This window comes from Prinia subflava, chromosome 4 (genome assembly GCF_021018805.1).
Source record: "Prinia subflava isolate CZ2003 ecotype Zambia chromosome 4, Cam_Psub_1.2, whole genome shotgun sequence".
NCBI classification, from domain to species: Eukaryota; Metazoa; Chordata; class Aves; order Passeriformes; family Cisticolidae; genus Prinia; species Prinia subflava.
In genome coordinates this window covers 10,688,154-10,832,332 of record NC_086250.1, presented here as the reverse complement: position 1 = coordinate 10,832,332, position 144,179 = coordinate 10,688,154, and the positions used below count along the sequence as shown (strand labels likewise).

Sequence of the window (144,179 nt, the reverse complement as noted above, 5' to 3'; positions counted from 1 at the left end):
TCACAGATAAAGAGTATAAATTGCCACGTAATACTTACTCACTACTGGCTCGCTATTGAGCCAACATTATTTCCCCTTAGTCTCTAGAGCTGAAGAGTTTGTGAACAGGGTGGTACAGATTGTGCTGCTGAGATAGAACGCTGAAACCCAGAAACCATATCAAAACAAACTGCTGCCTGCTATCACTGCTGGGATTTATATTATTTTCTTCACATATTCAGGCTTGTGGATAGGTGTCCCAAAAAGCTTTGGACTAAATGCTAGCTCCCCTTCAATGAGAAATAGATCCTTTTTCTCATTTACCAGTGTGCTGTAGCAGATGGCCAGAAGTGGGAATCTTCAGGCAGATGTACAGGACTAGACACAAAGAAATACATGAACAAAACTGAACAGCTAACAAAACATGGTAGCACAGACAAAATTAACTTGATTCTCAACAGTATTTATTCCACTGCTACAGTGCTACTAGTCTCAACAGAATTAAGAGCATTTTGTCAATGGTGTGTGGCACAGATCTCTGAATACGGATAGTCAGTTTTCCACCAGTGTAAACCACCCATGTAGACCAGCCCACCATGAACAACTTGGGTGTTTATAAGGGTTAGCCTATCATGCAGATTAAGTCTGAGCTGAAACAGCCAAGTGTTTTGATCTTCTGGCAGTGTGCAGAGCAGATGGAATATTAATCTTCTGAAATATCATACCATACAATTTATAATAATCAAGAGAGTGATGAGAAAAACCTAAGACGATATTATGGAAAATGGGCCATTTGAATAATCTGGCTTCGACAGACTCAGAGAAATGGACAAGAGATTCCAGACATATTTGAAAACTTTGAAGGCACCAAGGAAATAATCCATTTAATTCAATAAAAGCCCAGTCTGGAATTGCCTCATTTGCAGCTTGCTTGACATTTGCTGAAAGTTTTGGTGCCAGTAAAATAAAATTGCTCTCTCGGTATAATTAACTCAGTAACACATTATTGAATGAGACATTAAGTGTGTGTCTAAACTTTTTGTCTTAAAACCAAGAACATGAAATATTTTAACCTAAATGGGACATGACAATTGACTAGTGACATTTGAATGCAGGGACTAGTCTGAACTCTGCCTCTCAAGAGACTCTGCCATGGGCTCCTACTGTACTTTGCACCATTTCAAAAGCACACTTTAAAAAATGTTCTGGTTTTATCTGGTATAGACATAATTTTCTTAGTTGCTGGTACAGTGCTGTGTTTTGAGTTTAGGATGAGAATAGTGCTGCTAACACACTGATGTTTTAGTTGTTGCTGAGCAGGGCTTACACTAAGTGAAGGATTTTTCAACTTCTCCTGCCCTGCCAGGAAGCAAGGCTGAGGTTGCACAAGAAGCTGGGAGTGGACACAACCAGGACAGCTGACCCCAACTGGCCAAAAGAATATTCCAGACTGTATGACCTCAAGCTGAACAATAAAACTGAGAGAGTTGACTGGAATGTGGGAATCTGCTTCTCAGGGACTGGCTGGGCATAAGTCAGCAGGCACTGAGCAATTACACTGTGCATCACTTGTGCTGCATGTTCTCTTACCTTCTTTATTATTTTCACTTCCTTTTCTGTCCTAATGACCTGTCTTTATGGTAGCCTATACATTTGCCTTTTCTCTGATTTTCTCCCCCATGCCAGTGTGGAGAAAAGAGGGAACAGCTGTGTTTAGCTGTCTGCCGGATGAAACCACAACAAAAAACTTCAATTCACAGTGGGTTTTTTGTTGGGTGTTTTTTTTTTAATTCAGATGGACTGCTATGGACAGATTGTGACACCTCTATCCATAAAGGAGGCTTGCTAGCTACATTATAAATCACATCAGCACAGAAGCAGATGGGTACATGTCACTGAGCACACACTGCAGCTCCCTGTGCAGTGGCTGAGCCATAACCCTGTACTAAACGATCAAACCACTATTTATGACCTTATTTGTCTGCCCAGACCAACAGGGATAACCCAACCTCATGTTGGGGCTGATGGAATGCATCCTCTGACTGGCCACTGAAAGGCAGTGACACGTCTTGTTCAACAGTCGCTGCCTGCCAAAATTTCACAAACAGTAGGAAAGGTCCCCACAGCACATAAACCTCCAGAGCTCAGCATCCAACCCAAGAGGGAAACTCCCCTTTCACCTGCTCAAGGAACAGAGGCTGTCAATGCACTGCAGCTTGTCAACAAGCTGCATCCTGAAACATCCAGAGAGTGTTGTGCAAAATAGGGAATGCACAGAAGAACTGGACTGGTTTTGTGTGATATAATTTTCTTGCATTTGTTTCCCAGGCCATTTGCAAATTGGACTTGCTTGCAAATTGGACTCTGGCTTCATCGGTGAAATTGAAAGGCAAATCAAGATTAATAAAGAAATTATTGAACCTGCAAAGTATAGCATCAGGGCTATGTGGCATTTCAGGTAAAAGGAATATACTGAATAAAGATTAAAGAATAATTTTAGTACAATGACAACAAGGAATGGTACTATTTTATTTGCCATAAAGTGAAGTGCTCCTGACAGGGGATGGATGGATTCACTTTTACTTAGAAACACGATCCCGTTTTTGAAATGTCAACAGAAAATAATTCAGGGAATACAAATGTGGTCTAATGTCAAACAAAAGAGGCAATTTCAAGTCATGAAACAACAGATTTCAGTGCCATGACACATCCTCCAATTGGTCTGCAGATTGTGCCACACAGCTACAAACTTTGTGGGTGGTAACACAAAGGAGGCAGAGACTGTGGATATATTACAGTATCATGGCACAAGTCTGTTTATTAAATCAATCTTTCATTCTCTGCTTTAAAATGTCTACAATTACCTCCCCTCTTCCATTCTCCTCCAGTTCAGTTGTACAAATGGATTATTTGCACAAGGGAAGGGTAAGAGGAGCAGGAGCTGCTCCGAGCTCCAGAGCTGAGATTCCCCTGAGATTCTGTGGTGCAGCCCAGAGGGAGGTGGCTGAGCCCCCCACAGCCCCTGGAGGTGCCCACGCCAGAGCAGGGGGATGTCTGGAGGAGGCTGTAACTCCAAGGGAAGCCTGTGCTGGAGAAGGATCCTGTATAATCTGTGGAGAGAGGATCCCGGGATGGAGCAGGTTTGCTGGCAGGACCTGTGACCCTGTGAAGGACCCATGCTGGAGCAGTTTGTGAAGAACTGCAGCCTGAGGAAAGGACTCGTGCTGGAGAAGTTGCTGGAATACTGTCTCCTGTGGGAGGGACTCCACACTGGAGCAGGGAGAGAGTGTGAGGAGCCTGTCCTCTGAGCAGAAACAATGTGAGACCAACTCACCACAGGACACCATTCCTGGTTCCCCCTGCATTACTGCAGGGAAAAAGGTAGAAAATTTGTGAATAAAATAAGGCCCAGGAAGAAGGGATGGGTGGAAGAAGGGGTTTTAAGATTTGATTTTATTTCTCATCATCCTGCTCTGTTTGGTAATAAATTCAATTAATTTCTGAGTCTGTTTTGCCCCATTACAGTAACTAATGAGTCATCTCTTGCCGTCCTTATCTCAGCCCAGAAGCCTTTGGTTATATTTTCTTTCCCCTGGCTATTTGAGTGAGGAGGGCAGTGATAGAGCAGCTTTGGTGGGCACCTGGGTCAACCCACTACACCTCCCTACCAACAGCCTGCAGGGCTCCTGGGAAGTGCCCAGAACAGAGGAGGGCTATCCACTGGCATATCCCACTCCTACTGGCTTCTAGCTGCTTCCCTGCAAAGAAAGTAGAGGGTTCACTGGGGGCTCACCAAGATCTCATGGTTTCTGTCCCTGGGAATGCTTCTGTCAATGGAAGGAGGCTGGCAAAAAGCTCCAGCAGTACTGCCTTGTTAGCAGCAGCAAAAGCCCATCCTATAGGAGCAAATTCTCCCTGCTTAGAGAAATTGCAGCCCCTTATAAGTGTTCTTCCATGTACAAGAGCAGTGACACTTTTATTTGCTTGTCCTGATCTTTTCCTTCTTACATACTCCCACGAACTCTTTGTAATTTCAATGTGTATCCTAAAGCACTCCATAGAGGCATCACTCACTACCTTTCAGGATATGTTCATTAAAGTAACAAATAATGAGATTTTTCTCTTTTGGAATGTTTTTTGCAGTCACATGTAACTCACATAAGGTTTATATAGTGTTTTTTGTCATAATTCTCACAGGAAAATGAAACAATTAAAAACAGAGTAATAGAACGATGGTGATTGAAGTTTGTTGCTGACCTGCTGTGGGGTAATTGCTCAGTAATTAAAGCTCCAAAGAAATTTTATACTTTTCAGTCCTTCACTACCATTGGTCTAACATCTCTTCCTGCTTCAATACCTGCAGAGGTGAGATAATTATTTGCAGGGCTGCTTTCTAGCTCTCCAGACAAGAGGTGCTGGTTTAAAAAAGTGCATCTCAAACACCATGGTTGTCTTAGAAAAGCAGCAAAGGAATTATCAAAATACATGTCAACACCTGGAGTGATTCAGGATTATTTCTGTTTAAACATGCCAGCGAATTGCTGAGTTCTGAAACCAGTTGAATCTAAATTGGTTAACCTAAGGAAAGGCAAGGAAAAATCCAAGCACTTTAGATATATGTGCTTCTAGTTCTGGTCTTTACACTACTGATACAAATAAAAATAATTAAAGCAGAGATGGTCGTTGTTGGCAGTACCCCAATATTTAGGATCAATATAACAATAAAGAATGTATAATGCCACTTTGGGTTAATCATTCTTCTTGATGTGGCCAAAAACCACATCCTTCTGTAGGTAAAATAATTCACTTATTAGTTGCATAGGCCCAGGATACCCTGGCTCAATCTGTATCCAGTATTGATATATCTGATAGAATTATGGGATAATACTGAAAAAACCCTACCTGGTTTTCTCTTTCTGTCAAGATCTGACTGCTGTGTCAGCCTCAGGAGACGACTGAGTCCATTTGGCATGAGGTGTGGAGCACTGCAGTGGATTACTTGGGGCTCAGCTGCAGAGCTGGGGAGTCTTCCTGGTTTCAGACAGGATACAGCAGCTCCATGGGGACAGGACATCTTCAGGGTGACCAAGGCAACCACATGCTCTATTTGTCTCTCCTTAGTTTTCAAACCAATGATAGAAAAAAATTGATATTGTTTTTGGATCAATTCAACAATACTGAGTTATGTAGAGCACTCCAAAATGCAAAGGCCCAAATGAGTGAGTATTTGATCAGGCTGCAGATTTTTGCTGCTCAAGTTAAGGCCACGCATTCACTCTCATCTCTTTCTTTGCCACCACCCAACAAAGGCAGTTATGCCAAAATTAGCCAGAGATACACTGACAGAGCAGAACAGAGGAAAGGAGTTAAAAAAACTCCTTTGTACCTCAGTGAAATAGTCCCATCATGATCTTTAGTTAGGACTGCTGATCTCAACGGAATACTCTGGGCAGCCTCAAGGGTGTAACATGCAAGACCACACCGAGCTAAAAGCAGAAATTGAGAGAGAGCCTTCAGAACTGCACAAATATTTTGAGTTGTCACTTTCCCCATCTTCATCTTGAACCTATTTGTAGAGATGTCAGTGCATGTTACCTTGCTCCTGCAGCCAACCTAGTGTTGCTGCAGTCAGACAAGGTGTCACTACTTCACTGAGTTGTCTCATTGAGGCATAAATTGATAATTCTTTCCACAGCTACTTGAAAACCACCGTTCTTGTGAATAATGTGGCGTGTTTGTATTAATTTGACACTGTGTAAGTTACAGGTATTCGAATGCAACAAAATTGCCTTGAACAATTAAGAGATGTCTTTCAGCTGAAAACAAATTTAGGATTGGTCTTAATCTCTGAAAGTTACCACCAGTACCAAACTTGCAGAAAGTGCAGGCTAGCAGAAAGCAGCAGAGCACAGCAGTAAATCTGTAAAGCAATTAGTCTTCTAGACAGCTGTTACAAATACAGCAGAAACTTATGGATCTACATAATCTCAAATGTAAAAAGTCATACCTTTCATTCAAAGGAATGCTTTACAACCATTAATTAAACCTCATGACACTGCAGGGAGTTAGTAAAATGCTAATGCCAGTTTGGCAGATGTGTAAATTAGCCTATTTATCATTCAATATTTGAATGTACTTGATCACATCCAGGGGAAATTGAACTGGAACCTTTTTATCTATTGATTTTCCTATGCTAGAGGATACGTATGATATCTCAAGAGATTTAGAGAAGGAACATTCTGTTTTAAAATTAAATTATTTGGAATAATAAAGCCTCTTTAATTTGTTACCTTTCCATAACAAAGTTTAGAATAAATATTCTGCTTCTACTGTACCTAAAACTTCAGAAAAAACATATACAAGTTGAGGAAGATATGAAATAAGTTACTGTTTCTGTTTTGTTTACCTACTCAGCATTTCCAAGGGTCCTTTTTCTGAGAGAGAATTAAAGATAAGTGTGACTAAATTATCAATCTACTTTCAAGTCAATCTTGCTTAGAAGCAAGGAAGCAGCACTAGGGGCACAACACCACATGACTTATGATTTCCAAGGAGGAGGGGAAGGCAGATGAGCAAATTCTTAACTTTCAGATAATTTAGAAAACCTTTGGTGCATTTGCTCTGGATGAAAAATTAAGTTAATGCTGTAAGCTTTCAAAAGATGAGGCACATTGAAAGAATACATGGAATAAAATAGTGTTGTGAAGCCTCAGTAGCATGCTTAGTGAAGGGTAATTTAAGATGTGTGGCCTATGAAGTCAATAGACACTTGAAAGGACTGGTGGTATCTCTAGCATATGGCACTTTTCAGAAGTGTTAAGGAAGGCCTGACCTTGTAATTTGGTGGGCAGGAAAGCAGCTGAAGCTGAGTGGTCTTAAGGCTTTCAGTTCTCTGCCCACTTTCCATCTGTTTCAAAAATCAGGACCCAGCAGAAAATACATTGCAGAATAATCACATAACTGGTCACACAAGTTTACATTGTGTCTCCCCATTGAGCTGTACGCTATTTTGGTTTTAAAACCTTTGGAAAACAGCAGATGCTGAACAGGTAACTGAAAGGGACAACGTAATGACCTAGCAAAGCTGTAGAAGCCTGAATATGATTGCTACTAACATTACAGCTATACAACTTGCTAAGGCAGGGGTAATTAGATCTCCTCCTATGGGCAGAAAGCTGAGTCCTGCACCACAGAGAGATGCTTACCTCAGTTCTCTCCATCTTTAGTTAGTCATGCTTTGGCTACATAAACTCATCCAACTTCCTTTGATGCATCGTGTCCTGACAGCTGCTAGGAACAGGATATCTGACCCAATAGGTAGAGCAAATCCTAAATTCCTGGAAAGGGCCTCCTTTGAGTGTACTCTTTGGTATTTCCTTTCCTATGGAAATGGGCAGAACTGTCAGCCTCCTTGGAAACTGCAACTAATCCAGGGTGAGGAGCTCATTGCTGCAACGAAGATGAAGACAAAGTAATTTTTTCTTCTCAGCACGTCTACTATTCAAACATTCTGGTCAAGCCACATTCAGTAGGTTCAGCTTTGAGCTTGAAGCCAGAAAGTGCTCCAAGGCTGTGCTCCTGACCGTGATCTTACTAAAAAGTACCGTGCTAAATAAATATCTGATATATCTGGGACTTATTCCCTGGAAGGATCACTAAGTATTTTACATGCTATATATAGGAATCACTTCATCTACCACCAAAATGTGGTTACATATGAAGTGAAAGGGAGGGCAGAGAACAGAAACACTGCAGCTATGATGTGAAAAATAGATCAGCTAATTTTAAAGGCAGATGAATTTCTTGAGCCTGAATCAGAGCCTTTGAATCTATTTAACAGAAAACATCACAAAAATCTTCATTGATGCCCTGTTGTCAGGTTCTTGGCTCCCCATTACTGCTGAAACACAGTGGTCCTATGTTTCTGTGGCCCTACCTGAATTCAGGCTCTGATGTACATTTGCCCTTTAATCATATGATTATTTTAAATATAATTGTGAATACCAGGAGGACCTGCCACAATGACACCAATTCCAAACACTGGAGAAAAAAAGCAGCAAAGAAAGAAAGACTGTTAATAAATTACTTGACAACAGCCATCCCTGTAGTTCACCGGAACAGTGACTAATGCATTCACCCTCCCAGCAATCCTGCAAAACAGAGATCATCAGTTACACTGAGAAGGAACCAAAGGCTCAGAAAGACTCACACCCTCCATGCCCAGCAGCTGTTTTTCCACTTAGATCACAGTATCAAAGTCCCATCAATGCCTCCAGGCAGAGGCTGAGGATTGTCCCCTCTCTCCCTGGGAACTGCACAGGCCCCACCAGGGTCTGGGGCTAAAGCATTCCCAGGGTCACGGACCAGGACTGACAGTTTGGTGGCTTCTTCCAGCTGTTGCTGTGGAAATCAAGTGTATTCTGGGGTATTTTTTATGCCCAATCTCTCAGTTTGTGTTTATTACTGACCATGGAGCTGGAGCTCTCCTTTGGCCCTTCCCTAATGCCACACCACCCATCTCCCCCTGGGCCATCCAACCCTGCCCACAGTGACAGCTTACACTGGGAATGGGGCACCTCCAAAGCACAAAGTTAGAGCTGGAGAAGGAACCCAGTGCCTCACCAGAGCCTGACACCACCAGTTACTCAAACTGTATCCATCCTCTACCACGTCCCAAAGGGACTGCACAGCTCTGGTAAACAGTCTGGAGCTTTTCACCTTGAGGTTACAGGTTCACAGTCTCCCTTGGTTATGATTGAAGCACTCTTTGGTGCTTTCCCTGACTCATGTGTTTGATGCAGGGCAGTTATCTCTACCTCTCTCTACCTGTTACCATTTTCACCATTTTCAGACTTTTTCAAAATTTTTTAACCCATTGTTTGGGTGGATCAATGAAAAAAGATATGATGAAAATATCTGTATATGGTAAAAATGCTCTAGAATTTTTAAGGCTTTTACTTTCAACAGAATTTTGAGGGACAGAAAAATATAAAATATTCCTCTTCCTTTTTTCTTAAATAGACAGGAGTTGAGCAAACCAAATCTAGCACTGTGATGCAAAGAAATGACCATGAAGTGAGCAAGATCCAAATCTCCTGGAGGTAGCCAAAAATATGTCAAATGAGTGAACCTGAGAGAAAAGTCTAAAACCCCCAGTCTCACCAGGAACATAGGGCTTGCCACCCTGGATCAATTACTTCTCATTAATAATCACTTACTCCTCATGACAGCAGTATTTTTGCAAATACATGGAGTAAAGAAGCTGAGAAGCTTATTTGGGATGTCTCTTGTAAAGTGAAATTCAGAGGCAGACTGATATGTAAAGTGAAATTCAGAGGCAGACTGATATCTCTTTCAGGACAGCATGAAAGAAAAAGGTGCTGCTCCTAGCAATGAGAAACCTCTTCTGTAGATAAAGCTAACAGTCAAAAATTATGAAAAATAAAAACTAAACCATAACCCCCTTCAAAACCCAAAACAAAAAGCCACACACAAAAAAAAAAAAAAAAAACAAACCAAAAAAAAAACAAAAACAAAAAAAACCCCAACAAAAAACCCCAAAAAAACCCAAAAAAACCCCAAAAAAACCCCAAAACCAGTCAAAGTGAAAAATCTATCTTTTCTCTGAAGTGTATATTTAAATCCAGCCAGTTATGACTGAAGCAAATACATAATTTAAAGATTCCTGACTTGTCCATTCTGATTTAAACATTTCTGACTCTCTTTCCTAGTAAGCTACTCTGAGCATATAAGCAGTTCAGAAAAGTAGCTGAATTTAGTGAAGATATGAAGTTTTGATATTTGAATTTTTTTCCCAAAGTTCAGCTTTCAGAGTCATGCAAGCATGCAAAAAAATCTTAACTTCCATTTAGAAAAAGGGAAAAAGCAAAATGCTTTTAGGCCCTGTGGTTGCAAAGAAAGATTTTGAAAACAGAGATCACGAAGTCCCACAAGGCAAAGACAAAACCCCTATTTGTATTATTTTAAAACTTCCACCTTTTCTAAAACAATAATGTAATTAGGGGGCAGGGTGGATGTCTGCTCCATGATCTTTGAATGTCTGGTTTGGAAATGCTGGACTTCATAATATTATTTTCTACTTATTTTATATTTATAGTATTAGGTACTAAAATTGCAAGTTTCAGTGGAGTAGAATGCTTTCTTCTCCTGAGGTGATAAATCTCTGAAAATAATGGAAATACTGACAGAATGTAACTACAGTGTCTCAAAAGAGTCACCCTGATTTTTAGTTTCTAATTAAAAGCATATTTCTTTCAAAATTGGCTCTTATATAACTTGTAAATCATTTTGGTGGCAGCTCAGAGGGAAATAAAGGGAATGTTGATCTTGGCAAGCTTGATCTTGGCAAGAAAAAAAGAATTTTCATCAGAACTTTAAATTCTTAAAACCTCTTAATCCAAGCTATATATATATATATATATATACACACTGGGTCAAAGAGCTCTTTAAAAGAAGGGGGGAAAAAAGCATCAGCAAGTTTAAAGTTGCAAAGAAAATGACAGGTATTCTGCTGCCTCCCTGTGGAAGCTGGGATAGTTTAACTAGAATTCCTTTTGAAACCAGAATCAAGTGCAACAGCATTTTCAGTTCAAACCAATTTGCAAGAAGAGTATTTCTAATTATCTGCTGGGTTTAAAACCACAAACAATGCACGGGAGCTAAACAGATGGATGCTGCTGAAGGATGTGGGTGGGGGGCTGGCCATGAAGGTGCTGTGGGTGCTGCACAGGCCCTGAGGGCTGTGTCTGTTGCTGGTCTAGTGGCCAAGGCTGTGCTTTGAGTGATCAAGGAACCACATCCTGCTACACATTCCCATTACACCTTTCCTAAGCTCAAGAAGAAAAATATAGTTAATTTTCTACTGTTTTAGCCCCAGACCTGCTCTCTGCAGCTAGGGAAGCAGCTTTGGGTCTCCCTCACCCCTGTGGAGTACAACAATGTGTGCTTCTATTCTGTGCCACTTCTGAGGAAAAAGTGTGGGGGAAAATAACTCTGACCCATCGCTGGAGGAGGCAAACAATACAGAAGGCAGCAGCAATCCAAGGCATCCTGAAAAAGGCTCTTGTGTGGAGGGAAGCCCTGGAGAGAGCAGCTCAGGGGACTGTGCAGGGAGATGATGGGGAAGCAGTGGCACTCCTTGGCCAGCACTAGAGGAGATACGAGCCAGTGCTGACTCAGCAGGCACTGCCTGCCAGAATGAGGTCATGGCAGGGTCAGCACTGCCCTGCCTGCACTTCTCCAGCACCGAAAGGACTGATCAGATCTTTGTTGCTCCTTGTCTCGTATTTCTACTTCCCAAATGTCTTTGGCAGCTGGCACACACTGCTATGTGACCCAGGTGCAACGGAGCCTATCCTGGCATTTCTGTTAAAGAGGGGATGGTGATCTGATTCCATCTCATCTGAGCCACCTGAGTGAGCTAAACCATCCTCTGGAGATGCACTGCTCCTTACTTAAAAATTGAATTACATTCACAGGGAGGGGTGGGAGAAACCTTCCTCTAGAGATTATGAAGGAAACTCAGGAGAGCTTCTTGATTTATGTGCTTGGAATTATACAGGATTAATAACAACTGCATGAGCATGGAGTGGGTGTTCAACCTACCAGCTCATTAAATATATGCAGGACAAGACATCACTGACTGTTTTAGCTTCTCTGGGGCATTTTCCCCAGAATCATGACAAGGTGGGTACAAAGAATGGAGTTTCAGTGGGGATTGGTGTCATTTGTCCCCTACAAAGTGGACAGTGTGCTCTCCAGGCTCAGGCCAGCACAGACTGTGAGATCACTGCCTCACATTCGAGCTCTACAAAAGATCTTGATGAAGCCACCAAAACTGCAGAAATCCACAGCATATTATCTGCCAACAGGTAATGAAATATCATTAAGATTAGGTTTTCCCAGCAATAATTCCCCCTAGATATTTTTCTGTCACATCCTTCTCATATGGCTTTAAATATATTAAGGCATGTCTAGTCCACTGAGAAATAACACAGGGCAGGACATCACTAAGGTTAGAAGCTGCTTAAGGAGATATCTGAGCAATCCACCTGCAGGAGTAGCTTAATCTTCAAATAATCACAATATTTTGTTTTATTAGCATTAAATGTTGCTGCAGGCTGAAAAATTATCAACTCCTAAAAATACAAGATTGCTTTTTTGGCACAAAGAGCCTCAATCTGTATGTAACTGTCATATTTCTGACCACACTGATCTGCAAACATTAATTCTTGATTTGCCTCTCCCTTTCCCTGCTCTCTTTTTCATTCCTGTGAGGGTGGTATATCCTGACAGAGAGCCACTTGTTCTGTCTAGGACGGCCTCATGTCCAGGGCTGGCCTGGACAGTCCTGGGTTAGAAAGAACACAGGCTTTACCTAAAAACCACAGCCCCACTGAGTTTCTAATTCCAGAAAGGACAAGGAGGATACAGGATCTCACCTGATTTACACCCTGTGTGCCAATGTGAATTTTCTCATGCAAACCAGATGTCAGTTGAGCAAGAAACAGCAGCACCAGAGATGGCTCCATTTTCCACTTCATATAACTATGGAAGATCATCGGCAGGATTTCTGTTCCTGACAAATTTCTCACTTTTTTCCCTGCCTCTGTTGAAATTCTGAAAGAAAATTTCAGTTTTCAGATTTCTGACTAAAAATGTGAAACAACTTAAAAAAGCCCCAGCAGACACTTCAGGGAAAGGAAAACCAGTTTGTAACCCTAAGAAAAGCACTACTTTAATTCCTAGTACCATCTTTAAAAGAAAATTTTGTTATTCACTGTCTTGCATCTGTCTTTCTCACAGGAAGAAATATTTGGAAAAAAGATGTTTGGAGGGATTTATTTCAGTTCTGTGAACTCTAAACCCCTTCTTCTCAAAGAAAAGGGCATAGAACTCAAAATAAGAGTGTGTAGGAAGAAATGTTCTGTAACCATCTTCTTCCATGGAATAAAAAGGACAATTAAGTAAGGAGAAAGAAGCCCTCTCATTTACTTACTTCTCATTCATTTTCCATTAAAAAATAGATGGAACACCTTTCAAGTAAAAAAAAGCAGGCAATTACCTTTTCCAAGGGAAAATATAAATTATGGAGAAAAACGAGTTTGGTACATTCTGTTGTGTATGCTCTTTTCACCTATGGATAAGGAAGAAGAATGGAAAAGTTCTACAACAGCAGAAATTCTGACCCCTTTGCCAAATAGAAGATTAGGACTGTTTTGAATGAGTCAACTCCTTCTGTTTCTTTTTTTTTCTGAAGAGATTCCAACACTGTATCAAAACCTTAAAATAAATAAATAATAAATAAAATTTTTTAAATCTCCGTAAAGTACTTGCCTTTTAATGCACCACTTCTGAGGCCACATTAGTAATTAATGAATAACCTGGAAGATGCCACCCTAAATCTATCTAAAGATAGATTGAGTGAGCAATTTGTGTTGTTATTTGTATACCTACCTACTTACCACTGCCTGGACACCCGTGTTTCTTCAGCCTCAGGTCAGACTCTGCTTAGCATTTTCACCTAAATATTAAAAACAAGGGGCATAAGGATTGAGAACTTGGTAGAGTGTAGAGATGAGCTACTGTAAACATGAGTGGTGTGGTCTTCAGCAGAAATACTTCAGCACACATGTAAGGCTTCCAGGACTTCAGCAGTGGATTCAGGAGAGGATTTCAGCAGTGTCACCATCCCCTCCACTCCCCCAGCTACAACATAGTTACCTGAAGACTTGAAACAGAAAAAGGATCCACATATTTCCTTTCTTTGGAAACAGGACAAGCTCCTATGGAATTCTTTTCACAAGGCCCTATTCCCATATAGGTCAGTCTGTTGGACCCCAGCTGAACACGGAGCTCACAGTTCAGGCAAACACCTGACCACATACCTGTGGGAAAATGTCTGCAGCAGGCAGATTTTCCAGTTAGCCTAAAGGAAAAAGGGAGAAATGTGTTCAGGCTGTAGCCTGTGTGTCATACAGTTCATTTGTCTCCTTTCATACATTTGGGAGGGAAAGGAAACAGCTCAGTTTCTTGTTTTGCCTACATGGGTGATTTATTTGGGGACCTTCTCGGCCCCACCAGTTTTTAGCTAAGTGGCACTTGAGCAATCAGGTGCTTTGGAGCAGGATGAGCACAACTGTCCCATGGAGGAAACTTCAGGAAAGCATGGGGCAGGGAGTTCAGCTCAGCAAGGCTCTCCCTGCAGGGCTGCCAAAGCCAGGAGAGGATGGACAGCAGAGCTGCGAGGAACACAGCAGTTCTGGTCACCTTCTGGTGACTGAGCATAGACCCAGGAAGGCTGGAAAAGATGTCCCAGGTCACTGAGGAACCTCACACTGACAGCCCCACCACAAACCCATGCCCCTAATGAAATGGATAAGATGAATGCATTACAAACAAACCATGGGAATCTGCTTGTAGACAGGGAAACTTACAGACAGGGAAGTAATGGAAGAACTGTCAGTTCTAGAAAATGTTGCTAATTGACAGACTGCTGCTTAGCCAAGGCTGAGTAAAATTCCTGAACTTAGAGAAAAAGAACAAAGACTTAATAGAATTATGAATAGTGTTTTGTTATGAGAGAGAAAATAAAGGGGGGGTTGCACATTAGAGGGGAGCATAGAGCAGGTGATTTGGAAAATCTGTACATTCCAAGTACCTAAGGCAGTGGGGGAAGGAAGAGGGTGATGTGTCTGGGAAATTGGGATAAAAAGGGGCTGCATCCCCCAACAGTTTGAGAGACCCCATGGTCTCTCCCTTTATTCGAATAAAGTTACAGGACTCTGCCTCCCTTTTGGACATAAACCTCCAGCGCTGTGAATTTTACCACACACTAATCACCACATCTACAAGTTTCTGGACCACTGCGACGGTTGGCAAATCAAACCCTTCCCTGGGCAGCCTGTCCCAACTCTTCGCTACCCTTTGGGTGAAGAATTTCCCAGCCTCAATACCCAAATGACCGCTCCTCTGGCACCGCTTTCCCTGAGGGGAAGGCCCCGGCCCGGCTGAGCCCGAGGCCGCTCCCGCCGCCCGCCACGAGGGGGCGCCCGCGCCCCGCCCGCCTCAGGAGCGGCCGCGGGACGGGGCCGGGCCCGCGGAACGGCGGGGGAAAAACGAGTTAAAAACAGAGGGTAAAACAAACTGAAGGCCGGTACCTCGCGGGAAATGCCTTCCCAACATCCTTCTGCAGACGAGATATTTTTAAGAGCCTATTAAAGGAAAAACAAAACAAAACAACAACACCACCACCACCACCAAAAAAACCCACAAACCCCCCCCCCAAAAAAACCCAAATCCCCCCCCCCCAAACAAAACCCCAAACAAAAAAAGTTTGGGGGAGCTATCTTAAATAACCTGTATTTTAACATATTTTTCTTAGTTTTGACCTTGATTCCAGGTATTACAAGGAATGCGTGAATGCGAGCGCTCCCTAAGTCATCGCTGTGGCGCAGGAGAACTTAATCTTTTACTTTAAAAGTAATGATGAGAAGCTGGTACTGAGTTCTGATTTAAACAGCTCCTTGTTTACGTTTCAAAGAAACAAAAAAGATTTTGTCACTTCGGTCTAAAAAATAAAGGAAATCTATGGGTACTACAGGCTTGTTTTGAAATAGTAGGAGTAATATACAGAGAAATGAAACAGCTGAAAATTAAGCCTGTGCAGCAGATCCTTGCTTTTTTTTTTTTTTCCTGGAGTGAAAAAGACTATTTCACTCATTAAGTATTGATTTAAATGAAATGGATTTGAGTTTAATGAACAAAATTAGATTTTTTTTTTTTAAGTAGTTCTTAAACAGCAAATTTCTGGCCAGCTCTGTAAGTTCCATTATATCAGCAATAGCCTGGAAATTTCTCAGTTTCAGTTTCTTTTATTTCTTAACACTTTTGAGAGTCTGTTTCTCTCTACCTAAGAATGCCTTAATTATGTTTATTCTGCAGAGAGTGTGGAATACAGGTTTCTGTGCCTATACTTGCTCTCAGCAACACTGCTTTTAATGACCTTAAGCCATACTGCAGAGAGTAATCACTAAATTCTACCTAAATTCGTTTGGATTTTTTTTTGTTGTTGGTCCTTTTCTGAAATAAAAAATTATGTTTCAGAGAGGAAAAAAAATGTTCCCAGAGGGGACAAAAAATCATTCAATGTACTGATTTTTCAGCACAATCCTAAAGAATTCTCCAAGAGGTTAAAACTAGTGAGTTGAATGAGTTTCTTATCTTCTCCTATTCCTTTTAAATAAATGTGTACCTGAAACAAAAGAGTATCTGCCTAAAGGAAATACTAAAGAGAAATTGCCCGTTTTTTAATCTGTCTTTGATTTTCAAACCTTTAGAATTTCTGTATTCAAACAGTTCTCTGCTATCACAAAAGCTGAAACCAGGCTATTTTTGAGGGGGGGTAGAATTCTGATTCCAGCAAGTGAGGGCAGGGAAGATGCTGCACGTTGTGATGGATGGCAAGAGAGCAAACCTGGGGCTCACACAGTGGGAACGGGGTCAGTAACATCCTCCACTGCCAGTGGGGAAGGGACAAAACCAAGGAAGAGACAAAGGACACAGCCCAGTGTCCCCAGAGTCCCCACAGGGAGCCCTGGGCAAAGCCCACCCATGGGTATCACGGGCAACTTTGAGCTGAAGGAGGTGGCCCTGATCTACCTTTTGCTTTTGGCTACTGATTGCCAAACCACCCTCCACCTTTGCAGGTATTTATACAAGACCTGCTGCTTTCAAGGGGGCTGGGGACCACTGTTCAGCAGAAATTAATACATTATTTAATTTGGAAAGCATATTAAATTCCTTTTTTAGTTCATTACACTTCACTCCCCAGTGAAAGCAGCTCTGTCATTACAAGTAAGATTGCTTTGATATTTACCTGAGCTCAAAAAATGCCATTTCTCAATCTTACTGAAGACGACAAGTAATAATTAGGAGGGGGAACACTGTCTGAGGAATAAAGGATAATAACAAAGGCAGCATTGCATCTGTTGTTAAAATACTGCAATAAAATAAGACTAGGCATGTACCATCCCATTTTCCCTTACAAAGGGTATGGATTGAAGGCTGATAAATACCTTGTATGGCATTACCACCAGCTTTTTAAAATGAATGTTCTTGCCAGGTCAGATTTGGGAGGTGAAAGGAATATATTTATTTTTAAATTTCTGTCACAACAAAGTTGAAACAGCGCAGGTACGTACGTGTGCACTTTGTAGTGACTCGTGTATCACACTCTTCCAATAAGGATGCACATCCATTAGGGATCAGGGGAGGCAGCAGGGCAGAAACCAAGCACTGGCACGATGTTCTGGGTATGAGGTGAACACAGGGTTCCTCCTCTGTGGCTCTGTTCACCCCTCACCATGTGCCAGAACTGTTTTATCATAAGCTCTTCCTCCCCATGAGCACATGAGTGCCTAGAGGTGGAGTTCTGCTATCAGCCTAGGCTTCCATGCCCTACTCTAATGCAAATAATAAATGAAAAGCTTATTGTGTCTTCATGCTGAAGACAGCACCTCAAACGCAATTGTGATAAATGAAAAACAATCTCTCTCATTTTATCCAGGTCTTTTTTTGTTCTGCCAAAGCCACAAACAAAGCAGGAAAGAAAAAGAAGGTAAAAATAGCACATTTAGTCTTGCATTTCTAGTAGGGCTTTGATGACAACCACACACAGTGGATTATATATACTTCATTTTCCAGCTAGTAACATGAACTATTCGTTCCTTTCCAGCAGACTACACATACCAAAAATATTTCATGTATGTTTAATATACTGATTATTTCCTCCATCATGTTACTAAAGGAAAATTAAATAGACCTAATGATCCCTTCCAGTTTTATATCCCTTTCATCCAAAGGTCCTAAGGCACACTACTGTTGTTAATTTGCCATGAAAAACACCCTGCCATAGCGCTGTACTAATAAATGATTTCGGTAGCTGAATCTAATATATATTTGGCTTCAGTATGACCTACAGTTACACTTCTGGATTTAAGGAAAAACATTCCTTTTCAAATGAAAGGAAACATTTCATTTTACCTAAAGTGTTTTATTTCTGAAGAATGAAGATTTGGAAAGAAGTGGCCAGATTCATAAGGAAAGTTGCTCAAATGAAGTTGAGGTTATTATTTGGCCTTGTGTAGTTTAATGGTTAGGAGAGTTTTGGAGAAAAAGAAAAATATGAAAGGGGATTTAAAGATAGGTCTACTCCAAAAAAATCATCTTCTCTCTAATTAGGGCTTTTCTAGGAAAGCAGGGAATCCATGAAACTCCCAAGAACCAACCATCAAAGGTATAAGCTCAGGTTTACCTCACAGGGACTTTAGGTACATGACAAAGTTTAAGGGCACATCTGAGCATTGCTTAGAAATCATTTGTGTAGCAAGTTAAATCTCTCAATTTCTCTTCTATTTAGATATATTTTCCCCTTTCCCAACAGTTTGTTTATTCCCCTTTTTCACCCTCCCCCTAGAATTGCTTTTTACAAGGAAAAAAAGCTAGTTTATTCTATTCTAGACTTCATTCAGTTCCTTTTTGTCCAAGTAAATCAGGCCTAAGATTGGATGACTCAAAACAAGTCACTAAACTGAGTTTTAACATTAGCATCAGTGAAAGTTGGATGGCCTCCAGAATAATTTACTTGTGGAACTGAGTCTAGACCAGAGAATCTTCCTTTGTGGTGACCTTGCTACACAGTACAGATACCTCAGCAGCTGCAGAATTAACAGGTCTAGGGTTTTTTTATACTTTCATTTTGGACAGTGATAAGCACAATTCACTTCGTAGATGTTCTTTTATGTGGTTTAACATTGTGGAAAGTAATGAAACAAAATTAAGGAGAGTAATTGGAAAAAAAAATTAAGCAAGTAACAAACTTAGGAAGCTGGAAATCATTGCCTAATATACATGCAGAATGTAATAGCAATTTTTTTAGACAAAGCACCCAGCTTCGTGAAATCTTCTGACTAAGCATCCCCTTAGTAGATTTAATTTCAGCATGTTTGCAGCATGTTTAATGACATTTTCCTCTCAGATGCTATTGCTCTGTGATTTGGGTCTCTTGAAGATTAATTTACCTTCTATTCTCTTGCTTCAGATCCATAATTAGGGTCCTTCTATTAATCTAGGCATGGTGCAAGTGCTGAGAAAGAATCAGAGTCTGCTCCATGGAGCTTACAGGGACACCACAACTGCATCTTGTTTTCTTCTCTTACCCTGAATTTTAAGTACCTCACTTGTTATTGCTCATATTTAGACAAACCTAGCCCTAATTCATTAGATTCACAGTAAAACTCAAAACCATGAAGGTTAGCGTGGGCACAGACCTCATTTTGCAGTGTCCCATTACAAGTCATGCTTTCTTAGTGCGAGTACACTTAAACTAAAACCCTAACACCATCAGATACCAAAAATATATTTTTATGTCTGTCATTTTATCCACTTTAGAGAAATAACTCAAATCTTTCCTGCTCTAGTACACTGAGCTCTTGCCTTCTAAAGGATTTACACCACTGAAACTAAGTGGAGATTCTTTCAACTTCCTATTTCAACAGCTACAGTTCTGCTTCTCACCCTATTTTGCTTTGTGATTTGAATAATATCCAAATATTAGTTCTCAATTGAGAGTTTTGGTGGTTGTTCAGCATTTTGTTTATTTGTTTTTGTTTAGTCTTGCCTTTATAAAGTTCCCAGCATTATTACCAAATGGGTTCACATCATGTGAGCCCTGGAGAATCTTAACAGAGTGCCCAAATTCTAAAATTAGAAATGTTACTAAAGCACCCCATTTGTGAATTGGCCTGCCCATGTACCAATGACTGTATTGAGTGCTTGCCACTGTCCAAAATGCAGATACAGACATGACCTCATGGCCACCAGAGCTCTTTGCTCTTTCAAGAAAAGCAATACAACTGAGAGAAGTATCCAACTTCTCCATCTATACACATTGGTACAGAACTATTTTTGCAACTTGTGCTAAGTTAAAATATCCTCAAACCCACAAACTTGTAGAGCTCCTTGAGAAATCAGTTTGCATACATTATTTTATATGTTCACAGGATTCATGCACTTGGTACTTTTGCAGGCAATGACCTGAACTACAAAAGACAGAAGAAGGACATCTCATTCCACCTGTAACCTCAAACCCCTGGAAACTTAAGGGAGTGCTGGTATAAGAATGCATTACTCCCAATAAAAGTACTAGAAAGTAAGGTGACATTATCAGGTATTTCGGTGAGGGGAGATAAACACAGTGTGTAACAAAACATAAATACAGTGTACACAAACATTAAAAGCTTCTTTCTAGGGTTTTCACTTGTCAATCGTGTTCTCAGTGTGCACATGCACATCTATTTCTCCCAGAGTACCTCCAAAAGTCATTAAAAGTTTTTAACAAATTTGCCAGACAGCAAGGGTTCCAGACTAGCCAAATTTTTCAAGCACTAGTGAATTAAGTGACCAGAAACATTACAATTAGCTCTGCTGAGGAAAAGAGGAAGAAACATTACAATTAGCTCTGCTGAGGAAAAGAGGATTACGTAGATTAGGATATTTTTAGATGTCAAGGATCCATGTGGAAGAGTGACCATGCAAACATCTCAAACATGACAATTTTCAGTCAGAGGTTGCTCTTCCTTGAGACAGCAGGGTGAACCATGAGATGTACATCTCCATAAAGCACTCACCTAGTTTTGATAGTTAAGGGCTGGACTGTTTATTTTGGATGTTTAGTATCATTAATGGCAAGACTCAGAAGAATGAGAAGATTACTGCAGTGCAGCTGGTAAGTGAGGCTGCAAGGCACAACATCAAGCACAATGTTCCAGGCACATGGGTTTGTTTTAAGAGAGCAGGGAAGGAGGATGGTCCATACCAGTCTGTAGAAACAGGGTGTTTGCTGGGTTCAAGCTAACAGAAATGTCACCAGACAGGCACTGAGTGCTGAAAGGCAACTGATGACGTTCTGCTCAGTGTGAAAAGCTGATACAACAATCTAAAGTGGAGAGGCAAAGAGAGACTGAGCTTTGAGACTGACATCCAAGGACTGTGGCTTCTAGTGGCTTAGCTCGAATAAGTAAGGTTGCTGTTATAAAGCCAAAGGAGAACAGATTGTAGTATCTATGACACAAGACACAGTATGGCAAGGACCCCTATTTTAGCAAGAGAAGAAGCCAGTCATGTTTTGAAGAAATATTTGGCAGAGTGGAGAGGAAAAGAAAAGAGGTGTCAGACCATGCCTCTCAAGTTGTGAACCCCTTAGACTTGTTTGGCTTCAGCCTGCTTGTTATCCTCTCTCTGCATATGATACCACCTTTCACATGATTAGCAAAAGCTACGTCACCTCTGCTTGAAGGGGGGAAAGTCAAACATATGGCATCCCTCTCAGAAACAAGAAGGCATTTAAGGATTAATTAATCATCAAAAATATTACCAAACCTACCTTTGCTAGGGGGTAAAAGGGCTGTTACATATTTTAATTATATGAGATGACTGCTCTGCAGAAATGTAAATGTTGAGGTTTGACCAATAGCCATTGAAAGTGGAGGAAATACAAAGCTGCTTAGAAAACCTAAAAAGGGTTGAAAAAGATAAGACTGGAGGCTTGATCTGCTTTGAGAAAGGAAATTTGTGCAGAGAAAAATGAAAAGGGCAAAAGTTAAAAATGTAAAGAGCATATATTTAAATTAGATTTTCAGGGTGAAGTTTCAAATAAACAACCACTGATCTCAAACAGATTGCAGGAAAATATCAGGGAACATAGGTACAGGAATACACACAATCACCATCTCAGCTGTGTGTGTGTACAGGAAATAAGGATATAGGAAAAGTAACAGGGAAAATACCAAAGGTGTTTGGCAGCTACCAAGTGAGGAAGGGGATGTGAAAAGAACAGCCACGGAAGTTCAGTGCTATGAAAATCACTTGCAGGAAGAGCGCCTCAGTCGGAAGCAACTCTTAGAGAGGTGGAGTCTCTTGAATATTGCTGCAAGATGTGGCATTAGCACAAAGTAGCCCAATTTCCAGCTGGATTTGAGCATGTGCAGCAATGGAGAGGGATGTTGTACCAGACAGTGACAGAAAACCAACTCAGTCAGAATGAACAGACTGGATAACTGAGACCCTTGGGATCACACAGCACACAAAAACTGGCCAGGGTTAAAGATAAGAAAAATGCAAAGGATTGAGTTTCATTTGCTCTAATAAAATCTGCGGAAAAGGGGTAACAAAATTAACATCAAGGCAGGAAAAAAAAATCTTCCTGTAAATCACAAAGAGCAACACAAAATTAAATTTAAAAAGGTAGAGTCAAGAAGATTAAAGCAATGCATGAAGCAGAAAGGGGACCAATATTTCAAGGTCAGCAAGAAAAGATAGCTTAGGGTCTCATTCTGAGAGATAATTTGTGTAGGGAAGATGGATGAGTACCTGGTGTGAGAGCAGTTTACGCAAAATAAGAGCCCAATAAACTATTCTGTGTATTTTCAACACCACAGGTAGGGCTGCCCCACAGTATATTTCTTCTTTTTTTGAAGCCATTCTTTTTAGAAACAGTATTCTCATACCTGTCTGAGTCTTGAATGTGTGGTATTTTCTGTCAGAAGTTTTCAAGAGTGCAAAAGTGAGTTAGCATTCTCCCTTGTAATACTATATAAATAAGGTTAGCTTGCCCTCCTACACATAATACATTTAACATGTTGAAGACAAATTGACTCAATAAATTCTCCTGTCTCAGAAAATGGCGAGAACAACATGTTGATGACATTGAAACAGTGAAAGATTGTATTCTAAATGTTCCAACATCATTGACACATTATTTCCGAGGTTCTAACATCAGAGGTATGAGATTCCTATTTTCCAACCTTAATAGTTAATCGTCTTTCAAGCTTTTTCTTGGCACCATGAACAAAGAAGTTCCTATTGTGGAATTTTCCTTTGTGCATGTCCCTATTCCTTAACTTAAGTGCAAAAAGATCCACGTCTCCCTATGCCAACATTTTTTTTTCCTCCCCACTGTCCATTCACAAGCAGGCATACTGGATCCAAGCAGTGAATAAAAGAAACTAGTTCTTAAACTGTCAAAACTATTCTAGCAAGTAACACGTGTGTTACAACACCCCTTACCTGCTGACTCACAACTTTGGCCATAGCTCCAGGTTGCTCCAGTTGGAGGAGAAACTGGTTGGTCAGCTTCTCTGGTGCCACCCTGTTGGCCTGAGCAGATGGGCACTCAAAGAAGACTCTTTGTATCTTTGATTCTGGACAAAAATTTGTTTGGATTGAAATCTCCATCACTTCTCTAGCAGTGTTTCTTGAAGAAGCTTTACAACTTCCTATGGCTTTCTAGAATTATAAGGGAGGCACTGGGATCCAATTCAAGACAATTCACAGTCATATCTGTTAACTTCACTTACTCATCACAGCAGCTTAGGACAGAAGGTTGGCATCTTTATGTCCCCTTCAAAAGGAAATAAAAGTAGAAGAGTCTTTCTAGAGGATTCAATACAAATTACATAATTTTAAGCAGCTATGTATAGTATAGATCAATAGTATCTGTAGGGTAGTAGCCTATCAGGGTGTTTTCATGTGCCACTCTAAATTGTAGCTCAGTGCACCTGTCTTTGGAGTTTTCCACTCACTGCCCAGGTAAATTTCAGGCTGCTGACAGGGATACATGACTAAAGGCTCCTGAGTAGTGTCAGGGGTATGAGCAGAAACTTCTGGCTGCAGCACCCCACACGTTATGTCCTAATGAGGGGGCAGGGGGGACAGCTTCCTACTGAAATGCCTTTTGCAATTTTGAGATTGACAAATACTCTCTCAAATTTTAGGATGAGAAAGGGAGAGGAACAATCTTAATCCTGGATAGGCTCTCAGTTGGACATGACAATTTATACCCAGGGCTGAACCCCAAATTATCTCCAGTGAGACTACTTGCATTCACATCAGATTCATGTAGGGCCCTATCCAAGGTTTAGTTGGTTTAAGTTTTCCAATCAAATTTGGCTCAAAAGCAAGATTTGTAGTTCAATGGAAATTTGAGGGGGCTTTTCAGACTTGATTCCAGTCCAAATCAAATCTAAGTGAGATATTTTCAGGAATTCTTCTGAACTGGAAGTTCCCCAAACCATTCAGCTGCTCAGTGATTATCACAGATAAAATGAGCATTGACTTCACAAAGCAGTGATAGGGACTCAAACTCCCAGTTCCAAGTAGTTCCATCTGTGATGTGTTCTGTGGGGAGGACATGATAATCTCCAAAGTTTGCCAGAAACTTAGGAACTATCTTAGATCCAGAAAAATCGAACAGGGCCTGAGAAGCTTTTAACAAATCCTCTTTATCTGAGGAATGACAATGTTGCTACTGAAAAAGAGTCACCTCTGGCACGCTCTGCAGTCCTGATCTCCCCAGCTGAGAAACTCCAAGCTTCCTTTGGATGAAGAGCTCCTGTGCTCTGGGTCTACTCTCAGCACAGCCCCCACACCCAAGAGCAGGGGAGGACTTCTGGCCTACACACTCAGAACATCAGTAGTAGGTAGTCCCATTTATCACAGGTTGTCTTTAAACATATCCAGCAAGCATAGGACATTTTGGTTTTTCTCCCTTTGGAATTAAGGGAGACTTAATGAATGACCTCTTCTGAATGACCTAATAATTGCTACTCCACAAAAACTCCAGGTAGAAGATTTCCTAAAGTCTTCAGCACCCAACCAAGAGTGCAGAGCACTAGCCTACACTCCTACAGCTTCAAAAGGAATACAAAATGCTAATTTCTGCCTCTTGTTGATAAGAAAGTCAGCTGAGCTACCAGCATCCACTCTGAATTCCTCCACTATCTTATCACAAGTTGTTGCACCAACATGGTAGGTCTTTAATAGATTTCCTATAGTCTCACAATCTACACAAACACTTTCAATTCAAAACTTCTTCCCCGACCTGTGTATGACCCACCCCAAAATTTCATATTCAGTTAATCCTCTTTGCTATAGTCTGCTCTACTTTGTATTATTTGTGAGGAAGCAACCCAGGCAGGGCTATTTTCTAAGGGAAGATGAGCCAAGAGGAATGCTGGGGCCACCAAGGCAGCTACCTCACTAGCCAAGCTCCATCCCACAGAACTTCAGGATACCTGTAGGTACATATCCAGAGATGGTGGCCACATCCAATAAAGAATCCAGGTCTTAAGGCAAGACTGTGGTGATGATGAGGCAGGCTCAGGTCAAGCTAGGAAGTCAGAACACAGGTTCAAATCTGGCTGCATAGCACAGCTCTCACCCACAAATTCTCCAGCAGAGCTTAAAGAACTAATGAAGGGCTGGGGCTGGGCTTAAATAGAGCTCCTGGTCTCTCAAGGAATGTGGGTAGAGGGCTCAGGTGAGACTGGTCAGGGACATCAAGACTTACTAGTGCAATCAGGGCCCTGACAATGCCTTCCCAAGTGATCTTTATGTAATTTTGGGAACTACTGCAAAATTCCCAAGCAAATAATAAATACTAGTCCTTGTTAAAAATATCAGAAAGGTCTGCTTAGCAAAACCCTGTTCAAGAGAGGCTTTTCCTATGACTTAATGGTGCCTAGCAACTTCTACACCCATTTGTAACCCATGCCAAGGAAATCATACCACTTTACACCACCTGAGATTGCCAGCAGTTTTTAAATGATGACATTGTACTACATCCTGCTTTTTTTTTTTTTTTAGTGGATCTATAATGAAGCTTATAATCAACTGCTTTCCTCTCATCTTTTATACAGAACTTGATGGTAAACTCTGAGCTGTTCCACTGTGAATGCAGTTTTCACTCAGATGAAAAAAACTCAGGAGTTTTCACTCACACTGGGACAGATTATATTCCAGGATGGCTGTTGCAAATAGCACAGTGCTCTGGTAGCAGATTCTCCCTGTGAGAATCACTCAATTTCTTGGGAATCCCTGGAGCAACTGTTCCACTGGATTTGCACTTCTGAAAAATACAGGAGAGGAGGAAAAAAATCACCTCTCCCCAAACGTGCTCATTGCCCTGAACAAACAATTCTTTGCTCCTTGCTTGCTCAGGCTGGCATTTACAATCAATCCCACAGTGAAGTTACTTGGACAAGACAGCAATAGCAGTCCGTGTTAAACCTCAGTCCATGCTTTTGGGTTACTACAAAACCACAGCACCAGTTATTCCAGTCTGTGGTGGAAGTTGCCCCTCTGGTTCTGAATCTGAAGAACCACTGCTGGTCCATTGCCACCAGAAGCCTCCTTCCTACAAGTAGCTGTGAACATATTCTACAGTTTTAACCACTTGCAGAACACAAGGTAATTTTTTCCTGTGAGAGGTTAGCCTGTGAGCCTTAATAGGCTGTCATCCTCTTAAGTAATTTTAATTCCTGTATCAATACCCAGTCCATAAACAGTAGCATCTGTGTTTAATTGAAAATGAGGCTTGCAGCCCTGGTCAGTCAACAGAGAAAAAGTGAAAAGAACCATTTCATCTCTGAATAGTAAAGCACACAATGACCATTGAAATAACATTGTTTTCCTTTCCCTTTTATGCAAATATTATGTAATTTTGCAAAACACAGGAAAAAACCTTCTCTGGTAGGATTAAAGTCCCTCAAAACTGCACATCTGGAAGTCTCTGGGGAGCTCTCTGGTGTCCAAAGATCCTATGAGTAGAACTTTCCTCCCTGCTGTTATATGTGCCAGACCTAAATTCATTCTTTTTAACACAATCCCCATTGCTTTGGGTGCAGTTTCAGGCAGCTTTGGGTTGATCCCAACCTATTTGTAAATATATCTTATTTTATTCAAAGATACTAACAAGTGCCCAGGGTGTTATTTAGGTGCAGTGAGTAAGCTAGGAGTAGTCCTGGACCGAAGCCTCTGTTAGCAGTGCCTCAAATGTAGCTGCCCGCTGTGACAATCAAAGGCCACCACACTGAATGCTGCAAACCTTGCTTGCAATAGAAGCATTTTCTCTCACTTTTAGGGCCAATTTCTATTGCCAATCTTCACTTAGTATTCAGTCTGAAAATCAGATTAAATTTTTACAGAGTCTTGGGAATCATCTATTCATGGGAACTCAGAGCAAGCCTTTTAAAATGCTCAAGGTAGTTTCTACACAGGAACCAAATCTGCCATTTTTTTTTCCTAACAAGAATTATGGTTGACACACAAGAACAGCTGAAGTCTCACTTATGCCCTTCTAATATGCGTTTTCCATGTCCTTTGTGGCCTCTTCTTTCTCTGCTTGATGGCAAAAACAGATGAGGTGGGTGTTTGATGTGCTGTTTCTCCCTCTGAGGGTCTGGAGCTGGCTTGGAACACTGCAGCCTTGATCTTTGCTGAATCAAGTAGAAAATCATGACACTCAACCAAAAGGTCTTTTGGGCCATTTTGCAACTGCCTGTTTAAAGCAACAGTCTATATCAGAACAAATTTAACAGAAACTTCCAACTCCATCTCTTTAGTGTTTCCCCTATACAACTACGCTTTTTCTCCAGTGGGTTTGCATTTTTATGTTTTGCATGCCTCCCTTTTTTTCCTTTTTGCTGTTCACTACACATTAGCCACATGAGCAGGCATATAAAAAATCACCCCAGCTCCAGACCAACAAAAAATATAATGCATAGCATCCTGCTTTACACTTTGTCTAAAAGACGATTTCAGCCAAAGTTTTCTTCCTCTGGAAAATTATCATCATAGTAAACTGCTTTTGGTATTGCAGGACAAATTTTCGGAGTTGTAAATGACTTAGTCCACAGAACTTATTTACTTACAGTATGTACTGAACAGTTCCTCAGAGAATTTGGCACAGGCTGGGTTTATAAGGTACCACCTGTCAGTTAACAGTCAGCATCATTCACCCAAATTGCACAAGCAGACAGACTCACTTAGTCTGTTCAGCCCGGCTGGCCTAAGGGTTGTCATTTGGAAGTTGTGTCTACTTTGGTCAAATAGAGGCTGAGGAGGGTCCTGACTTTTCCATTTCGGGTATGGTGCCCCTTGTTTCTGGTTAGGTGTATAACAGCCTTTATTTTCTTCTGTCAGCATTTAGTCAAACTATTCCTTTGCATTGCTGTAAATTTGCTTTGTCTTGTAAGCCAACTGTGTTACTTTTAAGGACGGCTTGAAGGATGAGACAGGCTCTCCTGCCAGCCTCAGAGCTGAGCTAACAGAGCTCATGGCAGGCAGTTCTCACCCTCCTTAGGAGTGCTTGCTTCCCATTCTAGAACACTGCTGCGAGAAATGAGAGGTTTATGGGGAAATTCTATCGCTTTTCTATGAGCCAGTAACTTCTTCACTGGCCTTGATCCAGAAAAACATATATATATATATATATTAATCTCCTGATAATTTATCTGCTTCAGTGGTGTATGTGCATTCTACAGATTTCCACAGTGCCCTGCAAGTGAGGTGAGGACTCTGGTTTCTCTCTTCCTGACTCCTGGCTGTCCTCTAGCCACTACAGACATCAAAACAAAGACTGGAGGCTTCCTCAAAGCTCAGCAGAATTCCCATGTCCTTCTGGTGGACAAGGCGTGCAATGTTGTTCAAACTGTACATTCTGACCCCCATCCTTTTTGTTCCTTATCCAGCCATCCCCTACCCAGGGGACAGCAGATCATTTGTAGGAGAAGCTAATTATTCCCTTTATGCTTAACCAAGGGTGCAACAGAAGAGGAAACCCTGGGGGCCCTTCCCCAGGCTGTAAGAGGATGGTTCCTCGGATGCTGGACTCATCATCTCACGGAAGGGCAAACACTGGAGTGGCTGTGAAAGGAAAGGAAGACTACTCCTATTTCTCTCTAAATGGTAGCTCCACACTTCCCTTACCTCTGAATTTCCTTGTCGTGATGGGTTTATTTGACTGAATTGTGTGCTTCTCTGATTTAATTGTTATGTTATTAGGGTGAGTAAAATAAAGCTGCAGCTTTTCTTTCGCTGTATTAGTGCAGTTTAATTACATTTGGGAAAGGCAAAAAGGAGAGTGGGAGCTTGCCAACATTAATGCTGTCTGTCATTCACAGCCCATTGATGACAAGGAGTTGAAAGCTTGGCAGTTACTCTGGTAATCAGCAACCTGGCTGATGACGAATGGAAAAGATTATGTGAAATTTCCTGAAAGGGGGGAAAAAAAGAGTTCTCCAAAGAAATAAAATACAAAATGAGAACAAAGGGCAAAAAACCCCAAACCCCAACTTCTAAATCCAACACTAAATCCTTTTTATAATGTTTACATGAAAGAACATTCATGAAGCAGATATAATAAATGAAAAATTTCCAGTAGTAAACTGTATTTAATGCCTATAAAAGGAATATGTTCCTAAAATAGGAGTACAAATATGTCCACTCGATTGTTGAAATGGACTTTTTCCCCTCAGCTGAAGAATACATATCACTGATAAAAACCAACTAAACAAACAAAACCCCTTTTATTGCTATAGATGGCCTCTCAGTAATTTTTTTTTAATTTATGGCACTGAAAAGCAGCTCATCTTTTAGAGCTGTCTCAAATATATATTTCTACAGCTTAAAAAATGCAATTTTTTTTTCTTTTTTATTCTCTCTACTTCGTTTTCTATTTTTAATACAGGAGGATGCAGATATTTCATCTTACTATTAGGAACATAAGCAACTGCTATTCAGGTTTTAGAATTATTTATAGTATTTCAGCCTCTGACACAGAAGTAAAGTTCAAGAAAAACTCACGTTAAATGAGACTTGGAATTACATCAGTGTTTAAGGAGAAATTCTACAGGACAAATTCTATGTTCTACATGGTTTTTCTGTGACCTGTAAAATGCATTATTTGTGACATTTCTCATTTGCCTTAATTAAAAGCTGAATATCATTTAATTTTTTTTTTTTTTGGCAGCTTTGGGAAGAAACAATGATGGCTTATTTGAGGTTTTGTCCATTTTTTCCATTTTTCTGTAGCTGCTGGATATACCTACTCAGTTTCTCAAGTCACAGAATTGCACTTCGGTATTTAAGACCTCAGCTTTTCATTTTGCTCACAATGGGCAGATGAAAAGGTCCTCTGGTATCTATAGTATTATTAGACCATATTTTTAAGAACAAGAACAACCCATACAATTGGACAATATGCAATTGTTTGCTGGGCATGCAAGCAATTGTGAGACTTTAGTCCCTTCTGTTTTGCCAAACACAGCATAGGAAAAGAAAGAAACAAATGGCTTTTAATCACGACATTAAGCAACTCGGGCAATTTAAAGTTTACCAGCAGGCAATGTTGACTGTGTGGGGCTGTGAATAGGGAATTTCTCTTTCACACTGCTAAACAGATAACATCACGATGTGGCTCCAGGCTTTTTCCTCACAAGCAGGGTACCACAGATCTGTGTTTTATGAGGAGCTGCAGGGGACACCTAACCAAAGCTGAAAGGAGATCGCTGAGGTTTACTGGGAAGTGACGGGAGGCTGATTTGATTGGTAAGTTTAGTGTTAAGAACAAGCTGTTTATTTATTAGCTTCAAAATATCACACAGGTTAGGGACCTCCTCCCCATTAAAGAAATGATGACGGAATATTAGTCAGTCATCAGACCCACTTTCAAATTTCTGTGGAAAAGATGTAAAATTTAGCAAAAAAACCCTGTAAACTTTTATTTGTGTGTGTGTGTATGGGTGTATGTGTTAGCAGTGTGAAGCTCCAGTGCCTGAGGAACAGGTCTTGATGATTCCTGGACAATACATGATCCTCTCCATCTGATAACCATGCTCAGGCACAACCTGGGTATTTGTCCAGGTTTCATGGACATACAGCCACGCCCCAGAGCTCAGGTACACCACACATATCCTGGCAAAGGCCACCCAGATCAGCTGTTCCTTGCACATCTGATGGCTCAGGAAAGCACCAACAGAGAGAGACTCAGGCTTGGGAAGGGCAGGCTGGAGTGCTCAGGCACGGCCGGGCTCTGCAGGGCGTGTGCAGAGTCTGACACATCACACAAACACAGGGCATGGGGAAATAAGAACCCAGAGAGGATGGATGGCACATTTCAGAGCTGTAGGCTGTCACTCAGCAGTGGTCTACTGCTCCTCTTCTGCTGTGACACTGTGCTGACAGAAGTCTGCACCAACTCTTATCTGTAAAAATCAAACTGCTCAAGAAATGGAAAAAAAATCCTAGACTAGGCTGGATTTGTTCATTTAACGGGTGCTTTTGAAGCACAGGTTTAATTTAAACTACACATAAATAATTGCCAACCATTAAGAAGCTGAATCAAGTGCAAAGATTCAGCTGAAATGATGCACTGTTATATAGGTTTATATTTATTATCCATTTCTGCCTTCCCCAGTGATTGTCTGAATTTCATTTGCCGAACTGCCTCTCAATTTAGATAAGGGGATCATTTCCTCCCCTATCAGTTGAAATTAATTTTTGGCTGTTGCTACCTAAGTAGTCACATAGAGCATTTTCCATCTTCAAAACTAATAATTTAAAAATGAGATATATAGGTCCTTCCACCTTGAAGTAACAATCTGTACAACCAAAAGTAACTATTTAGGGGTCCTTTGCTTCATTATGCCAGAATTTGGTCAAAATCCCTACAAATACTGTCCTTGCTAGAAAACATTATTCCATAATATCTTCCCCAAAAATTCTTCATTAAAAAAATGAAATCCAGTAACATTTTGCTGAAATTTTGTCTGCACCTCTTCAATTGACAAAAAGAGATTGTTTACAGTTCCTGAGCTTTGGAAGGTGATGCCACCAACCTGACTGAAGGCCTTGGCTAAGCAGATGGAACAGGATGTAAGTGATGCAGGAAAGCAACTTTTGAGAGCTGCAGTTTCTTCTGCAGGCAGGGTGAATATCTTCTTTGTTTCAATCCATTTGAGTAGTTCAGTTAAGGACTATTAAAGCTGAAAAATCAACATCAGAGAAGAAAAAGTAAGATTGCCTATTTTCCTCTGTCAATCCGCAGCTAAACCCAAGTGTGAGAGGATAAGATCTGCTTTCTCTAAGATTGTCAAAGCCATGGCTACCAGAAGCTTCCAATTTAATTCCCCTTCTATGGGCCATTATTTCAGTTATTTCACAAAATACTTAAAATGCAAAGATACTTTTGAAACGCATCAAGCATATTTAAGATAGTTTTAATGAACAGTTTTAAATGACCTCAAATAAATTCTAATTGAATGTCAGTTTTCATACAAAGAGAATTTGATGCAAATCATAAATAACCAAAAATGTCAAGTACTAGTCACCATTTTGCAACAAGAGAACGAGAAATAAATTTTTAATAAATTATTTTAAACCTAAACCAGATGTATTTAATGTGTATAGATATGATGTTAACTCTATACATACAATGTTAACTCTCAGTTGAAAAATCAAAATATCCAGATCTGCTAATACTGTTCAGGTGATTTCTGTTTACACATTCATCAAAAAAGAAAAATCCATTTCTCTTATGAAAGGCAACTAAAATTTAAGAAGTGAAAAGAAGATATAAATTACCAATATCAAACGTTTTTGCTTGTTCTTTTAAAGAACAGTTGAAATTAAGGATTTGCATGCAGCCACCCTTGCCTCACCTGGAATATTTAATCAGCAATTTTTAATACTAAAGAGAAAAATAAATAAGAACAATGCTTAGCACATCTGCTTTTTTCTTTTTCTTTTTCTTTTTTTTTTTAAAGTAGGAATTTATTACTCATATTTCCCATGGGGAAACCACACAGCCTCAAGAGTTCCAAAAAAAGGTGCCTGTAATTACTTTTCTAAGCTCGTATTCATGCATCTGAATAAGTGAATTGATTGTGAATATGTTCTGCAGCTTCTAATAGGTCCAAACCATTAGGCCGATCAAAAATTTCTCAAGCACATTTATATTGTTGCAAAAGCGCTGACATGTCAAAACGCAAACTTTCCAGATAAATACATGTGTTTTGCCAGCAGTGGAAGCTGGGGAAGGTTTTCAGGTCCAGTTTGGAGGTTCCAGCCTCTGCCCAGAGCACAGGAACTTCTCCGGGGGGCGGCCGAGGGGTCTCCCTGCCCGGGCAGAGCCTGTGAGCGAGTTCGGCTCTGCTCGGTCACACAGGGCCGTGTGTGGGGCTCCATGGCTTCTTTTATTTCCTCCAGAAGATTTCCCAGCGCTGTCTGTTCCATCCTGACCTGGAAGAAATGTGCAAGGTGCATTGTACTGTGTCCAGAATGGGTGTTTTCCAGCTCGGGATTTTCAGACTGCTGTTCGATCAGCAGTAAAGTCACCGTGTGTACCAAACCCAGATGTAACTCCACTAATTGTTGCTCGATATCCAGCACGCTTTCTTGCCTAGCAGGCGATACGGGAAGCAGGCGAGCAGGAATTAAATTTATTCTTGTAGGGATTTGAATTTTTTTTCATTTGAGAATCGCTCTGCAGTTGTGCAGTAAAGCTCTTTACATGTAATTTGCCTCTCCTCAATGCATGCATTTAACTCTCCTGCTCTCTACTCATAATATCATAGGAGTGTAATATTATATATTTATGATTCTACGATGGCCTGATTTCGAAGCAGAGGGAAGCTGTGCGTGTTCGGTGCCTCTGAGAAATGCACCAGGCGCTGTCGGGGAAGGGACCTTCCCCCGGCCACCCCCGTGAGGAACATCCCCTTGTGCCCCCCCGGGACCGGACCTCCGGAGTTCCCCCGGCGCCCTTCTCTCCCACCACCACCTGCGCTGCCGAAGGGACGGCCAGCGGCTCTCTCTGCCGGAGAATCCCCCCGCAGCCCCGCCGCCGAACTTCCCCCTGACCGCCGCGGGAAGGAGGGGGGGGGACCACCGGCACCCCCCGCCCCCGCTCCCAAAGGCCGGCGCGGAGTTCCTGCCTGCCGGCTGCACAGCCCCGCTCCCCCGGGATGCCGTCCCGGCGGTGCCCCGGGCCGCGCAGCCCCTCGGCGGGGCCGGGGCACGCAGCCTCCCCTCCCGCCGGAGGCGGCCCCGCGCCGCCCCCGCTGCCCCGCGCCCGCGGGAGGGGACAGCCCGCGCTCCGCCGCCGCACCGGGGCCATGCCGCGCCGCGGGCCCGGCGCATCGCCGCTCCGGCCGGGCGGGGAGGAGGCAGGGCCGGCGGTGGGGGATTCCTGGCCCCCCAAAGGAGGTGGGGGAGGCGGGGGAGGGGAGGCGGGGGGGAGGGGAGGCTGAGCTCCCGGAGAAGGAGACGATAGCTCGCACAAAATCCTGCGTCCTCAAACCAGCCCCGGCAGGCAGGGTAGGTATTTGGGGGGGCCCCCCGCCCCGCTGCCCCCGCAGGGATGGGGGTCGGGGCCGGGGTCCGGGCGGGCTGCCCCGGGCGGGAGGATGGCGCGCAGGGCCCGTTCCCGGTGCGGGATCGGAGGAAGGCGGTGAGGTTCCACCGCCTCCCCCGGCTGGGGACCGAGCAGACGGGGGGGATGGGTCCGCCTGTGTTGCCGTGCGAGGTCTGAAACCCCCCCAGCCGCACCCCCCACCTACCCACCCCCAAGCGCGTCAGGGCTTCGCTTCTCCCAACCAAGCTTCCCCTTGGCTTCTAAAAAAAAAATATATATATATATATATATATATGTATGTATGTATGTATGTAATATCTATGCCCCAAAGCTAGAGAGAGTGAGGCGGGCGGGGGGGGGGGGCGAGGGGGGAAGGGCTTTTCTGAGGCTCGGGAGAGAGGCGGAGGGAGAGGCGCCCGGAGCCTCGCAGCATCCCGTGCCCGGCCCCGCGGCGCTGCCGCCGCCGGCCGTGCCGAGCGGGCTGCGAGCAAGGTAAGGGCTGGCACCGCGCTCCGGGGACCCTGCCCGCCCCTCGGGGGCTGCTCTCCCCGGCCGTGCCAGCGCTCGCTGGCGAGGGCAGGGCAGCCGCTGCCCCGCCGTGCCCCGGCGCGCCCAGCCGCGAAGTTACTTTGTTCGCAGAGTTGCCGCCGAGGCCGGGCTGGGAGCCCCGGCCGCCCCGGCCGCTTGTGCCTCGCATCCCCCCGCCGTGCTCGGTGTCACCGGCAGACACCGCGAAGGAACCCCCCTGGAAAAGCCGTGCGCGCCTTCTCCTCGCACAGCCCGGGGAAGGGTGATGGAAGAGGAAGAACTTCCCTTTGTCGTAGGAGAGGATTGAGTGACCTCCAAAGTTTTGTTCCGGGAGGAAACCGCTCGATAAGTTTGGTAGGATTCATGCCGATTTAATTTATCGTGTAGTTATTTGGTATCCAGCACGCTCAAAGCAGTAAAGCACACCGAAAGAAAAAAAAGAAAAAAAAAGAAAAAAAAAAGAGGATTAGGGACGTTTAGGTAGAGATTTCAGTTCTTTTCATTTCTTTCTTAGGATTAGCGTTTTCTGTCTCGCACTTTCAGATGGGTAATGTGGAATACATTTATAAATGAGCGTGTTTGTCTGTGGGTAACACAGAGGGTACGGATGGGAAACGTGAAGAAACTGGGCAGATTTAAAATGTTCCATTCTCTTTGGTGGAAGATCAATAGTTGAAGATTCCTGCTTGCACAGTTTGTACCTTGACAGTGTTATCATTGAGAGATCTGCTGATGATGTATGGTATTGATAGCCATTTCAACTTCAGTTAAGTGAATTTCGTGGTTAATTTCGACTAGTGTAAAGGAGCTTTGGGTATTCTGGCTAAATTGATAACTAGGTGTGATTATTAAACTTTGCGACTGGCTCGTGATTAAATGAACTCTCAGTTTTTCTAAGATGAATATTTAAAATACAAGGCTACATTTAAAAAGTGTATATCTGAAATCTGACTCCCAAAATATCATGGATCTTTTGAGAAGACCAGTTATGCAGTCATTGTAAAATGGCATTCTGTGTTGCACCTATTTGTAATAAACAGTTTCGTGATGCCAGGAACTGTAAATTCCCTGGTAGTCTACTACAAAAATGGGAGGGGGGGCACTGAATTCTATTTGTATATGAATTTCTTTGACATTATTAAATGTAGTAGTTTTCCCATGTATGATTCATATGTGAACTGATTAATATTAGTTACTACCCATGAAATTTCAATGGTATGTTTGAACAGTTTTATCTTGGCTCTAGAGATTTGTTTCATTGTCTCCAGCTATCCGAGACATAACAAATCTTTAAAATTTCTTGCTTGTACATTATCCCATCTATCTCCTTTCTTCTCCTCTTGATCCTCTGTGGTATAATTCAAAGCAGAGTAACTGCAGAGAATACCTATATGTGTTCGTGTGAAGTAAAATGCCCATTTTAAAGATGCACAAATGTTCTTGGTGGACAAGAGCTATCCCCTCATGCCCTGTATGGAAACCTTCTGGGCTGCTATTAACAAGAGACTTGCTTTGGTGTTACTTTGTGATGCCAAACAACAAACATTAGAGAATGCAAAGATAAAACTGGTGCTCTGATCTTTGTTTAAACAGGTCATGGTTTTTATTTAATGCTGCATGCTCATTATGGGAACTGTCAGCAGGAATGTAAAGCAGACTGGAGTTCTGATCTGGCATATATTCACAGATGACTCTGACATTGATGTTTCTGCTTCTTCAGTGAATGGTTCATAGGAATATAGTGTTGTTTGTGATTATATTTATTTAATTGAATGTACTATATGAAATTAGGAGAAAACCTCTAGATTAATGTCCTTCTAGGGACTAAACATGTTCAGCTCTGCTGCCTCAGGTGCAGTCCTCCTGACCTGAAGAGTTACACAGAAATGGGCTTTTCTATTTAGTAGAACAAGTAGAAGTGTATAAAGAGATCATTGGGTTTTAAGTTAGCTAGAGTTCTGCCGCTGAATTACAAGGATGGAGACTCAAATGCCCTGAAACCAGGTAACTGCTTAGTCAATTACCCAGTCAGTTTCTTCTTTTCAGACACATGGAAACAATATCAAATAGTAATTAGAAAGTGCATTCATAATTGAGAATTTTAATTCTTTTCATCCATGAGAACAGTTTTCATCTCAGTTAGTTAATAAACATAATAAAATAATTCAGTGCAGTCCATTTGATCCTTGCTGAATCTCGTTTTGAAGAATTCACACGGGATGTGCAAGGTAAGCTGAAGGAAGAGCCTCCTCACATGTTCAATTACATGAAGGAATATTAGAATACTGCAACATACAGTATGAGCTTTCAAAATAAGACTCAGTGTAGCACTGGAAACATTTAATTTGGGTGTTCTGGATCATACATCGATTTCGGTTCTGTGATCATTTTCCATAGGTCACTTTTATCTGTCTGAGGGTGTCTGACAGCTAAGTGGTCTCTAATTATTCTTTCTGACTTAAAACAAATATTTCATCTTGAATCCTGGCTATTCAAGGTTATGTTGCAAAATATAAGCAAAGTTGGTAATGTAAGAGAGTTTTTAAGCTCTCTGGATTGTTATCCTTTAACTTGCTATTAGAAAATCATCTTCTCAGTCAATGTAATTACAAATAAAATAGCGTGAGAATGCGATAGTGAGGCGAGGTTGCAGTGACAGTCTCTGATAAGATCTATTGCAAGAAGTGGCAGAGCTGTTACAGACCTGGCTGTTCCCCTGCTCCTGCAGTAACCACCCCTGGAGGTAAAGCAGTTCATTCCTGGGCACTGCTCACTGCTTGACCTCCTTGTTGAAACTGTCAACAAGTGTGACAGTTTTGCTGTGCTTTGACAAGGCAGTGGGAATTGTATTAGGATTAACAATTAGCCATCCTGGTATAAATGTGGCAACTTGCAGTCATAACTGATTTGGGATTCATTACAGTAACCTAAACACAAAATGCTTAACATCTTTCATTCAGTCAGGATTTAAAATGCTATGGTTTACTATGGGAGTAAAGACTGAGTTAATAATATTATTTAAATATGCTATATTCTGTGTCAGACTAATATCAGTGTAGTGAGGGCTCGTCTTTACTGATTGAGAGGTGTAATACAGAAACACATTTCAATTCCAAGTACTAGCCCTCACTTGTTACATATGTCCAATTTATACATTTCTGCTAAAACCAAGAGTGTATCACTTTTCTTTGCAAGCTTACTTTTTATGTGGTTTGTCCTCTTCACCTTTTCAAGTCCTCTGCCATGCAGTCAGCCCAGCTTCCCTTATGGCATCGAGGGTCTTGTCACTGAACCAAAGACTGAAGCCAGCAGAGCAGCTGCACAAGTAGCATATGAAGGAGGCTGATGGTGACTGATATTTTTGATTGGTTTTTTCCGTGCTTTTCTTAATTGGCTGTTTTGCACAAGCCTCCTTTTCTGCCTGCTCTCGGAATCGCATCGCTTGGCTTAACGCGCTGTGTAACTCCAGCACCCTGCACTTGATTCCTTATCACCTCTTCCCTCCTCTCACTGACTCTTCATATCCCATCTTCTTTCCACTTCTGTCTTTTGTGATGCTAATCTTGCATTATTTTTTCCTTCTCCGTGAAAGCAAATGGAAGGAACACACTGTGCTGCCATTGCACCGATCATTCCTGTGCTACATTGTTTTCCTCCCATATTCTTTGTTGAATTTCTGGAGACCGTACTCTGGGGCAGAGGCTCTTTTACTGTAGGGCTGTACAGTGACCAGCTTCATTTGCTGCTGGATTTCACCTGCCTGTGGACACTCATAATGTATAGTAATAAAAGGATTATTTTAGCTTTGTGGGATAGCCTTTCTTCTGCTTCTTCTGTAGAAAAGGAAAACATTTCCACTTGGAGGTTTTCTATACTGTACTGCTGTTCTGAGTTTTGTCCCTCAACACTTTGTCCCTAATATGAGTGGATTTTGGTAAAAGTTCAAGACACCTTGCCCAAAGTAGTGGGGATAGGCTAGATTAGAGCTTAGCTACCGACAGAGGTTAACTGTCTTGTACCTTCAACAAGGACGACAATAAACGCCAATTTCAACACATATTAGTGGAAACATCAGGTTTGTCAATATAAAAAAAAAAAAAAATCAGATTTCACCATGTTGATAAAATAAACAGAAGAAAAAAGAAAATAAAAAAATGTACAGCAACTTCATTTCAGAACTTGGTTATTTTCCTCCCTGATATTTTTACATTTTGATCTCCATTTACTTTCCATCCCTAAACTGTGTAGTTTTATTTTGGCATTTTTTTCGTGTCACACGAAAATCTTTTCACCAGCGCAAATAAAATTTTTCAAGGGAGTTTTTCAATGAGCTGATGGACAGTGCATGGCTCTGGGAGCCACAGTCCAGGGGCAGCCTTCCTTTATCTCACGTGGACCACGTAGAGGGGCTCCTTGTGGACATCACTTTGGGGTAGGAGGAGTGGCTGGTGACTGTTTTTTCCTTACATCAGTCCTGGAGGCAATACCTGGAAAAATAAAGGTTACAAACCCAGTGACTCCTTTCCTGGACATGAATCAGATGACATGAAGGGTTTCAGTGGGATAGATGCAGCTAAACGAGGGAGAAGTGGAAACAGCAAAAGTAATATGACAGCATACTTCATTTTCAAAGTTTTGTGTGTAAGAGAGAAAAATGTAGCTGTGAAGGATTTGCTAATTTAATTTCGTAATTTATCTCTATGCCTTAGTAGAAAAGAGACACTGATCTCAGAAGGAGTATCACTATAAATATATTTACATGTGAGCTGTGTTCTACATCCCACCTTTGACATATGTGCTGGTACTCCGGCATTTCATTCATCTTGAACTACAGGGATGGATAAGCCACTTTTCTTTTGTGCCCTTGTCCTTTCAAGAGTTGTTAGCATCAGATTTCTTTCTGAAATCAGATGAGAGTATTGGCAGTAGAAATGAATCCACAGCTGAGTGGTTCTGCTGCACAAAAAGGAAAGACCCTGTCAATTCATTACACACAAATTTCAATGAAATCAATTTGGATAAAGTGAGTGTTGCAGGCAAGGGGCTTTCACCCAGCAGGGCTTGTACTAGGCTAGGAAATGAGGATGTGGCCAGTTGTCAGAAAAGAGTAAAGAAAAAGAACATTCCTCAATTAAAACTTAAACCAAACTGTGTCTTAAATATGTTTCAGTACTTATATAGTCTTCTTCTCAGTAAATAATATTGTGAAAGATTCAGGAGTTTAAACAGATGACATGCCCAAATTGCAAACTGTAGAATCAAACCTCCACAACCCTAATTTATTCCTGTTGGAATGCCCATTTTTGGTAATTTCCCCACATAACCTATATTTTTGGCTATTTTCCTTTAGAATGAGTATTCTCATTTGGGGACTTCTAATTTTTCCTGTATAAATATATACACATGGTTTACAGTAACATAGCAGATTATATATTACTGCCAGAGACTAAGGCAAATTTTTTAGAGTGATTTTTGTGGCTCTTAGATATTTATTTAAAATATCCTTCCCTAGAGGTAATTACTTACATAGATTAGCTACCTCTGCAGGTATTTCTAGATAACTAAAGGTAGTATTGAATGAAAATAGTGTATTTTTCAGGAAAAAGGTTTGGTTTCACTTTAAAAAAGGTATCCATTTAAATATTTCATCGAAATATGGCCATGTTTTATACATTCAGGCACTACTGTATGTAGGATTACAATAATGCATTTAGCCTGGACAGATATTCAGTCTATTTGTAAATCTTAGAACACTCCAGTGTTTAAAATACATCAGATATATGGTAAAGCAAATTTTAAGGTGAAAACAAAGCAATATTATTAGGTTGTGTTGATTTTTCAAATTGAATAAATGAACCATTTATATGTATGGATGAGAAATTGATTCAGAAAATGATACTGCTAATGAGCCAAAATAAATCTAGATCTTCACAAATAGACTGTTCATTTACTGTATAGTTTTGGGAACCAAGTAGGGATATGAGAAAAAGTAATTTAAATTATTTTGATCATTCAAAATAAGACTGACAAAGAAGGTTTCTAAGTGGTAACTGCTTTGAATAAATACAGAATTTGATTTCTTAGGTAAATATGCCATTTTTGTATTTTCTGAACTCAGTGTCTGTATCTTTTCCTGGATGCCTGGTCAAACTTTGTTGTACAGTAGGTACAGTATATTTTTGGATGAAACTTCACAGAAATGGATGTTACTACAAACAATCCAAAATTATTTATCTCATTTATCTCATTATCTCTTATTTATTTATTATTTAGTCCCAAAATCCAAATTATTTATCTCATTTCCTAGTCCCAAAATCTAAATGATTTATCTCATTTCCTACTTGCTGTATCCATATAATCTTTTTATTACAGTTAAAGCTCACAAGTATGTTTGTGCTCTTTATTAAGAAAATAATGAGAGAAATATGCAATATTTATGTGCAAGAGCAAAGGAAGTAATTAATTCAAAGAGAAAAAAAATCAGTCAGGAATTTTCTCATACTCTATGGGACAGATAATTTTAACCTGCAAAGGAGAACAAGGATGTGTAGTTTAGAATGGTGAGAAATAACTTGGGGGATTTTGTTGCCTTTTTTTTTTTCCTAATGCAGGTTAAGGTGATTGAAATTACAGAGAAATAAGAGGTTTTGTTTAAGTGAGTGTTTTTTTTTAATGTTAGAAACCAGATTGCTCAGTGCCCCGTAGATCTGCAGTTAACAAATACGTGAAATATATGATGAGGCACTGACGTATTCAGTGATATGAGAAATATGAGATTCTAACATAAAAGGACAAAGAAAGCAGGGTTTTGAGGCTTACAGGTAAATCAGAATTACATTCTCTGGTTTTGCTTATATGGGTGGAAATAGCTATAACTTCCAGGGAAAAGATACGGTCACAGAACTGAGTATTATTTGACTGATAACAGTTATCAAATTTAGATTTGCTGGCACAGAAAACCGCCTCGGAGGTTTTCTAAAGACACTTAGAAATGCATATTTAGTTTTATTTATTTTTTAAAATGCAATGGGACATATTCCTATCTCCAACAAATCTTATTCATTTAGGAATCCTAATGATTCCATCGGTAGAAGTGTGCATGATCAAACTTAAAATCCAGAAGTGTCTCCATGACATTTGACTGTACTGGCTTCCCTTTAAAGTCCTCATTTGCCAGGTGAGCACACCAGGCTGCCAAGGGGAGGCTCAGTGGTTTTGTTTTCCTGGGACCTGCACTCTGTTTCAAAAGCAGAAGAGGAGGAAGAGGAGAGTGTATCTCTCTGGAAAGGCTTTCATCAGCAGTGTGATTTCCCTGGCTCATCCTTTCCCACAGAATAATGCCTTCTTAGGGTTATTTCAATATTCATTTTCCAGTGGCAGAACTGAAGACAGCAGACTGATTCCATTGATTGGCCTCTATCTGAACTGTCTGAAATGGGTACTTTAGCAAAAACCCGCAGTATTTTCAGCCTGTTTCTCAGAGTAAGTGTTTGCTTTTCTAGTCTCAGAATGTTCACTACTGGTGGTCAGTTTGTAACAAGTATTTTTCAGGAGGTTAAAGCAAAAGCAGGGATTTGTGACAGTAAAACTGGTGGTTGTAAAAATGTTACTGTTACAATTCGGATACTGAGTGAATTTTGGGGGTTTGAATAAAGGGTCTATTTCTCCATGTAAGGCATGATCTGACAGTTTATAAGGGGCAGTGTAGTATAGGGAAGACCTGGGTCCTTGTAAAAGGGTTTTGAAAGAGTTTCTGGTTAGCAGTGTCCAAGATGTGCACAGGAAACAAGTGTGTCACCGTGTAGTCTATCACAAACTCTCATGCTCCTCTTTCAGGTGCTTTACTGCTCTTGTCTTACTGGCTTTCCCTGAAAAAAAAAATACAGCTTTGATGTTTTATAGCTGCATGGAAATGCCTTTTTTTTTTGGGTACTACATTTAGTTTTTTCATTGCCTCCCCAAACCCCAGCTTGTCAGGCTGGCTGAGCAAAATGAACAGGTTTTCTGTAGCTGTCTTTTTGCCCCTGACCTTGGTACTGCCTAGAGTCCAGCATTCTCTTCTTTCTTTGTCTCACTAGCGGTGGAAAAATCTGGCAACTACCCCTGTTCAGCTTCTTGCTGGGATGTGCTACAGTCATATTGTGCTTCTTGACCTCCAGGTGTTTGCAACTGAGCAAAGTTCATTCCTCAACAGAGAACACTTTTATAGTTTTCTCCCAATTCATGACTTTTTAAAAATTATTATTATCCTCATCAATATTTTATCCTGGTTTCTTCTAATTATTATTTCAGGGACTTCTTTTTGAGCCATGTGGTTTCAAGTCTGGATTCATATTGTGTGCTGCTGGAATTATTTTCAAGAAGTGTCAGTAGTGTTTTTAGACTTGAGACAAAGGGTGGATGATGGGGAGAACAGTGGGGTCAGTGGAGTGAGATATGGGGAGAGACAGTGGACATGAGAGTGAACTTAAAATAGAGCAAAATCTGTGAGTGGAGAAGTGAGAGAAAAATAAAATGTTGGCTTGAAATAAAAAAAAAATAAATAGAATGCATAAAAAGGCTGGGAAGTTCATGTAGACAGGGAAATATTTATGTTGGTGAGATATAACACCAGGAATTTTAGGCTGAAAAGTTAAAAGAAAATCTTAATACAAAGATTTATTTGAGGACCTCATAAAGTATTTAAATATCTCTGGGTAGTCCTACCTGCCTAGTCCAGTAACTCTTTAGGAGAGGTGTTTCAATCCTCACAGTTTATGGCCTGATGTGAAGCCCTCTGAAGGCTGGAGCAGTGTCCCTTGCACACAGTGGGCTTTGGGGCCCATGTGAACACATGCTGGAGAAAACAGCAGGAAAATAATGCACAGAGAACATTCCTGCCTTCAGTAAGAAGATGGCTTAGCTGATTTAATAGCTTTTTCTCAGTCTGTGATTCCAACAGCCAGGTTTGTGATATTTATTTTAGTATTCATGTTCTTGCAGTCCTTTTTACATTTCTCTGTTTTTCCCTGGCAGACATCCCGCAGCTCCATAAGTCTGGGGGAAGAGGATGGTTAGCATGTTGTTGCTGTGGGGATTTGAGTCTTAACTCCCAGTGTTGGTAGTGCTGGGCATATAATTTTAAAACTTGCGTGCTACAGCAACAGATAATTATTTCCCTGCTGCATTTTATACTGTGGTTTGGGAAAGCAATACATTTCAGAATATTAAGAGAAAGAAAAAGTTACGATTTGGGGGACTGTTGGAAATGGCAGCAGAAAGAGGGGAGTAATGGGTGTCAGTCTGGTTATCAGTCAAGCTGGAAGGAGACAGCTTGTTCTGTCGAACACCAAGAATGTCAGTAGTCAGCCAATCACTTATGCAGGAGGAAAACCATACACTGAAAGGTAAGGTTCAAAGACATCTGCGTGTGTTTCTGAAATGAGCTGGAAATCAGCTTGCTATTGAATTATGCTTTCTGATCCTGTGTGTTACATAGATGATTTCTGTTTAGCACAGGGCATTTCTACGACTGCTGGTTGTTTTGGTTGTTGTTTTTTTTTCCCAGGACCTTCCCTTCCCTTCCCTTCCCTTCCCTTCCCTTCCCTTCCCTTCCCTTCCCTTCCCTTCCCTTCCCTTCCCTTCCCTTCCCTTCCCTTCCCTTCCCTTCCCTTCCCTTCCCTTCCCTTCCCTTCCCTTCCCTTCCCTTCCCTTCCCTTCCCTTCCCTTCCCTTCCCTTCCCTTCCCTTCCCTTCCCTTCCCTTCCCTTCCCTTCCCTTCCCTTCCCTTCCCTTCCCTTCCCTTCCCTTCCCTTCCCTTCCCTTCCCTTCCCTTCCCTTCCCTTCCCTTCCCTTCCCTTCCCTTCCCTTCCCTTCCCTGCTGTGTTTCACTCACTTTCCCGTGTGCAAGGGTCGATTCCCTGCCTAAAAGAGCTCTCCAGCACTGAAGGGTGTGTGGAGTGGTGGACTGGATTTGTGTCTATTCCCACACAAATTTGTGTTTTGAGTTAGACTGTGTTGGTAAGTGCTATTCCACTAACTCAGAAAGAGGGGGAGAGCCAAAGGGTGGATTTTGGGGTACATGCACATTCATCTGCTGTTTCTGCAGCAGATTTGACATCTGACTTGTGATAAGCTGTGAAGGACAGAACTCAAAGAGGAGGCTGACAGAAGGTGTTTCCTCAGCTGCTGTGAGCTCCTGAGAGCTTCCTAAGACTAAAGGGAGATTCTAGGTCCCTAAGACAGCGCCTTAACTCCTTTGAAACCCCGTTTCAGCTGTGTGTAAAGTGGGCACAATCCCTGAATTGTAAAAAAAAAAAAAAAAAAAAAAAAAAAAAAGGCTAAAAAGGTGTTTCTCAGGTAGTTCGAATCCTTATGTAGAGGAGGTGTGGAATCATAAATTATTTATCTTACTGGAGAATATTTCTAGAGGTCACCAGTTCTAATAGTTTCTTTCCAACAGAAGTAGGTTCACTTAGAACAGTTTGCCCCCTATAAAATCTCTGACCTTGACTATTCAAACTTCTTTACAAATGCATCATTTAATACAGGAAGCTCCTTAGGGAAGGTTCTTCACATCTGCTGTCATAATTTCTTATTTCCTAAATGCAGCAATTTATACTTGATTATTCTTACAAGGATTGTGCCTCCCTTCCCTCCCCCTGCTCTGGCACATTCCTTTGTGCTGCTGCTGCTTCTCTAGCCTGAACGCAGCATCTGAGAGTGTTTGAAATCCCAAATTTTCTTTGTTGTTATTCTAGCATTTCCCTACCACTCCGTTCTAGGGGAGGGCATGTAGGAATCTGCTCCTTTATTCTGAGGCTGTTTTTGCTGCGCGGCTTGTTAGTGACAGCAAGTTGTCATCATCTTACAGCCATTCAGCCTGTAACAAAAACCAAGCTGAATATTTCATTTCGGCTTCCTGAGAACAAGATTTCCCCAAACAAAAATACTCCGCCACTTCTTGAAGCACTTAACATCTGCGGTAGTTAAGCAGAGGGCTGCAGCCCAGATATTTAAGGACGCTTAAGTGCTTGACTGCCACTAAACTGAATTGGACCTAAGTACTTGTAAATAGCTTTAAAAATTTGAGTGACTGTGAGGGCCTCCCTTATCCATCACTCTCTGCAGTGGTCCCTTCAGAATGGCAGAAAGGCACATCAGCATGGTCACAGAAAATACTTCTAGTCCTGCTCTCCAAAACTCTGCATATTAAGTAGCGTGGCTTTTCATGAAATTCATCTTTGAATCAGATTGCTTGTATTCCCTAGAAGAAAAGAGCCCCTGCTTGCATGAAAGTCAATATTTAAGTCAGACAACTTTTAAAAAGGATGCAAAGTTATACTGTAAAAATACCCACCTTTATAGCTTATAATCCATTTTTTATTAAAACTGGGAAATAAGAGTAAAATTCACATTTAAATTACTTTCTGCTGTTTCTAGGGGATACTCTTTGCATTCCAGTTGGTTTCACGCTGTTTTTCCCCTACACATTTTCAGTACTGCTGTTTTAGACTTGCATAACCTTCGGGGAAAAATTTATTCCCAAACATAAAACCTGTATGTATTTTACATTTTTTTTAAATTTAGTAACATTTAACTGTGTGTTAACCTTGGAATCACTCTGTTTTACTGTGAACCCAGAATGCTGGGCTAGCACTGACTGAAAAGTGTTTGAAGAGGGGAGCCCTTCATATTTATGTCCTTCACTCAAGGAGTTGTGTCCTCCTCGAGGAATCCCTTCAGTGATGCTATAAAAGCAGGATCAAGTGCACAGAAAGCCATTCCCTCTTCTGTTGGTGTAAGGAACAGGCAGTTGCAATGCTTCTCCATAATAAACGTCACATTTTACATTTATTTAAATGTAATAATCTGAACAGTTTGGGGAAATGTAGTTAAACTAGTTCTTGTTCAATTAACTTGCATTTGAGTTGTGTGTAGTCATGTATTCTGTTTCAGGTTTGGTGGGGGTTTTTTTGAGGGAGGATGGGGAATAAAAATTCATCAGTTCTATGAAAAAAACCTCAAAGTAAATGATTGTGTTGAAAAAATTTTATGATTTGATGTGGCTTTCTGAATGACGGTCTTGTCTTTTGGGTTTGGACTAAAAGTCTGAAATCCTTGAGCTTTGTTCTGTAGCAAGTTTACTTTCACGCCATGCCTCCCTCCCCTAGCTCAGGCACGTTCATCAGGTCGCTGAGCTGGAAAGGTTTGTGATGTGTGCTTTGAGTCTGTCTCCGTCTCTCCTGTTGACCTCACCTTAAGTAAAGCAAATCCCCGTTGGATTCAGTGTCCCTCACTGCTCTCTCCCGTGTGCCGCAGGTGTTTGGAAGGGGCGCGTGCTGGCTGGGCCGGGGGCTGCCATGGTGCTGGCCCCCGCCGCAGGAAGATAGCGGAGATGGTGGCCTGAGGGCGCGGGGCGTGCGCGCAGACATGGCCTTCGCCCAGTCCCACATCATGGCAGCCAGGAGGCACCAGCACAGCCGCCTCATCATCGAGGTGGATGAGTACAGCTCCAACCCCACACAGGCGTTCACGTTCTACAACATTAACCAGGGACGCTTCCAGCCCCCGCATGTGCAAATGTAAGTGTTATAGTGTTGTTATTGCTCCGGCGCAGCCTTCGGAATGGTTATTGCCTTGTCGATGTGGTATTTGATGGACTAGTCGAAAAGAATTCCAAGAACACTGTTTTGCTGCCTTTCTGATAATATTTAATGACAAGAAATCAGTCTATTTGAAAAGTACTTTGTTAAAAGGTGGGAGAAAGATTTCCTCACTGGTGTATGTGTAATACACAGTACTTACATATTAAAAAGAGGAATAAAGAATGAGCGTTGGCAATAAAACACGAGATGCTACAAGGATGGTACTTTCTGCAGTCTTAATGTTTGTTTGCTTTGTGCACTTGCATATTGATGTACACGGCTGCTGGAAATACCAAGCCTGGATCTGTACAGCACACATTCTGTTTGGTTGGTTATATTACAGCTGCATACCAGGGAAAAATCATATCAATACATAAAATACTGTGGGCACCCATCCGACAACTTACTTTCCGAAAATGCCAAGTGCTTAAAGAGTAATTAAAATAATGTGTTTGTTTCTGACTTCTTATATAATGACAACATCAGTAAAATTAACTGCTCTAGATGATTTACTTGTAACGTAAAGTGGAGAATTACAATTACGAAATGAAACCTGCCATAAAGTTTAAAGCCAGAAGGAAGAGCAAAACAGTAAAGCTATTACAAATAAATTAAGTATAAAATTCTACTGTAAAATATTTTTATAGGGAATAAAAATGTCTGCACCGTTTTATTGTGTTTATTAAAGAGAGAAGCAGGCTTATCTTTAGATCAGATGGCTGGTTTTCATTTTTAAAGGGAACCTTTTCCTTTTAGGAAGACTGAACAAATAGTCACCTAGTTTACGGTTTTAGTATTTAATATGATTTGATAACTTAAAAACGTAGGTCATGATTTCTGCAGTTAAAAACCTCAGCACTTGTGACTGGTTGAACGCTGCATGTCTATTTAGTGACTGCTTCTTTGGCATGCATTAGATTATATTAAAAAAAATCTGATGACTAACATGTATATCAAGATGGTAAGCAAACACTCGGTTTTTGGGGGCAGTATATTATGGTCTGTGTTGGGGTTTTTTAAATCCTACTGAAATGCAAACAGTCAAATGAGTTGAGTGTCAGCACTGGGAAACATCTTTTGTTTATAGAGCTGGTAAATGGGAGAAAAAGTACAAACAAACAAATGTGGATTCAGAAATACTTGTACAAATGAAAATGCCAAATGCAGGTTGCCTGATTCATTGAGGCTTAGCTATTCCTTGTGAATATTCAGACAGCTCCTGGGCACTCAGGAATTTGTTTCCTGGTCTTAAAAGCTGAATGTTTTTTACTGGGCTGAAAATAAGTAATTTATTAGTATTCACTTGGTTCTCAACAGTGTGCTGTTTAAACTTCTAACCAGTGAGAAATCATGGTACCGGAGGCTTAGGCAGTCAGCTACATGATAGAAACTTAGAACTCAAAGAAGAAGTTGAAAATCCTAAGCTATCCTTAGAAAACAGTTCCTCAGAAGAGTTTAGCAATCTCTCATGAATGATTAATACTATTGAAGAAGCTTGTGCAAATAGAAAAACAGGCCAAATCAATTGAAACATGTACCACAATCTGACCTACGCTTTCTCTTTGTACAGAAATAGTAAATAATGTTTCTGAATACCAGCAGGATTGCTTTTTCTTCTTACCAGTGAATAGAATAGTAACAAAGGAGGGAAAAGTAGACATAAAAAGGGTGACAAAAGCACCTTTTATTCACATGATTGTTATGGCTGAAATCTTAGCCCTGCTTCTGTGCATGCCAGTTTTGTCCTTAACTTCAGGGAGGTTAGGCTTTGTGCACAGTTCAAGATACCTTCATTAGTGATGTTGCAGGCAATCATAAACATTTCACACAGACGTGTTAACATCTGAACTCACAGTAAGCTACTTTAACCACGAGGGAGACAGTTGTGTGCTCCTTTTCTTCTGGATTCAGTTTTGCAGCTCTTCCTGGTCCTCTGTGCAGGTTTGGATTTCTTGACATTTTAGCTCCCAGAACACGCTGACAGCCCTTTCTAGACCTGTCGTAGTCTGGCATCCCTGTGCTTGTGAGATGACTGGGTTGCCTCTGACAAGAAGCATAGTAAATTCTGCCAGTGTTTTCAAGTCCATCAGTCATTTCTGGAAAGTGCCTCTCTCACTCCTTCCTGAAGTACTGAAATCTACTGTATAAACTAACCTCTAGAAGTGTTTTTGCTCTGAGATGTTCCAACTTCTCTTTTCAGTTTCTTTTCAAGTTTCCTACTGGTCTAAAGAAAAACAAAAGCATTTGCACAAAAATAATCAGCAGATCTGTATTCCTCTGCTCATGCTGCAAGCTGTGCATTGGGTGTTGGTGTGACAGCTGCTGTGGGAATGCGTTACACAAGAATATGGGGATTGAGCCTTCAGAAATTATTTCCAGTAATACAGCTTAGATGTGTTTGCAAAACTTGACATATGCTTTTACCTATATATGGTCTCAGTGCGTGCATATCACTCCAGCATGAGAAATCTGCATCTCACTGATTTGGGTGGTTTTTTTTTTGTATTGATGCCCTTTTCCCACAAAAATTCTCTGGCCTGTTGCAGACAATTTAAAAGTTACACATACCTTAGCAAGCAGGAAAATGCTGTCCACACCTTCCCCATCCCCATCCAAAGCATGTGCATTATGTGCTGCATGGGGTAAGCCTGCTGTTCTTTCCACCCAGCTTCCCATGTGAGATGGACACTGCTCCCCAACACCCAGCTCACTGCTGTGCTGAGCTTTAAAAGATTTCTGAAGGAGAAGCAGTACCTGCTGTAAAGGCTACCCTACCATGAAAAGTCAAAAAGTGATGTTTTAGGCCAGTCCATAACCTTATGTTTGCCAAGGCAGCATCCATGATTTAATGCTGGCTCAGTAATGCCATCTGTAACTCGCTTTGGGAAGTGTTGGGCAGGGAGAGCAATAATTCAGTTTATGGACTGATGTTTAATCCTTTTAGCTTGAACAGCTTCAGTGGTAGCCAAGGTCAATCCCTCATCATTTTTACCCGACCATCCTGGTTCACTGTGTGAACTGAGTGCATCATTCCTCACACAGCTCCCAGCTGAGGGCAAACCCTCAGCACCCAGTCTGAGCCCCACCATCCACCACCCCATTCCTTTGCACCCCTGAAGCTTGCCCTGTGCAGCTCTCTCCTCCAAAACAGAGGCCTTTTTAACCTCTCAGCTCTTTTCCTTCATCTGCCCTTCCCATGTGCCCCACACGAGGTGTTTGCAGCTGCTTGGAATCCAAGTACTGACTGCAACCCAAATTTTGGAGTTCCCACTACATCCTTGCTTACACATGCCCCTGGCATGTAGTTCATCAGCTTCAATCAAGATTTGATCACAGCAGGGTTTACTCCTCAGCCCATATTTCGCTACTTTCTGCTCAAAACCTGGAACTTCAGCACAACAATCCTAAGGTGTTTGTACTAAGGGGCTGCTCCTCCAGTTTTGCTGGAAAAAGCCCAATATTTCTTCTTCCTGTATGGGAAAGATGAGTACAAAAAAATTGGTTCATGGGTTCTCTGATTTTGTAGTTACATTGTAGAAAATGCTAAGACCTTTTTCTGTATTTAACAAGATTTTAATGTTTTAGATTTGTTCCTCACCCTCTCACTAATCCTGTGAAGTTGTCAAAACCACCTGTTTTTCTGCCTAAAAATTTAATAGAATTCTTTGACACTGAGAAAAGGCTGAGTGATTAAAGATTATTATCTTATGCCTTTTAAGCAATAAAATGCTTTTTGAAAATTTACCTAGTAAACAGAAGTAGTTTTATTAAAAGCAAAGATCTCTATAATCTTTTTTCCTGAGTTTATTTATGTAAAAGTAAGCTCCTGAATTCAAGCACAACCAGCAAGGGATAGAAATATGCACTGTATAGTGGAACAGTATACTGTCTACTGGAACAAAACTAATTTTATTTGTCCTTTCAAAAGAAATGTTGTAAAATAGTTCATAACAATTCTGTATATCTCTCTGGTTTCTAGTGACACTAATATAACTCTTGCATCTCTTGCCTTTTGATTTTTTCCACCAGAATTGCCTAACTGGAGTAGCAGATACAGTATAGCTGCATATAGATAGATTTGTTTCTACCTATTTCAACAAAATATGGATTGAGGTTAAAAAGATTGATTTATAAACAAGCATTCCTTTATAGCAGAGAGGTGTTCTCTGATTTCCTCTTGTAAATTATAAGTGAGTCTCATCAAACTGGGTCAGATCTTTTAGTTTCTTCAGTTTTGAATGTAGAGATTGGGTTCTGAACAATGCAGCCTCACCCCTCACAGCATCTGATTTCATTTAGTGTAATTAAGCCCAGAAAGTCGTCACTTTGCCCTGACAATAGTCAGGCTTTAACGTACATTTACAGCTCTTAGGAGAGTTTTTCTGTTGCTTTGCATTAACACACTGAAACTTATTTCCAAAATGTGTTAATTAAATTTGCTGGAAATGAGTAACATACAGAAAAGAAGTTATAATTAGAAAAAAAATACATCTAAATGTATTTATGTATCTAAAACAAATCTTTTCCCTGTGTACAGTGTAATCATATTTAAACAATGAAATGAGATAGTACTTTTCCTTTGAAACTGGCAATGCCTTTGATTTATTTGTAAGTATTTGTGTCAGAGTTACTGCCATAGTCCAATCTCTTTTCCTTAATCTCTTTAAATTAATCTATCTACCCAACAAATACTGAAAATGTTGTGATATGAACATCAAGAATTTTTACACCTCCCATTAGTGTTAGGTTTGTTTTAATAAATCCTTCCATCAGGCAGATTTAGAAGTCTGTGTAGTCTTATGTAAAGGTAAAAAGTTGTTTTACAATTGCAAAGCAGACGCTAAGGAGTACATAAATACTTTATAACCTTGTTATGATGCATTTCCTGCAGGGTTGATCCTGTGCCCCACGATGCTCCGAAGCCTCCAGGATATACACGATTTGTCTGTATTTCTGATACTCACTCAAGAACTGATCCCATCCAAATGCCATATGGAGATGTGTTAATACATGCTGGTGATTTTACTGAGCTGGGACTTCCTAGTGAAGTAAAAAAATTCAACGAGTGGCTAGGTAGGTATTGAGTTCTGTGTGGATTCGACAGTGTATTTGTTTACTGATTGTATCTGCCCCTTCTGCCTCCCAGTTAAAAACCATCGTGCACTCAGAAATCATGAATATTAATTTGACTTTTAAATTTCAATGGCAACGAGCAGGAATCAGATTTTTTTTCCTTAGTTTCGACAAATATTTTTGCATTTTTCCAACTGAGCAAATAGGATTTGTGAGACTATTCATCTGTTCTGCCTTCACACTCTCGAGTGTACATTAAGCAACTTCTTGGTGTTAGCAACAATTGAAATCAGGAGCCCTTTAATGATTTACATAAAACCTCTTCCATACATTGTTACAGCTTTGCTGCCTCCCCCAAAAAGTTGTTGTGAGTGAAAACATTTTTCTGTTTAACCCCAGAGAGCTCATAGGTTTGGGTTTTTTTTTATATCTGAGGCTCAGCTGCACCACAGAGATGGATTCTGAACAAAGCAAACCGTGTGTGCCTGTGGTTGCAGCCTTGGATGTAGCAGACCAGATGTAGATGCCTTCTGTAGGCAACTTTTGGCATTGCTGACTGAAATTCTGTTCCACTGGGCAAGAGAGTGATGATTTACATGTGCTTCTGCAATGTTTTGTATATGCTAAAAAAAAAAAAAAAAGACAGTGAAAATTGGAAAGCATGCACTGTATCCAGACAAAAACCCTCATCAGTGCTGCTCCTGCAGCATTGCAGATACCTTAATTTAGAATAAAACTGGCTTCTGGATTTTGAGACTTAATTAATTAAAAAAAAGTGAGAGGGAATAAAGGAGGTGGAGAGAGAAAGGACACAGTTTAAGGGTAATGGATTTCAAGTTTTTGTGTTGATTTTCTTTCTTGTAGTTGATATTTTTGCATTTTTTCCCTTTTTTTTTTTTTTTTTTTGCTACATATTGCAGCATTCCTCACTAGGAAGGCACAAAGCAGACAGATGCATGTAGGCTGAAATGGAATTTAAAAAGGAAAGTCAGGACTTCACAATTTAAACAAATATTTACTAGCAAATAATTATCAGCAAGGCTGATAAATATTTATTTGAGCTCAGGAACCCAATAATATGCCCCACATGGAACAATTGTTTTGTTCTGTGACTCTGAAGGTAGGAACAGCATATGGAATAATTGATATAGAGCCATCAACTCTGTCTCTGCACCCAAATGGAACAGGTTGGTTATAAAACAGCAAGTTTTGACCCTATTTTGTAGGTCTCCACAATGTATTATAGTAATGTGCTGAAAATAGCATTTACAAATTATTCAAACCATATGGTTACCCCATCTAAATAATCTTGATTTTATTTATCTGCTGGTGTGGGAAGAGAAGTGCTTTGGGATATTGCTGGTGAGGAAGAATGGGGCTGTGCACATTGCTTGCTGCACAGTTTTTGTCTCCAGTTCTCCATCTGCCTCCCTGCTGGTCACAGCTGTACAGTGTTCTGAAGATGTCTATAAGCTGAAATCCTCTCAGAATGGTAGAGAGATTTCCCAAGGCATTTCTGTGATGTTCTCTTCATCATTTTTATTCCAAAAAAAAGGGCTTATTTTTCTGACTTTTCAGGCATGCTTCCAATTTCATGGTAACGTGCGCTTGGGAAAAGGTGATCGTGGTGGTTGGAGTCATATTTTTGCAAGAGCATCTTTGAGATACAGGAAGTTATCAAGTGAAAAGGTTTTTGTTAAGTTTCTCAGCAATTTAAAATAAAGATTTAACTTAAATTTTTAATACAGTTTTGTTTGATTTTTTTTAAATGAGCAGTTTATCAACTCTTGAATAGATTGAGTGTTCACAAAACCTGCAGTAAATGGCAGAATGGTTAAAAGCATTCCCATTGGGAAGGAATTTCAGAAGGTTTTGCTGGCTGTCCATTTTTTTGTGAAGGCATTATTTTCCAACAGTTTTGATTTTTCTAGATAGCTGCTTCCAGTACCTTCCATAATTTTGCAACTCCACAGCCAACCCAAACTTCTCCTCCTTCCTTAAGATTTTATTGGTTTCTTGAGAGAGTAACTGACAGTCTCTGGCACCGACTTTTCCTCCACTGACATTCTCCCTTGCTGCTGCCAGATTTCCCTGTTTATTCCTTCATGCACAGGGCTCACTTTCCCACTTATTTTGTTCTTTGTCTAATCCCTGTCTCCTGCTGTCATTAGATTACGGCTTTGTTTATGCCTTGCAATAAACGCCAGGTTTGGTACACCTTCCCTTGATCTCAGCTTCCCCTCAAGCACGAGACACAAATCCTCCTCCTGCTTTTGCTCCATGTCTTTATCATGCACAGCACTGATTCCCACCTTTCAGCTTTCAGTTCTGCCATCCCCTCTTGGGTCTGTGCCACTCTGGTCTCTCTCCGTTTCATCTTCCCAGATGAACTTGCCCTTCAGCAAGTTCGGATTTTATCTTTGTGCTTTACATAAAACTCCTGTGCCTGTCTGATGGAAAATTTGTTTTACATTACCATCATTAACTTCCATGGGCCTTATGGTTCTATCGAGCACATGCTCAAGTGTTGTGCTAATAGAGGCACATCGGCTGGATGAGTCATCCCCTAAAATCTGTTCTCTTTTCTGACTGTCCCTGGGTTCCCGAGAAGGCCGCTACCAGCTCGATAATGCCGCTCTCGATCCCAGTATTGTCCCTGGCCGGGGCTGGGAGCCCAGGTGCTCTGTTTTGGCTGCCCTTTAGCCACCAAGTTTTGCACTTCTGACCCCTAAAGCTCTCTACTTTATTCAGTTTGTTCTTTCTGGTGATTAATTGTTTTCTGTCATGTGTCTTTTCCACTAAGCCCTTTCTCGGGGAGAGAACTGAACTTTCACTAGGGCTGGCTTCGAGTCTAACTCTGTGGAAGAGATAAAATGTTGGCGATCACTGGATGTGCTTATTTTCTCAGTCTTCTCTGGTAGGCAGCCCAGATCTACTTTTAATTTACTATATAAATTTTTCTTCTCTGAGTTTTTAAATTGCCTTTCGGGTCTGCGCAAAATTTGAGCACAGACATGGTTTTGCAACAGAGTTCCAAGCATGACAGGGATGGTGAGATGAGCTGTGCTTATTCTGAACCTGTCACCTACTAATTTCATTTGGTATTTCCTAATATTGGAAGAGGAAAGTGAAAAATTTATCATTCTTTATTTTGCTTAGGAATTTTTAGTCTCTCTCCGTATCTGTCCTTAAGATATTTTTCAGGCTGAAGATGATTCAGAAGTCCTTAAATACCTTTGATTATCTGTGTCACTCTTTGTACCTCTTTGTTCCACATCCTTTTAAAAAGAATGAGATGAGAACTGCACATGTTCTGAGAACACTACAGATTTATTCCCTGGCACAATGAAATCTCCTCGTTCTCTTTTTCTTTCTTGTGTTGTGGATTATTCTGTTTTTAATAGAACAATGAGATGTCATTGTCATAAAACTTCCTAATACAATTCCATGAAGTCTTTCCTGAATGGTAATACCTAGTTCAGAACCCATCACTGCATCTACATTTTGTGTATTTTTTTTTCCAAATTTTTAAAATTATTCTGCATAAATTTATGTTTAGTTTTATCTGTCCTCTTATTGCCTGATCATGATGTATCATGATGCACTTTTGCAAGTGGGATTTCTATTTTGCTGACGTTTTTCAGGATAACCTTGAAAATTGAGGGGAAAGGGGAGGAAGAGTCAGTTTACAAAGCATACAAATGGTGCCAACCTGCTCTTTTCCCTCCCTTCTTTTTTTTTCTGAACTGACCCTTTTCCTGTTATCATATCTCAACTTTTTCCTTTTTTTGTCTAGTCTTTTCTCTTAATGTGTTTTTCTTCCAAATTTAAAAATTTGATTTTAGAGAATAAGAAAAAGATGAAGTACATGGTATGTTTTATGGTAGGACTGAACAGAAGGCCAAGAATCCAGTGGAACTTTTCTGATGGTTTATAAGAATGCACAGTATGATTTTGAACGCTAATTTTCCAGCATTCAGTTCAGGAGATTTTAATGATAACACTTCAAACAGATAAAAATAATCTGCAGCTTTTTCATTATTTTAGATTTTTTTATTTATTTCCTTGTTCCCTACCTGCATATCACTCAAATGTGTTGTAGGACAAATACAGAGACACATGTCCTGCCTTAGTACACTTATCAAATACTGACTCCAAAACCATCTCTATTTTTTATCTCCCATACAGTTGGCACTGGAAATTGCCTGCTTGGCTCAGTTGCTTATGTAATTCTAATTCCCTTTGCTCAAGTCTGTAATATCATTTCCAAATTGTGTATGCTCCAGGATCTACTGTCACTCTGAGCTCATGGGTTACTTTCCTGGAAATTTAACTAAATTGCTGATCTGTGGTATAAGCTGCAACACATACTTCCATCTTTTCTCTGAGAATTCTCTTCCGTGCATGGATTGGGAAGATTACTTAAACTAACACATCTTGTAATATATATTGTTTCAGTGTGTTTGCTTGAGATTTTCCAATTTCTAAGATAGATTTTCTATTTGAGATTCAAGTTCAAGGTAAATTGGAAATACAAAAATAGAAGGTGGCTCAGAGTTGTAACGGAAAACAATAATTAGCTCTTGAGAGTATTTTCCTGAAAATATTATTGCATGCATGTTGTACACACACAAACACAGACAAAAAATAGGATTACATTATTTGACATGCACTTCAGAAGTTGACCTAGACAAATTCAGCACAAAGGATAAGATTTTTATTTCAGACTAAAAGATATTTTAGACTGAAAATGTCTACCAACTGTAGTCACTAGCATTACTAGAATTACCTGCTTCTAGAATTAGATTGTATTTGATCTAATCCTGTAGTATTAGATTAGGTAGACAGAATCAGAGATTTGCCAGTAAATACCATTTCTACTTTTTAAAGTTCTTGATAAAAGATCTTCAGAAAAACTTGGGGTCACTAGGCTTAGCTTTACTTTTGCTTTACTGCTCAGCTTTGCAAAATGATGGTAATTATTTTTCTTCCTCTTTTAACGAGTATATTTTTAAGTTCAGTAATACATTTAAAACAGATTAAAATCATGTTGAAGATGAAGAAAATGAGCTTCAGAGCAGCAAAAGGAATTAGAATTTATATATTGTAGTCATGCCATTTTGACCATCGGTAATTACACTATTTTTATGTTAATGTAGAAACCCCTTGAAAGAAGTATTTAAGCGCTAATTATCTATTTACAAAAGAATGGCTTTGGAAATGCAGTGAGAAACATTGAGCTGTGTAGGGATTTAGAACAGATGTCAATTTTAAAATACTGGGCATACTAAAAAAAGTGTTGCTTTTACTGAAGTTCTTAAATGTATAGTGGCTTGGATGCATTTATACGTTCAAGGCTCAGACACAGAAAGGTGCATTGCAACACACTCTCCCAGTATTTCTCCAGTTCTGGGGAGTTAGGATGTCCTAGGAACTTCAGAATATTCAACTGGTTTCTGTGAGTCTCAGGAATATTTAAGTTGCATCCCTCTATTGCAAAGATGATCCAAAGCAGAGTACAACTCCTGGGCCAGTGGTGAGAAGCTGTAGAGGTGACGGGTGCTAAAGCGTTGTTTCCCCATTTCCTCCTTCCAAACGTGTGCTTCTGGGGAATTTCTTGTACTGAGCTTGCCTCTTTCCAGTAACGCATTGCAAAGTAGCCAGACTCCAGGATTCTGAGTCTGAGGTTTCACAAATACTGCTATCCCTGACCCTCCAAATGAGCAAGTGAATAAAAACACCCAGTCTTATTCCGGACTAGCAGACATGGGCAGTTTTAGGAAGGCAGTGTGGCCCAGAAGTGAAGAGAACAACCATGGAACTGGAAAGATCTGGGATGTGAGTCTGTGAACTGTCATTGCCTCTGGCAGAGATATTTGAAAGAACCTGAGGAAGACAGGCAACCAAATTCTAGTTAGTCATCTTCAGATTTGACAGCCTCTTTATTGTTCCCCCTTGTGAAATTGTGAAAATGATGCTTGATCCACCTACCACATGAATGTGTTGGAGGATTAATTATTCTCAGCACAGCACTTTGAACACCTATTGTGCCGCACTGTACACAAACATTAAACATGGTTATTAGTGCTGTGCACCTCGTATGCTGACATGACACACGGCTCTTTGTAGTCTTCCCTTCCCCAAGGTGACAAGTGGGAGATGCTGACAGCACCTCCGTGGGATCTGAAGATCTGAATAGGAATCTGTATCAGTGTGCACACAGATCCACGTAGGAAGTGTAAAACGTTTTCTAATTGTTACTTTTTAACTCAGTTTTCCCAGCTCCTTCCCTTTCGTGGTCCCCAGATACAAGTTGTAACCAAAACTAGAATATTTCAGGGGGCGAAAGAGATGTAATAGGAACTGTATCTCCTCAGAAAATTTAAGACTATAACCATCTCAGGAAGTAAAAAAACGTCTCATACTTATGAAAATGGACTGTGTCTTACACAATTGGTGGCTTTCAAGCCATCAAGTGCCATAAGCTAAGGGAACACATCAAAGGAAGGTCCAGTCCAGGCAGACATTGCCGTTGTGCAATTTTGTAGGAATCTCTTACAGACCACAGGTGAACAGAAGGTGCAGATCCACATCACCTTTTGTCTTGACTCATTGCAGCTACTCTAATGGCCTAGTTATGCACTGAGCTGGTTCTGCATAATTACAGGGTAATTAAATAAACCAGGATAAAAGGAAGCCACGTTTCCTTTAGAAGTAATTTTGACCAATTATTGTATGCGTGTAGGTGTGCATAAAGCACAGTATATCAAAGAGTCTAAGCTGGATTATTATCAGGTGTTTTTTTAGTTTGATTTGCCCTTAACTATTTTAAGGAATCCTGTTTTACCAACGTGAGCAGTGTTTTATGTGTTTGCTGTTTTAATGTTTGGTATAATTACTGCCTTTTTCAATGCAAAAATGGCTAGAGCTGGAAGGTTACAGATGACTTCAGAGGGAGTGTTCATTTACAGTATTATTCCAGATTACACACCATACAAAAAGTATGTTAATGTGAATTTCCCAGACATCAGCCCCAATGTTTAAACACAGAACTGTCAAAAAGATGCTAAAAAGCAATCTGAGACAGTTATGCCGTCTTTCCATTGTATCACTTACTGCTGTATTCTAAAAGGTTGAAATGAGAGGTAAGAAGCACTAAGTGGGCACTTACATGATTGTCACTTCTTTTAATGAATGCAAAAAATTCTGCTCAGTATGAAATACCAAGAGAGAAGCAAAACACATCTGCCTGTGCAAGTTTGCATTTAGCTCGGCAAAGTTGAGAGTTGATAACAGCTACAAGCTTCAGAGGAGGCCCAAGGTTGATAAAGATACACTTGGTACAAGGGGAGCCTGGAGTGTTGGATTATGTGCGGTGTTGATCTGGTTTATGGGTTGCTGATAGAACACGATGAACCCTTAAGCACACAGAATTCCACTTTGAGCAAGCTCAGCTGCAGAGAAATAGCAAACAGACAGTGTTGCTCAGCAGGCTGCATTACGCAGCCTGTAGTTCAAGTAATGGTTCCCCAGCACTTCAAGTTATTTTGTAAAAATTATGTTCGCCATAAAAAGAACCTACTGGAGTTTGGAAGTTAAAAATTGCCGCAATAATTTTGTAATTGGTGCATAAACATGCAAAAATTAGATGTTCGGTTGATTTTCTTAATTAGTAATCTGCAGTAATGAAAGGAATAAACAAAGATGTTCCTAGCTAAAGAATATATATATCCCTATATATATTATATTACCAGAACTGCTGTCACATTCTTATACTGAACAAATGAAGGCTAAGAAACTTTCTGAGAAAGGTTTGCTGTAAACTGACAAAACTCCACAAATGAAGTGGTCTGTAAGATGATAATACATCTGGCTATATATAAGTTAAATATGATATCCTGAGCTTGTTGATAGTAAAATAATCTCAAATAGTAAGGAATTATATTGATGGAGGAAATTTAGGGCTGATTTTTTTGTGTGATGGGTTGTTCTGGGAGCAGAGCCACTGCTGCCTGACTTCTTGGATCTTGCCTTGTAGACCTGCTGGGGGTTCCAAGTTGCCTCATTCCTTTGAAACCTCTGCTTCAGATTTGGGCATTACTCGCCTTAAATACTTTCAGGAAATTCAAGGGAACATAATTACCTTTGAGGTCTTTATATAGTAAATGGCTTTTCAATCTGTTGGGCAGTTTCAGGCAGATATGGATTGATGAGCAGATGAAAGTCTAAAGCATTTTACTTCTACAAGTTCTGTTTTCCCTAAGAAAAAAGATATCTATGCTAAAACTGCTAAATTAAGGACAAGATAATGCGTCTCCAGCATTTTACTGCATATAAGGGGAGATTACAAAATGGAAAGGGGAAAATATTGCAGGAAAGATAAAGAGCCATGCAGCTGAGAAGAAGGAAAAGGGTGGGAGAAATCTCATCCCACATTAAGACAGAGGCTGACAGAGTGGATGCTGGCTTGGAGCCCCATTCCAAACTGGCAGAATGCAAAAGTTGAATGTGGCCTGAAAGAGAAAGCTCTGAAGCCCAGGGCTGAATCTGAGCCAGTGTGTTCCTGACAGGATTTTGATTCGTAAATATTTCATTCCAAATCCAAATAGGATGAAGTAGATAGAGGTTGATTATGGAGGAAAATAATTTTAGTTTCTTGCAAGTTAAACATCATGAGAGGAAAAAAACCCAACACTTATTTTAGGAACAAAAAGTGAAATTTTGCCTAGAATGAAATTTTTATTCACCCCAAAGTATTTTAAATGGACATTTCACTTTGTTTTTTCCTTTGGTAATGTCAGAAAGACTGTGAATTTCCAAACATATCCCATTCCATCCAAGTGGTATTTTGATACAGAAAAATATTCAGATAAAATTTTTCAACTGATTCTAGTTGCAGCTTATGTCCACATTGGAGGCATATTTTAGCAGAATCTTCTCAGGTGCCAAGAACAGAAGAATCTCAGGACTTTAGACAAAAACACTTGCCTTGTTTTGGCTGGTCAAAAGAAGAGATCAGAAAAAGATATAACTTCTCCCAATTTAATAACTTTTCTTCTTTTTTTTTTTTTTCTTTGTTTGAAATTACATCTTTGACTCCCATAGCATATGTTCTTGCATGTGTTTCTTGGCACTCCTGAAGGGCAGATCTGTTTCTTACATGCTTCCTGCCTTAATTTTTTCTGGGGAATTAATTTTGTCCTGGATATGTGTGCAGAATTCCTGTGACAGACATAATTTTTCTTTAATATCATTGTACACACAGAGCTTCTGTATTAATACTGAGTTTGCTACCTGCCCACCAGCAAAGCCATATGCTAGCATCAAATGTTAATTGGTTATCAGCTGGGGATTTAGTCCTACTCATCTGCTAGATGGATAGTAGGAGAAACTCACACCAGAGTTAATGGAACATACTCTGTTGTTAAATTGCCTGTCTGCCATTGATTTGTTCCATTACAATCACGACACAAAATGAGGTTTGGATTTGTTTTAGCATTGCAGACTCTTTAAAATTCTGGTTTGTTTTCCACTGTGGATTGACAGGAACCTAGAGAATCAGGGAGGATGGAGGGGACCTCTGGAGGACACTGAGTCCAGCCTTCTCCTCAAAGCAGGTGTAGTTAGCCCGGTGAACTTTGAGTGCCTTCAGGAGAGATTTCTCAGCTGCTCAGGGCACTTATTTCACTTTTTTACCACCCTCATGATAAAATTCTTTCCCTGTAGCATGTTCCCACTTGTGCCCATTGCTGCTTGTTGTGCACCTCTCAGAAGGATTTGCTCTTGTGTTTTTCCTGAGCTCAGGTGGTTGCAGACCAGCAGTGGAGTCTGCCCTGCATCTTCTCTGGGTCTGAACAGCCTCAGATCTCAGTCTCTCCCCTCATCCCAACCACCTTGGCAGGCCTCTGATGGACTTGCCTCAGTTTCTCAGTAATTTTCCTGTCTCTGAAGAGCCCAGGATGGGACCCCACACTCCAGGGGAGGTTTCACAAGTGCTACATGGAGGAGAAAGATCACTTCTTTTGTTCAACTGGTTTTGCTGGTGATTAACACAGCCAGGGTGCCATGGCCACAAAGACCCACTGCAGAGTCTTTCTGAGTGGAGTTACTCCATCCTGGCTGTGGGAATAACTGAGGAACCTGGAAGTGTTTGAATTATCTGCAATCAAGAGCTGTTGGGACAAAAAATGGAAAAATGTTTCTTCCAGGGTTGTGCACAGGAACACAGCCATACACCAACTCTTAGATTACATACTCTTGGGGATGTCCTGCTCCTGGCCAAGGAAGCCAGGGCTACAAATTGTGCAGAAATCTATTCATTAACCACAACTTCACAAAAGCAGTGCCTAGGCAGGAATAAGATTTCAAAGATATATTCCTAAGTCCAACTTTGTACTTCAAGAACACTAGGAGTAAAAAGCAAAGCACGTTAAGTCTTCCAAGGAAAATGATTTGAACAAAATATTGCTAAATCTATGAACAAGCAGCAGAAAATATCCTGTTAGTCAAAAATTTAAGATTTAAAGGGTAAAAAGTATAGTTAAGGAGACAAAGAAAAGGAAATAGTTTTATCAAAGCCTGATGTGGAATGGAAGAAAAAACCAAACAACTGAGCTGCATACTCATCAAAAACACAGTTGTTAATTGAAAAGCTGACAGACCTGTAACTACAGCAGTACTTCTGGCCGCCACTATAATAAATGTAACTGTACATTTAGAGTAATTTGCTAATTTGCCTAAGTAACACCCACAGACAGCAACATGACATAAATACATTAGTGGAAGCAACAACTATAACCAGCTCATACAGGTTCTTGGCTGCTAGATGGATGGATCAGATGAGCTGGAAAAGATTTACCAAACACCAGAGAAATGGTAACTATATTGTGGGATACAGGATTTCTTTATTCCTTGGAGGTCTGAAGATGCCCATACATACCACAGCATGTAAATAACATTTTTAACTTATGTATGTGTGCACACACCTGGAAAGCTTGTACACGTGGAGTACACATCTGCTAAATTCTAAAGGTTTCAGAAGCAAAATGGAGAAGCCTTTCAGGTAAATTATTGAACCTTTAACATTTAACATAAATATCTGAAAAGAGTTTTTGTTAAATGTTCTAAAGACACATATGTATTTGCTCCATAGGAAAGATTGGCATTTGTACCATCAGCTTTCCTCATACAGGTGTTACAAGTGTCTGATACTTGTACTTCAGAATCATCCACGTCTTCATTTGGCAAAGTTCAGCCCTGTGTCACCTCCCATAAGCTAGCACTCTTCTGTCTTCTGTTTTCTTAACTCTGAATCACACTGCTGCATTTTATTCTGAAGTCCTACTCATGCCGACTTTTGCCATTAAGTAATATTAACTGATTTTTAGCATTCTCTAAATAGACTGCTCCAGGTTAAGCTTGGGCCATTGCTAAGGATTTTTATGTTACCAACAGTGCATTTCTAAAATTAAAAGCCCACAAAATTGCTGTTATGCAAGGTGGATTTAATTTTCAATAAAATATTTCTTTCTGGTCCCAGTCTCCTCTTCTGACTGTCTTCATCCAGATACAAATTAACAGTGCAGAAACAAAGCTAATGAATGCAGCTTTGCACAGTTTTGTCTTTGTTTCCTCCCAGATGTACTTAGGAGGTTTGTGCTGAGCTGTTTGAGACAGGCAATGCCAGCTCTCGGGCAGAATCCAGTGAATAACCAAATGCAGAGTCAGGTGGAAAGTTTCTCTTTCAGTGCTGCTCTCAGGAAGAGCCCACGTGTGTGGGCATATATATCCTTGCCTTCATCAGGAGGTTGTTCTAAGGTTTTTCACTAAATACGGGTTGTAAAATACTCTTGAACATGAGTCACTTTAAATTATAGTCCACGGAGCTAAGGGAGTCACTGAGAAAATGGAGCAGGAAAAAACCCATGGGATAGAGGCAAACAGTGATATTTCACTGTGGAATGTGGATTTTTGACAGCCAAACTGAATCCATGCCTTGCTTGAAGGCTTGAAGGCTTGGTATTAATGTCAGGGCAAAGACCCCTCTGGCTGACCCAAGTTCTGAGTGTTAAACCTCGTCAGTACAGGCTGACAAAGACCTCAGCTCTGGGAGAAGAGAGCTGACATGATTTTATGAAGCATTATGGCTGATCTTCTTTGAACCCTAATTTCTGTCAAAGAGTTATCATCACTGTCACAGTAAATGATACTTGCAGCACAAATGGCAATTAACTAGAAGTAAATAGTAGAGCAGAAGTCTGCAGACTGGTTTTTAAGGTTGATGAGTTGAAAGTAATTTCAACACATTAATGCTAAGCATGCTAAATCATAGTGTGCCATGAAAAAGACAGTAATGTCATTTACCTGAAATCAGCAGGAATTACAATAACATGTAGTAGGGGTAGGCTTGATTGTTTCAAATGTGTGAGCATATTACAGGAATCGATAACACTTTGTCTATTTGTTTGCTTTTATCAAATTTTCCATAAAACAAGTAATTTGTTTGTTTTTCACTGTTTTAGGTAGCCTGCCCTATGAATACAAGATTGTGATAGCAGGAAATCATGAATTGACCTTTGACCAGGAATTCATGGCTGACTTAATCAAGCAGGACTTTTACTATTTCCCCTCTGTTTCTAAGCTGAAGCCAGAGAGCTATGAAAATGTACAGTCTCTTCTAACAAACTGCATCTATCTTCAAGACTCTGAAGTGACGGTGAGGGGATTCAGAATATATGGCTCCCCTTGGTAAGCAGGTTTTTAAGCATATATATATAAAATATTGTTGATTGCTATCACATCAGCCATTTTGTCTTCATCAGATGTGTTTGGATTGCTGGGTTAGGAAGAAAAGTAACGCTCACTTTGATAAAGTTTTTACATTTTCTTCTAATGAATCATTCCTGTGACAAAATAATGTACTGTACTGTGGGTATGGTTAACCAAATAGTGATGAGGAAAAAGATGGTGTACTCTTCAAACTCTCAGCCAGGAGCAGTTGTTTAACAGTCCATGCAGGGGGCTTTTGTGTCATCAAAGATGTTTTCTATTGTTGGTGAGTTAATTTAATTACAGGTTAATTTTAATGCAAGGGTACTTTCTTTTGACATTTTCCATCCTACAGATAATGTTGGAGGTTCATTAGTGCATACAGTAGTCATTCAACTCAGTGAGTTATTTCAGCAACTCTGAAGATCTTTTATTTCATATCCCTCAGAATCTTACTTTCTTTTATGAAGGAATAGCTTTCGCCAATGTCTAGCTTCTAAACAAAAGTCAACAACTCAGTGGCAGCTTAATATTTCATGGATTTTGCTCTATTGCATAGTGAACACTTAGAACCCCTTGACAGTATTGGATACAGATGGACTTCAGCTCCTGACTTCCTTGTATGTGCTGCTTCTGTGTCTCTTACTAATGTCACACTGCTGTTTATTATTTCTGCTCATGGGACTGTAAATTGGGTCTTTCGTGAGCATTTGGTACATGTTTGAAATAAGTAAAAATGTATTTTAAAAGGCAGGGTTTTAAGGGAATATATTATTCTTCCTTTTAACATCACATCAGGCTGAAATGTAGCAAACAAGTTGTCAAACCTGATGCATATACCCCGATGTGAATTTTCAGTGTGAATAAACTGTGAAATCTCTTGGATTTTTTTTTCTTTTTAAATGAAAATTGGCTTTTACCCATTTGGTTACTTGAGATGGGTGTTAATTTTGTCTGAGCATATTATTCTACATTTGTCTAGATTAGTTTCCTTCTTATATGAACCCTTCTCTTTCTCCCTCTCAGACCTCCAAATCTTTCTGGGTTTTTTTCAACCTACCAACCTGCTGTGCTGTAGTTCATCTTCCCCTTGTGTGTACAGTGTATGCAGTCAATGTGCAGTTTACTTAATTTTCCAAATTATTTGGGAAGATGTTAGATGGTATCAGTCCCAATATTAACTTCTGAGAAATGCCACTTGGCATCTTTTCCCATTTTGATGTTCAACTGTAAATACTGTAATTATGCTCTGTTTACAATATGTCTGGCAACCTCTTATCTTCATTGCAGTGTTCATAACCAGGCACCATATTTCAGTGTCAGTAATAATTTTTCAGGCATTGAAGTACCAAAAGTGACATGGAAGTCTAGAGAAATTAAAGCAAAACACTGTCTATAAAGTAGTGCTATGTAGAGGCTAAAGAGAACCATTTGAGCTTTCTATGCGTGATTAGATCTGTAAAAACCTGTTGGGAAAACCTTTTGTCCACCCAGTAACCCATAAATAATGTTCCTGTAAAATCAGCTCTACCACATTCTCTTTGTGTGCAAATCCTCTCACTCTGCACAAGTTGCCTGGGCTATCTGCCATGACCTATCCTTCAAGAAAAAAAAAATGCTTTCCATCTTTTCTGCAGCTCCAGGTTATAGCTACACTTCCACAGTCCATGTGTCACAGTGTTGCTAACTCATCTCCCACTCACTTATTGCCCAGGAAGTCGAGTGTTGCCAGGTCTCCTGAAGATATTTGCTTTTTCCACCTAGGACAGAGTCTTGTTGAAAGTCTTCCACCCAAACTGGGATTTTTTACTCACTGTTCAGCAATGCTGAATGAAGTTTCCAGGTCAGTTGATGACACGTCCAGTGGAAACATCAACATTAGCAATAACAAGCTTTCATTAATCTATCACAGCAGCATATGCACAAGTTGCAGAGTCCCATCAGCCAGCCCAACAATCAGAAAGCTTGGGAAGACAAACAGCTCTTTTGTGGAGCTTTGACAGGCTGCTGCTGGATTTCAGGCTGTAGTACACTCCTGTGCCTAGTGAGCACCACTGTACTTTGGCATATCTGTTGCTACACTTCGTTTGACCCAAAAGGAGAGGTTTGTCATAGCCTCTCTGGGAAATCAATCTCAGTTTCTTTCTACATCACAGTAATGTCATCTCTAAAAAGATACAGAAATTTGCTGAACTTTACAAGGTGAATCTTTTTTTCTTTTTGACCTAGCATTATCAAGCTAGTCCATTAGAAAATATTTATGAACATAGTCAAGACTTCAAAATTTAAAGTTCTTTAAGGTCTCAGAACTCCATAAGAAAGTTAAATTTCATGCAATTCCTTGCCCAGTATCCTAAAATAATTTTCTTTTTCTGCTTTGAAAATATGTGCCTAGACTTTCCGTTTCTGGTTGCTGCTCTGACCTGCTGTCTTACATCACCTTTTGTAGAAATAATTAGAAGCTAGAGATATCCCTCATTCATAAAACACATTAATTAATAGTTGCAAAGTACTTTGAGAACACTGGAGTAAGGTCTGAGTGAAAGCCAAGCAGCATTAACTTAGTGTCTTTTGTTTGTAGCCATCTGCATTTTTATATATAACCTGTAAACATTAGATTTTACTTCTTTTTAAAATGTTTTAGTTGCAAATTAAACCATGAGCGCTTGATTGGTTTGAATAACATGGCAGTCTCTAAGGTCTTTTAAATATGTACCACTTGTGTGTGGTTAAATATTTTTAACAGCACTTGGTATTTTGTCCTCTATTATTATCTGAAACTAAGTGGTTATTTTAATTGCACAGAAGAAATGGGACAGTGTTTTGTCTCAGAAACCAATGCTCTAACTCTCCTGGGCTCCAAGGGCAAGAATTCAAGTGCCAGATTGATTCTCTACTCACTAACGAAAATTTAACTGTCTTAATTGTTAATTACACAAGTATTATCATTGAGCAGGGAGCAGCCATTTTGAAATGCAACTTGCAATGCACAAAAGCGCCTACTTAGGAGTCAGTACTTGCAGAAGCCATACCTTGTGCCAGGATTATCAGGATAGATGATAAGAAGGAGAAGCATGAAAACATTTGAAGCTTCATGAGAAACTCAAGAATACCAAGATTTTAAATGTGTCCAGAGCAATGCTGAATGCAAAGGGTTGTTCTGTTTGGCCTAGGGGCATGACACTTGTCACAGTGCATATGGGGCTGGCTGCCAGATCTGGATGAGCAGGGCATCAGTAAGGATACAGTGTTCCTCACAGAATCCCAGGACGGGTCAGGCTGGAAGGGACCACAGTGGTGTCAGCTGGTCCCACCTCCCTGCTCCAGCAGGGCCATCCCAGAGCACAGGGCACAGGATTGTGTCCAGAGGGGTCTGGAATATCCCCAGGGAGGAGACTCCACTCCCTCTCTGGACAATCTGTTCTGGGCTCGGTCCCTGCCCAGGGAAGAAGTTCTGCCTCATGTCCAGGTGGAACCTCCTGGGCATCAGTCCCTGCCCGTTCCTCTGGTGCCATTGCTGGGCCCCAGGGAGCAGAGCCTGGGCCCTGCTCGGAGCCCTCCCTGCACACAGGGACACCCAGGGCTGAGGGCCCCTCTCAGCTGGGGCTCCTCTCCAGGCTGGACAGCCCCAGCTCCCTCAGCCTTTCCCTGTCAGAGATGCTCCAGGCCCTGAATCATCTTTGCAGCCTCTGCTGGCCCTGCTCCAGGAGCTCCCTGTCCCTCCTGTCCTGGTGATCCCAGAGCTGGACACAGCTCTCCAGATGTGCCTCACAGGGCTGGGCAGAGGGACAGGATCACTCCCTGAGCTGCTGGCATTGTTCTTAATGCACTTCCTTTAGAACAGCCCAGATCCTGGGAACTGTTGGGTCTTCTTCAGTATAAAGCCCGGACACCCTTATTTTATTGCAAAAACTAGTCATAGGAAAAGGCACTCTGGTTTCATCCTAGAAAAACCCAGGGCATGGCCAGAACATATTCACAGACCTTGAAACAATCTTGTGCAGACAGTAGCCGTACCTGTAAAAGAGAATACTTTAGTTCCTCAATAACATTTACAGTAAAATGGAAATCTGGTTGAAAAGTACTTTTAAACACCCTTTTGGTTCTGAACTGTTATGAAGATAGACAAACTGGCAGATAGAATAACACAAATAATTCTATGTAATAATTCCATATAATGTATTTGGGACTGCTAACACTTCCCAAGGATGAAGCCATTTTCTAGAGGGTTTATATTTTATATGTCAGTAACAAAAAACCAAACCAAACCAAAACAAAAAAAACCAAAAACAAAACCAAAACCAACAAAAAAACCCAAAACAAACTAAAAAACCAAAAAAAAAACCCACAAAACAAAACAAAAAAAAATCATAATAGAAGTAAAAATATAGCAAGCAGGAACACCAGAGAGGTGGCAAACATCCTTAAGTGTTTCCAAGACTTGGCTAGACAGTCATGGCTGACCAGATCTAGTGGTGGTGAGAGGCAGTGAGTGGCAGGTTGGGCTGGAGATCTCCAGAAGTCCTTTCTGAGCCATCTTTCTGAGATTCTGTCAATCCCACTTTGGAGCTAGAACTGTGTCACGTAGATACCTGAAATGGGCAGGTATCAACAAAGGCCTTGCAACAGGGAGTTTGCTGTTGTTATCACACTCACTACAAGCAATAGATTGTCCCAACAGGTGGTTCAGAAGTCAGGAAGGTGAGATAACAGTGGCACTTCCCATTTGGATTTGAAGCAGAAGGTCTTTGTCATCAGACAGAGTTCTGTGGTATCAGACAGGGTATTAACTCTACCATGACATCATTCATGGAACCATATTAATAATTTATTAGTGAGTGTTTAAGTTACAGATTTTCAGCCTTCTCTTGTAGTTGATCACACACCTCCCCCTTCCCCGTACTATTTTGTAGGTAAGAGTTTCAGTACTAGCCACAGCTTGAAGATAGACTCTACCATCCTCTCTTGTTTCTGTACTGCCAAAGATTTTAATTGCACAAATACTCACGGCGTTTGCACAAAAACACCTGATGCATTCAGTGCACAAGATCTGCTGTGCTTGCTGAACGAGTCCACTGTATGTTAATCCTTTTACAGTTGTTATTCAGAAATGCTGTGTAAAAACAAATACCTGTAAAGGTGCATGTGCGTTTATGTATCGACATGAGAACAGGTCTCTGAGGTCTGTAGAAAAGATGTGCATCTGCTAAAGGACAGATACTCTGTGTATGCTCTGATCTTGTGGAAAATGGCAAGTGGCCTTTCTAATAAGAAGTGGGTTATTGTGTATTAGTGACAAGATGAAAGTACACATTTTACTTGAAAGTGCAAAAGAAATGCAAGTGGCAGAAGGAGAAGATTTTTTTTCTGAGCTACTGATTTTCTATCATAGTTGGAAGCAGATGTATACAGCTGCAGGAGAAACTTTGGTCCCCCCACTTTCAAAGAGGCAGACAAGGTGGCAGGGAGAGCATTTTATCTCTTTTGGCACTTTTTTCCATTTTCCACCATGTGGGAAAGGAAGGGACAATCACAACTCTCTTGCAAACAAACGACAGTTTCATTATTCTAAATTACATATTGGTCTGGATAGCTTAAAGAAGCCCTTTTGGATGAGATTGCCTCCAGACTCATTATCCAGAGTGGATTTTTACTTGGCTTCAATTTTCTGGAGGGATCTATTCCTGTGAAACAGAACCTCATTTTTCTTTTTGCAGAAGTAAATTTTTTTTCTAGTGTCTATGTATTCTCATTTCCTCCTTCATTCTTTTGCTAAAGGCCTTCTGAACTTCGGAAACTCTTAATTTCCCAGACAGGGAAGATAGGAGAGCAAATATTAATGTCAGCCTAGAAGGGCATTTGTGGCCATTTGTCCTGCAGTGACAGATGCCTGGGCTGGACTCCTGGGGTTTTGTAGCTTCCCTCCAATGGAACATTGATTAGATTTGATCTGGCATGTTTACATATGGGCCAACAGTTCTATTGCCACATTATTTTTCCAAAATTGGAACTGAGGAAAGAAAGTTAAGGGTGTATATGTGGGGAGCAATCTCTTTCTGCTCAAGTCTTGTTTTTATTGAGTTTAGCAAACGGGGTGAGGCTCATCCTGTGAGCTCTGTCTTTGTCAGAGGAGATGGATGAATTCCTTCCAGTCTAAAGGATATCAACATGTAGGTTGCATTAGTGAGTATCAGCCCAGAGCAGCCTTGACAGGGGGCTTATTCTCCAAATCACCAACCCCTCTGGTTGGAGAGTTGGAAATTTGCTCCAACCTGTTGTCTCTTTTCTTGGTGCAGTGCAGTTGTCTGGACTATTCCAGCCAAGTGTCTTTACTCAGGTTGTGCATCCAATGTGGTCAGCAGCACTAAGCCATGGGTGTGCAACTCTCATCTGAGTTGTTATTTTCTTGTCTGAGTTGTGTTTTATCACAGGGTAGGTGACTTTGTTATTTGAATCCTTGTCAAATGTCCTCTTTCTTCTCTGTGTGTGTGCACATGCACACACACACTTTGCATAGAAAGGCAAGCAACTTCCATGTGTAATCAGGGCAGTTTCAAAGAGCATGCAAAGGGCCAAACTGAGGCAGCCTTATTTTGTTTCCATGCATAGTCTAGGCCTAAGTCTCCATTCCACTGCCTTCCTCCTCCATCTTTTCAAGAACAGCTGTAACAGCCTCTTTCATTCCTCACTGAACTCAGTTTCCCTCAGCGAAGATTTATAGATTCATTTCATGAGAGGGACACGCTTTCATTTTGCCAGTGATGAATCACCTAATGTTTACTTTCTGGGACCTTGTACAAATTTTTTGTCATTGAGGTGAACATTAATTAAAATGAAACTGTATTAAAATAAAATATTGACTCCATTTAACATAATAAACCTCCCAAGCTGGGAGTGTGGTTTCCATATAGAGCAGCAGCAGCAGCAGCTTAAGGTGTTACACTGTGGGTTTCACTCCCCAGAATTCACAAAGAGTGAGAACTTCTGCCTCACAGTGACTATTCCAATTCTTAGTTATGTCTTCCTTCAAATCAAAAAAACCTATATAGCATTTTCCACATAACAAAAATATATAGGGAATCAAATTGTTACACAATTTGGACAAAACCATATGGAGAAAAACATACTGGATATGTTTTTCTTAGTAAAATACCTGATCATTTTATGTTTTTTTCTTGCTGCACCTTCACTTGGTTAAAAGATAAAGATACAAATAACTAAAAGTGTGCTTGCTTCCGTACTGTTTCCTCAGGCAAAATTCCCTCTAAAATTCTTCCAAACTTTGGATTGAGTAGATTTCTGAGCAGGTGGCTTGTTTGCATGTCTGTGCTACAGTTTAGTTTGGATAGATGCAGAAATCCTAGATATGGATGAATTATAGACTACTGGGTTTTGGCTGTTCAGAAATATGTTGTAAAAATGGTAGATGTTCCCTGATTGTTAAAGTTGGGAACTATTTGGAGTTGTTTTAATTAGTGATTTTGAGGCAGGCAATAGAAGTGTGTAATTTAGGAAGGCTTGACATGGTTCTTGAAAAAAATGAAAATAGTCAGTGGGAATAATAGACTCTACTCATTATTTAGAAATGAGACATCTCAGGTTTCAGAAATTTTTGAGAGAAGTTTGGCATCTAAGCCTACCTGATGTGGCTGTATTACTGTGGTGAGGATGCTGAAGATATTTTATTTCAGGCATTCAGTATAGGTAGGTAAGATGTGACAGATGTGTAAGAAATAGCAATATGTTCAGAAGAGAGAAAGAAAAGTTCATCATCCTGTTAAAATGTATCATCAGTCTGAGGCACATAGATACATGTTTAATTGTATTTTAACAGAATGCTGGAGTGATATTTTATTTCTTCTTTTATACTTACAAGAGGCCATTTTCCATTTTGGAAGTGGTGCTTTTAAAACAACTTAAAACCACCATGCACTTGTAGTTTAGTCTGCAGCATATGGAAGATCATAAGCATGGCTTTTCCTGTGAAATTATTTAGATCTATTAAGCTCAGCTGTTCAGGGAAAGTGGTGTGGAGAGCTGAATGATAGCAAACTTCTGGAGTGTGAAAGGTTTTCCAGTGGCAGAAAGTGAGATTTAACATTCCAGCTGTTTTATCATCAGGAATGGACCACTGGATCATTCTTCTCTTTATTTTTTCTTTTGTTTAACAACAACAACAACAACAACAACAACAACAACAGCTTAAATTGGTGCATTTGATGTGATAAATTTGTCTTGGAAAGCATTTCATTTTCTGTATGACTTGAAAATACAGGAGATGTGAATGTCATTCAGCAGGCTCTGAGTATAGAGGTGCTATTGCTTGTGTGAGCAATAATACCGAATTCAAGGGAGGTCTTTTGAATAAATGCTTCCATACAAATTAAGTGACTGAAATGAATTAGCAAGAATCATTAACATTTCAGAAAAAGAAGTAAATAAATTTTTTTTAACTCCAAGTGACTTTTCTATATCATGTTGAAAGAGTATAGTTGTTATTAACTAATTAAACTCTGCAATAGGTATGTGAACAAATTAAAATGTAGAGTGAACTACACCTACTGAAGTCCATAAATGCCATCATGGTCAAACCAATGCAATAAATTCTAGTTATTAGGTATTCCTGAGTCACAGCAGTTTAGAATATCACTTTTTTTTTTTTTTTTCTTGTTGATGAATATTCCAGAAAATGCTTTCTCTCAAATAAAATTTCTTCTCAGCATTGCTTGGGGCTGGGGAGTCTGGAACAGTTCAATCCCAGAGTATCACAACAGAGGAAAATCAGTAGACACCTCTTGCATGTTGTGCATTAGGGATATGGATCAGTTCTTTAACACATTTCACTGTGACCTCTTGCAGGGGGAGTTTAAGCAGTTAATGAAGCCAAAAGTGCTCTGCATGCACTTTGCAGTAAAACTCTTCCACCGTGTCTGTACAAGCAGGACACACACGTGCATGTATGCTGAACATAGACCAGAAACTGTGTTGATTTCAACATAACAATTTTGGGCAAATCCTATTTCTTGTAATGTCTGAACACTTTGCGTGGCTTTTTATTTCTTTATGTGAGTGGAGATTTGCATTTACTTGCTTCTCGATGTTCCTTCCTCGCTTTAGTTAAATTTGAGAGCAGTTGAAAAATATATTGCTTTAGTTTAATTAGCTTAGTAGGAAAAAGTCCTTTCTTGGGCAGTAATTATTAGTTGTGTATTATTAAAAGGAAGTAGTTCATGTTCAGTTACTTAGCAGAAATAATTGAATCTTCTGATCCAGTAAACTAGCTCACTTTGGATTCAGCTGGTTTTTAATTTAAGACCTGTAGAAGAGGAGACCTGTAATCTCACTATGGGGAATTGGCTCCACTTTCCTGCAGTTCATAAACCACAAGAGTGAAATTGCTATCCCCCACAGCAGTTTTCTCTTTATTTTTCACATTGGCTTGAAAGTTTAATTTTACGAGACGGAGCTGATTTTAAAGTTTAAAATGCCTTTTTTGTTGTTGTTTTGCTGCTTCCCCCCCCCCGCTTTTTTTTTCTCCTTGAACAAAAGGACTACCAGCTCTATCTGTAGTCTGAGCTGTAGTCCCAGACAGCAGCAATTTCAGGATGTTTCAAAGATGTAAACACAGTTGGGCACTGCAATGAGCCCTTTGGCGATATTCCAAGAGAAACACAAATAGCCAACTAGTTTGGAGTGGGTCTATGTGGAGCTGATTCTCAGCTGGACTAACTTGGCAGTGCTCCACCAGCTTTTGAGCCATTTACACCTGGTGAGAAACAGCCTCCCCTACCCTCTGGTAGCTTGTATGTGTGCATTTTCCTCAGGTTTTGACACAGTAAAGGTGTTGCTACATCAAGCAGGAGATCGTGGCTCTACATGAAGAACTGAAAATAGAGCCACTGCCACAGGAACTAATTGTGACAAAGCTATCTGAGTTCTTTCTCTTGTCCCTGAATGGATTTGAAGGGGAAAAGTAATTTACCACTTGTGAAACTGCTTAACATCAGAACTTCCTTTGGATTTCTGTTCATAAATTATTTCATTTAATAAATTAACATTGTTTAAAATGAGGAATTTTCTTCACCACTAAGAAAGCACAGAAAACTGGAATGAATCATAGAATTGTTTAGGCTGGGCAAGACCTCTAAGATCAAGTCTAAACTTAAAAACAAGCACTTAAAATAAGCACTGCCAGGGTCAACACTAAATCCTGTACTTAAGCACATATAGACATCTGAACCTCCAGGGCTGGAAACTCAGCCACCTTCCTGTGCAGCCCCTTCCAGTGCCTGAGCACCCTTTCCATGACAAAATTCCTCCTGATGTCCAACCTGAACCTCCCCTGGCACAGCCTGAGGCTGTTTCCTCTCATCCTGTCCCTGTTCCCTGGGAACAGAGCCCAGCCCCTCCCACCTGTCCCCTCCTCTCAGGAGCTGTGCAGAGCCACAAGGTCCCCCCTGAGCCTCCTTTTCTCCAGGCTGAGCCCCCACAGCTCCCTCAGCCCCTCCTGGTGCTCCAGCCCCTTCCCCAGCTCCGTTCCCTTCCCTGGACACGCTCCAGCCCCTCCATGTCCTTCCTGTCCCCAGGTTCCAGAAGTGCCCCAGGGTCTGAGGTGTGGCCCCAGCAGTGCCCAGCACAGGGGACAGTCCCTGCCCTGGCCCTGCTGCCACCCCATGGCTGGCACAGCCCAGGTGCCTTTGGCCTCTTGCCCACCTGGGCTCCTGTCCAGCCGCTGTCCCCAGCACCCCCAGGACCTTTCCCAGCTTTGCAGCCCCTCTGCCCCAGCCTGGAGCTGCAGGGCTTGAGTGAGCCAAGGGCAGGAGCCAGGACCTGGCCTTGCTGACCCTCAGACCACTTGCCTGGCCCATGGATCACTCTGGATCCTCATGGATCCCTGTGCAGATCCCTCTGCAGAGCCTTCCTGCTGTCCAGCAGAGCCACACTCCCACCCAGCTGGGTGCTGTCCATGAACTGACTGGGTGTGCCCTCCATCCCCTTGTCCAGATGCTCACTAAAGGTATTAAACAGGACTGGCCCCAGTGCTGAGCCCTGGGCACTCCTCTGGTGCCCGGCCCCCCCGGGTGTGTCTCCATTCCCCTCAGTCCCGTTTCATACCCAGGGAAGCAGGGCCCACCCAGGCCGTGAGCAGCCCGTGTCCCCAGGAGAATGTGTGGGAGACAGCGTCAAAGGTTTTCTAAACTCCAGGTAAACACATCCAGAGCCTTTCCTTCATCCACTGAGGCGGTCTCACCCTGTCACAGAAGGAGCTGGGTGGATCCCACCTTGGCTGGGGCTGATTCCCTGCTTGTCGTGTGTGTGGTGATGCTCAGCTCTTGCTGGATCCCGTCCAGCCCTGGAGATTTGGGGGTGTCTCAGCAGTGTGGCAGCCACCGACTATTTTCCCCTGGATTATTTGGCTCCGTTCTGCTCCCTGACCTTGTTTTCCAGCTCTGGGGCTCGGTACAATGAGAACAATCAGTCTGATTGTTAAAGAGTGAGGCAGAGAAAGCAATGAGTACCTCAGCCTCTCCTCAGTCCTTGTCACCATGTTTCCCCCTGCATCCAATAAAAGGTGGAGATTCTCCTTGGCTGTCCTTTTGTTGCCGATGTATTTATTTTTTACCATCTTTTACAGCAGTAGGCAGATTAAGCTCTATCTGGGAATTGCCCCTTCTACTTTTTTTTCCCTGCATAACCCACAACATCCCTGTAGTCCTCTTGAGTTTCTTGTCCTTCTTCAGAAGGTCATAAATTCCCCTTTTTTTCCTGAATTCAGACAAAACTTTCTGAATATTTCAACACAGGGTTGCACCTGTTCGTATCAAATATTTCTGATTGTGTAATCCCCATCAGATAAGTACATTTTTAAGGTATCTCAGATTCCTAGATAGCTGAGGGATAGCTGTTAAACATGTACTTTTTTTTATATAGAAGGCTACATTGCAGCAGTTTGTTTTCACCACTGCACTGTGGAGTGAATTTAGGACTGTGTGAAAATGTAAGTATGGAATTCAGGATTGCTTGGATTTTGTTAGTTTCAGGTAGACACATGGTGTATGAAGTATCAGTGTGCTTTTAAACAAGCACAGTCAGTGCTTGTTTAAACAAGCAGTAAGTTCATCTGTTACTAAATTGGAAACATTAATAATAATGCGCTTCATGCATATATGCACACGTTGCATTAATTTATTAGTTTTGGAAGTGTTTTCATGCTTGTTTAAATCAAAATGGATTTGAATTTTCTATAGTAAAAGAAGGTAAAAAAAATAAAAAGGGAGGAAAATCAGAAAAGAACTGGCACACAGTTAGCCCATATGGCCTGATTACTCCTGGTATTTTGAGACAAGAATGTAAACCTGGTGAATTACTAAATGGAGTAACTCTTGGGTCTGACTGTAACTGAGGGGCTCAGTAACTCAGTGGCCACTGTGAGAGCCTTTTTTGTTGTTTCTCAGAGCAACTACTACATATCCTACATATTTTAGTCATGTTTCATCTGGGAGAGCCTTTAAAAGGGAAATTCCATCTACTCAGGTAGCAAACACCTGCAGTGTCTTAGGGAACTACAACAAACACCAGCTAGCTGGAGGTGTGGAAGAACATTCTTTTTTCTTCAGCTGTCTGGGCATCTGACAGTGAATAACCATAAAGGTGCCATGCATAGATGGGCATCAGTTGTTTTTTGTTTTTTTTTTTTCTTGACTGGCCCCTTCTTGGCAGATTTTAAACATAAAATGAGACAGTGACTGTACTGGGAACAGAGGGGCTGTTAACTCCTCTCCTACCCCTTCTGTCTGTGACTGCCAGCCATCAGTATATGGGCTGGATAACCTGGCTGTATCTATAGTTTTAGATGCTGAGAATTCGAGAGACTGGAGGAACAAGCTCTGAGACAATCAGGAACTCAAGGCCTTATCTCTGCATTAAATCCCCAAGTGCTGAAAGTCTGGACAGTTCTACATCTGCACTCTCAGTATTGAATCTTTTGACTAATTATTCCAAATTAGCTTCTACCTTTGTTTGTTTTATTATTTTTAAAAAATATCAGATGGGGTATAATCATTTGCCTTCCAGAAGAATGAGATAAACTATCTGCATTTGGTACTGGCATATTTTAAATTCAGTCTTTCATTAATTTTCCTCCTTACCTGTTACCTTCTTGTTTTCTTGTTATGAAGATAAAGTAGATTTCATTTTATTTTTCATTGTTTTATAACAGATTAATGTTTAGAAATGATCAGTTCCCATTAGTCATAGCTCATTCTTTCTTCTTTGCAGTCAGAGCTGTATGAAATCCTTTACTAAACAAAAGATGAATGATTTAATGTGTAACTCGAATTGCAAGAGAAATAATTACTGACAAAGGGCCATACTCAGATTTTTATCCTTCTTTCCTTTTGTGAAAACAATAATTTAATTTGATTCAGAGTTTCAAGAATGACAACCTTGGATGTAAAGCAAGTAAGGCAAACTTCCCCATGGAAGCAGAGTTGTATGTTATGGTCAGTAGAGAATCTGAGTCGCATCATTTTCATTTATTAGTTCTAAGTATAAAGACTTACCTTTCATTTGAAAAGACCTGGCTTCAATATTAAGAATGAAAAAAATTACATTTCTCTTTTACATAGTTTAATTCTTTTTGCACACTGCTGTTCTCTAAAATGACACCGTCCCTGCCTCTCTCACATAGAAGTTAGTTGTAATATAAATCTCATGCACCTGAAGATTTCTGAAACCTGTTTTTTTCCTTAGATCTCAGTTATGTTTGGCTCAGATGCCCAGATGTTGAATGAAATTTCAAAGCCTATAAACAAACAGTGCCCTGCCAGTCACTCAGCACCAATGGCCTGAGAGCTGCTTTTGTCCTTTCCCTTCCTGCTTTGGATGGCTCTTTTGCATGCAAGGAAGAAAAGACAAAAAGATCTGTGCTATTTCACAACTCCTTGAGATGAAACAGCCGATACAAAAAACCCCGCAAAAATATGAACTTCTGTGAATGCTTACTTGGAGAGAAAATAGAGTTAAAAAAGAATAGAAATACTCAGTAAAATAGTTAATTACTTACTGAGGAAAGGTTAAAAAGGCAAATGCAGCAACTGGGTAAATTCAGCTTATGCGGTGGTGGGGAATGTAAAAATATAAACACCTGAAGAACCTGCACACCAGGGCAGGTATGCAGTGTGCATAGTACTGTACACCCATGTTCACAGGGCTGTAGCTAGTTATGATAGTAAGATTATATCAAGACCAGGAAAAATTAGACTTAAATGTCCAACACTGAGCTTTCTTGGGCTGGAATCAGGATGTGTTGGAGTTTTGCCCATGTTTGCCACTGATGAATCTGGTTTTGTGCTACATGGCCCTTGACCTGTCACTGCTGCCAGTATAGTTTTCAGCATGGGTAGTCCAGTTTTCTAAATATGGAATATTTGCTTTGTTCAGGAAGAGGAGCAGGAATCAGAAAGGCAATTTGGTCCTTTCTTTTCCCACTGAGCTTCTTGACAGTCACTAACCAATACCTGTTTATTTTTCTGTAGGAGAAAACACTTGTGAGAAAAGACACTTGTGGAGAAAAGACTGGAGCAAGTCGCATGTGTTTGTGAACCTTTGAAATTTATGTGGTAAATAAAGGAATTCTAGTGAGAGAACTTGCCTTTCAGCTAAAAAAAAAAAATTATAGGAAAGAATAGAAAATTAGGAGCTACAAGGTGTTTCAGTTCTGCGCTTTTTGCTCCCACAGTGTTTGCAGGATGCTGCCCTCCCATCCCTTTGATGCACCACTGCTGTTCAGTCAAACCACCCATGGCTCCTTGTGGCCACTGGGCTTTCCCCTTGAAGTCAAAGGGAGTAATTGGTGCCTACTGGTGGCAAGATTTGTGTTGCTCAGCCAGGCAGCCTAGAGGCAGCTGCTGCAGTAAATCTTGCAGCTCTTGTGTTAGCTGACACCTCTAGCCCTGCAGGCAGTGCCAAGGGGGGCTGTTTCTGGAGGTGCCCTGGTTTTCTGCCCTGTTTGTTTGCAGGGGTGCCCAGGTACTGTGGAGAGTCCTCTTGAGCTGGAAAGGAAGGAAGCCATTCTTTGAGTTAAAATGTTTAAATTGAATCAAGGCAATGGATAATCAAATTTCAGTCTTTCATGGCTTGTAATAGAAAAATCCATGTGCATTGATAGTTCTCCCCAGTCAAGTATCCCTTGTTTGTATGGCTGCCTGTCAGCTTGAGATGGGTACCTGTGGTTTGAAAATTAAAACCCTTCGGTTTTCACATAAAGGGCAGGTCAAATATGTGTGGTGCATCCCCACCTTTTGCAGCAGATCACATAAAACTAAGTAAAACCCCATTTAAATGACAAAAGGATTCTTTGGCTACATGTTAGCTCTTTCTGGTAGTAGCTGAATAAAAGAAAAAAAACCCTAATAAATAATTAGGGCGGTAATATGTTTGACCATTATTTTTTAAGTATGACTTTTTTTCTGTTACTATTATAACAGAAATGATCCTTTCAAAGACAACTAAAGTGCTAATGATAGCTAAGAAGGTCATTCCTAGGAGGTTAAACTGGTTTAATTAGAATTTATGAGAAGGTTACTATAGGAGTGCAGAAAGATGTTAAGGGGTTAACCTATAAGAGATTACATTGTAGTCAGTGTTCTGTTAAAGTTTGAATTAATTTTTCCCATGGGTTTTTCACATTCTAATTTTCAACTAAATGAGACATCTGTTTCAGAAAAGGAAAATTTGCTATGGTTGTCATAGCAACTATCATTCTGTAAGAAAATTATTCCAATGGTTACTTTAGAACAGAAAGATAGAAATTCAGTACATAAAGCAACATCCGATTTCCAGCACAAACTCTGATAATTCAGCCCTTTTTGTGTGGCAGATTATTTGGCCTGCAAAACTTGTTCAAATGTTTTAAACATAAGGTTAATTGTGCTGTAAACAAATTCACCTCTGATATATTTTCCCCCTTGACTCTTATATGTAGACAATCATTATTCCTATCAAAATAATAAAACAGTTGGATTTCAGTAGAGTGTTGGAGACACTCAAATGTTTTGCTTGAAAAAGGTAAGACCTAAATCAAAGTACATTTCTACAGATGTGTGCTTCATTTCAAAGGTGAAATGTATTAATGATGTATGTCTTTAATAGCCAAATAAATTTTTCTTTGGTTGGTTTCTTTTCTTTTTTTTTTGAGGATAGTGGATTTTTCTCTTGTAGAACATACTTGACAGTATTTTCTTCATCAAATGTAAAATATTACTGAAAAATACATTATAAAAATAATTACACTTTTTCTGAGTAAGCACTAGCTGGGAATACAGAAATTTAGTACTTGATATAAAGAATTTGACTTTGTTTTCAGGTTCTGTCATAAATGCAAATTTTAGACAAAGTTATCTTTGCATGATACCCAGGTCATGGGCTCATTAGTGGGTATTAGAGAGGAAGGTTTTTTTCCTACTCAGAAACTTTGATAGCTGTTTTGTAATAAATTTTCAGAAAAAGAGACTTGGGGATTTATAAAATCCCTATGTGGTTATAAAGATGGTTTTTGCTTTGGGGGTGGGGGCACTGGAGCGTGTGATTTGTCTTTCTTCTCTCCAATGTAAAGCATGCCAGCATCCTCCGCTGAATCCTTTCTTGGACCTGGGATATGTATTTTTTTTTTTTTTTTTTTGCCAGAAATATTCCAGACATTTCCTTCCATCTCGGGATTGTCACAAAAGACAGCATAATGGCAAATCACACAAGTTGTAACATCTCCCCTTCACAAAAGAACAGCTCCAGCATGCATAACTTACCAGCCCCACTGCAGTCACCACAAAGGGAGCGAGGGAGGGAGGAGGGAGGGACGGGGGAAAGTGCTTCTTGTCTTAATAAGCAGATCATGCCTATTCATAAGGGGAAATGGGCTTTTTTAGAAAGTGGCCGTGTGTAGTCCAGCCCTGGTAGAGGCAGGCAGAGGCTCTCACAGCTGCGTATGCTGCTTGTGGTCCTCTGGATTTCAGCAGGATTAAGCTGACTTCTGGTGAGACCTGTGGCAGTCATGATTATTTCTCTTTAAAAATGCTTTGTTGTAGTATTAAAATAATTATTCTGTGAGTTTTTGAGCTGTGTTTCTTGGGCAAATGCTGGTATTTCCCCTTGGTTTCTATTCTGTGTCTGGCACACCTGGGGGATGGTGCCTTCCCTCGCTTCCCAGCAGGGACAATCCTGTCCCTGCCCAGCAGCACCAGGGCAAGCGAGGGGTGGGAGTAGGGATGTATATGCACTGAAACTGTGGACGACTTAAAATCCATGATTTACTGTTCTGACACTTCTTTTGCCACCTATTTGCCCCTGCAAATATTTTCTGTCAGTGAGAACTTGCTGCTGGAAAACGTGTCCTGGACCTACAGACAATTTGCCAAACAGTTGTGTATTGTCATCTTGGTGAAGAAATATACTTGGCATGTTAGGTGTGGAATAGAATCCCAAGGCAGGAAAGGATGAAGAGTTTAGAAAAAGCCAACCACTGTATATATTCACAAAGCTTCTGTAGTATCCAAGCACCTCACAAACTTCAGGGTTTTTATTTTCAAGGCATTGCTGTGTGGTAAGAATATTTTCCTTATCTCGGTGATGGGCTGAATGCAAGGAGGGGCAGATCCAGCTCCACAGAGCTTATGTGGTTGCTGTGTGGCAATGTCACATGGTAACATTGCTGGTAGCTTGCTTCACAATAAGCCAGTTAGGAGAATCCCATAATTGTTTTGGAAAAGACCTCTGAGATGATGAAGTCCAGACATAAGCCTGATGCCACTAAACCATGTCCCCAAGCACCACATCTACACATCTTTTAAATGCTTCCAAGGCATGGTGACTTAGCCATTTGACCTATCTTTGAAGAGTTTTTCTCAATATCCAATCTAAACCTCCCCTGATGCAACTTCAGGCCATTTCCTCTTGTCCTATTGATTGTTACCTGGTAGAAGAAACCCAATTCCCACCTTGCTAAAACCTTCTTTCAGGAAATTTTAGAGATAAGGTCTCCCCTGAGCCTCCCTCTAGACCCTGTCAGCAGGAAGGTGAGGACAGGCTGCTTGGAATGTTGAATAGGTAACCAGAAAAGTGTGAGTTTGTGGCCTGATGTAGGGATGTGTCTTTTTCTTAGCCAGCAGCCTTGGCCTGAGCAATGTTACTCAGAACAAGATTTGTGCTTCACTGCTAGTGCTGTTAGCATCTCTCCTTCACACACCTTCTTCACCTCCCTCATCACAGCTTCTGAAGGCTGGGACACATATTTCTGGTCCCAACAGCAGATGTTTGAAGTGTCACCCTTTGTTTTTTTTTTTCTTCCCTGGGACACCTGTTTCTCAAGACCCTGGTTATCCAGGGCATATGATGAAGAGGCAGGGGATGAGAAAGAAATCCTTTTGGTCAATAGTTGAGCTTCTTTTTGTCTGTGGAAGAACATTCTGTTCATTGTTCTTCAAATATGGGTATGGCCACAAGACGTCAATCAAAAAATTATTAAAACTTCCAACCTAAAACTAACCCCTCAGTTTTATGACCTAGAATTGGAGCCTAGTCAGCAAGACATAATTTAACACTGTGATATAATTGCTGTGAAATATAGTTTTTTAATCAATGGGATAGAAAGACACAGATAAATTATGTTCTGACTGGCAGTGTTACAGTCCCGCTGCTCCATGATGAGCTGCTCCATAAGTGCATTTTAAAAAATGTAAATGCCTGTCTGATAAGGAATCCTGAATATGGAAAGTCTTAAAAGCAAGTCAGCACACCAGAGGACAGAAGAAATTTGTGTGTAAGAGAAGCAGCAGTATTCCTGTTCTGATGGGATGTATCCAATTAGGGAAAAAAAGCAGCAGAGATGATGCCTCTGACTTTGGAGCAGGATCTGTCATGGTGCCAGGGTCTGTCCTTGCCCAGCTGGTCATAGGCTAAGGGCCAAACATGCTGGGAGCCAATGTGAAACATAAATCACATGGAGGTGTCTGAGACAGCTGTTCTTCTAAATGTTGTGAGAGTCAGCGTGATAATCCACACATGGAGATCTTGGTATCCAGAGCTTGTAAGTAGTTGGAGCAATACTGTGAAAATTTTACTGTATGCTGTCTTCTGAAAGTGGGGAGGACGGCACGTATCTGCCGTACAAGCTAAACAACACTGCTTGTGTGGAAAGAGGGGATTACTGTGCACACAAAGAAGAAAATGAATGCTGTTTGTGTCTCCAAATTCCATGGTAGTAAAGAGTCAAGCTCAGTATTTTAATTAGATAACCAGTACATGGAAGTAGCACTGAAGACATTCTCCTCCTCTCTTGGCAGGCAACCTTGGTTTTATGGCTGGGGCTTTAATCTTCCACGAGGCCAAGCACTATTAGAGAAATGGAACCTTATTCCAGATGGAATAGATATTCTTATAACACACGGACCACCTCTCGGTAAGAAAATACTCGTGCTCTTAGCTGGGTATTTCAGATGATTATGTGGTAACTGATGGCTCTCCTTAGGAAAAGAGTGCAATCCTGACTTAGAAAAGTCAGAAGCAACTTGATTTCAATATTGATTTCAGCAGCGCCAGGACCTCAGCTCATGATTACCTATGATATGTCCACTCAATGGCAGGGAATTAAATAATGGCTTAAAAGATAAAACATTAACACACAAAGCCATAATGAGCTTTATAAATAAGAGGGTCTCATTTTCCTATACACATGTCTAATCTACCACTGGTGAAATGACTAGATAGAAAGCATGGAGTCTGATTGAAAAGAAATGCAGGATTGGGATCTTATTTTTTATCACTTTCTCCCTGACTTGCTACTGCATTCTCCCACCAAGTACCCAGGATCTCTTTTTTCCCTCACCATGCTGACTTAGTGCACCTTCTGCCTCACAAACCCAGATGCTCCCCATTGTTTGCCTGTTCTTTGGACAGAACAGTTGAACAGCTTATCTGTAATACAATTTGGAAACAAGAACAGATCAAAAAGAAACAGTTTTGCATGTCTGTTTTTAAAATATTAATATAGGTGATATAAAAGCTATCTATCTATAATAGATTTCTCATATTCCTAGAAAATTTTGACATTACCTTTGCTATAGAAATAATACAATCACACAAACTTGTCCAGATTCAGTAAAGGCTTAAGGCTTTTAAAGCTATTTTTCAATGTATTTAACATATAGCAGTCTATATTTAATGTGGCTGTGTGTTTGACTCTCACTAATTTAATAAATGGACATGAATAAGAAGCATGTACTCAAGTGTTCTACTGAGTCTTACTGTGCTTTGCGTGAAATGAAGGCAGTTGGTTTCTTTAAACCTTTAGATTCCCCAATTTCCTGAAGCTAAAACCCTCGTCTCCCACCCTTTCTTCTCTTTCAGAGCTTGGAGGAGAAAGTATCTAAAGAGTTTGTGTTTTGTTTTCTTTAGAAAGACGTGTTTGCATTCCATTGCTCACTAATCCTGGAGGAAAGAAGTTCTTTGTGAGCAGAGTTTCTCACAGTTAGGAGTGTGTGTTTTGATTCTTCACCTAAGTGGAGTCTCATGCCATGCCATGGACCAATTTTAATATGAGCCTGTATTGTAAAAGTGGATGTCAGAAATTAAGTGTTTGGCCCTCAGATATCAGCTCCAAGCCATTGGTATGAGGGTAATCCATGCTAGGATCCAAGAGACAGTGCTGTGTCTTTCATGCAGTTTTATTTATAAGTCATATTTACAACTTTTTCAGAAGCTTTTTCAGCACTTTGAAAACCCCTTTTAAAGCCAGCTGACCAGCTGTAAAACAATCCAACCTTCAGCTGACTGAAGATTCACTTGAATTCTAATGTTGGAAAGTGGAGAGGTTCAACCACCTTGCTACTTCAGCCACCAGGCCTCTCCAGTAGCCTCAGGCATCAGCAGAGGAAGGAGGACCCCTGAAGTGCACTGCAGAGCTGGCACTCAACAGACAGACTTCAGTCATACATTTAATAGTAAATTTAATAATTGAAAAGTAAATTAATAATTGCAACAAATCTGAGGAAGGGCCACCCATCTCCAGTGCTTGTAATGGAGTAATGTGAATTCCCCCCATCTCCACATCTCAGTATGTGTTCTCTTTTTTTTTTCTTTTAATTCTTTATCTTCAACCATCCCCCAAGAATTTCCTTTTTTTTTTTTTAGAAGTTCCTGTTTCTTTGTCTCTCCTTTATTGATGCATTAATAGATGGCTCAGGCACAGAACCCTCTGCCTGAGGGCAGGAGCTGTTGGTCTCCCTGACACCCGTGGCAACAAATAAATGACACTTCAAAGAGCTTAGCACTCTGCTTAACTTACAGAACCACCTTATTGTGCAGCTCTGTCCGCAGACCTTTTGGGAGACAGCATCCTCCTTGACCCTCCCAGCCAATTATTTTAACCAGAAAGCTGATTCCTGTTGTTCTGATCTTGGAACTCGCTAGAGTTGTTCCTAATGGTCATAAATAGCAATCAGTCCTCTTGCACATTCTGGGTTTTTTTTCTCCAGCATGGCTGCCTAAATTCTGCCCATCATCCATTTTCTGTGCTGCTTTCTCATTCCCTCACTTCAAAAGAGTGTGCATCCTTCTGAATCAATTAATCAATTAATACTACATTATTACATAGACCTGAAATTGTCTGATTTAGGTGCAGAAGCACCATTAACAGTTAATGAACTTTGTTTTTCATTTAGCCATGTAACAAAAATCTGAGTAATTTTTCTCTTGTTTTAGAGAAGTGCTTTGGGAAGAAACTGGGGCAGGAATACATGGGAGGCTCACACAGAATGAGAAAAAAAGGGTTAAAACAGCTATTTTTGACCATTTTTTAGTAACCTGCTTATTATTATTAACGAAGATATGCAATATATTTCATAGCTTATGAAATACAGTATTTGTGATTATGGGATCGGTGTTCATGCTCATTTACATATCAGCATTTTTTTGTTTCCTAAAGATCTCCACTTATGATTCTCATTTCTCTTCCAAAAGTTCACTTTTTTCCTTTGTTTTTAATTTAATTTCACCTTTAAGTCTTCATTTGCAGCTGTCTGCTTGATAGTCTGTGACAAAGATTTATACTTTCCTGACAGCTGCAGAAACCTGTTTCAAGCAACCAAACATTAAAAAACCCCTAAGATGAACTCTAATTGTTAGCTAGGTGTAATCAATTATTCTTAGTTTGTGTAGTCAGGTGTACATAATAAGCTGCAAACATATGGGAAGGCTTCAGAAGGGTGATAATGCATGTAAACAAAAACATGTTCAACATAAATAATGCTTAATTTAATGGAGAAGTTAATTTTATGGATTTTTGTTTGTGAAGTTTTTGAAGTGGAAATACTTTTGGCTTTATGTTCACCGCACACATTTTGATAATTAACTGTTTCAAATCATTGGAGTAATAAAACCTATGGCTATAATATGTTTACTCTGAAAAAAAAAAAACAAACAAGGCATGACTTTATTTCAGAGGAATTGCTGGCCTCACTTTGACCAGTGAATTTTGACCTCCCTTTGATGGCACAAGTGAATTCACCAGGGGTGAGCATTGCTCAGTCTGGCTGTAGTTCAGCAGGACTTTTTTCTTCTGCATCTCCAGACAGATGCCAAACAGCACCTTCAGGTCTTTGACCGTGATCAGAACTTCCTCTTTTTGGCACTTAAGATGCCCCTTTCCCATTTTTTTTCCTGAAAATTGAACTTAGCTCTCCGAGTAGCTATGAAACAAGTGCAAACTTTTGCCTTTTTGGTAAAACCTCACAGTTTACTGAGCCCAGTCTTCAAGCACTGGCAGCTAAAGAGGTATTTCTCAATGTGTGAAACTACCCTGAAGCTCTAGCAAATCTGAGAGCTTTTCCAAAAGCTTGAATACCACACTTCTGGTCTTTTAAACCAGTTGGTTGGCTGCTTAGCCATGCTTGAGTGGACATCAAAAGTAAATGTATGAAAACCAGGTCCAGGCTCTGTGCTTTTGCCTAAAAGCACAATATATTCACACTACTGCAGCAAATCCAAGAGATGCAAAGCTATGACAGGCACACAGGGAAAATATCAGAGCAACATAATAAAAGCAGGAAGATTTTATCTTTTAGGTTTCCAAATTTGAGCCTGATGACAATGACTGAACAATAGAAAGAAAACAGATTGGTTGTTGCAAACACTCCAATACAACATCCTCCTTATACTACTGCTTGGAAGGAAACGTGAGACTTCAGTTGGCAGTAAACATCCCCCTGCAGTAATTTTAGACAAACAGGCAAGTTGATGTAACATTTCTGTCTATTTTCATGAGAAATACATTTTTACACAATTTTTCTGCAAGTAAATGCAGCACTTAAAGACATCTTCTGCAAAAAGCTCGAGTTTCTCTTCCTATCTGAGATCCATCAATTTAGGCAAGTGGGGATTGCTGTGCCATGAAGTGGTTTAACTCAAGGATGTTATTTTTTGGGCATGGAGTGGATTCCTCACCTGAGCTCCACTACTGCAGGATTCAATGTGATAACAAGAGTTGTAGTATTGGCAACACAGGTTCCATTACACTGGTTCAAGTGTTCAGTCTAAAAAAGTAGGTCCCAGGACTGGTTTTAAATATTTAAATGTTCTTTTGAATTCTTTAGAGGCTCGCTTTGGACTTACTGCTCTTTACATCTCATTCTCTTCAGCAGGAAAAATGGGTAAAGCGTTGAGTTATCCCATTAACAACAGTGCAAAAAAATTGCTTTGATTGCAGTGATTATTTTTATTCTTTGAAAAACAACTGCAAAAGGTTATCATAGTCCTTTTTATCGAGATGAGCTTTTATGGTTTTCTGCCAGGTTTTTTCTTTCCTTCCTCTTCTGCTTACCAAGGGAGACACAGCTTTTGCCATTTCAATTCTTCTGTGGATGTTTGTAAAAAGCCACGTGACCTGAAATCTCAAAAATGCTGTGTAACAGCACAACTTTGTGGATTACCTGTCTTCTCTTAAAGCTCTCCTTTCCTTTCCAAAGGTTTTCTAGACTGGGTTCCTAAGAAAATGCAACGGGTGGGATGTGTTGAGCTGCTGAACACAGTCCAGAGACGAATACAGCCAAGGCTTCATGTTTTTGGTCATATCCATGAAGGTCAGAACACATTTCTTTTTATATATATCTGTATTTAGAAACCACAAACAGAGAAGGCTTAACCAGCATTTTCAAACTTGAATGTCTGAACTGGAGCACTTCTAGAATTCAGATACATATTTAGCTGCATATATAGAGGTGAAATTGGCTGATACCCACATTTCAATACTCGTACTTGAGCTTATCTTTCATTTGCTACATCTATGTTGATGCTTCTTTCACAGAGATGAGTACTCTGAATTTTAAAATAAGAACACAAGCCAAAACATTACAGAAAGTGACTAAATATTAGGATGAAGGGATTTTTTTTCCTCAGCAGAATCTGTGCTTCACAATTATTCATGTAAGATCTCTGTGTCTCAGCTTCTGTGCTTGTAAAAGGGGTAGGAATGTTTTGAGGGTTGCTTCTAAGGCTTGGTCTTCAAGATTGTACAATAACAGTTGTACATCTCTCCCTATCACTGTGTATATGAAGTTGAAATGAAGAGGGATGTCACCACTGACTGGTGTAGAAGTTCCAAGATATTTGTGGATGCATTTGGTTGCTTTGGCAGGGGAAACATTTTGTGCTCAGACGAAACAAGTGGTGCTATTGACTATTTGGTGTTTAACTGGGAAAAGAAATGAGTTACCTTCATACAAGCCAGTAAATTGTGACAGATATGCTCTGCTGAAGTCAGTGACAGCAGGAGTTCATCTCCAGGCAAAGGGAAAGCTAGATGCTGTCTGTCCTGTTCACATAGCAAGGCAGCAAGGCTTCAAGCAGTGCCCCCAGCCCAAGCAGAAAGCAGTGGGCTGTGCAGGAGTGAACCATTGGCGTGTAAGTGTGTATTATCAGCTGCTCAGTCTTTGGCAGTGCTAACTTACTGGCAGGAAAAGGTACCCCACAACTGCCAGTTTTCTGCTCCTGGGACTGCTTCAGCCTTTGCTGTAGGATCTCTGTGGGTCTCACCAGTGTAGAGATGAAAAACTGGAGGAGCTGGCATTCACATACTTCTGGTTTTGTGAGAACCCTTCCCAAGAGATCCCTCTGTGACTTGCTGCTGGGGGCTTTTCACAGCAGAAATGACATTGCTGGTGGTGAAAAATTAATGGATAAGATGTTCAGATCATTATTTTACAGCTCAAGGATTAGGTCCATTCTCCTCGTGTCTCATCTGCAGTGACCTGTTAATGCCTGGTTAATGTCCAAAGTGCTGTCAAATCACAGAGTAAACAAATAATGCTGCTAGAGAAGTCTTTGATATTCCAACCAAGAGAGCTGGTGAATACAGTTCAAACTCACTGTCATTTCACAAATTGTAAGCCAAGAGGGTTGCAGGGGATATAAGCAAACAGCAAGCCATGAAGCTTCAGGCAGGTAAACAAAATCACATCTGCTAAAACCAAGCCCAACTTTGGCTCTCGAGGGAAAAGAATGATACCTCCATAGAATGGTAAATCCTGTGAATTAATGTAGTTGGCACAGTAGGTATCAAAACACAGAAGCAAGGTACTCCTCTTGTTAACTATCATAATTTAGAGAAAACAAATGGGGAACTGCAGAGCCTGTTTTTCAGTGGGATGCTAAATCTCTGCAGAGGAGAATTCCCATTGCAGGCAGCCTGTGCAAACGAAGCTGCACTTTGTACAGAGAATGCATGATTTGAACAGATGAGTTCTTCCTCTGAGTGAGCATAGCTACATCTGCAGCAGTCATTTACTGAACATCTGGGGGGAAGAGGTGCTTATAAGAGATGTTTCTTCCCTATTCCCTCTCTGCACTACCATGTCTGCCAAAAAATACCTCTACACATGGGCTTGCTGCTGATCCACCCCTGGAAGGGACAAGCAGCATGGCAGGGGCTCTGGCTGAAATTCTGGTTTTCCCATTATAGCCAGTACTCCACTGAGGTCATGGCCAAGGAAACTCTGCTGGCAGTGGGACAGGAGGGAAAGCTGCAGCATGAGGAATCTTCCAGCAAAAGGAGTGTGTTAGCAGGCTGCTTCTGTTCTCTCCAAATGTGCAGCCGAGGAGTCAGAAAGCCCCAGCCGCGGTGCTGACTGTCCTCCGTGCATTTTGTGTTTTCCTCAGAACAGTTGTTCTGTGGCTAACAGGAAGGGATTTAAAGCAATGACTGTGACAGGAGCCTGACAGACTTTTCTTCCCTCCCTGGTCCCTAATTATAGTGTGTTTTTTTCCATGGGAGGTCCAAGAGGCCCTGCATTATTCAGTGTGTTTTAAGGAACCAACAAGAAAGAAATTTGTCTACTGTTTCTTTGTTTGCAAATTATCCAATTTTCGGTGCTCTGAAAGACACAAAATTGCATTCAGAAAAACCACAGGGTCCTCAGTATCTAGGATTTGAATAGCTAGAACTCAGTGTTTATATAGCAATGAATACATTTCACTATTAACTTTATGAAAGGTGAGATTGAATCTTGGTACAAATGCTTTCTACCAGGTGATTTCCCCAAAATCATGTATTTCTGCTGATGAATGCAGTTCATATTGATCATAATATTTCAGTGAAAGTTTCCAATGAAAGCTTTCCAGTGAAAGCTTTTAACTTTCATATAATCAGGCTTATGTTTTTTCCTAGAGTTTCATTAAAAGATTTTTGACAACGGAGAGTGTGTCTGCTTTTTCATAGCACCAAGGCTGTCAAAGGGCTTCCTCTTCACTTTCTGAAACAGCATTTCACTGTACTTCTACAGGCAGTACAGCTGCAAGTTTGGTTTTTTGCAGATTTAGCTCTGAAATTGCCTTGGGTGTCTAGCCAGACATGAAATGTAGCTGAAGCTTTTTCACCACTGGTGAGACACATGGATATGTGTGTTCTCCTGTGGAAATGTTCTGGTGTTTTAGGGTGTGAATTCACCTTGTCTGTTAGACAATGCATCCAATAATAAAATTATTTTTTCTTAGCCTGGGTAGGCATTTTAGTGCCTTTCCATCAAGTTTGGTCAACAAGTTCAAAGACATAGCAAGAAGAGGTTCCTACTAGGCAAATCCTGCCCAGATGCACATGCACATGTACTTGCCTCAGTCAAGCAATGCTTTTTCTTCATGAATTGCTTAAAGAATGTTCAGCACAGGGCAGGAAAAAAGGTGGGAAGATTAAAATTGCCCGAAGTTTGCTGCACAGATGACTGCATGCCTAAACCATCAGAAGCATCCTTTCCAAAATTAAAAGGTTTTAAGAGAAAAATCTCTGTAGGGGAAAGCATCTATCTTTTAAGGAGGTTTAGTGAGCTGGCTGCCAGAGATAATAGCCACTAGCTACTGGGGTCCATTTCACTTTTCTTACACAATTGAAAAAAGTTCTGCTGTAGGACAAAGATGGCACTGATTCAGGGAACATTTATGTTTTGCACAGAGAGAATTTTTAAATTCCTTCTGAGTAATAAAAAATGTGGCAATTATCATTGTATGATAAAGGTAATTAAAAAATAAAAAAGATAATAAGGAACAATGAGAGTAACCAGAATTTTTCTTCCTTTGTAGGTTATGGTGTCATGGCTGATGGAACCACCACCTACGTGAATGCATCTGTGTGCACTGTGAACTACCAGCCACTTAATCCGCCTATAGTTATTGACTTACCTACTCCAAGGAACACATGATTATAATGAGGATTTAAAGTTGTACCCAACACATTAGCAACTTTATATTGCTGGCTGAGAATCCCAATAGGGAACCATTCAACAAAAAAAGCAAAATCCTTCTTTTTTTTCCCTGCTAGCTCTTCACAGATAAATTTAGAGTAACAAAAGTGGACAAGGACAAAGACATTTTGGTGCCAGAGACAGATTAAAGACTTACATTTCACCATTAAAATGTTTGTGAACACAGAAAAGTGAATGCATTCCACATATATATATATATATACATATATATATATCTATATATATATATCTAGTAGGGGCTTTTGTACATACCGTATATTGGACTCATTAAAAGAACAATGTCTTTCAAAGGACTGTTTCTTTAAGAAAGTTTGCAGTTTAAACATAAGTGTTTAGACTAGGATTTCCTCATTTCAAATGTTTTCCAGTGAGCTCTTGGTAAAGTGAAAATGATGGTAAAGATGTTTTCCCTTAATCAATGTGAAAATATAAAGGACGGTGCACAAATGACCAGTCTCAGGAGGAAAGCTGTTTCTCCAAGTCCTCCAGGTCTAAGTCTTTGCATCTATTCAAAACCAATGCAATAGAGGCCCTAATTCACTGTACTGAAATGAAGTTTTACTGCATCTGGCATTACAGATGGCAAGGGAAATGGTGCATATTGCCAGCATGCTGTAAACAGCTCAACATTCAAGAAGGGAGACTGTGTTAAGTGCAGTATAAACTCAGGAATTTGTAACCTGGCCTCGCCTGTTCAAAAAAAGAAAAAAAAAGAAAAAGAAAAAAATAGATGACATTTCCCTTATAAAAAAGGAAGGAAAAATATAACTGTTTTCATATAGTAAAGCGATATGTGATTGTATTTAAGGAAAAAAGAAAGAGAAAACCTGCAAAGAGCCCACCCAATGATCAGTAATGGTATTTTAAATAAAACCCACTAGGGCCATTGGTTTAAAACCTGCTAAGGGGACGTGCAAACAATGATGAGATTATTGGTTTGAATTTGGCCCTGGTCAGGAGGGGTTAAATGTCATTGTGATCATTTTGTCAAGGGGAAGGCATCAACCCCAAGGTGTACTTTGGGCGCTCACTTTTGGGTGGCTGTGAGTAATGGGTACACACCAAAGTGTGCAGAGCAGAGGTCACCTCAGGGGACCTGGTACTGCTGACTGCCCACTCATGGACACTGCTGAGAGAGGCCCAGCACAAACCCAGGAGAAACCCATCTGTTGTGTTGTTTTTGGCACCAGGCAAAGCAGGGGACGTGTCAGGAGCTGGTTGGGATGGTCCACAGCCATAGTACTGCCCATGCAGCTCTCCTGCAGTGTTAGCAGAGGTACTGAAGCTGTTGGATTTCAGTCCTGTCCTAGGCAGAAGCTTAAGAATTGATTACAAAGCCACCAAAAAAACCCAGGGCTTCAGACATGTCCTGCAAGAAATGGATTTTTGCTTTGAAAAAAACCGTCTTTTTGACTTGATGGTGATAATTTAACTGCTGTATTCTGAATGTGGACATCCTGAATTTGGGGCTGACAGCATCTAGACATTAATCTTGTTCACACACATTGGGCAGACCACAGCACTGCCAGCTCAGAGTTGGTTGCAGCTCTGTGCATAGCCCACACCTGCACACATGCATTGGAGAACTGTGTGTGTTACATGGATGTAAATGTGAGTTGTATGTAGCAGCTGCACGTACATTATACACATAAACAATTTAAAATACCCGTGTTGCAAAAACCAGGCCATGTGAGCTTTGACTCTGAGCAAAGTGGGCACAAGCTCTGCTTTTCACTGGCTTCCCACGTGCAGCAGCTTTTCCAGGTGCTGCCTGGAGCTGAGACACTCAAGCCCAGTAAGTGACTCATGCTGTGGACCCACAAGAAGCCACCAGACCCTCAGAAAACATGACAAGACTCAGGTCTGTCATTTCTTGTAATCTGTTGGGTGACCATGTGTCTAAATTAATGTACTGCTTTTTTTTTTTCCTGAAAACAAAACCCAAAACAATTGGTGACACCTACAACTGGTTTTTGGGTGAGTGGTTCACAAGTGCATGAGCAGTCTGCCATTAATGCAGATGGGGCCACTCCTGTCAGAGCTACTGGTGCAGAAATTTCAGGATCAGCTCCTAAATCAGTAAGAACTGAAATTCATAGTTGAATATGAACTCCTGTCATCATTGGGAAGATGAACAATAGCATGTAGATAGAATAAAAGTGGCTTAGCTAGTCACAATTCAAGTGGTTTGCAACAAATGTGGCAGGAAATTGGCTGCATGTTAAAGTCTGAAATGTTTACATTCGCTCACGGCACTTAAATGTTAAAGTGAAGGGAAGAGGTCCTTTTATTAGCCTCAGCAAAATTTCTATGTCAACCATAAAATATTATCTTTAAAATAATTTTTCCTAAGGTATCTTCCAAATACTGTGTATTTTTATGTGGAAAGGATATGAAAGCAACTGTTTCTTCAAAATATCATTTAAAGTACTTGAGATATGAAAGCTGAAAGATTATTTAATCATTTTGGCATAATTTGAGTGTTGTAATTTTTCGTCAAGCATGTTAGAAAAATAAAGTCTTTAAAAAAAACCCCAAAAGAACCCCACACAACAAAAAATAAGGTCTCTTAATGTCCAGCTCACGTGATCAGCTCCATGTTGGAATGACTGTCATCTCCAGGGGTAGGAGAGAGGCTGTGGGACATTAAAGTTCTTATGGAGGGGAGTCAGCAGAGGGTGCCCTGCTCTGTCCCCCAGCTTCCAGCACATCTGCAGAGGGTAATGAGCTCGAGGTTGGGGCTGCAGAGAGAGGGGAAAACAGCAATTGCTGCCTGTAATGGATGTATTTTGGTGGGAGAGTGGGCCAGGCGGGTCTAGGAGGCAGGGAAAAGCTACGGTGGGAGTGCTGCAGCACAGCTCTGGAGAGGTCGGGAACTGGGATGCCATCCTTTGGGAGTGGGCAGCCATTGAGGGAAGGAGAGTTCCTGCTCTGAGTTGGGTGTAAGGACATAACTTCACAGACAGGGAGGTTAAGGCCAGGTGAATATTTTTATTTTAACTTTGTGGGCACAGAAAATTCTGAATTTCTGATCTACCTCAGATAAGGGAGACCGTGAAAAGGAAGATTTCCACAAATGTGGCTGAGCCATTTTCAGCTCTATTTAAATTTGAGATGCTCCCTCAAGTAATTTCCTGCCCCACCTCCCCATGGCTGATATTTGTCCAGGTAGCAGCGCTCCTGAAGGAAGGGGTGATGTGTATCACTAATATGTGCATTCCCATCACCAGGCAGAATTGTTGGCTGGGATTAATTCTGGTTCATTTCAGCAATGAATAGGGGAGATATCACTGCACGTCAATGAAAAGGAAAAAAAAAAAAAAAGATGACAAGATTATTTTTACCTCCCTCAGACACATACGGCTGAGGATGTGAAATGTTCCTTGACTAGAAGGAAGGAGCAGGCTGGAACTCAGTACCCACCCAGGCAGCTGCTGTTGGTGCCCCTGGAAGGATCAAAACCCCTGTCTCAGGGTCATGCTGGGGACACAGCAGGTGGGAAGGTGCTCTGCTCTTGCTGCAGGAGGGAGCCAGAGGAGATATGAAGTGGTTTGTCTTTTCCAGTCACTGACTGCTGCCAACAGTCAATGCAAGTATTTCAGAGGAAGGAGGAATGAGACATCCCTTCGAAGGCAATTTTTGGAATAATCTGCCCATGGGGATCTTTGCCCCCCTCCCATTTATTGCTGTTTGTGTGAAAATTTCTCTCTTAAAACCCATATTATTGCTTTCTGCTCAAGTAACTCACACACAGCAAATATAACTGCAAATGGTCTTTCCTTTCAGGTACATTCCTGTCCTTTTCTTGCAAGTCTCTCTGCATCTGTGATTTTAGTGATATTTTGGAACAGGGAGCACCCTGGATGATTATGCACAGTGCATTAGAACAAAAATATTTCACTTATCCTTGTATGTGTGCTGCTGCTGGGGTTTATTGACTGTCCCTTTGTTCTCTTTTTATGTGAAAAGTGAAAATAGGACTACTTACAAGCACCTCTTTTGTGCCATTTGTTATTTTGTGTACTGGCCATTATGTTGCTTTTTACTCACTTCATCTAGAAATTAAAATAATTTCAATTCTAGCTAGACTCTATTTCTAACTCCCTTATTTTCCCATCTCAGAAATGCTCCCCTCCTCTCTTTTTGATGTGCCATTTGGGAGTTATGAGAGGCAGCAGTGCCAGAAGAGGACCTCCTCTTCTTTCCTAGCTGAGCATTTAGACACAGTTCTCTGCTACTTTCTCTCCTGACTTGTATCCAATATCTTCATTTTTAGGAGTTTTTGGGACAATAGTATATATTTGTAATCCCCAGCAGTGAGCTGCCTATGGCCCTGGCTGGGATTTGTCTTCAAAAGGGAGAACTGATCTGGACTTACCACAACCATCTGCCCTTCCTCTCAGGGAGCCTTACCCTGTGTCTGTGCTGGGGATCTTCTTCCCCCCACTGGCCTGTTCCCCTGGCTGTGGTGGTGCCCTTGGCAATTCTCATCATCCCTAGTTGGGCTTTGCTGCTGGAGGGCAGCTCATCCTCCAAGTGTGGGGAGCTGGGGGTGCTGCTGGATGGGATAAGGAGCTGTGTGACATTGGCACAGCCCTCATCCTGCTTTTGGGGATTTTGTTTCTTAGCTGCTGCCCAAACCATGACCCTTCCTTGCCTCCTATGAACAGTTCTTCCACAAAGGTCTTTATCAAAACCTTCACAATTGTCTGCACCAATTATATCAGTGATAGCTCTTCTGGCCAGGACTTTGATGTACAAAAGCTTTCAAATAAATTAAAGGAACCGACTTTTCCTTTGCACAAATCATCTGGCATTGTTTGCCCCCCTCAGTGAAGTGCATTCCCTTTCCAAAGCACGAGGGACTAAAACTGAGCAGAGCAATTAACCTCACCACACATCACTGGCTCTGTGCACACTGCCCCTGTGCTCTTTGCTCCCGTCCAGGGCCATGGGGGCCTGGGCAGTGGACAGATATTCCTGCTGTGGGAGAAGAGCCCATTCCCTCCCTCAGAGCTCTGGTATTGCCTCTGCACGGCCTCAGGGACAGGGGGACAGCCACAGGAAACAAAAGTGCAGACAGGTTGGCTGTTCTGAGTACTCTCATTGCATTTATCCTGTCATTCTCTCTGTGCTCTGACTGGGGTGAGCAACTTGAGCAGGGCCAGATGGGAAAAGGCTGGTTGCTATAAACGTGTTGCAGTGGCTTATGGTAGAATGAAGCTTCAAAATCAGAGTAAGGGGAATGCTTTGCCCAACCACAGGAGTTTCCCAACACCCAGGAAAGGCTGGGCAGAGTTGAAGGTGATGTTAAAGCACCCTCCTCCCAGTGCAGTCCCAAGTGCCCCTTCCCCACTGCAGTTAGAGCCTGGCTGTGGGGCTGGGGCTAGCCTGGCTCACTGACAAGTGCCAGCTGGGAATATGAGAAGATATCAAGATTGTGGGTACAAACCTTTCCTCAGAGGTCACTGGAAGGGTGAGAATGGGTGTCAAAGGGTGCTGAGGGGCCTTCTCTCAATGAGTGCCCCCTTGTCCCCAGGGGAATGGCTGCATGTGTCCTGCTGGGGACTCTGCCTGTGGGGCAGTGGGGCTGAAGCTGATGGAGGGACTAGGGGACTCCATTGGTTCCTCTGCAGAGCACAGAGCCTGGTGACCCCAGTGTTGTGTGCTGTGAACTTCAGAGAGGGGCTTGTCCCTGCTGGGCTTCTCCTTCAGCCTGGTGGTGCTGCTGCTCTGCTGAAACAGAATGGACAGGAAGCAACAAGGTCAGGTCCTGCGTGGCCCTGCACCTCCAGAGGGCTGAGGAGGTGTTTGTGCAGAGGTACTCTCCTCTGGGCAGTGTAATAACCCACAGTGGCAAATTTCAGGGTCTCCTTTACCTTCCACCGTGATAACCCTGGCCGAATTTTCTAGAAATAATAAAATCATGCAGCATAAAGCAGTTTAATACAGGCAATTAAACCTGTATTCCTATTTTTTTCTACTCTTTTATAAGGCTGTTGCATGGCACAGCCATTCTGCTTGTGTCTGTTACGTGGCATTTTAAAATGCTGCTTCACTTGTGTCAGCTACTGAGCACATTTCCTTTATCACCAGCTCCTGGGCTTCCCGTGGTCACTCCTGTTGGTCCCTGCCACACTGGGGCTCCCTGAGAAGCATCTCACCATGGACACCCCCACTCTGGATACCTCTTTGGGCTCCCCAGGGGTGATGTATGAGGGTCAACCCATCCTGGCCTTGTTTTTGAGCCCACATACAAACCCCAACACCTTCCCCAGCATCATTAGCTCCAAAGACCTGCAACAAGCCAGGAGTGGTGTAGGATAAGGAGACAGGTCCTTCTGCTTGGGGTGAGCCTGGGGACAACTCCCAGCATCACCCCAAGCCCCTCTGGGTGAGCCAGTAGCTGCATAAGGGGTAGGTTCCCTCCACTGGGAAGAGCCCTGTTCTGGGGGGAATGAATACCAATACCAGACAGAGCAAAGGCAGAGCAGGACAGCAAAGTAAAGCATGGCAGGGCAGGGCAAGCCTCCAGAGAAAATGGCCCAGTGGGGTCCACAGCACTGAAGTTTGTTCCACCAGTTTGTGAAATGGTACAAACATCTGTCACCCAAATAACCTTGTGGCCTGCCTGTGGTGCTCCCCACCCCTCATTCACACACCAGGGGATGCAGCACCTCTGCCCTTGCTTGCTCTGTAGTGACATACACAGGAAAGGGAAATCCTCTGTGGAGCCACCAAGGAGCCATGAGAAGGAATTGCTTCCAACCTGCTTCCCCATCACCTCAGCCTGTGCTCTCTGGATGCCCATCTCTGATGGTTTTACCCCCACGCCTTCACAAGCAGCTTCTTTCCCCACCTGTTCTGGTAGGAAGGCAGTGTAAACATAATTATGTTTGTTGCTTGTTCAGAAAGAAATAAAAGCTCTGAAGTGTTACCTATCCGGTTCGTTTCTGCAGACGCCCTTAACAATAATTAATCACATGTATTAACATGAGGTCAAGAGACTTGTCAAAACTGCAGCTCCTGAGTGGTAAACAGAGCTCGTGCAATTAGCAGGCCCCACTCTGAAAACGCTTGGATTGATTCATTGTTCTTTCTAGCACCTAAGAAAATCAGGGAAGTAATAAATCATGAAAATATAGACAAGGCACTCAGCAAACTATGATGAAGACACTTCATCAGCTGCCTGCAGCTCTGTGGCAGTGTGTTTGCACTGGAGCCAACACTGAGCTGGTTGCATGACAGCTGGAACCACCAAGCACTCAAAAACGCTGCAATAAACTCAGAAATTTTGTGCCCTCTTCTGAGTTAAAATTAGGGGGTTTCTTAACTGCTTTTAATCCCACTGTTACCAAGATTTTGCCATCTCTTAAAATAAAGGCACAGGAGCTGTTAATGCACAGATTTTAATCAGAATTGTAGGGCTTTTTCTGCCAAGCCCACAAGGCTGTGTGGATGGAGGGGAAAAGAATGCAGCTGCATGTGCTGGTCAGGAAAGGGTCCTTCCATCTCTCCATCTTCCATGAGCACAGGATGCCACAGTGCAAGACACTTATCTCTCCTGGATCCTGAACATGCTTCATTAAAGCAGCCCCTTTTAACTTGAAAAAAAAGAAAAAAGAAAAATCAACATTTGCTAAAGGAATAAAGGAAAAAAAAACCAACAGTGGCAGAAGAGGAACAGTTCCTCCAAACTTTGAAGCTGGTGTTATCTATTAGAAACAACAAAAGGAACTCAAAGCTGGGAGATGGGAAGCAACAAAATGTATGAAAGCAAATTACTTGAAGGGGGCTCTCAGAAGTGATGGTGATGTTTTGTGCTCCCTATTGGCTTTGTTTCTGTTTCTGAGTGAAAAAGGAGAGCATACTTTAAAGAACAGCCTTGCCTCAGTAGTCTCTGCTTGGCATTATTAAAAGTGGTTGTGTTCTGCAGTTGTGATGTTGGTCTAAAAATCATCAGGAACTCACAGCCCACACGAAGAGTTGAAATAGGAAGGTGGTATGTGGTTGTTTTTTTATTTTTTAATAAAGAGAAAATAAAGACTATTTTTATTCTTTAAAAGGTCCTTGTAAGAGGCAGTTATTTCTCCTGGCTCCTTGATGATTTCACAAAGGCTTTTCCTTCCCTGTGTACATGACTTCAGAGGACTGCAAAGCTGTTCCCTCAAGAAGAGGGTGCTGGTACCAGTGGGAATGACTCTGTCAGCAGCCCAGGGTCCATTGAATCTGGGAACCAGCTGTGAAGAGCTAAATGACTCAAGTCTCTTTTCCAAGTTGCTCAGGTCAGAGCACCTCTGGAAATACCCAGTCTAACCTCTTGCTTTAAGCTGTGGAAGCTGCTCAGGGCTGCTCCAGCTGAGCATTGAGGGTCTTCAAAGATGCAGAGCTCAACACCCCTCTGGGCATCCGTGCTGGTGTTCGACCACCCTCATGATGCTTTGTCCTGTGCAATGGAAAGCTCAAACTCTGCATTCCCAAGGGAAGCCACCTGCCCTGCTCCCCAGCCCATGTGGCTACACAGTGGCATCCTTTGGGGTGATGTCCAGAGTGGTGGCCACTGCCAGGCAGCCACCACATCCATCTGGCTGCCTCAGCCGCTCCAAATATGAGTGTATCCAAAGAGCCACAGCAAAACACCAGTTTTATTTCTGGTGCTCTGATGTCTTCAGTGCAATAGCTTGATTTTCTTTGGTTGTTTTAGGAGAACAAAAAGAAAAACCACTGTGAAGAAGTAGGTGCTGGTCTTGGTCTATCTCAGTTCAGCAGAAGAATAAGCACAGACCTCAGCAAAATGAGTATCTAAATAAGTATGAGTTAAAAGCATCCTTATATGACCTCACCCTAAGGTTTATGAAACTTTTCAAGACATTTTTGAGCGAAGCCATGTTCATCTTTGCACTGTGCTCTTTTCTGGCCGAGCTGAAGAAGCCAAGAGTGCCACCCACTGTGCTGAACCTTCACTTTTCTGGGCCCCTTGGGAGCAGCCTTCCTTCCATGGGAAAGGTTCAGCTGGGATATGAGACTTCAAATGCAGGAACTGGAGCTATGGCAAGCGAAAAGAACCATTCATTGGGGAAGGATTTGCCTTTAGAAGTTGTTCAATGGATGATTGATAAGTAAATATTGTGCACAGCCTTCTTACGACTTCCACAAGTGAAGTCTAAGAAATTTTGTGTAGGACAGTGAAAGGCAGTGAGTATCCCTTCACTGGGTACCTGAAAGAAGCAGGAAAAGACAAAACCAGGGAGGAAGATCAGCTCCTGTTGCTTGGAGAAGAGGAGAAAAAATATCCTACAAAGGACAGACTGGCACCAAAGTGATGAACTGACAGTGGAACCACAGCACAAAGGACAATACCTCCTGAAAACAGAAGACATTGCTGCACTGATTCATGATCTAACTTCATAAAATTTACACTCCAAATGGGACTGAGGGAGAGGGTTGTCTGCTTGGAGAAAAATGAAGGAAATCATAAGATGCAAGGACCTGACAGTGAAAATGCTGCTTAACTGGGAGGTATAAATTATATAATTTTTGCTTTTTAGGGCAACAGAGAAACTGCACGGCTTAGAAGAGCTCCACTCCTGCAGAAGACAGGGCTATCTGGAGCTGCAAGGGGAGGTTTCAATGTCAACATTTCAACAGAAATGTCTGAAAAGAAGAAACCACCAAACCCTCAGACTGTTCAAACTCTCAGTGTTGGCAACATATAATAGGGACAGACTATGTTGTGCAGAAATTCCTAAATTGATTATGTATCAAGATTAAAAGCCCAGGTAATAAATGCAAGGAATAGAAATTGCCTGTTTAGAACCATGCATTAGAACTAGCTGATATTAATGAAACCTAATAGGATGACACATGACAGGAATGTTGATTAAGTTGTTTATAATCTCTTTAGAAAAGATCAACTGGGCAAAAGGGAAATAAAACTGACTCACACTATAAAATGTTGATGCTGGCAACTATCAAGTTAGTCAGCTGGAATATTTATTTATCCACTAGACATAAGAAGTAAAGCTTGTGGTGTCCCTCCAGGTAATACATGCTTCACACCTTTACATTCCATTGAGTAGTAGAATATCCTGGGTTGGAAGGGACTTGCAAAGGATCATCAAAGTCCAACTCATGGCCCTGCACAGGACAAAGACAACCACAAGAAGCCCACCATGTGCGTGAGAGTGTTGTCCAAATGCTTCTTCAACTCTGGCAGATTTGGTGCTATGACCACTGCCCTGGGGAACCCGTTGTAGTGCCCAGCCACCCTCTGGAAAAGAACCTTTTCATAATATCCAGCCTAACTTTCCTCTGACACATGGAGTTTCATGTCATTCCCTCAGGTCCTGTCACTGGTCACCAGTGAGAAGAGTTCAGATCCTGATCCCCTGCTTCCCTCTGCTGTGAGTGTCCCCTCAGTCTCCTCCATCTGAACAGACCAAGTGTCCTCAGCCTCTCCTCATAAGGCTGGCCTACAGACCCTTCCCCATCCTCCTGGACTTCTTTGGGCACTCTTTAGTTTAACTCTTTAGTTTAATGAAGTTTTTATGTTTTTTATGCTGTGGCACCCAAAACTGCCCCCAGGACTGGAGGCGAGGCTGCCCCAGCCCAGAGCAGAGCAGGACAAATCCCCATCCTGACCCTGCTGGCCATGCTGGGCCTGGTGCCCCAGGACAGGGCTGTCCCTCCTGGCCCCAGGGCACTGCTGCCTCATGTCCAGCTGGCCCCAGCTCAGAGCCCCCAGGTCCCTTCCTGCAGCCTCTCCCTCCCCAGTCTGTCTGTCCAGCCAGGCTGCCCTGTCCCAGGGGCAGAATCCATCACCTTCCCCTACGGAACCTCAGGGACTGGGGACTGCCCAGCCCTGCCCTTCCTGCAGGGCTCTCTGCAGGGCCTCTCTGTCCTCAGGGAGCCAACAGCTCCTCCCAGCTTGGTGTCATTGGCAAAGCTACTGAATGTTCCTTCAGATCACTAATGAGGATGTTGGACAGCACAGGGCAGAGGAGGGAGCCCTGTGGGACCCCAGCAGTCACGGGTGCCAGTCTGCTGTCACCCAGTCACTGTCACCTTTGTGCCTGAGCCCTGAGCCAGCCCACACCCATCACAGGATGTGTTTATCCAGCTCTGGCTGGACAGTTTGTCCACAAGGATCCTGAGAGAGGCAGTACTGAAAGCTTTGCTAAGGTCCAAAAAGGTTACATCAACCCACTTCCCTTCATCAGCTAGGTGGGTTATCTTGTCATAAAAGGAAATTTTATCTTTTATCCCTACAGAGGAAGGCTACTACTTAACCATGCATCAATATTGTTTGCAGCACACCCCACACTTGTCACTGTGAGGTGGCTTGTTCTGAACAGTAAAAAAGTGGAAATTTCAGTCCGCCAGAATTTCTGAAGTCCCCAGATGGCAATTTTCTGACAGAAAGGCTACTTCCATCAGGGACAGCTACATCATGTCTCATCTTGGCGGACAAGGAGAGCTCATTCACAGAATGAGGGTGCTGAAGCAGCTTGAGGTATCAGCAGCACAACTTTGGTCACATCCACCGTGTGAACATTAAAAAAAGGAGATAAATGCCGTCAGATAAACTCTTTGTCTTTCAAAAGGAAAATTTCACAAAGCCAAATCTTAACACACCAGTGAGGAGGAAAAACATTTAAGCACGAAAATAGAGATGGTATTTGCAAACTGTTTGATCAAGTTTGCCAAAGAACAGTCCCAGAATAAAGAAAGACTCAAATCAGTTTCATAAAAAACTCCCACCCTGGTTGGGAGGGCAAATAGAAGCAGACTCGGAAAAAAGGCATATAATAAGGGAGAAATCTGTGTTAAAAAAGAACAACTAAAACAAACACACAAAGGGGCTATCAATGGCTTAAACTGGTAATAATAAGAATACAAAAGCAAATGGAAATGGGAGGTATTATTAAAATGGTGGAATTTTAAGGTATCTTTGCTGTTCAGACAAAATGGCCTGTGGTGGGACATTGCACACAGTTAATTCCAAGCTTAGCAGTCCTGAAAGAGCATTTTAAATGGCAATTACCAATCTTCTCAATTCAGAATTGTATCTGAAAAGGTAGTATTTTTAAACTCCTAATAACGAACGAATGAATGTTCGGACACACTAGGACATGGGAGAAGTCTCAGCAGTCCAGAGAAGGCTGAAATTGTGCCAATATCTTTAAAAAGGAGAGAGAATGGCCAAAGCTAAAGATCATTACCCAGACTTTGATCCCTGGGAAAAAAAAAGCATTGATGGGATTGATTGTGCAAGGCTTTAGCAATAAAGAATTAAAAGAGACTAATAAAATGAAATGCTAATCGAGGTGGGTTTAAGGTAAATGGATCTTCTCAAAATAATTTGATATCTTTTTATGAGATTACAAGTTTGGATGACAAATGAATTAGTCTTAAGGTAATGGACTTGGTAATAGACTTCTGTAAAGCACATGACTTGGCACCTCTGTCTGGGATTTTGAGGAGGAAAGAGGAATGATATAATTTCAACATGGCACACAATAAATGAATTAAAACCCACCAAAGGATGTAATTAAGGAAGGGATAATCTTGAATAGGTGATATGTTTTGCGAGGTCATCCAGGTACTGGTTCCTGCTCTGACATAAATTACATGTACATCTTGATCAGGAAACCTGCCTCCCCCACCCCAAAAGGTGTCAATGAAGCTTTAGAGATGAACCAAGTGTTGGACTGCAGGAAATACTGAATGGGCTGTCTCACAGAGACTCTCTGGTGCAGAGATTTTTAGAAAATGAGGTACAGTAAATCGGTCCTACATTTCAGCATGGACATGTATAAACCTGAATCCCTCATCACAAGGACACGGAGTGACTTGCCTCAGAGAGAACAGCTCAAAAAAAAGAGGCCTTGGATGTGTGTCTGGCAGGCATAAAGTGTGCCCAGAAGAGCAAATGCAGCGTTTGACTGGGCAAAGCTGGCAGAGGGAGGCTGCATGCCCTCTGCCTTTGGCATCCCTATGGCTGAGATTTGAAAATGCCCAGTTCAGACATCTCTGACTTGAGCATGAATTTGAGGAGCTGAAACTGACTCCAGAAAGTCCTGTGGAAATGGGGAAAGGGCCAGAAAATTTGTCCTAAGAGGCGAAAATCTGGGAAGTTCACTCTGTGTTGCTGAAAACAGAAGAGGTTTGAGTTGGTTTTGCTGTGACCTTTCTGTAACTGCAGGGTGCACCAGCTGGAGGCCTCACAGAGGCAAATTCATATCTGAAACAAGGACACCATCTTAAAAATGTATGTATTCATGTGTATGGATATTGGTGCTTTCTTTACAAAGAGAGTAATTAGCCACCAAAACAACCTTTGAATGATTGCACTGAATATTTGCAACTGGCAATTTTAAAATCAAGGTCTGATGTGTATCTTCAGACAGAAAATAATTATGGGAGTCCCATTCATTAACAATAAACAAGCAAACAAAAATCCAGGTGAATCCTTTCAACTCGAGTGATTGTGATTTGGGTCGGGCCTTGCCTTAGCTGTGGGAAATGCTGCAAAATGACCACTGGCCAGGGTGCTTCAGCCTCCCTGGGCCTGTGCAAACCCCTGCAACTAAAGAAAATGCTCCTTTACCTAGGCATGTCATTTCACACCCCGGCAGGCAATTAAAATGCAAATTAAAAATGTTAATTAGAACTGTTTCAACATCTATTCTAATGCACAAGATGGGAATTCTGTACAGTGTAGAGAGAAAGATGCATTGTTCCTTAGGCAAAACCCTCCCGCCACTCTTGCTCTGGAGTGAGCAGAAAGAGCTGCTATTTCTTTTTTTTTTAAAACCTGCAGGAAAAAATATAAAAGAAAATGGAGTGCTGAGATCTGATCCTGATCTCAAATGCTGGCATAAATCTACCAAAGCCAGAGGAGTGCTTGTTGATTTAAGGAGGTCAGGATCAAGTCCTGTGAAATTACTTACACTGAAAGGAGGTGAAAAAGGGTATCTACCCCACAATGAAACATCTGTGTAAGAACTCTTTTTACTATTTTCCTCCTGTCCTTTTTTTAAATCACAGCCAATTTTGGTGTAGTGACTCCAGCTAAACTGAGGCACTGGAGGCCACCTTGTTTCGATGGGGATTTGGGAGGGCAGGAGGAGGCTCTGCCTGCACAGCACCACAACTCCATTTTTACACTGACAACAGCCCTGTAGATGCACGACAGCAGGTCTCCTTTCCACGTTAAATATGTAGTTGCTTGTCCCATTAAGGCTCATCTCAATACACCCTGATGCTTAAGACAACTTTCTTCCCTTTCCTTCTTAAAATCTACCTACATCAAAGATGAAATCTGGATGCTCCCAGAGCTGTGATGAGGTTGTTTTTACAGCTATTTGAGCAGCATGTTATACCTGCTTATTTGAAGATGATGATATTTGTATTGTTGCTAAGAATTCATGCCAAGCATAATTTTGGGGCGTTGTGAAGATATCATATTTGCATATTTTAAGTATTGATATAATACAAAATTCTCTTTATGACTCTTTTCACAGCATAATAATGCTCTTTCCACTGCATGACAGCCTTTAGCTTAGAAAAATTCAAAAACAGAAGAAAATTAGTTTTTAGAAAATGGATCTTTTTTTTAAATCTGATTTTCATTTTCTCGTGTTTGGAGCATCCCTTACTGCTCATGACCTGCTGCACATCATTCTGATAAAAACAGTAATTGCACAGAGATACAGGTACTTCACATAGTAATGTCTTAATCAAACAAATGACTGCATTTGGAGGAAGTTTGATTTTTTTTCCTGAAGCACACTCTATTTTTAGCCTTGCAGACCCCATGCCAGTTGTCCACGTAGAAGATGGCTCATATGAATCTCAGGGTGGAAGCACAGGGGTTTTCTCCAGCCCCTCCTGGCTGCATGGCTGACCCTTGGAAAACAGGAACGGCTGTCAAAAAAATCCCCAACTCCTCTTCTGTTACAGAGCTTATCCATCCAGCAGTTTGCAATTTTAATATGAAAAATTGCCTTGGTTATCTCAAAATGCTGGCAATTGAAACTCAGTTTGTTGGGTTTTTGTTGGGGTTTATTTTTTCGAGGTTGTATAAACAGTCGGTAAGTGACATCCCTGCCTTTAAGAACTCAGTAAGAAAACCCAGCGTGATTTGATTTGTTTTTACAGCGAAAAGATTGTTCTTTAATCCCTTTGGAGTTGTTGGATTTGATACTCCTGCCAGTCGAACTAATGAAAAATCCTCTGGCAGAGTGTGTGTGGAAGCTCAGAGACATCCATCCCCTCGCTGCCTTGCCTGTCCTGAAGATGGGGGAAGCTTGAAAACTGCAGAGCAAGGGACAAAACTCCTGCATCCCTCCAAGTATGCACTCCATGCCAGAGACCAGTGCAGGGATGGAAATCTTACTGCATTTGATACAAAATTCAACCCAGTTATCAAACAGGATGTACAGGAGATTTGGGGAAAACAAAAAGCAAACAAAGAAAAGACCCACGCAAGCAATAATAGCAAATAATCTTGAGTAGTTGATTTTTTCTCCTTGGTTATTAGCACTATTGTAAAAATAATTCATGTGGTTTTTGTGTTCATCTTAGGTAGCAAAGTAGCAATTCATTGTTTAATTAATATGAATGATAAATTCAGGACATAAACTGCATGGAGTAATAACAGAGACTGTTTTTTATTAATTGAAGTAGGAATTTTTGTAATGATGTAGTGTGGGAGAATGTCTCTAAATAACGACAATTTGAGTTTCCTCTGGTAATCAACTATCTAAGCAGCAATTTCAGGGATGTACAGACAAGCATCAGTTTGGGGCAAAAAGTCTAGCAAGCACTTTTAAACGCTTATTTTCCAAATACATCCAATTCCAAATGTATTTATTTTGTAGTAGAATATTAATTACACAAATCTTAGAAGTTTAAAGAGAAAGAGTATAAAACATCCAACCTTTCGGCCTCCCCAAAGCTTTTTACTTAAAATCTTTGAGGTATTTCCAGAGAAGTTCCAAATGCAAAGAAGCATTTTCCCAGAAAAAAACCCTCATGTGTTAAAACGTTCTGCACTGAGAATCTTTCAATGCAATGGTTCATACATTCACTAGATTGAATTTTCAATATATTCAGTAGAAATAATAAAAAAACCCAAGATTACACTCTTCTACCCGTCCCCATTCCAAAGACTTTACTTGAGATATAAATATATATTTTTATGTGCGTTTGTACACCCACAACTTGCTCCATTCTCCCCCCACCCCAATAATATCTGTTGACTTCTCTTTATGTTTGACTGGGGGGAAAGCAAAATACCAAATCAGCACAGCTGACAAGGGCCCTTTGTTGTTCTGATGATAACTGATTTAGGGACCAGACAGAGAAATATTTATCTAGCAGTTCTTCAGAGTGGGTGTTTAATTGTTGATATAATCCCAGGAAGCAGGCTCTGATGATTATGTTAGCTGTTAATTATCACAAGAGTTCAATGGTCAAACAATTTTCTTTTCTTTTCCTTGCCAAGATCTAAGTACCTCATGAGGTGTTCAAAGAGGATTTTTTTCTAGAACTGGCAATCAAATCAAAGATTTTAACCTGCAATTTATTGTTTATTGTGTAAATACATACACATATATATATATTTATATATTCAATAGACTGTGGTGGGTATACCTCTACTCTGTCCCCCTCCCCTCCCCACCCTTGGACCTGCTCTATGGTCTGAGAAGATCCTGATAAGCCTTGACCAAACTGGTGAATGATGCCTTGAGGAAACCAATGGAGCCCTGAGGCATTCACTGATTGTACCAGGAGCTCCTGCATGGCAGAGGTGGGACCATCAGCTGCCCAGCCAAAGTGGGAAACAAAGGATAAGCAATTATACTTTTAATGTTACATTGATACTGCACTTTGGGCAAGAGAAGTGCAGTATTACCAGCTTGGGTTATGGCCAGGATGGAAATTTAGTGGTGACCAAAGTCATTATTGGAGACCCCATAAACAGCATTCAGACCTGGGTGAGGCCCTTTGAGCTCTCCTGGAGTGCCCTCTGAGGGGGATCCTTTGTGGATCCAAACCCTCAAGGCTGTGATGCACTAAGGATTGTTACTGACAGCAAGAATATCCTCTCACCCCACACCTCCACAGGCCTTGAGGTGCAACCCTCCCCTTTGGGAAGCTCCAGGGGATTTGATGTGAGTATTTCACCAGTCCCAGGGGGGACTTTGGATATGTGCCTTTGCACACTGATTGTGGTATGAATGTCACTGCCTCAAGTCCATAGCTAAGGCATTGTTATAATTATTGTGAACCCTGCTGAATTGCTTTGCAAATGTTAAAGTGGTTAAATGCCGCTAAACCCTTTTGTACCCTTATCTTTGCATCCATATCCTTTGTACCCTGTCACTCTCTGTCATTCCCAGCTTCTTGTAAGTCGTTCCAATTTGCTTCTAATTTGATCTTCCTGTGGATGTGAGTGGACCTTGCCACTGAGTTTTGTAGAGTCACATTTCCACAAATTCAGATTAATCCCTGCTTCTGCCAATACATTTGATGGGTTCTTAAAGCAGCCAAACCACTCGTTGGTAACAGAGAGAAAGGTGTGGTATCCACACACAGCTGGAATCTGTTCAGATTTCAATGCCTAGTCCATGTCAGCATGTCCTGAAGAATACACATATGGCACTGCAAGCAGGGGAAAAAGATGCACTGAGAAATAGGATTCTATTTTTGAATAATGAAGGCAAATGTGTTAGAAGTAAGACAATTGGAAAATGGCAAATGTGAAAATTCAATAGGATGTCTTGTAAACCTTTTTAGTGAAGAGTATGTCAGTAATAAAATGCATAAAATTTAAAAATAATTTCCTTAAATGAATTGCTTTTGGAAAAGTCTTAGGAAGCATTATTTTGACAATGTTAATTATTGTCTTTCTCTTTTTTGATAAATGGATTATGCAAAATTAATTCCCTCACTATGTAGATTTAATCCACAACACAGGACCACTGTCAGAATTTAAAACTATTTTGAGTTTTCGAAAGAATAGATACAAAAACCCTGTACTCAATTAATTTATTAGTTTGAAATTATAAATCAGTCACTGTCTTTATCTACAGTTTCCTGCATTTGGCCAAATCCTACTCTACAAATACCGAGAGAAAATAACTCCAGGATATTTTTGAAGACAAAGTTCTATCATAGTATTTTAAAATACTGGGTAACTTCCCTTCTGTTATGTCAGTGCTTTACTCATGAAGAATCTACAAAACACAGAGACAACTTAAAAACTTATTCTAGTGCTATAAGTGAGAAAGAAGTAAAACCATTAATTTACCTCAATAAAATTTCTTCAAAAAATAACTTGATGATCTAGGTTCACTCTTAATTTTCCCAGACTGTTAGAAAATCTATTCCTTTATTATCTCTTACCCTTGCCATGCTAATACTGTCTCTCTGAATGGACTATAAGAACACCAGGATATGGAGGGGTTTTGTCCACTTTTCACTGGGAGTGGGCAGCACCCCTGTGCAGAGAGGCTAATTTACAAAAATCAACTGTTTAGAAGGCTGTCATTATTGTCCAATGATGAAAAGGTGAACTATCTTCTTCTCTATCCTCCTGGAGTGATCTGCATTCAGAGAAACAGAAGAAATAATCCAATCACCAAACTGTGCAAAGCCCCAGATACATATCACAGTGCCCATGATGTAATTTTAATTTTAATTTTAATTTTAGCATTTAATTTCCATGGGAAAAATGCTCAGCCTGCCTAAGTGAAAACCCAACTGGAACATGGTTCACCTGATACTAAAACACAGGTGCATGTGCCTGACATCTTTCAGGTATTTCTCATGGTACATCTTTCACCACTTCACGAGTTTTAAATATTCTCAGTGCCCTCATATGAAAGAATATATTGCCTTAATTTATGAGGGCTACTTCTGGGTTTAGATACACTGAGGAATTGAAAGGAGGCAACTGGCCAGTGTCCCATTGTGTCCTTGTGTACCTATGCTGGTTGTATTTAGTTTCCTGGTAAGCTCAGATTAGTCTGCCCCTTTCCCTGTTCAAACCCAGCATCAGAAATCACTGATTACCTCTTGCAGATAGAACAGTCATAAATAGCAGCATTAGTACAAGAAGTTACTAGAAAGCTAATTTTCCTGTTTCAGTAAATTAAGTTACCTAGGAGATAAAGGGATCTGTACAGCCACAAATCACTTGAGATCTTGTCAAAAAGCAGGTTCATACCTGTCTGTAGGATTTTAGAACCAGAGATTGCTTCTTGATCTAGATCCATGAAGATTTAGTGTTGACTTTGTGGCTGTTATCTTTTTGATTTTTTTAAAATTTTTCTTTTCCTAGCTTATGTCACGTTAGAGAGCTTGACTTGAAGCTGTTGCCATTGCTTTAACCACAAATGGCAATCATCACATCCTGGAGGTGCCCTAACACTCACAGCATTAAATGGGTTCAGGGCCCCACCCTATTTGTTTTCCTTGCAATTGAATAGCAAATATTCAGAATTATTCCTAAACAGATAGTGATTATTATTCTTAGTTTATTAAAATTGTGGAATTAGTAAAGTTAAGCAAAAGTCAAATATCTCACGGGTCTAGATGAAGAATCACTGATATTCTGAACACGTGGGTTTGTGTTTGCTGTTGGAGGAGATGTAAGGTACCTGAATACTTGTAGAGGAGAAAGAATTGTTGCCTAGTAGAAAACCATGAAAATTTTCAGCTATAATTTTCTGGCTATTAGTTAATAAATGCAACTGACTTGTCTGAAATCTGCAATATTTAACAGTTCATGCAACTTTATCATAGAATTTAAAAGTTTTCTTCATTGGTGTCCAGTATTTGGGACTGAACTGGCTTGTGGTCCAGGACTTGGCCAACAAAGATAGATGGAAATGACTGGCATTTACCTACAGCATCATGAACACAACTGGGCAGAACTGTAATGCAGAATGAAAAGATGCTGGATTGTAATAATGCCTTACTCTGTGACTGGCTGCTGAATACTTGTTTACAAATTATTGCAAGATTCTGTTTACACAAGATTATTTTAACCTATAACATTTTGATATTCTTGGGAGCTGCAGATGGTATATTTACTTAATCACTGTCAAAGCCCTAACTTTTTATTATTTTAAACTGATTCCGAAGTCAGTGTTACTTCTGCTGAGTGTTTTCCCATGTGTCACGCTTGCCTTGTTTCAACTCTCTTTTCAGTCATTTTTAATTCTCATCAGTGTTCATTTTTCAGAGTGAAGTCTTTCTTAGAAGTGACTGAATGCATAAGCCAACAGTAGGAGTGGTAAGGTATTTAAGAAAAAAACTCCACCCCTTCCCACACTTCTTCCTTAGCAGTTTTTGAACCTTTCTATGATTCCACTGCTGGCTCATGGGGTTATTTTTCCCTGGGACACATAGGCCCTGTTGTTTTAACCTGGCTCAGCTTGTTACATTGTTTTACCCTGAACTGCAAAATTAATTCCAAAACCTTAACACTGGAGTGATGAGTAAGGGACTTTTCCCAAAGGCAGCAAGCTCCAGTCCTCTGGCAGGCTCTGGATATGATCTACCACCTGTTTCTTTCTTTAAAAAACACATCTCCATCTCAGCTTCTCCCCACACTCTCCTGGTATTTATTGTTGTATTTGGGTGGCAGCTGCACATCAGTGGAGCTGTCACAGGCAAAGGAATGAGCAGGTACACAAATAATGCAGTTTCCAGCCCAAAGTACTGAGTACCCCTGTGGACTGAATGGAGGGAGAAAGCAATTTATGGTGACTGCAACTTGGGTTATTTTCATTGCTCAGAGTCTGGATGCTTCCATGAAGCCTTAGGCTGTTTACTCTCTCAGGCTTTTGAGAAAGAGAAGGAATTGTGCCTGCCACCAAAAGCAAAGGGGTTTATTTGGGCTTTTTATGACTCCTCTTGATGTGTGTCTGTATACTTAGGTGGAAAGGACTGAGAAATCTGTGAGGAAATTTAACTCAGAATATTACCTTATATAAAGGTGCTCAGACATGGAGTGAGACCTTCATTATTTTTTTCTGAATAGAATAAATTAAAAAAAAAAAAATTGAAACAGCTGCATAGGGACTTCAATACTATTGCTTTATCGTCCCCAGAATATTGGGATGGAATTTCACAGTTTTGAGTTTGTGTATAAAGGAAACCTTGTGTAAGATAATGAGGTACTTTGAGGCAAAACTTAATGGCTTTACCTTACTCTCCCTACTGGTAGTGAATACTTGATAATTCCTAATGATGCTTCCTTCATACCTTCATAGCAATATGTTCATTCCACATCTAAAACCAGTTTGGTAATGTAATTTCTCTATAAAACACTGCTACTAACCGTATCTAAACTAATTAGGCACAGTCAGAAACAGCCTAAAAATGTAGCATGCTCGCTGAATGAGCAGATTTGGAATTTGGCACTGTTCCTACTACATAACTCGACTGGGATGCTATTACTGATGCCTTTCTTTCTGGGCCACAAGAGCCAGATTTCTGTGTCTCTGCTGATCTCCTCTGCCCTGGGGCACTTCTGTGGGCAGAGGGGAACAGCTTGTGTGTGGCTGTTGTGCTGGGGCTCCTCTGCCTCTTCATCACAGCTTGGGGAGCAGAAATGTGGGGCAGGGAGAGCTGCAAGGGCTCAGTGTGACCTGACCAGTCCTGGCTGCTGGTTTTTAGTACCACCACCAGCAGTGCAAGTGAGAACCCCTCTGGGCTTTCCTTACAGTGCAGCAGAGTTAAATCTTGCTGAAAGTCAGAGCCATCCTAATATACATCCCATACACTTTTTATTTCTAGCTTGATTTTTATTTCAACAAAAGCTCTTAAACCATTGGCCCTTGTGTTTTCTCAAATTTTCACAAATGTGGCAAATTTACCATGTAACTTTGATACACAGAGCATGATCCCAAGCAGTTAAATGCTCCAGTTGAAGGATTCACCAAATAAATACTAAGCCATTAGTGTAATGGGATCAAAAAAAAAAGGAAGAAGACTCCTTGCATGTCACTATAGAAACAGGTCATGAAATATCCTGTTAGCACAGAAGAACTTATTCTCCTGTGTGTCCAACTCAGAGATGTGAAACATTGTAAGCCCTTTCCAAAGTCTTGTTGAACGAGTTCACTGGGACCTTACAACGACTGGAGTCACTTTCAAGTCTGATTTGCATTTGGTCTGCAAAACTCTAGGTAAAAAAAGAGTATTGTATACTCTTAGTGTATTTAAAATGACAGTATGCATTTAATGGGCCATGACCATTTTATATTATTTTGGCTTAATCTGTAAATTGCCATAGTTTCTCCAAGCTCTCTGTTATTAAAAACAGATACCATGTTTACAAAGGGCACTGAAATACCATCTCAGACCAAACACAAACCAGTGCAAAGTCACTGAATGATGAGATGACTGGTTTGTCACTGGGAGGACGCAGTGGTTCTGCAGTGATCCTGTGCCACAGAAGGAGCAGCTTGGGAGGATCCTGATGCTCCCTGTCTTTCACTGCTGCCTCAGCAGGACCAGGGGAGAGGTGGCAGCCAAACCTCAGCCCAGAACCCTACAATATATGCACATGTGCTGTGTTTGCTTCTAGATCCAACACATAATCTCTTTTTTAGTGAGATTTCCCAGTGCTGCCTGGAGGGTTTCACTGGTGCAGGCTTGCTGAGGTCTCACAAACATTTCCATGGAATGAATGCTGCAGGTACATTCATCACCATCAGCGTTCAGGCTGGCTGGGATCTTTCCAATGGCCCCAAGTTTTTGGGACACTTAAGTTCTCTTCCTATTGTCTCACATTGCCCAGTCTAGCATTTACAAATAGTAACAAGGAGTTTTCTGTTGCTTTCACAGAAATCTGGATCAAATCACAAAGGATGCACGCAGCTAATTGTCTGGGCTACTCTAAGAAAGAACTTATAGTTAAGGCAATAATTGAGCTTACAATGGGCCAATGTTTAGATTTACCAGCCCTGACAATTTGTTTGCATCTTTAATTTGCTCAATCTGTTATTTCTTTTTCAGTAGCTAAACATTTCCATGCAGATATAGTCAGAAAACTCAAGCATGTTCCAAGCAATGAAAAATTCTAAATATTTTATTTTTCTGTTGCAGGTTTGATTGTGCTAAAGAACATGGGTGCAACTCTGCAAGGGGGATGTTTAATTTTCCTTCCTGGAATGATTTTCCTGCTCTTCTGTGAGTCCTATCACTAAGTTCAGGTCAGCATGGCAGTGGAGAGGACAAAAGTGCATTTTGATATGCTCTATAAGTACTGATGCCAAAATGAAACAAAACTACTACATTCCTAATCCTCTTACCTCTCTCAGATCACTGGTCTTCATGGAAAGTCTATCACTTAGACTCTCAGGCATCAACAGCTGTAATTTGTGAAATAAATCCACCAGAAAGTGGCAAAATCCAGCAGAATGTTTTAGGAGGGGCCACCAAAGCACCTACTGGAAAACCTAATTTGTCAGTCCTGTCTAGCTTTTTTAGATGACCACAGATAAGCTGCCTGTAATTTTTTATGCTGCTTTTGCAGCTATTAGAGCTTTTTAATTTGGGGTTGTTTTTTTTGTTCTCTTTATGCTTGAAGGTACAAATTTTATTTGTATCCAAAGGATATGAAAAATACCAAAAAGAAAGGGAGAGGATCCTTTGGAACAGAAAAACAACTTAGGGTCCACCTTATAAAAAAAATGTTACAGTTTATCTGCCAAAGCTTGCACAAAACTGGAAGAACAAGGCAAAAAGGAAAGGAAAAGGAAAAAAGGAATTTGTAATTGAATTGGGCCCTTAGTGTGCTGTTTAAACTACTAAACCTCCTGATTAGACATAGTGGTTGAGCGGCAGTATAGACAAATAACGCTTCAACATGAGATGTAAATCAAATACATGCTGCACTTGCATCCTGGCTAAGTACCATTGAGAGGAATTTCTCATGCTATGGGGTGCACCTGAGTGATGCCACCATCTCAGAAGGCCATTAAAGTTCCTCAGTTATTGTTTTTGCTCCAACAAATTATTTCACCCAGAGGGGAAAAAAAAAAAAAAAAGGAACATAGAAAATCCTCGGAGCCTTTAGGATTGTGTATAGTGTGTGCCAAACAACCCTATCTCTACAGAAGAGCTGGGCACTCTTGCTCCTGCTGGCCTGGCACCTTCTGAGCTGTGTATGGAATTATAAGGCTGAGGCTGAGCTGATTTCCCACTGAGCAGTGCTTTATTCCAGAAGCACGGAGTAAAATGGAACTCGTGATACAAGTTACTAATCAAAGCAAAGATTATCACAGCCTGCCCTTAAATGAGCTGTACTCAGGTCATGGCTGTTTCAAGAGTTATCAGTATTGCTTTTTAGGGTCTTCATTATTGATTTTTAATATAGATCTAATTGGGAACCTCAGATTGCTTTTGATTTGATCTTTTTCGGCAGAGACTTAAACCCTAAAGGAAACTCGTCACCTCTTTGATGCGTGTGCCAAGCTGCAGTCAGACTTCAAAGGGCAAAGGATACATTTTGAATTTCCTTTCAACTTTCCCCCACTGGCCTGGCTGCTACCACATTATGAATTATAAACAATTCTATTTTGCGCTTGTCATTGCATTTCACACTTCATACGAGGATCTCAAAGTGTATTACAAACTTCAATTAAATAAAACAATACCCCGATGAACTGGGTTAGCTACAGTTGGAAACTGTTTCAACACTCGGTGAAGTTTAGCCATTTGAGGGATTGCAGACAGTTCAAGCAAGTCAGGGGAGTTCAAGGAGAGAGAAGAAAAGTGCCTGTGGTAAAAAGGGAGATGTCATTAAGCGAAATATTAATCAACACCTCACTTGCAGAGTGTTTACCATCCTTAGCCTTTCCTTAAAAAGGTCGCAGTATCAAATTCAGAAGACCAAGATGCCAAACTTCAGCAAGAAATTCTTCATCTACTACTTGAGACAGACTCCAGCTGAGCCTTGCTAATGGCAAACAGTAAGTGGCCATCATCCAGGAAAGGCTAAAAGAAGATATTTTCTGTGAAGTCACCCAGACTACGACTGTCAGTAACGCTTCTGTAACAACTCTGAGCAATGACAACAGTCAGAATGGCAGGGGTTTGGATTAGCAGTGCCAAAACCTGTACCCAGATTGGAAGGCTCTCCTGGGGCATCTTCATATAGATCTATGTAGGCATATCTTTGAGGGGCCTGTCAAAATCAAAATATCTCTGGAAATACAGGGCTTGAATCTCACTTACACAGAGGCTGGTGCTTATATAAATGAGGCTCCTCAGGCCTGCCTCTAGTTACTATTATGGATGACAGTTTCTATCAAGATTTTTTCTTCACTTGTCTGAGGTTCTTTTAAGTATAAAATAGCTCCTGTGTCCTTTCGCTTCTTCTTGAGTGTAAAGTATACAAGATCTAGCCTGGAGGACTCTTCAGCTGCCTCGCTGCTTCCAAAAGAGAAAGAAACCAAGAGATTTTCCACAGCTCAGGAGGGAGTTTGTTCTCCTGCCTCAGCCAGGGTCAGCCTTAAGCCCACCCTGGCGTTTCTGCCTGGTGTTTCAGAGGGAGGAGCAAAGAGTGGGATCATGCTGCCACTTTTGCTTTCACCTGAGGCTGAGGCTTCAGGCTCAGTTCAGCACTTGGTAGCTCACCAGAAGTGTGGCTACTTGGATGGGAGCACACAGGGTGTTTTAGGGAGAGTTTATCCTTCTTTCAAGGGGGAAAAGGAAAATATTTTTAGTTTGTTTTCAGTGCTTCCATCTGCAATTTTACACCTCCATAGCAGTGCCTGACAACATGGCAGACCATGCAACCACATTGCTGTAACTACAAAGCAGGCTCCACTACTGTCTGCCATTTACAGTCCAAAATGTTGGAACAGGGGCTCAGAGGGTGCATCTGCAAGGAGCAAAGCACCAGAGCAGTGTTTTGTAGTCGTGTGTACAAGTCTGATGGCTCTGTGTCTTGTTCTTCAGTTTGCTTCCCAAAGGCACTGATGCATTCATGGGCAGGAAGGCAAGAATGATTTTAAATAAAAACTGAAATCTTTTAGTCAAGGTTCCCTCTTTTTCACCTTAGTCTTGAGGAAAGGAAAAAATCACATTGAACCAACACTGGCAAAGATAAACAAATGTCTTTTTTCATTTTAAGCTCAGGAGAAGCAGACTTAAGACAAACTGGCCTCTCAAGGTTCCCCTGAGATTAGCACTGGGCTAATCAGATGGTTTGTGCTGCCCTGACTTCAGCAACTCATGCTAATTTAAGGTTATGTGAACTATTAATAGTGATCTGGTGGAATCTTTAGCCAGGAAAAGTAACTGAGAGGTGGCCAGGAAGTGTCAAATGCTTGCCTCTTTCTTAGTCCAAGGAGGGCAGCACAAAAAAGCTATTGGGAAAAAAGAATTGCCATCAGTTCCCATGGAAATAGTTTTTATCCCAGGCTTTTTTCCTCCATCAACTGGAAATGGATTTATTTAAATTGAAAAAAGGAAACTTTTAAGATAGAAAATGCACAGATAAAGAGCTAGAGAAGGAGAACTACTGTGTTTTAAATTCACACCTTCACTATTAGCAATAGCATCTCTGTGAGTTTGCTTCAGAAACCCTGTAATTATTATAGCTCATAACCATACTCAGAGATAAGGAAAAAAGTAATCTCACACAAATGCAGCAACAAATGTTCATGGAATGATAGTCTGAAAACATTTTCATTTCATCCAAATTTTTAAACTGCTTGCCTACACACAGGAGTATGCAAACACATGTCTCTAGCCACAGCCAATTTACCCAGTTGTACACTTAAATTAACAAGACAAAATAATATTGTTTTCTTACTTGTTCTTCAGTCAGCCACTGGAAATGTCAGTTACATGCATCCCAGAACTCCTTTTTTTGATACTCTATAATCTTTTGAAGAGTAAATATCTTGAAACTCTTGTGCAACTGTGTTAAAACCAGCAGTCAGTATTTCTGGTATCTGTGAGAGGATGGCTCTCCCTGACAGTTCCCAAGCAGATTTAGGCAGAATGACTTTTTGCCCTTCCTCAGTCTAGACAAGAAACATACACAGAGAATCACTAATGGATCCACTGAATAAATTATAAATCGTTGGTGTGGCATTTAGCCAGTTGAAGAGGGAAATATCCATGGAGAAGGCGGCCTCTGAGATCCCGCCGGCAGTAAAACCTGCTTCCACGAATTCTGGCTTGCACCACAAAAGAGAAAAGGGGCTATGCAAGTAGTTAAGGGGGGAAAAATAGACTATAAGTCTGGTGACAGGCCAACAAAAGCACAGGATTCCAAGACTGACCCAAACTAAAAAAAAAATGGTCTCAAAAATTCGGTGATCTTACAAAGAGGGTTATTCTGTTAATGCAGAAAAAAGGGAAGTGAGTGCTAACTAGCCCAAAAAATCCCAAACGTATTCTTCTCATCTGAATAGTCTTTAGCAAGCAGTGGAAATCTCTTTGATTGAAAAGGCACTTCAGTCCTGAGATGAAAGAGAGGGCAATTATGTCCTTTTCCTTTCTAAGTACAGGTATATTTAGGGCGGTACTTTTTAATCTGGTCATCCACAGTAGGGTTAGTGCAGCCAAATGATGCAGCTGAAGGCTGCAAAGGTGCAGAATGTGTGAGAAGGGGTGGAGGAAAGTGTGTTAATGCCAGCAAAATCCCCTGTTTTTCAAATCTAACATTGGTGTGTGGCTTTTAAAACCTGCCACTGGAGCTTATTACTGGATGAACTCCCATTATGCATTCTGCAGGGTGGAAATGCACACTTTGGGTAAATACAGGAGAAGGTCATATGGCAGGCAAAAATAAACAAGACAAAAGGCAGTTGGTTCTAACAAACTGCAGAGTAAAGCACTGCCAGGCTGTGATATGGACACATCTGAAAAAGCCAAAAATCTAACTGCATGTAAAGGGCTACATTTCATAAAGTTAAATATCAATGAAATCTGTTCAACATTTGCGTTCAACCTCCAGAATTAGAAACTTCAGTTTTTTAAAACTAAACTAAGTTTTACTTATAAGTCTCAGGAATGGCACAATGTCGAAGAATAAGAATAATAACCATTTTAAAAAAACACTATCAGAATTTTGAAGAAGAAGCTGCTTATTTTTGGGGATGAAAACTGACTTTCCACCCACTGCGCTGTCTAAACTAAATATGTAAAATATCTTGAAAGCAAAGTTTTCACAAACACAAGTAGCAGCCAGTTTTACTATAGCTGTGGTAAGAGGTCCTGGTAAAAACAGCAACAACAAAAAAAAATCTTTTTGGTTCAAAGCTATTTCTTTACAGCATGTTAAATATTACGATTGCATTTTATACCCCCATGCTGAAGCATAGAATCTTTGCCACCTTCTTGCTCCATGCAATATGAAATACCAAAAAAGAAACAGATGGCTTTTGGTCCTGCTCTCCTGTTTCCTTGTCACATCTCACATGATCATTATAACTGGATGGAAAAGAAAATATGTTTCTTACAGAACTGCAAGAAACCTGCTTCCTAATCAGAAAAAACCTCCTCTATCTTGATATACAAATAACACTTTCCAGTATTACTGAAAAAAAAAAATCACTATTTCAGTATTATTTTAGAGAGCACATGCCTGTGGGACAGGCACTATGGTTGGATTGTGAAGAGCATAAATAGGAGAAGTGGAATTGTGCTTGCAAATGCAAAACTGGACTGTGCCACAGAAATGAAGATTGCAGTGCACCTTCAGCCTGCCTGACATTGCTGCATGTGAAAAGCACTGTAGTGCTGCTTTTAATTCTCCTAATGAAGTCTTGGGGAAAGTGTTAATTCTGTAATCTTTTAAAGACACATATTTTGTGAGTGCAAGCTTTCCTAATTCATTTAATCTCAAGAATGTTTCATTTATTTCAGTGGACCTACCACACTTTGATCTTAAAATGTTTGGAGAGCCAATAATAAAATAAATCACATGTTCTTGTAAACCATGGATTGAAAATTCCTGTACCATGTACATTCAGAGTATATCCCTGACTCCATCATCAGTAAGCTAAAATAATCACCTTTAGCTGAAATAGTGGAGCTGGAGATGAAAATCTCAGACTCTGGACAGGGCACCGGGATATTTCAGTGGCATTTCTGCATTTGAAACTAACCTTGGGCACAGTGTGGGTCTTTCTGTCTGACTCTCAGCTCATGGATGAGAGGGAGCAGAGGGAGGAGCTGCTCCAGGGCAGTGCAGTGTTTGCCCCAGCAGTGTTTACAGGATGTGTATAGTGGAATTTCCACAGGAGAGAAAAGGGGCTATTCTGCTTTTGGTGATTTTTGGCTATTCACTGCCGTGTGCCCAATTCACCCCAGTGAGTTCTGTGTGTGTATCGCTACAGAATCCAGGGCCATGGATTTTCTTATGGGCCACCTTAGGCAGCTCACTTGCCGTTCAAAGCAGGGCTGTATTTTTCTTCTTTGGAAACTTCCTTGCACAGCCTCATGTCCTTTTCTATAAATGGCATAACTGTGCTGATTAGTAATAAAATAAGGTTCCACCACCCACACCTGCTCAGTGGAGCTCCATTCCTGCAGCTCCTTCCTGTTTCTGGAAGATTTTTCTGTTGAGAGGAATTCTTAATTAGTAAATCAGTACATCAAGATAAATTAGAAATTTTCTGGACCTGTCCAGAATTGCATTGCTCTGTCAAAAGTCTGACCTCCCCTTTCTGGAAAAGCTCAGAAAGCAAAGACCTTGGGAAACAGCTTACATAAGAAGGCCCTTGTATCTTCCCCTGAAATAAAATGCATTTTCCTCTTTGTATGTGAGAATGATCTTGGACAGAAGAAATCACCCTTTTGACAGCTCACACAGATTTAGAAGATTTCAAGCTTAGGCCAAGGGTCCTCCTTTAGCCTCACAGCACATATCTTCAAGTTATTTTATATAAGTGCTCTTCCCTAAAGACGTGTGGAAGCAGTAGGCTTAGTTGCCTGAGCATAGGTTAGGATGGAAATGTATTTTTTTCTCATGTTCATATAACCAGTAATTCCAGCTCTCAGCAGTGTGGAGAAGCTTGTGTTTTATCCCTGGTTTGCATGTAGAGCTGTACCCTCATCTGGCACTGATCAGCCTGGCTCCATTAACCTGAGTGCTGATTTACACCTTGAGGAGTTGAGGGCTGCTGTGCAACAGGAGCTTGCAATAATAAACCCAGCCACAAGCAAATGATGAAAACTCTACTGAGGGTCACTCTGTAATGGACCATTTTCCTTTCGACCAAAACTTTGCAACACACAGATTGATGTTTTGAGGTCACACGTGCAGGATAAGACATTCTTGAGAGTGTCTGGAATTTGTAAAATATATTATAGTTTGACAAAATGCTTTGACACAATGAGTCAAAGTTGACTCACGTGCCTCTGTCTTGCCTGGAAAGAAACTCCACACTTTTCTAAATGCAATTAAAATAACTATTGTATTAAATAACTATGAAATATTAAATACATATAGAAGGAGATAAAGAAATGGAAGCCACAGTGAGGTTCTATATGTATTCCTGCCACAATTTCACAGTAGAACAGGTCAGCAAAATCAACTTCAGGTGCCCACACCTGAATGAAGGGCTGGGCTAGTAACCTGAATTTAGGAAGGAAGGTTGTGGAAAGACTGAGGATGTCACTTCTCTGTTGCATGGGGGTTTTGAACTCCATAGATTTGGTGTGGAGTTGCACTCTGTGCGTTTCATCCCTTGCAGGTGAACGGGCGTTTGGAGAGTCACAGCACAGCCACTCTCCATTTGTGGAGCTGGGGTGTCAGTGCTGTCCTCTCTGCTGATTTAGGAACAGCAGGAACTGCAGTCCTTGGACCTGGAGGTACAGTTCTCACAGTGCCAGGCTTCAAGAAGAAATGCAAACTCACTGTCCAGGAGGAATCCTCTCACAAGTACAGGCCCAAGGAGAAGCAAGAAGAGCAATATGGGTGAGCAGACAAGGCTGCAGTTTTGCAGGCAGGTTGATTAGATGGCATTGGCTGAAAACAAAAGGCACTCAGGTGCTGAAGAAGGCATTTGGCAGCATGAGACAGACTGCAGAGAAACTCAGAACAGGAAGCTAAACATGAATAAAAATAGAGAATGCAGTGTGGAAACAGAAAGTTCAGGATGAAGCTAAGCGAAATGCCTGATTTGATATTAAACTATTCTGCAAAATTTTCTGCAGTCTTGGAATTCAATCTGATTTCCAAAAGTCATAATTTTAGATGAAAAGACTTTTTTTAAAAAAACAAAAAGATTGCTTTATCTGTTTCCATTCATTCCAGTAATTCCTTTTGTCAGCTGAAAGACACAAGTGTCAACAAATCCCTGGTTAGCTCAGTTTCTGCCCTTAAACACTCAGGAGTGGTAATCTATCACTTCTACCTGTCATCTCAACCTGACCTGCCCTCTCTCTGCTCACTGCTGGACTTGACAGGGGAAGGTTTGCTCCACTTCCAGCAAATCACTCAGCAGCCTCGGCTCCAGGAAGGATAAATACCGAATTGTCTGGCCTTGATCATAATCCATCCTTTCCCCATCCATTCCCCTCTCCAGACAGCTGTGCTGATCCTGGTGAACACCTTGCTATTCTAGGCCTGACCAGCATGCCCTGAATTATTGCTTTTAACACTTTCCTGCTTCTGCTTCCACCTCTGTAGCAGCTCGCAGTGGGGAAGGACATTCTGTTCTGGGGGAAGCCTGAGTCCTGACTGCAGCTTTCATTAGTTCTGACAGCACTGGCCACTGGTTCCAAACCAGAAGATCTCCACTCAGGCCTTACTAATCACAAGACTGGCAGGCTAGCCAAGAAAAGTGTGTGTTCATAGCTCCAGGGGCTGGGATTTTACAAATATTCTTAGATAATACACTGATGGTTTGTGGAATCTCACCTAAGCCAGTGCCCTGTCTCTCTGCAGCTAGCTGGGAACCTGCAAGCCAAATGTCATTAACCATGATTCTTTCCTGCTGGAATATTGTGCTGCAATCACACTGCTTAAAAAGTTTTACATTTCTTTAATTCTATTTTTCTACAGTCCAGCCTTACAGCTCTACATTGATGTATTTCACTGGGCATCCTGCTCATATACAGATGTTGTAACATCTATTCAAGAGAGTTAATCATAATGTAAAGCTCATCAACATATGTCAAAGCTGTCAGAAGATCCACGTGACACATGAAACATTTAGAAATAATTTCCACAAGATTTTTTTCATCTCTCCTTATTCAGCTGTTTTCTAGGAAAAAAAACCCCACAATTTAAACCTGTATGGCTTTTGGGTTTGTGAATGTTTTCCTTTGTGGTTATGGGTTTTATTTATGAGGTGCCATGTGAGACAAAAGTCATGCCAGGCTCATACTTTACTAGTTCAGTAAATTTTCCATACTTTAATGATCAAGCTGCATACTTTACTTGTTACTTTTTAATATACTTCAGTGATCAAATTGTATAGCATAATGATCAGTTTTCCTAATGTGCCTGAATGAGTTGCATACCTCATTAATTTACATACATACTTTACAGGCTAAAATTGTAGAGTGTTTGGATGGAGTGAATAATTTAACAAGCAGCCTTTTCTCACAGCCTGCACAGGAGCCCAGGAATACGTGTGAACCAGAGCGGGATGAAATTGTCAAGGTGTGGGTAGGAAAAGTTGATTTGAACCCAAAATGAAAACAAAAGATTTCAGAGCACCTGGAAAGCTGAGCCAGCTCTGCAAACCTGGTTTGTATTTGCTTTGTCTTTTCAAAAATGCTCCCTTATGGACTAATTTTGGATTTTAATGATGGATTTATCCGTTCTACCACTAACACAGCCCAACAAGCTGTTCAAGGTGGACACACAGTATTTTAAAAAGCATTTCAAGCTCCAGCCCTGTCGAGGACCAAATACCTCTTGAAAGATGTGGAGGCACCTTGTTTTATTGCTGAGTTGAAGTGCAAAGTATTGGGGGTCTTGGAGGACTGTTGAAAGAGACTTCATGTAAAAACACACAGTCCTGTTGAGTTTGACCGCATCCACTGGGCAGCTAGACGAGTTTTTAAGGATGCTTAACACCTCCTTGGAGGAGGAGAGGACATCACAGCCAACCCTGTCCCAACAAAAGCAGCTGCCTGTCCTAAAGGCAGCCCAAGAGCTTGCTGGTGAGTCAATATTACAGGACAAAATTACACTCTTTCAATAATTATACATGCACGTTATAGTTCATACCAGTGGTCTTTCTGTTGATATGACTCAGTTGAAACTTACTGAATTTATTCCAGCATAAAAGCAAGAAAGGGGAAACGTGGCATTTTCAAACCTTTAGGAAGTATCCCACTATTTCATACATGAGAAACATGTAATCTATTTGTTAAGACTGGGTTTTAATTTCAATAAGCTGAAAGCATAAATATTTTTAAGTCCCCAACTATTTTTTAAATTACTATTATTATGGACAAAGTAACAGTTGCACTACTATAAATATTAATGCTGAATTTACAAAGAATAAAATACATTTAAGCAACCTTATAAAATTTTTAATAAAGCTACACTTACAATAAGCACTTTGGTAAAACTGCCTATTGCCAACTGACACACAAAATCTCTAACCAGCTACAAATGCCTGTAAAACATTACACACGTTTAGAAACACACTGCAAAATTTTGGAGCTGTTTATGGATTTTCCTTCATTTGAAACCTGTGGTCCTTCCTTCTCTTGTGCATCACTCAAGCCCCGTAATTTTGATACTTGCCAGACTTTAGCTCAGGATTTGAAGAGACTGAGACAGGTCTCCCTGGTTTTCCAGCTTCTTCTTTATGACAGGTTTAATCGCTGTATAGCTCTGTTTAGCACAACATTCCAGTATTGCCATGGCAATAGAGAGGTACAGCTTGCCATTGGAGGATGATTATTATTTTTTCTCATTTTACTTGTGCTTCGAGCACATACTTTCGAAAATGAAACATGGTTCCTTTCTTAGGACATAAGCTGCAAGTTAATACTCTTTTCTAGTAACCAAATTTCACAGCCTTAGCCAGGTCCAGAAATGAGCTGTAGAGAGATGTCATTTGGACTCCTGAACACTCAGATCTACTCACACCTGCTTCCCACTGGGAGAGGCAGGCTGAGAGGGGAGAAGCTAGAAGAAAGGACTGTGAAGATTAACAGGACAAAGACTTCTTTGGTTTGCACATTTGATAATGTTCCTGTTATTTGCAAACATGGTAAGGGTGGCTGCACTGATAACAGGACGTGATTATGAACTGAGGGATCTGCTCCTGCAATCTGTACCAAGTGGGACACTGTTGGCACTGACCCCTGCCCAGAGAAACAGCAAATCTGGTTTGAGTTGTTGCAACTCTCATACTCAGAACATCAGAAGACCCTGTCCATGGCTGCAGTCAAGATTTTCTCTGTACTGACTAATCTCTGTGTTTGACTTTCCTGCCATACCTACTCTGCTGTTCTTGTTTGGCACCAAGAACCTGGTGGGGTTCCCACTCCAGTCATTTTTCTGTATGTCCCTGCCAGTCCATCAGGGAGCATTTGGCATATTTGGGTAGCCCATGTCCTGCATCACCCATGTGGGGTGATCTGGCTGCAGCCATGGTCATGATTCCAGCTTGCTGCATGTCCAGACCAAAATCTGAGTGTGTCCACAACTTGTTAGAGCACTTTGAAAGAGGGTAAGGGCTTCGTAGAGTTAAACAGAAGTCAACAGAAATATATGTGACTTTTGGAAAATATGTGAATATATGTGAATCACATGCTTAGTCATTGCTAACACATCCAATCCCATCTTTTAAAGAAATGTATTATAGCTTTGTGGCTCTTCTGATGTCTGAGGTGGTTTATATTTCTCAGGACACTTTCCAGTGTACTGTGAAACACTCACAGAAGCTGAGGTTCTTGAGAAGGTGCCTGAACTCTGTTTTATCATTTAAAGGGGAAATGGCCAAGTACTTGCTGAAAGTCCAGTGCTTACTTACCCCACTGTCATCTTTCTCCAAAAGAGAAAATGCCTGAGAAGCAAGAATTCAAATTATTTAAGCAAACCTAGACACTCCAAAAGAGCAGTCTTTTTTAGTAGCAGTTTAGCAGTTCACGTGGAAACACCTGAGGTCCATATGCCTTTTAATTGCAGGTGCTTTTCACATGAAGAAACAAAACACATTTCTCAGAACCACATTTAACTTGAATCTTTCTTTTATTTTAAAAATATTTTGCAGTAGTTGAAATGAGCCAAAAATAGTTTGCTGTTCTGTGACATGTGTAAATACAAGTATGGAAATAAACAACAACCTGCAGTAAAAGCTAAAAGGTGTTACAGCAAGTATCCAAATATTGCAGAAAAGGTAGTGGTTAAGATAAGAGATAAACAAAAATATTAGGGGGCTGCTTTAAATAACTGACATTAAAATATTTTAAAATTAAAGTCACCTGAGCATATTCAATTTGCCTTTTGTCCCCCTCACCATGACTGTTGGTGAGGCAAGTTCATTTTCTGCTCTGTAAAGGACTCAGTAGCCTTTCATGCTCATTAACTTCAGCTCACCCAGAAGGCTTGCTTTCTTCTCATCCTCCCTTGCACAAAATTCCCAGCCTATTCCTTGTGGGAGTTTTCCAAAGGCTTCCCAGGGGAAACAGTTTAGGGAAGAGCTGCAGCAGCAGAAATTTTCAGAGAGCAGCTCAGGAGAGTGGCAGAAACACCAAAGTCTGGAAAAGCTGTAGGTCAGTTTGTTGTGGATCAAAGCTGCAGCAATGTGACCCCAGTAAGTTTGGGACAAACATTCCAGTAGTCTCCTGATAGTGTGAAAAGAGATTTCTGGAGAGCAGCAGCATCTCTGTGGAACTCTTTTCTTTGGGTTCTGGTTCCAGGGACATCACTAGCAGTGTGTTTGTCTAAACCTGTGTTATTTCCGACTGCACAGACTGAGGTTTCAGAAACAAAGCCATTGATGACAGGGAGTTTCTATCCCCATTTTCCTTCCCAGGAAGGAGGATCTCCCTTCCCCTCCCCTGTGCAGGCAGCAGGTCTCCCATGGCCACACACAACTGGCCAGGCTTTTTATGACATTGATGTTCCTTGACCCAGGTCACCAGGCCAGAAGGAAGTGCTGGTTTTGACCAAAGCAGGAGGACCACCTTGCTGGGGATAGAGGGTCTGCCTCTAAATTAAACATGAACTTAAACTGGGCCTGAAACTGCAGGTGCAAACGACACAGCTGTGGAGTTCTTTGTGACGGCAACATTTTCTTCAAGGTTTTTTTGATTATTCTTTCCCATGCTTGATAAGAATCTTGCTGTGACAAGAAGAGCTATTTCCTCTAGAGGCTGCTGCATTTCAGTAGACTGCGACACAACAGTCTAGGACTACTTAGCATACAGCCTTTTTTCCATTCAGAGCTTTCCAAATTCTAGGGAGAAGTGGTTATTTTTATTGCTCTCGTTTTACAGGTGGGGAAACCAGGAAACATGCTGCTTGACAGCTAATGCACCCAATCTGTCTGTGTCAGAATCAGAAGTGGCCCAGAGCATAAATGCAGGTACTTGCAGAGCCCCAGGTGACAGTGATAACTTCTGCAACCACTATAATGGGCTCACATCTGATCAGATGTCTATTCTCAGTTGCTACATGCTTCTTTTGCCTGATAAAATCATAATGCCTGCCTGCAGTTGCACATTATATCTAGTTACAACAAGTCTCAGCTTAGAGAATTCAACAGAGCTGTTTGGAAGATGTGATATTCACAGGCTTGGGACACAATTTACAGACAACTGGAGGAGGAAAAGGGGTTTTTTTTTTGAGAGAGGAAGGCTTGATAATTTGCTGTTTGCTTTTTCCTTTCCGAATCTTACTGTCACAAAACCTCTGCACTTGATTTGCTATGTTTGCTTTGTGGAATTACCAGAACACAGCCAATTAAGAAGCCTGCAGTTGTCAGATGGTGTTTCTACGTAGGCCAAGATTGTTGGTAGCACTCAATAGCACAAAAGTTTTGAAGCCTTAGGGGTAGTACCCAGCCAGGCAGAAAAAATAGATACTAAATAAGATGAAACTTACCTTATACAACAAATCCTGAGATGATGTAACTGTTTCCTTTATCTTTATTAGTGTTTGTTCTAAGCTGAGCTCTGCAAAGCTTGCAGGTGGTGCAGCCTGCTTTTGTTTCTGCTGGTATTCAGATGCTCTGCCATCCTCAATTGCTCTCAGGAAATCAAAATAAGAGAGCCGAGCCTGCTGTCATGAATGCTGATTCCCAAGCTAAGGGAAAAACAGAATGAGATATCAATGATTTTAAATCATTATCGTGTGTTGTCTGAACTGATTAATTATTATGATGTATTATTTGTACTGCAGCAGCACTTCAGGATATGCTTGTGGTGTCAGTGTATAAATCTTGTTAGTTCCAGCCCAAGCTTTTTATCAGGTCTGAGACACCCATCCTGTCATTTAAACCCAGCCAGTCTCAGATGCAGATCCAAGCCAACCTCCAGATGTTCAGGAGACTAGCTTTAGCCTGGGCCCAAGTGGGAAACCTTCCTGTCCATCAGCAATAATTCCTTGCTTTTTAAACACAGCACAGTGTTTTGATCCCCATTTACTGACGGGCTCACCATCCCCCGTGTTCCTGGAGGACATGCAGTGTCCCAGCTTTGTGCCTGCAGTTCTCTTTCCCATCACAGTGCAGACACAATCTAATGGACTCTGCTGAGGAATGGATGTTCCTGGTGCTGAGTGCTGCTGCTGGCCCTTGCCTTTCAGCTTTACAAAAACACCTCTGACTTGCAGATGCGAACTTGACCCCGTTAAACCCCCTGATTGTTCTGAGAGGAAGCAGCAGAACCTCAGCCAGCCCTGTGAGCTGCTGCCAGACCTGCACTGTGATACCCAGTACCTTTCTCTGGTTGGTTTTGGGGATGTAGCAATGCAGATCCATGCTTCTGATTTCTCCACCACACAGGGAGTAACCAAACTTCACTCCATACAACACTGCTGCCTGTGGTAGTGACAAAGGGCTTCACTTCACATTTTGTGGTGTGAAGTGTCCAGCAGGGGTTTCTGTCCCATTCACTTGTGACCAGACCAGAACTGGGGACACATCCCATACCCAGGAGCCCATCCCATACCCAGGAGCCCATCCCATTTCTGGGAGCCCATCCCATACCCAGGAGCCAATCCTATACCCAGGAGCCCATCCCATACCCAGGAGCCCATCCCATACCCGGGAGCCCATCCCATTCCTGGGAGCCCATCCTATTTTTGGGAGCCCATCCTACTCCTGGGAGCCCATCCTATTCCTGGGAGCCCTGCCCACGGGCTCTCCAGGCTGCACTCAGAGCTTCCCAAATTTCTTTCTGTCACCTCAAACATGTGCTGGATCAGAGACGCTGGAGAATTCCGTGTTCTGTCACATTGGAAATGGAGTGGGATCCAGAGCTGACTGCAGATAGCTCCAGGTAACAACAGTGAATATATTTTTGCATCAGATATCAGCAAGGGGAATCATGAGAGCTTGCATATGATTTGGGAATGGGGTGAGTTTTTTTTGCAGAGAACTTTGTTACCAACTAAATTAGGTTTTATTTGCATATTTTACTATAGGAGGACTGGAATTCAGGCAAGCTTCACTTTTACATAAAATATGTGACTATAAAAGTTATTTAGGATGAAAAATTAAGACAAGATGAATAGCATTGACCATTACATGAAAAGCTACTTTCAATGTCTTGTGACTTGTGGTTTCTTAATGAAAATGCACCTGATATATATGTTTAACAAGGGCTCCAAAGAAGCCCAGTGAGCTTGTGGAGTTCATCACCAAGATGGATACAGGACCAGGGACTTGCTCTGCCCTTGTTTTCCCTGTATTAAACCAGTGCAGTCAGACTGTGGAATTTCCTGCTCTTAAAAGGTCATCAGAGAGTCTCCAGAATACAATTTACACCAGGCATGTTTGATACAGATCCACTGGCTGCCATAGAACTATTCCAGACTGACCTGAGAGTTACCATCTTTGGAGAGGTTTATAAAAGACTTTAATAATTTTATAGCCAATTATCAGGGCTGTGGGTTCTTCACACACACGTGTTAGGCAGACAATTCCTGTGCTGTAGAGGAAAGCCTGTGCTATTTTTTTCAATCTTGCATTCAGTGTTTTTGTTAGAATTATGGTCATGGCAAGTCCTAGAGAGTCAAGATTTGACAGAGAAGATGGCCCCACCACACCACCCCGATTTTCTTGTTTGAAAATGAATTACTGTAACACGCTGTTATCATCTGTTTCTACAGTAAATCACCAGGGACCAATGCCTCAGCTACCAATCACCAGAATATCCAGTTACAAGAATGTCTAATTAATGGGGAGAGCCAGTAAAACAAAGAGGAAGCTTTATAAAACAGGCTGGAAAAGAAATTAACTATAGACCCCATATCTGCTAGTAAGAAAAAAAAACATTCAAGAGCCCTGATTTTGCATCTTGCAGCTGCACAGCACTCCCACATACTACCCGTGTCAAGCTGGCTCCAATATTGGAGACAGTGTGTGGAAAAGGAAATAATCAACACCATTTCAGCGGAGAAATAAATTGCCAAGTGGGCATTAAAATTTTAGTAATAAAACTAAATGCATATGCTAATCTACTCTGTATTATTTAGAAAAGACTATTTTGGATCAAGAAAGGAATAATCTGCACAAAATTACAATGAATGGAGGTGTTTATCATCAAGAGGTCTTTGAGAAAGAGACAAGCAGCAGATTCCTATTAAGGTTTCAATTCATAAAAAGTTGATCACCCAATTAAAGGTGAACTGTGAAAAGACTTTGTTAATTTTGTTTCAAAAATGAGTCTGGTGTGGCAGGCACTGGAGAACAAAACCCAGTGCTGCCAGGCATGTGACCTCTGGGGGCTGGCTTGGTGCAGAGAACTGCAGCACCCAATGCTGGAGCAGGTCCTTTGTGTTCTTCAGCTTCTACAATAGAGATTTTTTATTCTTTCTCATATTAATACAGTGAATAAAAGGATAGCTTGTCATGGCAGCAGCACTGGATCATTTGAAAGCTAATCTTACAACCTGATTTAATTGTGTTTCCATTTTGAATGAGATGATGCACACCCTTGCTCAGTAAAACTGAAATAAAATAAGTGAAACAATCTAGCAAACAAATGCTCATACTCAAAGAATAGTACTTAAAAATTAAGAAGCCATTTCACTCTTTTTTTGGCTGCAAAATCAATTCATTATGCAAAATATTTTTCACACATCTGCAGTTTCAAACCTGTGGGTATCTCCATTAGTTTTAGCAGAGTTTTTTTCATTTACTTAACACTCAGTAGAAGCTCATGGGCTTCTATGGTGTGAACAAAGAGGTGCTAAGGAGGTAATCATGCAAACCTGTTTAGAAAACTTCTGAAATCGTCATCACCAGGATAAGGCTTGGATTCTTGTAATGTCCTGTGCAGGCCACATGTTTTTACATGGCCATCTCTATTTTTATCCTTTATGAAAGTCATTGTTGAAATCTTGGAAGTCATCCCTGAATTTATCCCTGAAAGGCAGCAGGAGTTTATTTTAGCTCCTTTGTTAAATGGGCTAAAAGGATACAAACAAATACATAGAATAGGGGTGGAGGGGCAGAAAAAGATTCTGAGGTTTTTTATCTGTGTGTGGTAAGTTAATGAAATTTATTTGAAGACTGGCAAACTGTTCAGTAATAAACCTTAAATCCAATATGCCCTCCATGTAATTTGTACATGGAATTGTATGGCTTGGGCCTCTTGTTATAAAGAAATGCTGCTTGGGAGATGAACTGGTTCCTCTCTCCATTCAGAACTGCAGATGCAAAACACAGTTCTCTCTTTTAAAGCCTGTCCTGCAGAGTTACAAAATGTTTATTATTACTACAGCCATTAAAATTATAAGGGTTTGGCACCATAATGCTCTGCAATTCTTGAGGCTCCTGAAACTCTGACACAGCAAGAGAACTTCAACAAAACCTGCTGGACCTGACCAAAACGTGGAGCAGAACAAGGCTTGACCCATGCCCACGTGCTGGACTTCAGATCAGGACCTTCAAACCTCTCTGAGATATCACTTCTTGCACATGATTGAATTCAAGCCTCAAAGTCTTGAACTTTTCCTCCCACTTCATTTTGTCACTTACATTTCACTGACATCAGGGACTTTGATCAAACTTTGGAACCTCGAGCAATGTGATTCTCTGCACCTGCACTCCATCAAAAGCCTCTCTGCAATTTGTTCTCAGCTGTTTTCCTCTCAGATTTGAAAAATCCTAGGTTTTCTGTTTGTTTTCAAAAAGTTGTAAGTTCACTCTAGCCTCTACAAGGACAGTATATTTTCATTGCCTATTTTGTGTCCTAAGAATCCAAACTTTTGGAGTTTGCACTTCATGGGAACAAATAGCAATTTTACCATAGCCCTCAGGGACCAGGAAACACCATTGTGTACAGAATCACCCACCTTAAAAAAATCTGAATTATGATATGTCCTAGGTGGGTTGTTAGCAGTTTATTTATTACATGTTTCAGATCCACTGCACCTTCCACTGTTACGTGAACTAACTCCCTCCTTAACCAAGTTTTTCTGGCAAGGAACCATTTTTCAACATTTTTCTCAAGTTCAGTTGAAAAGTCTGGATTACTTCTCAGCTTCACAGCTTGCTTGAACTGTATTTTAACAGTTTTGGCTCAGCTCAGCGTTGTATTCAAAATATCTGGAGACTCCTTGAATGCTCTGTGAAGTGTCTTTGATCCATAGGTATTTCTCAAACCTTAATTTTATTATCAGGCTGAATGGTTTTACCTAAAAGAAAACCCCAAAGCACTAGAAGTCACACAATTCTTACATTCTGGTCTTTGCCTGCAGTGCTTTGTCTCAGCTCTGACCAAACAGGTGGATTAGCAAATATGTGACATTTCTTATAACCAGAGCTCTGCTGATCATAGAAATATTCCATATTAGTGACAGCCAGAGCTTTGCTCTCAGTCTGTGCCCCAGTCCTGGTTTTGACAGGTGTCCTACACCACATATTTCTTTTTTTTTTTTTTTTTTTTTTTTTTTTAATAATACTACCTGTAAACCATCTTTTGAAGACTTTGAGTGTCTTCTAGTGCCACTATATGTAAGGCCAGAAGTTGGCTTTATTAATGTTTTTAATCTGGGAATTTGTTTCCCGCCCTTACAGCTCAGTATGTCCATTTTGTGTACTAAACCAAAAGCTACTTGCACAGATTTCCTGTGTGAAATGAACTCTCATGTGACATTCCTGTGCCAAGTGGCCTCTGGACACCTTGGTTATTTTTGTGGGTGGCATTTTTGACAGGACTCCAGATTTTATTTTCGGCAGTTAATCTTTTATGATATTTCTCTTCCCTTACATCTGCATTTTTGTCTAATCACAATCTCAGGCTCTCAGATTTTTTTTTCAGATTCCCTACTGGTTTTCTCTCTACTTGGCATCTCCAGTTTAAGCAGGACAGTTTCTTCAAGTGATTTGCTTTCCCTGTGAAAACTCAAGAGTGAACTTTGAGCCTAAAGGAACTCTGAAAACAAACCCTCTTGTCTAATGTTTTAAAAATGCAAGGTGTTAAACACCTTGTCAGACACAAGGAAATTTGCTTAGATCCAGCAGAACAATCTGGATTTTTAATTTTTTGTAAAACAATTACTGATATTTGTAAAATATATTGTATTTTACTGACTTTTGGTCCCAAGACCCATCTCAGTCACTTCTCTTTTCACCTTGCTGTTGCTAACTAGCTCATTTTCAAACTTCCCACTATTACTTCTAAAGAATCCAGCTCCTTTATGAGCTTGTCTCTCCCAACCAGAGGGATGCTGCTAGCAGTACACACGGCTGTGAAAATGCAGCTCTGCCTTCTGTGTCTCCTTTTTCTCTGACACTAAAGATCTCTGGGTGCTGATCTCCTGTGTTTATGGATCCTTCCTCAGCTCAATGCTTTAACCGAGCCCAGGGATAAGCAAATTTAAAAAGCCAAACACTACCTCTTTCTGCCTATAAATTTAAACTACCCTGTTTATCTTTTTCAAATTAAGAGCATTCAGTCCTTTGCTACAAATCAGATTCTTGCTAGACACCTTCAGTTTCAATAGACTTTCCTCTACATGGAGAGATTCCTGAGCCAGATATTTTGCAGTGTGTTTGGAGGTAGCTGTGGCTGAGCACCAGTTTTTAATTTAGAGGTTCTTAGTCTGCAGCCCACTTTTGAAGATTTTGCCTAGCATTTCTTTGTGATATTTCGTTGTATTACATGTTTGTGCACTATCACATAGATCTGGGGATATGGAGGGTATTATTTTTTGCCTTGGCTTTTCCAATTGTAAGGTCCTGCAAAATAACTATATAGCTGCTGCAAAATTTCTAAACTCCTGAACATAATGTGAATCTATGAATTTTCACATATTTCACTTTGGCTGTTTGCAGGTAGCCCAGAAGAGTCTTGAAATTTTTCTTGTTTCTTTTCCTGACAGACAGCATGTCCTTCTCTCCTTCTAGTATTTCCATATTGTCCCTTATGGCTGTCATAGCTTGACTAAACAGATTTTTTTCTAGCATACTTTTTTTTTTTTTTTTTTTTTAATCCTACTTTCCTGGGATCTTTTCTGTATCATTGGATCTTTGATTTGATCCTTTAAAATGGAATCTCTGAAATGTCATAGCTACTTGACTGATCTGTTATTTTAAGATCAGCCAAAAATTCTTCAAAGGATTCCTCCCTCTGCATTCTTATGTGAAACCTGTGTCTTTCAAAAGTTCAAGTTTCCTTATGAGTGCAATATTCCTTCAACTTACTTTCTGTAACTGCGTGGATTGCCCTCTCACCCTGGCTTGGTTTCATGCCATTAAAAACTTTGATAGCTCCTACTCCTGCCATATTCCAGAAAATAGTTGTGAGCTTCCTTATGATTAATCTGGGCACTGTAAATAAGTTCCAAGGCATGATGTGAGGCTTTTCAAGGAAACTGCAATAATGCCCATGTGATTTAGAGGCTCTAAAAGCCCCTAAAGAGCCATCACTTTTTCTCTCATTTTCAAATTTCTCTTTTTCTGCTTAATCCCTTCCTCTTTTTCACATCCTGCCCTGTGGCACTGGGCTTACACCACAGCAAGGCTCGTGTTGGAAAGAGCATGGAAGAGCTTTGCAGAGGGTGCTCAGAAATCAGGGTGCACTTTCAGTGCCTTCCTGCTGGCTTTGCTCTCCTCCATCTCCATGCTCCTAATTTCTGACTAACCAGCTCAGCCTCCTCTCAGACCCTAGAGATCCAACATCTGCTAATTACATCTCCGAGCTTCAACTTTTATTATGTTCAGACTTTCCAGCAGAGAAACAAATGTAAAATCTCCTGTCAGAGCAGGGTTTGCTTTTCTGGAGCTGATGTGCCACTGCCTAAATCCCACAGCTTTACAGGAATGGGGCAGGGGTGGAGGAAGATGGGGACTGAGGTCCAGCAAGAGACCAGGAGAATCACACCAAGGAAGCAGGACAGCAACTTAAAAGCCAAAGCCAGCTGGCCACCCTAAGGACAATTTGTGATTTCAGCCAGACATTGATCTCTGCCAGCCCCAAATTCTATCCAGCACAGCCATCTTGCAGGGGTGGGCTTTGAAGGGTTGATGTGGTCCACATTGTACCCTCATTGCAGGAAAACTCAGCAACCCTTTTTCAACTGTATTTATTTTCAGTGCCACTCTTCATCACTGCTGTCATCTTCCACTTAAATCTTCACAGAATCACAGAATAGTCCCAATGAAAGTAGAGGCTGAGATTTTGAGATTCATATTTTTGGAAAATTGAAGTATTCAACATTTTTTGGTCTAATAAAAGATTTCCAGGTGGTAATTATTCCACTCACAGCAATAAATATCTACATGGAGAAAATGAGGATTAAAACCATAGATCAAGCTGCAATGCTAAGAAAATAATATTTTCTTACAAATGTTTCATATTTTTTCTTGAAGAGCTGCAGAGCCACTGCACACTGTTCAATGTCTGTTTCTAATTTGGGTAATTTGTTCCAAAAGCAAAAGGGGAAAAAAAAAAAAAAGTGCAAGGCAGTATGTTTTGAATTGTAAGATGTCCAGAGCTTTTGTCTGCCTCACAGTGTGCAGTCACAGGGCCCTGAAGCTGCTCCAAAGCTGGTAGGGTGAGGCTGACAGTCCTTGCAGGAGGCCAGGAGTGAGGACAAGGAAGAACGCCAGGGCTTGTGCAAGGTCCTGGAAGGGGGAGCGGGGCTGCTCCCAGTGATGCTGAAGTGGGTCCTGCCCACAGCAGATCCACACTGCAGGCAAGGATCTCCTCCCAGCCCGGCTGTGAATGGAGAAAGGACTCAGTTTCCCAGCACGCTGGGAAGGCAGCGGGGGCTGAGGCCCATGTGCAGCACCCTGGCTTGGTTTTGCAGCCACTGCAGGGGTTTGGCTGGCCAGGAGCCGATCTCTGCAGTGACCCTGCAGTCAGAGGGATGGTCCCACCTCTGCCTCTCACTGCTCTGCCTTCTGAAGGGATTCTGAGGCAGGAGGTTGACCCTGGGCTGGGTTCCTGCCTGCACAACCTCCATGCACATGGATGGTTTTGTTTTCACCCACTGTACCATGACTCTGGCTCTAAAGTAATTTATGGCTTTCCAGGGCTGTACCTGAAATCTGAGAAGTTCAGAGCTCTGCATTCAATTTCTCTTGCACATCCAGATATCCAAGAGAGAAAACCAGACAGGCACTGCTAGCACAGAACTATCCAGGAGGTGGGTGAGCAAGTGTGGGAGGCAAAAAGGAGAACATTCAGCAAAACTGAGAGGTGGCAATAATCAATAACAAGACTTACTTTTGCAGACCATGAGAGATTAAACAGTGAACTCATTCCCAGACAAAGCTGCAGATGACAAATTTCAAAATATTAAAATCAAAACTGGGTGTCCTATCTATAAAAATCACGAACAGCAGAATCTAACAAACAATTAGAGTAGAGCTTTGGAAAGAGTTGTAAAAGTGCCTTCTGCAAACTGCCTGCACTCAGGATGAGGGACCCCCAGTACAGGGGACAGAATATTCCAGGTCCATCTGTTAGAACACTGCTCTACCTCAACCAGGAGCATCTGGCTCCAGCTGCTGGCACACAACTGTGTCCAGTTCTATGTGACCCAGTCCCCAATTTCTGTTTCTCCAAATAAAGGTTAAGCAATGTGTATCTGTGAGTATTGTTGCAGTTGTGACCATGGTTGCTGTTACAATATGTTCACAGGGATAAATAATTCTGAAGGATGCAGAGCTGCCAGCATCACACATCATGACTATTTTATTTTTACCTGGCATGTCTTCTCCATTGATTTAATTACTCTCCAGCTGCTTCAGGAGGAGTATTTGCATCTTTGAGCCACACTGTATAATTTCTGCTTGCAGCACGCAGCATCTTCCTGACTTGAAGAGCTGCTTCTTATTTATAGCACTGGAGGCAGGGCTGCCTTGTGCTTGGCATTGCACTGACAGGAAAGAAATAGAAGGTTCCTGACCAGAAGAGTTCCTCATCCAAGTCAGACTAGAGATAACGGGCTGGTACAAAAAATGGAGTGGAAAAGCCCAGTGTGAGGCAGTTTCACATCAAATACAACAATAAACAATGCCTGCAACACAGCAGCTGCCTCACCATGCCTGCTTTATATTGTGCAGTTCTTCGCAGGTGGAGCTCTCGTTGATACCTGCGGGTGTCATAAGTGCAGTTTATGCTGGAGAGCTGCAATGCAGCTGGGAGAGACGTGATGCTGGAAAAAAAAAAAAAAGAGGAGAGTTTTGCTCTTATTCTTTCAGGCTATTTGGGATGCTGAAGAACAGAGTTTAGAAAAGCAGGGTAAAAAGGCAAAAGCCTTAGCTCACAGGCTTCTGCCTTGCTTTTGTGGGGCAGTTGTGAGCTGATTTCCCAAGCTGCCTCTTTATCTGCAAGACAAGGCTGCTCTTCCCTGTTTATGTGTATCAACTTTATCAACAATGTCATCGGGAATTATCATTCTTATAAACAATAATTTATTAGTTTTTACAACTTCTAGACCCTTTCCTAAGCACAAAAGAAAGCAAATCTGTGCTCCTGGGGATATATTTTTACATGGGTTTTGCTCCTGAGGGTTTATACTCCTAAATAAAAAATATAATACATTTCAGGAGGAGAGTGAAAGCACAAGAAACATGATAAGCATCCAGGTGGTGTTTATCCACAGAAATATGAAGTTTTAACAGCACCGTGGTGGGGCAGGGGATTCTGCTGCTGCCTCAATCTGCTGGCAGGTGCAGGGATCTTACAGGAGCAGGAGCAGCAGGCTGATCACTGCTGACTCGCTGGGGCAAGCAGGGATCATTAGATTCCAGTGCAAGCAGGATATCATTTTGTCATTTGTCTGTCAAATGCTCTTCTCAGGAGCAGTGGCCTCTCAAGGGTGAGGGTTGATTTTGTTTCAGACAGGGACTCAGAGATGAGATGCTTGTTTCTGTCACGTGGATCAGGGTCCATCCTTGTCCAGGCTGGTTTTGCTGCACTCCAGAGCCATTTCCTGGCAATCCAAGGAGCTGCTGGAGGTGTGTGAAGCTGAGTGGGATTGTCACCCATCCCAGGGACAGGGAGTGGGAGGGGACCACAGCCTCCTACACGCCCAGCCAGTCCAGCTGCAAGGAAAGCCCCTGGTCAGCACAACCAGGTCCAGGTCAAGGCTGTCTGAAGCACTAAGGTGGGGAGGGACCTGCACTTGCTCTTCACCTTCAGTCTGAGCTGAGGGCAGTGTTAGGGCTGGATAGCAATCAACAGGCCACAGAGTGGCCCTGGCACAGGGGACACCTGGCTCATCTCTGCCACTGAACCTTCTCAGCCACCCAAGGGGAGCAGCTGCCTCCAGCCTGCCCAGGAGGAGCTGTCCTTGAGGCATCCCTGCTCCCCAGCAGCGCTGGGGGGGAGCAGGGGAAACATTAGCTGCCACAAGTCAAAGGTTTGGCAGGCCAGCAGCAGTCTGGGAATGTCTCTGGACATCCTGCTTTGCCAGCAGAGATGATGCCACAAGGTCTGTGCAGTAAAAGAGCCCCTGGAAAGGGTCTGTGAAAGGTCCCCCAGTGCACACAAGCTCATCTCCAGCAAATCAAGGGAATAACACTATGGATAAGCTTGGTCCAGCACCTTCCAAAACTCCTTTTCAGAGCTTTATTTTTAATAAAATTGTATTTTTTTGCTTGCAGTGTCATCTTGACAAGCTAAACACAAACACTGAAAGTTAAATGCTAAGCTCATAAATAACTTACTTGGTCTGATTTGTAATTTCTTTTACATGCAGAGCTTTATCTTGTGCTGTTCCTGCTGCTCTTTCAGCTTTGAATACTTCTTTTGTTCATTATTCTAATAATAAACAAAATTAATGCTTGTAAATGTGCCTGGCTGTCATCCGTGATGTGTTGGCTGAGCCTGTGTCAGTGGATGGAAGCTCTGTCCCCAGTTCCTTAAAAATTCTTGGTGAGTTAGTTATCCTTTTTCATCTCTATCATACCTTGAAAAAGAAAAGCTCTTTTTAAATATTTATGTGTTCCCCATAGAAAGACATTACAGATGTCCTTAACTGACTTAACAGCTTAGCTCTCACTGACTTCCCTTCCTTACAGAGGAATACCACACTGGAAATGAGAGTGACTCTACATCAGGCTCAAAAGATGGGCATTGTAATCAGAGTCACTTCTAAAAATACTACCCTGAGGAGCAAACTGCCAGGAGTATTCTCCAGCTCTCAGTGCTGCACTCTTTCAGAGTCTGGTTTGAGATGCAAGTCTCAAAAAAATCCATTCTCAAGTCTCTTAAAGTGGTCACACAAGATGCTCAGAGTTGTAATTGTCCTTCAGAAACATAGGTGTAGCTTCATAAACATTTTTCATAGTTTCTTAGGTATAAGTCCTTCCACAGGCTGTTTCCCTTGGTGTTTCTCCCCCTGCCAGTGCTCTGATGCATGGCAATGCCTAATTTAGCCTCAGCTTCACTCTAATTCCTTTATTCAAGTTACAGACATATCAGGCACGTAAGAGATTTTAGCTGTTCTCTGAAAGGAGTGGCTAAAGGGAGTGAAGTTATGCAGCAGAAAACTGCATGAAAGGGACACTCCACCATGCCACAGGAATAAGGAATAAGATTGGGAAGTAAAATCTAATGGAGTAGAAAATAGTTCATAAATGAATCAATGCCAAGAAAAATCTATATATTTAATGCAGTTTGTAACCAAAATGCAATACACTGAGATTCTGTATATTAGAGTGATTACTTTTCAAAATAGACCTGTAATGAAGGGAGCTTTTTATATGATGTCACATACAGCTGACATCTATCCCACTGCAAACACAGTTTATGGCACAGCTCCTCTTTGTTGAAGGCACATAAGCTCCCCCCACTTCACAGCAAATTACTTGTCTATAAAAACATTTCACGATATTACTTGAAATCTTTACACAGCATGAAATTGCCTTGCTTTCTTTTGTTAAGTATTTGGTATGTGGCATTTTTCTTCTGACTGTGTTGCTTTTATTTAGGTTGAAAATATTGCAAGTAAACGCAGTGCTCTGACAAGAAGAGCTTGTGCCTTCACACAGGTGTGCAGTGTGGGCTGGCCACAGATCTCCTGGGTGGAAGCTCTGTTTGCAGTTCCCACCTGACCTATCTGGAATTGGCTCTAACCCAGGACACACTGAGCTGGGCATTTGTGTGCATAACAAAAACTGCCAGGAAAGAAGTTAATTTAGCCAGTGACCTGCAGTGCCATCTGAGAAGAAAAGGCATGTTCAATTAAAGGGTTCAGAAATACTGAAGCCAAGAGGAAGTTCTATCTTTGAATTCATTGGAAACTGATGGATCTAACTGAACTTAGGACAAGACACAGTGGCATGTACTGAGGTCACAATTGTAACAAAACAAAAGATTTCTTGTGCAGTGTAATCTATTGTCATTCACTGCACTACCAAAGGCTGTGTAATCCTATAAAATATGCATTATTGCAAGACCTAATCATTTAGAGTTGTTATGCCTTGCCCAAAGCTGCTTCAATCCTTCCAGGGTGATTGGAATGCCAAATGGGAACAAGAACTTCTTCAAGTCCCTTGGCTGTTTAATGCCATTTCCTTCACTGTCAAACCCTTGAAAATTCTGGAATGCAAAAGAAATCATCACTAACAAGAACCAACAAGTTTGACAAAATGTCTGATCTCTCTACAGGCTGAATAAATAATGGGAATTGAGAAAGAAGCAGAAAATAATAGAATAATAAAATACTTCAGGTTGGAAGGGACTTTCAGAAGCCATCTAGTCCAATCCCCTGCAATGAGCAGGGACATCTTAGACAGATCAGGTAATGGACTGAAACATGACAGACCTGTAGAATTTCTCTCCAATTCATTCTGTGTCTAATACTAATTAGATTTTGCTCTAGGTTTGGGTTGGTTGCTTGGGTTTGCTGGTAATTTGTAAACTGAGATCACCAGTACTACTGTTTAATGTACAGTTAGTGAAAAAATCATATTGATTTTTTTCTACTGCTGATTGTTGACCAAATGTTTCAACTATTCGAGAAGTTCAAAAAGGTGGGAATATTTTTATAGGACAGATTTATGTGAGTCTTTTTGCATGGTGTAAGCATCACCCTCCATGGCTCTCTGTGTGTCAGCAGAGCAGAAAGCTGTGTTTGTGTAGAGCCTCAGGTGTAGCCCACTACTCCTCTGACAACAGAAACATGAAATAAAATTAACAACAGCAGAATATTAAGAAAGTTTTAGAAAAAAACCATAATAGCATCTACTACGTAATGAACATGGCAAAAATTGCAGATTATTCAGACAGTGGATTTCTTTTTAATTACAGAGTAAGTTTTTATCATTAATGAACTATTTTGCACGGGTCTCTTTGAATATTTATAGAATCTGAAGATCAACATTGCATGATGTTCTGAAATCTATTAGTGCTGCTTATTTATTTAAAGAAAACATTCTTCTTACCCTTACTAGGTCATACCATCTGGTTCTTGCTTTGATAACAAGATAGTAATGAGCGTGATCACAAGCTAGCTCTGCATCCCTTATCATCTGTTTTGTTCACA

General features: G+C 41.1%; 1 protein-coding gene across 1 annotated transcript; it reads left to right on the top strand.

The window, feature by feature from the left end:
• Nucleotides 1–34,154: 34,154 nt before the first annotated feature.
• On the top strand, nt 34,155–95,567 carry MPPED1 (metallophosphoesterase domain containing 1). Its single transcript, XM_063394873.1, has 7 exons — nt 34,155–34,212; nt 47,077–47,339; nt 52,294–52,479; nt 65,001–65,222; nt 84,581–84,696; nt 89,258–89,371; nt 92,859–95,567. Exons 2-7 carry the CDS (start codon nt 47,188–47,190, stop codon nt 92,975–92,977), a joined length of 909 nt encoding a protein of 302 aa, XP_063250943.1. The 5' UTR covers nt 34,155–34,212; nt 47,077–47,187; the 3' UTR covers nt 92,978–95,567.
• Nucleotides 95,568–144,179: the final 48,612 nt, after the last annotated feature.

Excerpts from the sequence above, each read along its gene's own strand:
- MPPED1 (XM_063394873.1), top strand. The coding sequence starts at position 47,188 with ATGGCCTTCGCCCAGTCCCACATCATGGCAGCCAGGAGGCACCAGCAC. Across the intron at positions 84,697-89,257 it reads AACACACGGACCACCTCTCG|GTTTTCTAGACTGGGTTCCT; the intron begins GTAAGAAAATAC and ends TCCTTTCCAAAG. Across the intron at positions 89,372-92,858 it reads TTTTGGTCATATCCATGAAG|GTTATGGTGTCATGGCTGAT; the intron begins GTCAGAACACAT and ends CTTCCTTTGTAG.